The 144,179-nt window shown below is 41.9% G+C and overlaps 1 long non-coding RNA gene and 1 pseudogene across 2 annotated transcripts; both read left to right on the top strand.

Annotated features, from left to right (window-relative positions):
• Positions 1-29,431: 29,431 nt before the first annotated feature.
• LOC110192071 (uncharacterized) lies at positions 29,432-142,955 on the top strand. 2 transcript variants are annotated; one of them, XR_013482713.1, is made up of 8 exons: positions 29,432-29,745; positions 52,405-52,459; positions 130,260-130,288; positions 130,740-130,830; positions 133,643-133,755; positions 136,290-136,413; positions 139,702-139,750; positions 142,328-142,955. It is a non-coding gene; the product is annotated as an uncharacterized LOC110192071 (long non-coding RNA). The 2 variants fall into 2 exon arrangements; XR_013482712.1 differs by lacking the exon at positions 133,643-133,755.
• Positions 92,249-92,863, top strand: LOC110192069 (cyclin-dependent kinase 2-interacting protein pseudogene; annotated as a pseudogene).
• Positions 142,956-144,179: the final 1,224 nt, after the last annotated feature.

Below are 144,179 nucleotides of genomic sequence, written 5' to 3'. Positions count from 1 at the left end.
ACCTCCCCTTGTTATGCTGCCTCCTGGCAGGGAGAGTGAGGGGGTGAGACACTGATGCCCTTCAGAGCACTGTTGGCAGGAAGGAGCTGCTGCCTTCCTGCTCAGGATCCCACGGCCCAGCCTTCTTTATTGTGGTAACAGTTTTATGAAAGGCCAACTTAACAGTGACCATGGTTAATACCAATTTAATCCAATTATCTGAGTTGCTGGTGTTAGGTTGCCTGTGGCTGTCCTTTCCGCTCTTTTCTAAAGAGCTCGAAGTCCCTTTGCCAGGAGTTCTCATTCTGGACCTAGAATTCTTTCTTTCAAACTTTCCAGAACTTTTTCCAGAGAATCCCATCCTGCATCTGGGCAGAATTTCTTTAGTTGAATGTGTGAATTTAAGAAATGCCACGTTACTAGACCCCCTTCCCTGAGGGGTCCCCCCTTGTCCCAGTACAGTGTCCTGTCACTGACTGGAAGGAACCAAGTGGAAGGAGAGAATGGCATCCTTTCAGACCCCTAACTTACCTTTATTAACCTGGTAGGGATCCATTATTCATGACTTGACTTATGGTATTTTTTGAGGTCAAAAGTACAAAAACAATACCATCACTCATGGATTAAGCACTGACTGTTTCTAGAGGACCATGCCAGGTTCTGGGAATTTAGATAATACAGAACCCCTGTCCTCTTGTGGCTTACAGTCTCACGATTGTGAATTCTTTATGTATATTCTGAATGTGTAAAGAGTGATGTATTTTCTTTTGTTATAAGATGATTTCCTATAAACATCAAGGGGTGAGTGAGGGTGAGGTGGGAAGATTAAAGGGTTCTAGTCCTGGTTTTCAAAGGACTGAGTTACCACATCTCTGTTCTCTATGTCCATGCCCAATGTCATCTTGTTTGATGAGAACAGGCACCTTATTTTTGTATAGCTTGTCTGCATTGCTCATTTCACTTTTCAGTGCATGTTTGCATCTTTCACCAAACTGTCAGTCACACATCTAGCATACGACCACTCTGTGAGGTAGGCAGGGCAGATATTTTTTCTCTTTTACAAATGAAAGAACCGAGGCACTGAGAGGCTGAGTGACTTGCCCAAAGTCACAATTTGGCAAATGACAGAGCAGGCCCTAGCACCTGGGGTCTCTAAGTCAGTGTTCTTTCTACTAGGATAGCAATGACTCGTGAATCACCTCCTCCTCTTCAGCCTTCCCAAATTCCAAACAACTGAGAATCTCCCAGCTGAGTAGCGATGGGCCCTACCCCACAGAAGGGCTCCTGTGTAAACACGAAGGGAGACCTTGGGATGAACTATTTCTAAGGTAAGAAAATAGAAACTAGTTCACCAAGCCCTTGGGGAACAACTGTGGTTGGCATAAAAAAATAACCTTTTTCCCTCAGGCAGATGGATGCTGTCTGTGATAGCTTGTGCTAGTTACTTGTTAGAGATATATTTCTGTGGCCTCTGGGTGACCTGGGGACTCATCTCTTGCTTATATGAATGTGAAAAACTTCTCAAAATGCCCAGGGGTGCCTGTGGTCTGCACACCACGTAAGCCATGCCCTGTTGCGTCCTCCCTCAGCCTTCTCTGGCTGAGCTGGCTGATTTCCAAACCTTTCTGTGTTCTGGGACTAGGGTGTGATGTCAGCAGGCAGAACGGAGAGGACTTGGGACTAGCTGTGCACAAGGAATCTCTTTGGGATCTTCCAAGGTCAAGAAGGCCATATCTAAACCCCAAGGTTAAAGCCTAGCATTGAAAACAATCCCAAGAGTTAGACATGGAAAGGCACTGGCCTTGTCAAGGTTGCTCTGAGGTAAAACTGTGAAGCTGTGGGGTTTGTGTCTGATGCCTCGCAGCCACCCCTTTCGACCTCCCTGTCCGCTTACCAGAATCCCTGCCATCCTTTTCTCTCCCTCCCCCTCATTTTGCCTATTCTGTGATCCATTTTTTCTCAGGGGCTCTTTCCCCTTCCCCACACCCACTGTAAGGCCTACCCTAGTGTGAGCTGTCAAGGGTGTTAGCAATTTAAAGAGGGGCTCAGGGACAAAGGAATGAATTTCTAAAGGAGGAATTTCAGGCACAATAGTAGGCAGGGAAGAAACTTTTTTTTTTTAGCTGAGGTGGGCCCAACAGGCTCTCGAATTACTCATTCTTTAATATCCAGCTTAGTTCTTGCCTCTTCCAAAAAGGATTCCCTGTAGGAATACAGGATAGTATGGAGGAACGTGTACTGGCTCTGGAATTGGAGGAGCTGTCTTCAGATGGCACTCCGGAATTTATAATCTGTATAAATGTGGGCAATTCATTTAACTTTCTTTTACCTCATTTTCCTCATCTGTAAAATGAGGGGGTTGGTTGGGTGGTCTCTTAGGTTTCTTCACATTCTAGATCTATGTTCTTATGGACATTCTAGCCTTCACTGATCTTTCTCTCCTCTGAACTCAAGTGGTTTTGGTAGTCTGGGCCATGATAATCAGTCCTATCTTGACCTGTTTGCTCTTATTTCCTGCATGTTAGTCCCCATCTCACTATCTAGAGCATATATTACCTGACAAGGACCATATCTTCTCTTCTGGAATCCCCTAAGTTCCCATCAAGGAGCCAAGAGCACAATGGCCACTCAATCATCCTTTGTTGACTAGTGCTTCATTGCTGTTTATTGTGGCCATTAGAAAGATGGATAAAGTAGCTGCTGGTAAAGGTGGGAGGTTTGAGAAGGAAACCGGGACCAAAAAAATGTTTAAATTAGCTAAATATGTAGTATGTCTGAACCATCCATTCCCCTGAGACACTGAAAGACTTGTGCTGCCTGGAGGTGAGAGCCCACAATAAGCCCTGTGGTTTGATTGGAGATATTTGCATGTTCAGTGTATTGCCTATCCAATGGGAAGGGACTCATCCCCCACCATCTTGGGATGAAGCTAAGAAACTGCATAGAACAGTGAAAAGCACCCTGGTTTTGGAGTAAGGATACCCAGGTTGAAATCTTAGCTCTGCCATTTACTATCCGTGTGACCTTGGACAAATTACTTATATCTCTGGTCCTCAGTTTCATTTATAAAATGAACTTGATGACCTGCAACGTACCTTCTAGCTCTAAATCTCTGACCTTATGATACAACTAGTACCAAACTTGAATTCCTTCTAATCCTGGAGATCCATTCATCAGATAGTAATTGACCTAAATGTTCAAGCCTGAGTGCCCCCACCTCTCTTTTCTTTGGATTGAGGAAGAGTTGATCACTGCTAAGACCTGCTGCTCTTTTGATCCCCATGATTTGGAGTCAAGAGGAGGAGACATTTCTGCCAGGTCTCCTTACCCTCTCAAATCTAACCCTACCTAGTTCCTATTGTCTTTTCCCCATTCTTTCCACTGTGCCTTCTGGAACTCCTGTCCTACCATTAACAAACTCTCCTTCATCTTAGACCTCTTCCTCTCACAGTTCCATCTTTGATGCTTTTGGAAACCTGGCTCTTCCCAGAAGACACCATATATCCTTGGTAACTCTCTTTAGTACATATTGCTGTTTTTCTTGTACCTTCTAAAAGGGACAGTCAGAAGAGTAGGAGTGGTCCCTCTCATCAGTCCCCTCCACAACAGTATCTTCTGTCCCCCCTCCTCTCTTCCTTTGAGGTTCACTACATCTGTCTATATCTTCCCATCCTGTTTTATATAACTATAATCTACTGGCCTTAGAGTCATTTTCCTTTCTTTATAATATAATTCAGTACCTGTCTCAGAGTCTTCCTGTTCACTCTTACCCCTTCCCTAATTAGCTGAAGGTCTTCAATATACGTGTTGACATCTCCTTGAACACTTGTCAACAACCATGATCTTTGTCGTCATTCTATCTCAGCTTCTCAAGATAATAGTCATAGCTTAGATCTCACCATCACCCATAACTGTACTTACCTTCATGATCTTTAACTATGAAATTCCCATCTTTGATCACAATTTCCTTCCATTTCTTCTTTTGCTTCACCCCTTCTAGACCTATTTTTCATCCTTAATATGAGTTCCACTCTCACTCCCTGTTCTCCCACTTCATAATTTCTCTGCCCTTGCTTTCCTCCATTTATAGTCTTGACTCTAGAGTTGACTACTTCCATAACATGTTGCCTTCCACCCTTGATGTCCCTTCCACTATTCACACCTTGCCAGTCCTTAACGGTGTATAAGCCCTATGTGTAACACCTCCCCTGCTCCTGCTTGTTTACTGCTGAATGCTGTACAGGAAATCAAATAGCTATAACGACTGGGTGTACTCCATATTCATATTATCTAGTTTCAATCGGGACCTTATTGCTTTTTGGCAGTGCTTTTATTTTTCACTGATTCATTCTCTATTATGTTTCCTGAAACTTCTGTTTTAAACCTTCTCCTCCCTTCTCAAACCCTCTATGCCACTCCCCACCCGCACCAGCACATGACCTTTCCTCCTACTTTACTGAGAAAATCCAGGCCATCTGTCATGAGCTGGCTCATCTTCCCTTCTCTATAGCTCAAAAATCCCCTACATGTTCACCCGTTTTTTCTTCCTTTGTTCTAGTCTCTAAGAAAGTGGTGGCCCTTCTTGCCAAGCAAGGTCAGTGCCTTTACTCGATTCCAACCCTTCCCATTTCCCCAGAGAGCTTGCCCTGTCAATTCAGTCAATAAATGTTGTTCCCCACCCCCTGCCCCCCACCGTATTCACTCTCCCCCTCTCTAATGGCTCCTTCCCTGCTGCCTACAAACTTGCCCCGATCTCACCTCATTTTAGAAAACCATTCCCTCAAGCTATCATCCTATATCTCTCTTGCTTTTAACTCTCTGGAAAGTCATCCACTTTTGCAGCCTCCATTTCCTCACCACCCACTCACTCCCAGTCCCTTACAATCTGGCTTCCAACCCCACCATTCCCCTGAAACTGTTCTCTCAAAGGTTACAGACAATCTCTTAACTGTTAAATTCAGTGGCCTTTGATTTTTCTTTATTTAAAAAACTGTAGATTAATTTTTTGTCTCAACAGATACTTCTCAGCAAATACTTTATGGAAGATGGGAATTAAGCTGGGTCTTGAATAATCAGTAAATTTTAGACGGACAGAGGAAAGGAAATAGGCCCCTCTTGAATGTACTTCTGTCAAAACAGTTAATTTATGAATTGCTAAGAAGGGAGGGATGTAACCTTCAACCTTGATAGTATGGTATTAACATCGACCATTGAATTTCACCAAAATTTTGTTGCCTCTAAATGTTTATTGTTTTTTCCCCCATTGCTGTAGTTATTGTTTATTATGTTTTCTTGTCTCTGCTTTCTTTAGCCTGCATCTCCCTCTCTTTTTTTTAAGGCAATTGGGGTTAAGTGACTTGCCCAGGGTCACACAGCTAGTACGTGTCAAGTATTTGGTGTGAGACCGGATTTGAACTCAGGTTCTCCTGACTTCAGGGCCAGTGCTCTAACCACTGTGCAACCTACCTACTCCTTAGTCTGCATCTCTTAATAAAAACCTTTCCACATTTCTTCACTTCTTTGAATTCAAAATCCCCAATAGCAGAGTAATTTCCATTTCAGAAACATACTACTTTGTTCACCCATTCCCCAATCAATTGGGTACAGATTTTGTTTCCAGCTTTTTTGTTTTCATAAACAATGTTACTTTGAATATGTTTTTATTTTCCTGTACATGGTTATTTTCTTGCTCACAATAACCACACTGGACTATAGTTCCAATAGTAGAATCCCTAGGTCAAAGGGTATGTACATTTTAGCAAGTGTTCTTGCATAATTCCAAGTTGTTTTTCAGAATAGCTGAACCACTTCACAGATTTACGGAAGTGATTTAGGATGCTTATATCTCCACAGCCCTTTCAACAATGGGAAGAATTACTGGATTTGGAGTCAGGAAGCCCTGGATTCAAATCCTGATAGACATTTAGTGCATGACTCTGGGCAAGTAACACTCTCTCTGGATATCAGTTTTTTCATCTGCAAAATGAAGGAGTTGGACTCAAAGACCTGCCAGGCACCTTCTGATTCCAAATCTATGGTACTATAATTTTTTTTCAAACTTTATGGCTTTGAGGGGAGTTTCAGAAATGTTTTAATTTTCATTTCTCTGGTTATTAGTGATTTTGAATTTTTTTTTCAGGTGGTTGTATTTCTTCTTTTGGAAACTGTGACTCAGTCACATAGATTTTTGTCAATTCCCTGTAGAATTTGAATGTTAGACTTTTATCAGAAGTGTTTAATGTGAATTGTCCCAGTCAATAATTTTTCTTCTAATTCTAGTTGTGAAACCCATAACTTTCCATTCAACTCCAAATTTTTTATGGTATGGCTTTATACTTAGATCATTTATCTATTTGTAATTTTTTTCTTGCATATTGTTGTTGTTCAGTTGTCTGACTCTTTTTGATCCCATTTAGGGTTTTCTTGGCAAAGATACGGGAGTGATTTGCCATTTCCTTCTCCAGCCCATTTTACAGATGTGGAAACTGAGACAAACAGGGTTGAGTGACTTGCCCAGAGTCACACAGCTGGTATCTGTGGCTGGATTTGAACTGAGGTCTTCCTGACTCGAGGGCCGGTGCTCTATCCATCGTGCCACCTAACTGCTTTATGATGTTGATCTAGCCCTATTTTTTAACCAGACTGGTTTTCAGATTTCTCAGTAATTCTTATCAAATATAGTCCTTTTCCCAATATTTATGCCTTCTTAGGTTTATCGAATACTGGAATGCTGGGTGAAGTGATTTTTAGGTTTTGTTTCTTCAGTTTACTCTATTGATTCACTTTTATATTTTTTTATCCAGAACCCAAAGAGGTTGAATAATTATTACTTAGTATAAGATCTAGTAGTACTGAATTTCCCTCCTTCTTCCTTTTTTTTTTTCATTATATCTCTTGACAGTTTTGACCTTTTATTCCTCTAAATGAATTTTTGTTATTATTTTGTCTAATTCTATGTAGTGTCCTTCAAATCACAGAGGAAGTCCCCCAGAGAAGATTAGGCCTAGATTCAACAGTATCTCATGGATCTGCATCATTAAAATCATTGCTCACAAGCTCCTGCTTTTAATAAGCAGAAGGCACAATTAGTTCAAAGCAAAGGCATTAATGAAGTGATATGCTGAGAAAATGGATACTAACAAAACATTTCCTGTGCATGCCTAGAACACATTCTCCTAAAAATATACACATCATCAATGGCAAGAATGGAACCATACAGTGAAAAGACATGGACGGGCAAACATGTGTGAAGGTATGGGCAATGAGGAACACACATGATCAGAATATCTGTGGACAGATAACTCATGTATTTGATGCTGCAGGACCACAGGTATCTTCAAGTGATTTTATTGTGCTGCTCCCATTTGATATGTATTTTCTGCTAGATCTGTAGTCTACACTGGTTGTTGCTAGGCATAGTTCCAATCTACAAACGGCTATACAGTTACTCTGCTTTCAACTTCTGGTTTCAACTGAAATCTTTGGTTTTAATGCTATCTCTTCCTCATGGGAAGAATGGGCTCTTCCATGTCCTGTAAAGACATCCATCCATCCATGCATCCATCCATCCATCCATCCATCCATCCATCCATCCATTAATTAGCTGTCCTTGATCCATTTAGTACCAGCAGTAGCCCTAAGAAAAAAACAAAACAAAACAAAAAAAACCACCTTCTCAGCTTTTGTTTTATTCTTTTTGGAATAGCCTGTTTCTTTCCAGAGTTTTGGCTAGAAGGTCATTCTATTCCAATCAAGAGATTTTTTGCTCAGGTGCCACGTTTATTAAGAAACAAAGCAGGTTCCTTTCAATTAGCTAATGCCCACAAGTTTACTCATTTATTTTGGATGAACTTCCTTGTTACTGGACAAGGGGTCTCTCTAGGCAACCTCAATCTAGCTTATACTGTATGCCTATTTGTCATCAAAATAAGGGCTATTTACTGAATAATTATCAAATAGCTTTGGGGTTCCCCAGTTTTTTCAACTATAAATTCCTTCCTTTTTTCATATGGATGAATGTAGGAGTCTAGGAAGGTACAGAGGCATGGCTAAATCTAGAATCCAAGGACATTTTCTCTTTTCTGCCTAGCCGCAATCCTGACCTTTCATAAGCATAAATGACCATCCAAAGCCTAAAGGGGCTTTGAGTTGACCCTTATATACACACAGTCTGTTGTTGTTGTGCATCTTGCCCTCTCCACTGTTTTTGACAATATTGCACCACACCCCCTTCACCTAGATGTTCTCTCCTCCTTTGGCTTTCATGTCATTGTTCTCTCCTGTCTCCTGTCCTACCTCTCTAGCAACTCCTTCTCAGACTCCTTTCCTAGATCAGTCCATCTCACGTTCCCTAAGCATAGGTGTCCCACAAGGCTCTGTTCTTTGCTCTTTTCACCTTCTATATTTACCTTTGTTGATCTTATTTGCTTTAATTTTCCTTTTTATGCCAATGACTCCCAAATGTATGTATTCATCTCAAATAGTTCTCCTGAATTGTAGTCCTGCATCATCCACTATCTGCTGGACACCTCTACCCAGATGTGCCATTGGCATCTTCAAACTCAACCTATTCCAAATGAAATTTTTCTCTCCTGTTCCCATCCCTCAGCTAAATTTCCCAATTTTTGTTAATATCACTGCCATGCTCCCAGACAACTAGATCCATAATCTTAGAATCATCCTTGACTCTTCTTTTCCCTTCATCCTGTCCCCCTACCTTTAAGTAGCAGCTAAATCTTTTGATTCTACAATGACAACTTCTTGCATATCCATTCTCTTCACCTATAGAGCTGCCAACCTAATTTGGACCCTCATCATCACACCTAGACTGTTGTAATAACAATCTAATTGTTCTTCCTTCTTCTATCATCTTCCTTCTTCAATTAATCCTCCATGAGAGCTGCCAAAACAATTTCAGCAAATCTGATTATGTTATTCCTTTGATCAATAACTGTTAATGGCTCCTTATTGCCTCTAGAATAAAATAAAATGCGTCAGTCTTCCCGCGCCCAATTTGACTCCAATCAACCTACCTTTCAAAGTTGATCTTACGTAATTACCCATTCCCACACTCCATATTCCAGCCAAAATGGACTAGTGGTTCCTTTTAACATTTCGTTTCTTCTATGCACTTGTACAAGCTAGCTCTCCACCCTGCCTAGAATGAACTCTCTCTTTATATCCATCTTTCAGAATCATCTTTCTTTAAGGTTCATGTTAGGTATCATATTCTCTGTGAAACCTTCTCTATCTTACCTTCTCCAAGACTTTACTATTTTCTCCTTATCCAAATTACTTTGTGTTTACTTTGTTGCGAACATGTAGAATGAAATGTCCTTGAGGGCAGGAATAGTTTTATTTTTATCTTTGTATAGTGCCTTGCACTTGGTAAGTAAATATCTTATTCAATTATTATAAAAATGTTTGTTGTATTGAATTCAGTCAATGTAATTCTATCCATCAATTTTGTGATGTGGGACCACCTTATAAGAAAGTTTTTTACGTCCATCGATAATTAAAACCCCTTTGTTGGGAATCAAAATGGACTGCCTTATATCAAATTTCACTTTATCAGAGATGATGGTGCCAGTAACAAAGCACATTTATGTAATGCTTTGAAGATTACAAAGCTCTTTATATACATTCCACTTTTGTGTTTCATAATAACCTTGTGAGATAAGAATTATAAGTATAGGGTTCCCATTTTATAGATGAGGAAATTGAGGACCAGAGAGAATAAATGACTTCCCATGTTAGAGAACTAGCAAGTTTCAGAAGCAGGACATGAATGAGGATTTTCCTGACTCCAAGTATGACACTATCTACTACATGACATTGGGATTATTTTTCTGTTTCCTCAGGCCTTGCACAACATGTATGCATTAGCCACAGTCCATTTTGTATTAAAGTTATTAAATTTGTTATTAAAGTATGACCTGTATTCCTCTACCAGGTTATAGCTCCATGAAAGCTAAGACTATGCCTTATTTATCTCGCTATTGCTCCCAGAGTCTAGTACAGTTCTCAGCCTAGAGGAGGTACACAGCAAAATGTTTGTTGGTCTAAGTTGAATTGAAGGTAGCAAATAGTGTATTAATAAGGTGCTAGCATTGGTTATAACCATATGATGATTATAAAATGAATTATTTTTGGCCTGTGAGATATTTTCTAGTTTGTCCTCCTTTTGCTGGGGTGGTATACATAATCAACTTATGGACAGCAGCGTGTACCAAAGATAGAAGAGGAGATAGGATTCATTTTACTGTTGTTGTTGAGTTGTTTCAGTCATGTCTTACTTTCTGTGACTCCATTTGTGTTTTTTGTGGGGGGCAAAGATACTGGAATGGTTTGCCAATTCCTTCTCCAGATCTTTTTTAACAGATGAGGAAACTGAGGCAAACATGGTTAAGTTAAGCCCATGGTCATACAGCTAGTATCTGAAGCCAGAGTTGAACTCCTGATTCTAGGATGGGCACTCTATCCCCTGTGCCATCAACCTGCCTAATAGCCAAGAACAAATACAAAGAAGGGGCATGGACTTGTCAGAAAAATGATGAGAAAACATGGCCAGGACTAGATGTGGTCAGGGTCAGTAGTTGCCTAGGGTGATAATATTAGATTTTATGAATGCACATATTTTTAATGCCAAAAAATTCTGATCTCCAGTACATGATTTGTTTTGTGATAAATCAAATCATATGTGTCACAGTACAGGCTCAAAACTCCTACTTCACTTTAACACAAAAGACACGCTTTTCAAATTTTGCCTGTGGGGCACAAATGCCTTGTTTTGGTTTTGCTGGAAGGTTAGAATCCAGAATGAGCTAGAGCTTGCAAGGCATGTGCTAAATTAAATGAAAAGTTTTTTAAAGCTATGTTTGATGCAGCAAGGGGCTGAACAAAGGAGGAGATGGATTTGCTAGTGAGGGCAAGATGGTTTAATGTTAATAGGTAACTGAGAAGAAGGTAGAACTACTCAGTTCCCATTTTATTTCCTCCTCTTCCATCAAGGAAGAAAGATCTTCAAAACAGAAAAAGAGCAGAACAAACATTAAGAAGGAATCAAAGATAATGATGATGATGACAATGATGAAAATCACTGTCAAGGCTTTGACTGGCTCTTTGCAAGGGAGCATAAGTTACTGAAGACCCTCGGTGTAGCATTTCTTCTCCCAAGGAAGGGATGAAACTATTGTGGGAATAGAACCTCAAGGCAGAGTATTCCACTGTAGTGACAGTTTAAAAAAAAATCTATCTGGGGAAGGATGCCAAGGGAGAAAGCTGGTGAGAGAGACATCAGGAGCATCAGCAGAAGATGGAGAGCTCCTTCTAGGAGACATAACTCTTAAGGCCTTATAAGAGCTACTTGATTAAGACAATCTAGCAGGGAATGACTGAATTATAGCTACTTGGAGAAACCACTGGGAACGTGTTGAATTCACTCCACTTTCTGTTTCTTCCTATTTTATTGAGGGCATGCATGGTTCATTACTAAGTGTTTCTCTTCTGTTTTGAATTTAGCTTATTGATGATTTCCATTTTTAAATCATGCTTTGTTAAAGTTAAGATAATTTTAATTGCATCCTGACTTGGTGATTTTGCTCTAGAAAATATAAGGAATAGGAGTGGAGAAACCTGTGAATAATTACTGGGCACCTGTATGCTTTAAGTGGATTAAAAAAACCTCAAAACCCAGATGAACTAAATCTCACAGTTTAGAAAAAAAAAAGATACACTTGGTAATCCTGGAAAAAATCATGGCGTATAGAGAGGTTCTGGGGAACTGGCGGCAAAAAAAAAGTTGGTATAATTTTTTTAAGTGGGAAAAAGGTAGATTTTCTAAATTACAGATAGGCATACTTGGTATAATTTCCCTCCAAAAAAAATCTAAAACAGGTTATTAAATAGATTGCTTCCAGAAGGAAGCAGTGATAATTAGAAGGCAAATGGGTTCATAACAATAACTTAGGGCAGCTAAGTAGTACAATGGCTAGCCTCTTGGGCCAGGAGTCAGGAAGACTCATCTTCCTGAGTTCAAATCTGACCTCAGACACTTAGTAGCCATATGACCCTGGACAAGTCATTTAACACTATTTGTCTCAGTTTCCTCATCTGTAAAATGAGAAGGAAATGGCAAACCACTCCAGTATCTTTGCCAAGAAAACCCCCAATGGCATCACAAAAAGTTGGAGATGACCGAACAACAACAAATAATAACTCATATTTTTTTTAGGTGAGGCAATCAGGGTTAAGTGACTTGCCCAGGGTCACACAGCTAGTAAGTGTGAAGTGTCTGAGCCGAGATTTGAACTCAGGTGCTCTTGACTCCAGGGCCGGTGCTCTATCCACTGTACCACCTAGCTGCCCCAGTAATTCATATTACATAGCATTTTAAGTTTTCAAAGTTCTATCTTCACGACAGTCCTATGATGTCAGTAGTACAAGTACTGCTATTCTCATTTTGTAGATGAGGAAACAGAGAGGCTTAGAGGTGAAGTGATCTGTCATGGATCCCACATTGTGAGCGAATGAGGCTGGATTCAAAGCCAGGATTTCTGGTTTTCATTCCAGCTCTTTCTTCATTAAGAGCATCTCTTTTATAGGCCCCGCCGGATTCTTACTTCTCTGAAGCTGATGCCCACTGGAGCTGGTTTGTTTTTCTCCACTTCAGGTGTTCCCCTTTCCCATGTGGAGGTTATTGGGAAACCTCAGAACTGTGCCATGCAGATGTCTCATCTTCTAGGGATCTGTCTTCATTATTCCCATATGCTGGAATTGCCAGGGTGGGATAAGGTAGGAGGAATATTAGTGTTGAGACCCAGCAGTGCTGGCTAGCTCTTCAGGTTTGGGACAGTGTGAGTCTGCTTTCCGCGCGCTTTCCGCGCACTGGCCCAAGCCTCTATTCTCTCTAAATAACCATAAAGCAATACTCAACTTAGCTGTGAACCCAGACCTCCAGGAATCCAAGCCCGGAGTTACCCTAAACTACCAAGAACTTACAACTGATACCCCCAAATTGCCTGGGGTGCCATCCCCCCCACACACAGATGGACTCACAATCTCTTAGCTTCTCCATAATAATGTCTCCCTCTAGTCTATCTCTTGCCACAAGCTCTTGATACTATTAATTCTGTCCACCATAATATTCACTCTCCATCCATAGTCCATTCTCTGCACATTGTGTGCTCTCCATCCCAAGTGCTGGTTTAGCTGTACCTACACCCACCAATTATTAGTGTTGGGAGAACAGCCTGACTTCTCTTTTAAAGCCCAGGGGGATACTTACAGATTTTGAGCAGCTGCAGCCTTTTTTTTCCCCCTTCCACCCATAGCTATCTGCCTTTTAAGTTAGGCATCCCCAAAGTCCAACAAAATTAAAATTGTCAGGGTACTGAAACTTCTGACACAGGCACATCTGAGAGACTAGGGCAGGGACAAGGAAGTGTTGGGAAGGACATCTCTATAGCTGATTTTGCCATCCAGTTATCTCGCCACTCTCTGGTGTTCTTTCTGTAAAGTGGAAAGGGAATGCCATACTGGAAGACCAGGCCCTTGGAGCCACTGTCTTACCCTAAACTTGTATCACCTAGAGCTCTATTTTTTCTGACCTTTCACCACAAAGATCTTTGCTAGCTAGCGGCAATGTAATGGGCCAGCCAATCACTGGCCCTCGAGTTGGGCTGTTGCTTTCAATAGCTTTTATGTGGATAATGGGAGTAAGCAGGTGAGTCCCTTCTAGAAGCTGGGCCATTCATGTTCTGGTTCAGAGTTGAAGGCCTTGATGTTTTAGGCTGATAAAGTAATTCCCTCATTGGCCAGTGAACCAGTCTATCCAATAGACTTTAATATGAGAGACACTCCCCTTGTTTCTTCTTTCTCTTGAACGTGTGACATGGAAATTTCTCTCTCTGGAACTTCCTGTGCAGGGAAGGATGGAGGACTCTTCTTCCCACTTCCCCTACTTTCCAATTCCCCATGGTGGGCTTGCCAGCAGGCAGTTTCAGAGTGGGAAAGTGAGGTGGTAGGTACTCAAGGTATTGACCATAGCTGCTATTAGCTGACTCCACAGATCACCGCCCCCATTTCCTCAATGTGGCACAGCATACCAAACCAACTACACTTCCTTTTTTGGCAGGGTTACTAAACTAGTGGGTCAGGAAGTGTCGTGGGTAGAGTATAGCTCTCTTGAATCTCTGCCATTTAACATTTTGATTGACGACTCAGATGTAGGCACAGATGGCTGGCTGATACAATTTGCAGATGAAACAAAGGGAGGAGAAGCAACAAAGACCCTGGTGACAAAGTCGATATCTGAAAATTGTCCCCAAACATAATAGGGACAAATGTGAAGCATTGTATTTTGGCTTAAAAAATCAGCTTCATGGGTAAAGGTAGAGGAGATATGGCTAAAAGACAGTTTGTCTGATAGAGATGATCATTAAAAATAAAATAAGCAATATTAATTACATGAAATTTTTTAAAATTTGCATAAACACAATATAGCTGAAAAAAAGAAGACAACCTGTTGAATGGGGAAAGAATCTTCACATCAAATATCTCTCATGATGATATACTTGATATAAGGAGAATGGATACAAATATATAAGAAAAAAATCCACTCCCAGATAGATAATCAATTAACAAGCATTTAGTGAGAACTAAGTGCTTGGGATATAAATTGAAAAATGAAAGCTTCTGCTCCCAAGACACTTACATTGTACAGAGAGAGACAATATGTACGACATATGTCTGTGCAGAATAAATCTATACTGAATAAATACAAGGTATTTTTTTTAATAGGAGGAGGCACTAGGAGTTGGCAGAGATTAGGAAAGGCACCATATAAGGGGTGGTAGAGAAATGATCAAACAATGTGTACAGACAATTTTCAAAAGAAGAAATGAGAATTAACAACCACAAGAAAGAAATGCTCTAAATCACAAATGAGAAATGTGAATGAGAACGACTCTGTGGTTTTACTTTGTACCCATCACATTGGCAAGACTGACAAAAGATGAAAATGCTAATTGTCGGAAGGTCTTTTAGTAGATAGGCACACTAATTCACCATTCATGGAGTTGTGAATGAGTACAATTTAGATCAGTTCTAGAAAAATCACTAAACTATGCCTAGCTTTTGACTACTGTGCTATCACTGAGAATATATCCCAGGGATGTCAAAGACAGGGAGAGGTACTACATGTACAAATGTCATGGGGTAGACAGACCTCATCTGCTTACTCAGGTGATGCAGCATCTCCTTTGGAGGATGTTGGGGAGATGGCTTTCAGAAGAATTGCTTTAGCGTATAGCACGAGTAGATATTCTACCACTGGTTCAGGTCTGCTAATCATGTAATGAGTGAAAGACTCTCTGATGGGCTTTGGAGGCATCAGCTACTTCCTCTGCTGCTTTTCACTTTATGCAGGAACTCTTCATTCATGGCTTTTGGTGAAAGATCTACATGATATAAGGGGGACAGTCTCAGGGTCTGCTTCCCCTCTAAGGCCATATGGCCCTTGAAAAAATGAGAAAAGGTTCAGTCTTGGGTCTTTTCACTTGTTTTTTTTTCCCTTCCAGGTGAACAGAGTGGAGCCTCACAACCTAGTGAGTTTGAAAGGTTATCATGTGGGCATTCCGGCGTCCCAGTGTTCCAAAAGCTGAGTTCCAGGCCAGGTGTTTTAACCAGCATCAATGCCCCTGAGAGCAAGGAACAATCTTCTGTGTCCATGTCTGCAAAAATTGAAAGGAGGACCTTTCGAATAGTGATTCTCTGGATGTTAACTTGGTGGAACCAATGTTATACATGAATTGAGCTAAATTTTGAGCCTACTCTCCCAGAGACTAGGGTAGTATAGGGGAGAATATGGCCCTGAGGTGTTGGGGGAAATGTCTGTATATTTGTTTTTGGTATGTCTTTGAAGTAAATATTCTTTTGTAAAAGCTACCCAGGGTCAAGTGGCTAAATGCACCTGGAGTAATAGTTATAGGCCCCTAACATGAAGGAGAACACAGCTGCTAGAGGCTCAAGATGATGGCATTAAAGAAGAGAAACTCCTTTGGAGTTACCCTTTGGAACCCTGAGGGGAAATGTGGCAGTCCTGGATCTGAGAGAGAAAAGCCAGAGCACACCTATTACCCCCAAAATGTTCACAGCAGTGCTTTGTTGTGGTAGCAAAGAACTGAAAACAGAGTGGCTGTCTATCATTTAAGGAAGCCAAACAAATTATGGTATATGAAGAAAGCAATGTAATATTATTAGCATATAAGAAACAACAAATGTGATGCATTCAGAGAACGAGAGGACTTGAATGAATTGATGCAGAACAATGAAAACACAACCAAGAAAATAATTTGCATAATAATAATGATGTAAAGGAAAATAGCATCAAAAGACACCAAGCTCTAATAGTGTGGTGATCAACAATATATCCAGAGGACTAATGGCAAAACTATCTCCCTTTTCTCAGCAGAGAGAGATGTGTACAATTGGATTGGAAAGAGGCAAGGCCAATATTTTTGTTTGTTTTGCTTAAATATACTTTTATTTTTCCTACAAGGAATGGTTCTTTGGGAAGGAGGCAATATGAAAGGACAGCGATGTAAATACATTTACAAAATTGTGCGTGTGTGTGTGTGTGTGTGTGTGTGTGTGTGTGTGTGTGTGTTTAAAGACAGCAGTTTAAAAAGATCTGGTTTTCTTATCTTTTCTTTTTTTTGATAATTTATTTATTTTTAGTTTTCAACATTCATTTCCATAAGATTTTGAGTTTTAAATTTTTTTCCCCTCCCACTCAGATGGCATATAATCTGATATAGGCTCTACTTATACATTCATATTAAGCATATTTTCCTATTAGTCATGATGTAAAGGACAATTAGAACTAATGGGAGGAACCATGAGAATGAAGCAATAAAACAAAACAGCAAAGGAAAAGGAGAGCAAATATTATGCATTGCTGTGAAGAGCCAAGTGTATCAAAGTCAGTCATCCCATAATGGGGCTGTTACTGTGTACAATGTTCTCCTGGTTCTGCTCATTTCACTTTGCATCAGTTTATGTAAGTCTTTCCAGGTTGTTTGGAAGTCTGCCTGCTTATCGTTTCTTATAGCACAATAATATTCCATTACATTCATATACCATAACTTGTTCAGGCATTCCCTCAATTTCCAATTCTTTGCCACCACAAAAAGAGCTGTTATAAATATTTTTTGTACATGTGGGTTCTTTTCCCATTTTTTTTTGGTTTGGCTAGGCAATGGGGTTAAGTGACTTGCCCAGGATCACACAGCTAGTAAGAGTTATGTGTCTAAGGCCAGATTTGAACTCAGGTCCTCCTGAATGCAGGGCTGGTGCTCTATCCACTGTGACATCTAGCTGCCCTTCTTTTCCCATTTTTATTATCTCTTTGGGATACAGACCTAGAAATGGTATTTCTGGGTCAAAGGGTATACACAATTTTACAGCCCTTTGAGCATAGTTCCAAATTGCTCTCCAAAATGGTTGGATCATTTCACAACTCGACCAACAATGCATTAGTGTTCCAATTTCCCCACATCTTCTCCAACATTTATCATTGTCCTGTTTTGTCATGTTAGCCAATCTGATAGGTGTGATGTGGTACCTCAGAGTCATTTTGATTTGCATTTCTCTAATCAATAGTGATTTAGAACATTTTTTTCTTATGACTATAGATGGCTTTAGTTTCTTCCTCTGAAAAGTGCCTCTTTATATCCTTTGACCATTTATCAATTGGGGAATGACTTGCATTCTTATAAATTTGACTCAGTTCTCTCTATATTTTAAAAATGAGGTCTTTATCAGAGACACTGGTTGTAAAAATTCTTTCACAGTTTTCTGCTTCCCTCCTATTCTTGTATGCATTGGCTTTGTATGTGCCTGGTTTTCTTTTAAATGTCTTGCAGCCTTAGTGAATCAACAATCTGATATAGCAGCAAAAAAAAAAAGCTAAAAAGGTAGTAGTGTAGAGATTTTTTTTGGGGGGATCCTGACTCTGATATCCAAGGTATTTTCTCTTCAATGTCCAGTCATCTTCAAATTCAGTAAAAAGTCCCAAATATTAAGTCTCTGTATCTCTGTATCTCTGGAGCAATTAACAGGATTCTTTCTTCAAAGTTGACTTCAAATCATCAATCAATCAATAGCATTTATTAAGTACCTACTATGTGTCAGATTGTAGTGTAGAGATAGCACAGTATCTCAGAATTAGAGGGGGCCATCCTAGAGGCTTAGTCCAGCTTCTACTTGAGAATGAATCCTCTCTACAACATTCCCAACAATTGGTCATCCAGCCTTTGCCCTGAAGGGCTCCAATAAGGAAGAATCTACCTCCTACCATAGCAGCTTTGGGGTAATTCTATGAGTTAGGAACTTTTTCCTGAAATAAAACCTAAATTTGCCTTTTTTTTGCTACTTTCACCTATTGTTCTTGTTTATTCCTCAAGAAACTAAATGGGACAAATCTAACCCCTCTTCAAAATGGCAGCCCTATAAATACTTAAAGACAGCTATCATGCCCCTGCTGAGTCTTCTCTCCTTCAATAGTCCCAATTCTTTCAGTCAATCCATATATGCCATGAATTCCAGGTGAGTCACCCTGCTGGTTGCCCTTTTCTGGATGGACATGCTCTAGTTTGACAATGCCCTTCATAAAAGTGTGCTGCCCACCACACTTATACTCTAGATGTCATCTGAGTAGGGCAGAATACAGTAAGGTTATCACCTCCCTATCCCTGGACATTCTGCCTCATTAATAATTGTTGGTTAGTTTTACCATACTGTTTTTTTTTCTCTTTTAAGCTTATTAGGCTTTTGGACTCATATCAATGACTTGTACTGAGCATTCAGTTCATGAAGACCTCTCAGCTCTCTTTCACACAAACTGCTCTCTAGCTGTTTCTCTCTCATCTTGTTCTTGTGAATTGATTTTTTTTTTAAATTCAAGGGTAAGACTTTGAATTTAACATATTAAATTTCATCATACTAGATTCAGCCCAATGTTTTAACCTGTCAAGATTTTTAGGGGGGATCCTGACTCTGATATCCAATATGTTTTCTCTTCAGTTTAGTCTCATTTTCAAATTCAGTAGGAAAGAGCTTGAAATGTTAAACACAGATCTCTAGAGCAATTAACAGGAAACTTTCTTTAAAGTTGACTTTGAATCATCAGTCAGTGAAATTTATTAAGCACCTACTATGTGCCAGGCATTGTGATAGACATTGGGGATACAAGTACCAAAAATGAAACAATCTCTTCACACAAGGATATATGTGTGTGTGTGTGTGTGTGTGTGTGTATACACACACACACACACACACACACACACATATATATATATACACCTATATATATATCTATTTCTATATATATATACACACACACACCCATACATACATATACATACATAAACCCATATATACAATATATCTGTAACATAAATATAAAGTTTATATACATATATGTATATATACACAAAACATTTAAATATAAAGTAGTTTGGAAGGGAGGGCACTAGCAGTTGGGAGGATCAGGAAGACTCCATGTAGAAACTGTACCTTAAAGGAAGAGAGGAAGGAAGAAACTCATTCCAGGCCTATGGGATGGCTAGTGCAAAGGCAGGGAGATGAAACATGGAGTGTCACAGGTGAAGAATAGAGAGTAGGCTAGTTTGGCTGGATGGCAAAGTATGGGAGGGTGCCTAGCATCCCATGAAGCTGAAAAAATAGATTGGGGTCAGGCTGTGAAGGCCATGAAAAGCTAAACCGGGGAGTTTATATTTTATCTTAGAGTAAATAGAAAATCACTAAAGTTGATTAAGGAAGTCATATGGTCATATTTGTGTTTATTTTTCCTACCATTTTATATTTATCTTATTTTCATTGATACATTTTGTTTTTACATCATATTCGTTTTTGATATATGCCTCCTGACAAGTAATGAATATTATAAAAGAGAAAAAAAGCAGTATAGTAAAACTGACCAACAATTATCAAGTATTCTTTCCTTCCCCCCTTCCTTTTCTTCTCACCCACTGAAAAAAATAAAAAGAAATAAAGAACCCCAGTATTACATGTCATATCTGTGTTTAGGAAAAATTCCTTTGTCAGCAGTGTGTAGGATGGACTGGAGTGGGGAGCTCCTTGAAGTAAGGAGACCAGTTAGGAGAGTAATGCAATAATGTAGTTGAGATGTGGTAAAGACCTGAACAGAGGTGATACCTGTGTGAGTAAAGGAAAGGCTTTGATAGAAGAGGGGGTATGAAGGTAGAAATTGCAAGAATTGGCAACTGATTAGGTCTGGGGAGTGAAGGGGAGTGAAAAGTCCAGGATTATGAACCTGGAGATTAGAAGAATAATGGTGCCTTTGATAGAAACAGAGAGGTTTTAAAGAGTGGAAGCTTTAGGGGGAAAGGTAATGAATTCAATTTTAGACAAGTTGAGTTAAAAGTGTCTCTAGGGCATCCTATTTCACACTTATACTGTTTCACAGGTCCAACAGGCAATTGGTGATGTGGGACTGAAGCTTAGGGGAGAGACTATGGCTGGATTTATAGATCTTGGAGTCCACATAGAGATGATAGGTATGGGAGCTAGTGAGGTTAGAATGCAGAGGGAGAAAAGTAGAGGACCTAGGTCAGAGATTTGGAGAACACCTACAGTTAGGGACATGATATGGATGATAAGCCAGCAAAAGAGGCTGAGGAAGAGTGGTCAGATAAGTACGAGTAAAACCAGGAGAGAGCAGTGCCACAAAAACCCAGAGAGGGGGGAATGTCCAAGAAGGTGATCATCTGTGTCAAATGTAGAAGATGGGTCTTGAAGGATTAGGATGGAAAAAAGAAAATAATATTTGACCATTAAAAGAGAATTGAGGACTTCCGCTTCAGGGAGCCAAGATGGCAGAGTAAGAGGTGAGTCTTTCTTACCCTTCCCTATTAACCCCTGAAAGCCCAGAAAATATCACCCCAGGAAAAACGCTGGAACAGCTGAACCAGAAGAAGGATGGGGTGCAGCAGTCCAGTAGCCCAGGTAGCTTGAGGAATTAACTGGAAAGGCCCCTTTTACCTTGGGGGAAGGGGAACAGAACAGAATGGGAGGCATCCCAACAAGCTAGTGGAAAGCCCCACCTCGGCATACAGAAAAGATCCTGAAGCAGGCAAACACCAACACCTGGACCTCTGAGAGTCTCATTGAGGGTGGGGGAACTGGTGGAAACCAGCTCAGAAAACTACCAGGTGCCTCTGCATTCTACAGCAACCGGCTCTCCCAGTGCCTCAGTAAAACTAAGAGAATCGCACTCCAAGGGGCCCCAGGTGGATAAACATCCTACAACATCCATCTGAAAGGAGCTGAAGAAAGCAAAAGGAAGGAAAGGCCTGGGTGAGCAGGAAATCTCCAGGAGCCACACTACCCATTCCTACCCCTAGAGTTCCAGTGTTGCTGATTCCTGCCCAACACCAGGTAAGCTGCCAGAATCCTACAGCCTCCAACTGCCAACATTGGAGGCCCCAGCACACAAAGCCATCAACCAGGCCCTAGGCTCCCAACACAAGAAGCTTGGGTCAGTGCCCTCTGTTCCCCAGCAGGAGAGCTAAATCTTTTTAAAGACCATGAAATAAGCAAACACCATGAGCAAAAAGAAACGTACGATAGTTTCTTATTATGGGAAGAGTGAAGATCAAGGCAGAAATTCTGAAGAGGACAACACTGTCAACAAACCCTGGAACCTCAAAAGGGAATATGCACTGGTCTGAAGGCCAAAAAGCCTTCTTAGAAGAGCTCAAGAAGGATTTTAAAAGTCAAATGAGAGAGGTAGAAGAAAAATGGGAAAAGAAATGAGAGGTATGCAAGAGAGAGTCAATAGCTTGGAAAAGGAAGGATAAAAATTAACTGTAGAAAACAAGTCCTTAAAAAATACATTTGGCTAACTGGAAAAAAAGTACACTGAAGAAAACAAGTCCCTAAATAATACAGTTGGCCAACTGGAAAAAAGTACACTGAAGAAAACAAGTCCCTAAAAAATAAATTGGCCAAATGGGGAAGGAGGTACAAAATCTAATAGAAGAAAACAATTTGTTAAAAATTAGAATTGAGCAAATGGAAGCTAATGACTCTATGAGAGAGCAAGAATCAGTCAAACAAAAACAAAAGAATGAAAAAATAGATGAAAACATAAATACCTCATTAGTAAAACAACTGACCTGGAAAATTGATCCAGGAGAGACAATTTAAAAATTATTGGTCTACCTGAAAATCAATGAAAAAAAGAGCCTGGACAGTATCTTTCAGAAATCATAAAGAAAACTGCCCTGAGGTCCTAGAACCAGAGGGTAAAATAGCCATAGAAAGAATCCACCAATCACCTCCTGAAAGAGATCCAAATTGAAAACACCAAGGAATATAGTAGCCAAATTCCAAAATTACCAGGTCAAGAGAAAATACTGCAAGCAGCCAGAGAGAAAGAATTTAAATATCATGGAACCACAGTCAGGATTACACAGGACCTTGCAGCTTCTACATTAAAAGACCATAGGGCATGGAATATGATATTCTGTAAGGCAAAGGAGCTTGGATTACAACCAAGGATCAACTACCCAGTGAAAATGAGCATGATCTTTCAGGGAAGGAGATGGATATTCAGTGAAATAGGGGACTTCCATACCTTCCTGATAAAAAGACCAGAGCTCAACAGAAAATTTGATCTTCAAATACAAGACTCAAGAGAGACATAAAAAGGTAAATGGGACAGAAAGATACAATACGTTGTTAACAATGGCAAACTGTTTACATCCCTACAAGGGAAGATGATACTTGTAACTCTTGAGAACTATATTTTTATTACACCATATTAAAGGGATATATATAAAGGGGGTGGGTATAAATTGACTTTGATGTAATGATGAAAAAAATCTAATCAAGTGGTTTAAATGGATCCAAGTAAGTGAATTAATCTGATCTAACTAAAAAAATGTACTGAGAGAAAAGGAAAGGAGGAGGTGGACAAGGGCAAATTACATCACAGGAAAAGGCACAAAAATCTATTACAGCAGACGGAAAGAAGGGAGGGAGAAGAGCATTGTTTGAACCTTACTCTCATCAGATTTGGCTCAAGAAGGGAATAACATAATCAGTTAGGCATAGAAATCTAACATGCCCTATAGGTAGTAGGAGGGAAAAGCGGAAAGAAAAGGAGGGGGCTAATAGAAAGGAGGTGGGACTGAGGGAGGCGGTGGTCAAAAGCAAAACATTAGTGAGGAGGGAAAAGGAGAAAGGAAAAAGAAAAGCATAAATGGGGGGAAAAGGATGGAGAGAAAGACACAGATGGTAATCATAATTGTGAATGTGATATATGAATGTAATGGAATACTATTGTGCTATAAGAAATGATGAGCAGGCAGACTCCAGATAAACCTAGAAAGACTTGTATGGTCTGATGCTGAGTGAAGTGAGCAAAACCAATAGAATGTTGTACACAGTAACAGCCACATTGAGTGATGACTGACTTTGATAGACTTAACCCTTCTCAGCAATACAAGGCTCTAAGACACCTCCAAAAGCCTCATAATTGAAAATGCTATCCATATCCAAAGAAAGAACTATGGAGTTTGAATGCAGATCAAATCATACTTTTGCTATTTTTTTCTTCTGTTGTGTTTTGTTTCTTCTTTCTGGTGGTTCCTCCTATTAGTTCTAATTCTTACTTACAACATCACTAATGTGAAAATATGTTTAATAGGAATGAATATGTATAGCCTATATTAGATTGCGTGCCATCTTGGGGAGGGAGGGAGGGGGAGATAAATTTAAAACTCAAAAGCCTATGGAAGTGATTGTTGATAAATTAAAATAAATTAATAAAAAAAATTTGAAAAAAGAATTGATAACTCTGGAGAGAGTAGTTTCAGTTGAATGACGAGGTTGGAAGCCACACTATAATGAGTTAAGGAGTGAGAGGAGAGAAAGAGGAAGTAGTAATTGTAGATAGCTTTTTTAAAAAACAAGTTTGGCTGAGAAAGGGATGAGAGCTATAGGATAACTTAAGTGGATGATAGGGTTTAGTGAAGGTGTTTTAATGATAGATGAGAATCAGGCATGTCTGAAGACAGGGAAGAAACCAATTCACAGGCAGAGGGAGAGAAGGAAAGAGAGAGAGAGGTAGAGAGGGACACACACACACACACACACACACACACACACACACACCCTGAGAAACAGAGACAGACAGATATGGAGACACACACACACACACAGATGACTGAGGATACAATATGTTGGATAAAACAGTAGAGGATGGGATCAAATACACATGGAGAGGGGTGGCCTGTGGCAAAGAGAAAAGCCACCTCTGTGTCAGAGCTAGTCTTTGGATCTGGTCATTCAATCATTTAAGAATCCATAGAATTGTATTATCATTTAGCCCACATCATTCCATCTTTTTCAAAAGAATATTGTGGATGACTTTATCAAATAGTTTCTAAAATCTAGGTCACTATAGTTATAACATTTGTCTGGTATTATCTGTTCTTAAGGAAATATGCTGCGTCTTTCTGATGAATATTTCCTTATCTTGATGCTAGGTAACAACATATCTTACTTAATTCCAGAATTTTGCTAGTTCAATGACTTGGAATTTTCAGACTCTTATTATTTTCCTCTTTCCTCCTGAACACTGGAACAACATTTGCCCTCTTTCAATGCTGTTGTACCTCTCCTAGTCACTACAGTATTTCAAAGATCATTCATGGTGGCTCAACGATCACATCTGCCAGTTCTCTGAGGGTGTAGTTTATCTGGGCCTGGGAACTTGAATTCACTGGGGGCTTTCTTGAGGTCCACTTCCTTATCTTATTAACTTCTTATGAATCATCTTTATTCTGTAGGTAAGGGGGAGTTGTATGATTTTTCTCCCCCTCCCACCTTACTTGATACAGTCATATGATGAGGCTTTAATGTGTTGACAAGGTATACTACCTCGAGATCCCTTTATGATCAAGTTAATAAGGGAATAACTTGATGGCTGAGCAAATTAGCCATACCCCTAGGGACTTTAAATGGATAAGCCCAGGATGAATTTCAGCTATTCAAGAGTTGGGAGAGATTGTAAGCAGTGAGCTGCCTCAGGATGAGAAAGGAATTTCTCTTCTCCTCTACACTGGTTATATAATTTTAAAGAGGCCCTACAAAACTCCTGGGGAGCAGAGCTGAACACTCCAGACAAACACAGATATAGAGAGAGGAAGCAGCTTCAAGGAGCACAGCCTTGCAGGCAGAGAAGAGAATTGGACCATGGAGAGAGGCAGACCTTGGGAATCCTGCCTAGCAGACAGGCTGCACGCAAGGGGAGCTGTGTGGGGACTCTGAAAAAGAAAGGACTTTTAGGTCTGTTGTAGCAGGAGGTGTAAATTGCCTTTGCCAATTATGGCTCCCTACCATTGTTTTCTAAGAGTGAGCCCACTCTTCCCACAGACACTGGGGGTATTTGTGGGACAGTATATCCCAGGTTTAAGAGGGAAATGTTTTTATAGCTACAGTTCTTACTATGCTATCTTAATAAATGCCTTTTCTACAACTAATTGTGCCTAGTAGCTGATTGCTGATAGGAAGCACACCAGTGGTGGCTCACAAGCTATAATATTGAGAGTCTAGCTCTGCAAAGTCACCTCTAGAATCTAAGATAGCAGCCCTTCTCTCAGGACTTACCCTATTGGTGCAGACATGCTGCACGCAAGGGGAGCTGTGTGTGGACTCTGAAAAAGAAAGGACTTTTAGGTCTGTTGTAGCAGGGAGTAGTATCTCAGAGTGTTACACATACTTTCTAGTCAACAAATCATCATCAGCAGCAGCAGCAGCATTGTGCTAACACTCTAGTACTGTCTCATTTGATCCTCACAACCCTGGGATGTAGATGCTGTTATTATCCCCATTTTGCAGTTGAAGTAACTGAGGTTGAAAGAGGTTAAGTGACTTGTCTAAGATCACACAACTGTGTCTGAGTCTGGATTTGAACTCAGATCTTCTGGACTCCATTAAGGCCCAATGCTGTTATCCACTGTGCCACATAGCTGCCTTGATTGTCCTGTCTACCAGAGTAAAAAGAAGAAAATAAGAGTTCAGCGGCCCTGCCTTCTCTCTGTGGTTCGTTATCATCCTATCAACCAGCCTGAGGTTTCTTTCAACATTCTCCTGACATAGATCAAAACCTCATTTGTGTTTTCTTTAGCTTTTATTGACAACCTTCACCATTTTGATCTCTAAAACTCTTAATCTGGGGGCAGCTAGGTGGCGCAGTGGATAGAGCACTGGCCCTGGAGTCAGGAGGACCTGAGTTCAAATGTGGCCTCAGACTCTTGACACTTACTAGCTGTGTGACCCTGGGCAAGTCACTTAACCATTGCCTAGCCAAAAAGCAAAAAACAAAAAAAAAATTCTTAATCTAGTTTTTGTGGGGACATGCACTCTTTCATTTTTGTTGTTCATTTTGTTACCTTTGATTCCATCATCTATAAATATCTTTAAATTTTTAAAAAAATTAGTAAATTCCCTGTATATCCACACTAGCCTTTTCAGATGACTCCCCCTTTTCCTCTCTTTATGTCTTCAGGTAGTTAGATGAAGTAGTAAAGTGCTGGATTTGGAATCAGAGAAGACCTGAGTTTAAATCTTCACTTAGACACTTACTAGCTCTATGGCCCTGGGCAAGTCACTTAACCTCTGTTTCCTCAGATAAACAATAGCAAGTACCTTACAGGGTTGTAGTGAGTGTTAAGTGAGATGGCATCTGTAAAGTCCTTTGAAAACCATGAAGTGCTATATGAGTTTGTTGTTGTTAAATGCTAGTTATCATTCTTCAGAATTTCATTTTCAGAATTTTAGTCCATGAGATCCTACTGTCCTTTCTCTGAACACTTAGAAATTCAATTCAATCCAAGAATCAGTATCTACTATGTGCTAGGCACTGTACCTGACACTAGGAAACAAAAATAAAAGCCAAGTAGTCCCTGCTTTCAAGAAGCTTATGCTCTATTTCCCCAAAGCACAAGCTGCATATTAGACTAATCCCTGTTTTCCCTTTTTCCTCTATTAAAAATGTTAAGATGGAGCAGTCACTCTTCTAAGGTGCCTATCATTTCCAATCTAGAAATCAATTCTTCCTTATTAGAGAGAACCAGATTTAGAAAAGAACTGTCCCTTTCTAATTCCTCCTCCCATTGAAGGATGAAACTATCATTAAGGCAAGTCAAGGGATGATCATCTGCTCTGCTTTTGTGGGGGGAGGGGCAGAGGGAAAGAGAGAGAGACACATAAAGAGAAAGAGAAGACACAGAGACAGAGAGAGTTAGAGATTTTCAGCAGTTATCCAGACAACTAAAGTTCCTCATACTATTCTGTCATGTCTCTGTGCCAGGCTTTTGATGTTTCCCAAACTCCTTGTTTATTTCCTCTTTCCATCCAAGTAGTCTGAAGTATTCTCTGATGAAAATATTTCTTCCTTTTTTTACCTCTATTGATCTCCACCAGGATGTTTTCCACAATTTCTGCCTGGATTCTGGATTTCCTTACATAAGTATATTTCAACATATAATGCTACTCTGTGGCCCCCTTTCATCTTTTACCTATCCTTTAAAAAAAAAAAGGTATACTTATCCACAGCCAAATTCTAGTCATGTATTTCATCTTACCAGCTCTTAGTGTTAACCTAAGATAGAAAATATACCATCCTGCATTCTCATCTCTGGTTAATCTCGCTTGTCACCTATATTTTGTGCCTTTGTATAGAGACATCTGAGGACATAGATCTTACTGTTTTCTTATATTTTGTCCACTCTTCTCTTGGATAATCCCTCCTCTTTAGGCACTCTCCTGATTCTTTGGATCTCTTTTCCTGCTATCCCATCTCAATTGGTGATCTCATCAACTCCCATGGATTTGGCGATCATCTCTCTGCTGATGAATCTCAGATCTCTTTCTTCAACCCTAACCTCTCCTGACCTCTAGTCTCACACCACTAACTGCCTATCGGACATCTCAGACTTGATGTCCCCTAGATATTAAACTCAACATGTCCAAAACATTACTTATTCTATTTCCCCCACCCTCCCCTCTTTCAAACTTCCCTATTATGGTCAAAGGCACTACCACCCTCACAGTTACCCAAGCTCACAACCTGCCTTCTCATTTGCACATACCCCACATAACTAATCTGTTTCCAAGTCCTGTCATTTCTACCATCATACCTCTCAGATACATCCCCTTCTTTTTCTCTGACATAGCCACCTAATGCCTGGACTATTGCAAGAAGCTGGTGGTTGATCTCTGTGTCTTGTGTCTCTTCCCATGACTCTGGTCTGTCTTCCACTCAGCTGCCAGTTCTTTTCCTAAAGCTCAGATCTGACCATGTCAATCCCCTGCTCAATAAACTCCAATGGCTCCCTTTTACCTCTGGGATCAAATATAAAACCCTTGGTTTGGCTCTTAAAGTCTTTCACAATCTGGTTCTTTTCAATCTTCTTCTATGTTATTGCCCTCTATATACTCTACGATTCAGCAACTTTGACTTCTTGCTGTTCCTTTGTGCATGACTCTTGATTCTCTGCCTTTTTACTGGATATCCTCCATGCCTGCAATGCTTTCCTTCTTCATTTCTGCCTCCTTCGAGATCCAGTTCAAATCCCACCTTCTGCAGGAGGCCTTTCCTGCTCTGTTCTACCCCCCTCTCTAACCTTTCTGCTCCACTGCTATTGTCTCTCTCTGAGATTACCTCTAATTTACTGTCTATTTCTTCCTTATATATAGTTGTTTGTGTTTGGTCTCTCCCATCAGAATGTGAGCTCCCTGAGAGCACGGGTTGTTTTTACCTATTCTTGTATCCCCAGTGCAGTGCCAGGGACGTAATAGGTGCTTAATAAATGCCTCTTGTTGTTGTTGGTAAGCATCCTCCTACACATTGTGGCCATCCTCAGTGGTACCTAGCTTGGTGGATAAACCTAGGCAGTTTTCTTCCTCCTTTTTCCTTTGCAGATTAAAGATCTTTTGATTAGATTTGCAGGACTCAGAGGCAAATCCATTCTTCTCTGTCCTTTTTAGGTACATTCCATCAATGAGTCTGCCATGCCTATTTTAAACTGTGGTTCAGAAATCTAAATGCTTTTCCCAGACACCTTAACCAGTTCCTCATTTTCCCAGATCTGCCTTTTTCAGAATCCTCTCCTTCAGTGAACAGCAGTGAGGAAAACATTGCCCATGCCCCTAAGGTCTTCAGTTTCTTACCTAAGCCTTTGCATTCTTTAGCAATGCTTTCTAGGTTCCTTCTGGCAGTGGTGTTTATGCCCACATGAATCATCCCAAGTGGGTAGTCGTCATTTTGTTTGGCAAGTTTGGGGAGGTTCTCTGTCACTTCTTGGACCTGTGCCCTAAGAGGCAGCAGAGGCTGGCAGACCTCTTTTGTGTTGCTCTCAGGTCCATGAGGAGTGGCTTTAGCTCCCCTCAGCAGGGAATAGCTAACCACCCACCCAGCACTCCTTGTCTCTTTTTCACCTAACCCTTAACTGGCTGAGCTCTCAACTGAGAGCACCTGTGGCTCTACAACCTCACTCTTTGGAGAACAAGCAGCTGCTCCCACTTCAGACGTTACAGATCCCTCCTCCTTCAGGAGGAGCCTGAAATCTGTATTTTGGCTCCAAATGTTTAGTCATTGTTCCATTTCTCCTCGGATGGACATCCTTTCACCCCTTCAACCTTCTGTCACAGGTCAGTACCCCTCTCCCCATGCCTATTCAGATCTCTTTCTCCTTTCTATTCACACTGGATCCCTTTTTGTGTTTTTTTTTTCCCTTTTTAAAAATTTTTAGGCAATTGGGGTTAAGTGACTTGCCAAGGGTCACACAGCTAGTAAGTGTCAAGTGTTTGGTCTGAGGTCAGATTTGAACTCAGGTCCTCCTGATTTCAGGGCGGGTGCTTTATCCACCGCACCACCTAGCTGACCCTTCTGTTAAGTTTTAAGGAATGCTTCCTTCTGCTTGATGTTCTGTATGACATCTGGAATCTTTTGTTAATTCTGGGTGTGGTGTATTAATAGACGTTGATGAGCTATAGTGCATTTAAAGGAGGGCAACCAGGCTGATGAAGAGCTTTGAATTAATGCCCTATAACTAGCAACTCAAGGAATTGGAGATATTTACCATGAAGAAGACTTTAGGGTACAAGTATTTGAAGGGCAAACATGTGGAAGAGGTTGTTAGACTGGTTCTGACTGGGGAAACCAAGAATCAATTAGTATAAACTGCTGAGTCACACTTAAGCAGAGTACTTGGGGTGCCACCCAACTGAGATTGGGGTCCTCAGACAAGACTATCCCAGGTTTGAGGTACTTTTGTGGTTTCACATCCATTAAAAACCATAGCTCTTGAGACCTTATTGCTATTTTTATATTTACTAGTTAGCCAATGGATACAACTAGCTCATAGCTGCTCTGGGCCAGGCCTGACTTTGGGTGGTCTAGAACTTCAGGCTGGGTATGGGAACGAAAGGAGACACTCACAGACCCATATAACCCTCAATCAGAAAAAATAGTTTACATAGCAATAGCATGGAAAGCCTACCCAGCAAGCATCTAGTAGTGGTTTGGGTAAACGCAGGCCCCCTCGTCTCCACATGGAAATCCATCAAGTCAGCAGGTTGTGGTGACCCACATAGTAGGGGGACATCAGTCAAGTCTGAGAGGTATTGACCAGGAAGTCATGACAATGGCTCAAGTCTTAGTCAAGACCACATCTAGCATGGGAGGTGGGGCACCTGCCTAGACAATTCATGTCTTTTTCAAGATTGGAGGGAAGAATTTGTTGATCACAAACTCGAAGTAAATACCTAACCAGATTAGTTATTCCATCAGTCTAGAGAGCTCCCAGCGAGGAGATCCTTTTGCCAATGCAAGTAGGTATCTTCTCTACAATGTATAGTTGTAGAAAATTTCCTCAGGGCACTGAGAAGTTAGCTCACTTGTCCAAGGGTCACCCAGTGAGGATGTGGGAGAGGGAGGATCTGAGTCACTGGTCTTCCCAGCTCTCTCTATCTGTTAAGCCACATTGCCTTTCAACAGTGGGACAAAGCTGTTAAAAGAGCTAATGTAAGCTGAGTCCTTGTTAATAGAATAACATCCAGATTAAAAGAAATAATGGTTCCTCTGTGTGCCAGTCGTATACATCTAGAGTAATGTATTTTCTTCTGGGTGCTATACTTTAAAGAGGGGCAGTGACAAATTATAATACATTCAGAGAAAAGTAATCAAAACAGCAAGAGATCTGGAAAACATATCATATGAAGAACAGTTCAAGGAACTAGGGATGTTTATCCTGGAAAAGAAAAGACTTCGGGGAGCCATGATAGCTGTCTTCAAATATTTGAAGGATTGTTATGTGTAAGAGGAAATAGATTTATTTTGTGTAGCTCCAGAGGGAAGGGTTACAACCTATAGGTGGAAGTTAAAGTGAGTCAGATTTCAGTTCAATACAGTATGGAAGAACCTTTTAACAATTAAGCCAGAATAGGTTGCCTTGCAGAGCAATGAGCTTCTTATCATGGGAAGTGTCCAAGCAGAGCAACTGGATGTCTGTTATCAGAGAGGCTGTAGAAGGAATTTCTGCATTGGGCAGTAGATTGAACTGTATGAGTTCATGATCTTGTAACTTCCATTCCATTCAACCAGCATTTATAAAATGCCTACTATATTACGGGAATGTACTGGGTAGTGTTGATATAAGGACAAAAGAGGGCACCAGGACCTGTGTGATTGACAACTTCCTAGAGAATGGTCAGTGTGCTATAGTAAAAAGAGGGCTGGAGGTAAGATACATGAGTTCTCTTCTGACTTTGTGTGACCATGGGACAGATTTTCCTTTTTTTTTTCTTTAAATAAAATGATGATGATAGTGCCTGCCCTTCCTTCCTTGTGGAATTACAGTGAAGACCAAATATAATAATTATTAGATGTGAAAATATTTTGAAAATAAGAAATTGTGCTATAAAAATGAAGTATCTTTTCTTGGGATGAAGGAAGGAAATAAGCATTTATTAAGTGCCTACTATATGCAATGCACTGGATTAAGTGCTTTACAAATATTACTCACTTGATCCTCAGAGAGACCCTAAAAGATAGGTGTTATTATTATCTCCATGTTATAGTTGGGGAAACTGAGGCAGGTAGCAGTTAAGTTCCTTGCCCAGGGTCACATGGCTAGTAGGTGTCTGAAGCTGGGTTTGTATTTGGGTTTTCCTGACTCCAGGCCCAGCCCTCTATTCACACTGTGACACCTAGCTGCCTTATGACCTCATAAAGTCTAGTGACCTGGGGCCTACTCAGAGCACCTATATTAACAGGGCCCCAGAAATAAATGCGGGGCACACTAAAATATAAATATCTGGTTTGAGAGCAGTACTCCCCACTGAGGCCTGGATGTCTGCAAATGGGAAAATAGTCATTTAATCCAACCCTTTTGTTTCCCAACTGCTCAGGACACTGAGGCTCAAAGTGACTTACCTATGAGCGCACTCAGTAACTAAGGCACACCGTAACTTAGCCAGGGGCTTTGGAGTCCCCCGACTCCAACTCTAATCTTTCCTCTATACTGTAGCTGCCCCAGTGGCAGTTAGATCACAAAGTCCTGCCAGTGACTCTCAGAAATGAACAGGTCCTTAAAGGGGGACTGGTTATTAAGAAGGAAGTTAGAATTCCACCCCTCTCTGAATGAAAGGGAAAAGGGAAATCTGTCAGCTTGTGGCCTTCTTCCGGTGGTTCCCGTTCAGGTCTCAGGGTCTAGAATGACTGCTATTATTGCTTCCCTATTGGCTCACTTCCTCTGGTTTCAGTTTGCCTAGTGCTAAGGAGTTGGTGACGGATTCAAGACAGAGTACCTATAATTCAGTCAAGGACTTCCTTATTCGGCTTCTGTTACTCACTTTCCAAGAAGCCTGCCTTGCTTTGCCTGGGGCAAGGGCCAGGGGTTGGGAGGGGGTGAACCCTTTGCTCAATTGCTTTATAAAGCTGGCCAACCTTGGGGCTTCTCTAATCCAGGGAGACAACTCTAATAATCATATGATTTCCCTTCCTATCCTTTCTTTGTGAATCTATTCCACAGCAAAACACCAAAGGTGGACTGCTCACTTACCTCCACCCTGGTACTCCAGAATCTCTATTTCCAATTAAGGTATTGACTAAATTTACCCCCAGATTCAGCATACTCTATATTGGCCCTAAATCTTCCAGGCAGGACTTCTCTGCTGGCTTTTCTCCTTTAATCAAATAGAATTCTGATAACTGCATTATCTCTGTTATGTCTTTCTAGGGATTGCTTGCCTTTTGATTTCCACCCTGCAGCTATGTCTGAGCCTGGGGTGAAAGAAGAAGCATAGATTGCTATGTTTCCCCTTGCCCCAGACTTTTGCTCTTTCTCTGCCTTTTTTTCTCCCTCTCCTAACACCATCCTATTGTCATATCCCCAAACCCTGATGGGCTGAATGGGGCTGCAGCCCCTATAGCTGTGTCCCTGCTTCTTTCAACCTCATGGCATTTGGAACTCCCTACTCAAAACTGGAAGTTTGACTCCTTTATTCTACAGATGAGGAAACTGAGTCTCAGAGATGTGAAATGATTTGCCTCAAATTACACAGCTAGTAAGATTCCCTGAGTCCAGTGTCCTTTCCACTATCCCATCCTACCACTCTTTGGTTTGATTTTTGCCTGGTCTCCTTCTTGCCCCAAGACTCTTGTTCACTATCATGCCTCCTAGGCTCTCTTGGTTGGCCCACATTCCTCTGGCACTGGTTCTTCCGAACCATTAGTATATGGACAGCTTTGAGGTCCTTTCTGAAGACCAGTGAGAAAGGGCAGTATGGGCCTTGTACAAAATTCTGAACCCCTTCTTCTCTTGGTATAACCTTTCGCTGTAGAACCCATGATGCCCACTGCCATATTCTACCCATGCTTGCTCTCCCAGGGTGGTGTCCTGTTCTCTTTGCCCAGGTGTTCAATGCCTTGCACTCCCTGTAGAGTAACCCATGAGTACCCCCATCAGGTGGATTTGTGTTTCGGTAGTAACAGTATCTCGAATTATAGTCATTTATAAAGAGCTTTCCTCACAATAACTCTAAGACAGGTATTACAAGTATAATCTTCATTTTATAGATGAGGAAAATGAAGCCCAGAAAATTTAAACGGTTTGCTCAAGGTCACAGTGCTACTAAGTACTTGGAATCAGTTAGTGTTGGAATGAGCTCAAATCCAAGTCTCCTTATAAGTCTAGTGCTCAACCCACTACTCTGTGTTGTTGTTCAGTTGTTTTAAGTCGTGACCAACTCTTCATGGAATCCCATTTGGAGTTTTCTTTGCAGAGATACTGGAGTAGTGGGCCATTTCCCTCTCCAGCTCATTTTACAGATGAAGAAACTGAGGCAAACAGGGTTAAGTGACTTGCCCAGGGTCACAAAGCTAGTAAGTGTCTGAGGACAGATTTTAAACTCAGGAAGATGAGTCTTCCTGACCCCAGGCCCCTCATGCTATCCACTGTGCCTCTTAGCTGCCCCCACTGCTATATACTGCCTCTCATTTTGAAAGAGACTTCTTAGAGAAATAGCAATTTACTGTAACAAAACAGTTTCACTCAGCAAGTTTGCAGCGTAGGTATTTTCAGGATATGGGGGTCCAGATCAGTCCAAATGGCTGCCAACTTTGCCTAAATAAACTAAAGCCAGCCCTTGGTATTTAATATTGATAGGTTCCAGTATTTGCATTTATTTGTTCTTTTCTTTTACAGACACTGAAGCAGATCATATAAAACAAATGGAGTAGAATCCAGGCAGTTAGAAGAAACTCATTTATCTGGAATCCAAACAACTAGAAAAGCTCAAATACCACAATTTTAGATTGATAGGTTCTGGTATTTAAAAGGGCTCTTTGTCTCCCTGGCTCACCCAATGCTGATGACCTTGGCATTCCCAAGGCCAAATTAGTGACTGGAGATTTAGCAAGGACCTGAATGGAGCAAAGACATCTTCTCCCAGGTTAATTGCAAACTGGCATGAGCAGCTTTCATACTGATGTATTCATTTACTCACCAACTACTATATGTGGTGTGCTGTTCTGGGTATTACATTGGAAGAGAAGCTTGTCTTTACCACCTTTGCTATATCCAGTCATTTTTGCTTAGAACACAGCTGGAACCTGGGCAAGAAAATGAGAATGTTAATGGTATCACAAACTCTCACAGCTCTAAATCCAGCAGAATAAATGACGTTGTTAGTTTTACTTTCTCAGCCTTGAGTTCTGGATCAACTTTTTCCAGTGAACGTGAACAATTTTTTCTGGTGGCCAAAGGGGTTGTCTTTTCCCCCCCATTTGTTTGTTGTTGTTTTTTTTTTTTTTTTTGTCTTTAATAGATACTTAGGCTGTATCCAAAAAGCATGGAGTAGGAGCCAGGCACTTAGAGAAAATTCATTTATGTGGAATTCAAAAAACTAGCAAGCTCAAATATCAACAATTTTTTTTGTTGTTGTTTCTACTCTCTTCTTTTATGGGACAGAGATGAATGCCAATTTTAAATCTCTATTTAGCTCAATAGGCTTCAGGGATTTATTTATAAAAGCTACTTCCAGGGTATGTCGTAGGGTCAGTTCAATCTCCTCTACCTTCTGCATCTGTAGTTCCATGCAATGAGAATTGATGTCTATCCATAAAGATGACGTTGAGGCCTTGAAAAAAGCCTGGAATGCCTTCTGAACCATCAAAGAAATGTTCGGTTATACTCAGCAGAGTTTTATTGTATCTCATTCTTTGAAACCTGGTGATTGATGGCTATGCAAGGCAGCTCTCAGTTAACAGAGATAGGGCATTAATCAGCACACCCCATTCCCTCATCACAATGGCTAAATGTGCTTTACTCTTTCAGGATGATTCTGGCTCCTCCATTCAATTCCTCCTTCTCTTTGTAGATTTACTCATAGTCTAAACTTCACACCAGCCTCACTTGGTGAATCAGGATCATGTCAGTTTTACAGAGAGAGAAAGAGAGGACCAGAGACATACAGGGTCATGGCCACGGCCTTGAAGATGTAATAGAGAGACTTTTGAGAGATCTTATAATCCTCAGACTCTCAAGTCATTCCTCTCCCTCCCTACCCCCATCACTTCATGCACCTCAAACCACACTTCCTCTTGAGCCTATAATACAGTACTGTTTATCTGAGTGGAACTCCCCCATGATAAGAGATGTAGGTCATTGCTTTCCATGTTGGCTATGGCCTTCAGCCCATTCTTTCCTCATTGAAAGTGGATGAGGTGATAGAATTAATTTATCAATCACATAGGAAGGGGTATAAGTCAAACCAACAAGCATTTATGGAGCCTATCGTGTGCCTAGGCTAGTGAGTACTTTTCCAAGAGAAGTACAAGGTAAGATTCCTGTTTTCCAGGAACTTTGCTAGGACTACCTAAGAAAGAAAACAAGATAATGTATGAGCAAACCCTCACCTATGTGATACAGACTACACGTGCCACAGAGAGGGAAGGCGAGTTTGGTGGCTGGAGTAATAGGGGAAGGGTTTGTAAAGGAGGTAGGATTTGACTTGGGCCTTGAAGGATAGGTAGGGTTTGGAGCAGTGGAAAGTTGGGGATAGAGCATTATAGACAGAGAAAAACCGTATGAATGAAAGTGCTGAAAGGAGGATGTGTGCGACATGTGAAAAGATGGGCAGGAGATCGCCCTAGCTGGAGGAGGGAAATAATGGGAAGCAAAACTGAAATGGTAGAACGTGGCCAGGTGCTGGAAGACCTTTGAATGCTACGGAGAGAGCTTGAACTTGATCTAACAAGCAATAGAGAAGCATTGTGCATTCTTGCATTGTGGAATCACATGAAGAAAGAATGTTTGAAGATAGTTGATGTCCATTGGAAGTGGGTAGGAGTGCACTGGGAAATGGAAAAAGATAGAGAAGGCAAAGGGGGAGGTCAAAATTGCCAAAGGGAATCTCATGTATTGGATATATCCAGGTATGTTTAATTCTACTTTGGAACTAGCAGAAGCAATCAGGTGACTAGATAAATCTCTACTAAATGGAGGAAAAGGTGAAATTTTAATGAACTAATAAAAACCATGGAAATATGCCCTTGGAGGTAGTTAACTTTTCTCCTTCCCTACCCAAAGTCATTGTTTATGTAAGACCTAGAGAAATGATTCTTTGTGCTCTGCTCTTCTGGGGCCAACAGAGGGAGTAGAATCACTCTATTATTTTTCCCGCCTACCACCATAGACCAAAAGACTGGTCCAATGAGGATGGTGAACCACAGTTTCCCAAGACTGGAAGGTAGCTGGAGGCATCATCTAGTCCATATTCTCACCTTTGAGAAGCAAATCTAAAAAAAAAAAGTTCTTTTCCAAACCTGACAGATTAAAAAATATTGGTGAGATGAGTACATTTTCTAAGCCTTCCTATCTGTTTAGGGTCACTGGTAGCTCTGTTCTCTAACTATTGACCTAAGGAGGCTAAGGTCATAGATTTGTTTCCTGTATATACCAGGTGGTTTTGCTCTGTTTCTCAGTCACAGTCTTAAGGTAGGGCAGCTACCTAGCAAGAAAGTCCATACTAGAGATTAGGAATGGCTCAGGGTAAACATCCTTATGAAGCAACTGGGTGGCACAGGGGATAGAGCACTGGGTCTGGAGTCAGGAAGACCTGAGTTCAAATCTGGTCTCAGCCACTCAATAGCTGTGTGACCCTGGGCAAGTCACTCGACCCCTATTTGCCTTAATCTATTAGAGAAGGAAATGGCAAACCATTCCAATATCTTTGCCAAGAAAACTCCTTACTGGTTGCAAAGAGTCAGACATGACTGAACAACAATAAAGATTCCTTATTGCTGAAGACCAAGTTCAGAGCTCATATCCTCCTACTGGGGTGGGCAGGTATGGGGGAAGTGCAATTAACATCTCCATTTATTTATTTATTTATTCATTCACTCATCCATTAATTAATTAATTTATTTATTTTTGTTTTTTTGTGAGGCAATAGGGTTAAGTGACTTGCCGAGGGTCACACAGGTAGTAAGTGTTATGTGTCTGAGTCAGATTTGAACTCAGATCCTCCTGATTTCAAGGCCGAAGCTCTATCTACTGCACTACCTAGCTGCCCCAAATCTTTATTTTTGAAAGAAGCCTTGCTATTCTCTAGGTGGGATAGAGAAGGATGATTGTGTGGCTTAACTTTCCAGTTGATTCCATGACTTCGTAAGATTATAGATTTAGGGTTGGATTAGACCTTAAGAGATCATCTATCCTAATCCTCCCATTTTACAGATAAAGAAACCGAGACCTAGATAGAAGAACCAATTTTCCCAAAGCCACATAGATAATAAGCAGGCCAGCTGGGATTTGAACAAGCCCCAAGGCCAGTACCTCTCCTTTGATACCATACTGAATCTTCTTTTTATCCTCCTGGTTTTCTCAAGTTATCTTTTGGCCTGCTGGGTTCTCCTGTACTCAACTTTCAGCTGTTTGGTAAAGTGGCCATACTGTTGCTAAAAATTACCCAGGTGGTGATACTTTCAAGATGAGTAAAATGATTCCAATAAATACATGATGGAATATCAGATGGGGGCAGCTAGGTGGTGCAATAGATAGAGGACCAGGGCCTGGATAGAGCACCAGAAAGACCTAATTTCAAATTGGGTCTCAGGCACTTACTAGCTGTGTGTCCTTGAGCAAGTCACTTAACTCTATTTTCCTCAGTTTCCTCAACTTAAAATGACCTGGAGAAGGAAATGACAAATGACTCCAGTATATTTGTCAAAAAAAAAAAAACCCAAAAAGGGGTCATAAAGAGTTGGATATGACTGAAAACAATTGAACAACAAAAAAAATATTAGAATGAATGGAGTTGTATTCATGGAAACTGCCACTGATAGCAAAATAGAGGTTTCTTAGGCTCCAACTTGATGCTTCCCCTGACATCAAGGATGGATGAGGCCAGAGACTTAGAAGGGACCTTAGAGGGCATTGAGTCTAACCTCCTCCTTTTATAGATGAGTAAACTGAGGCACAGAGAGGTTAAGTGATGACCAAGTGTGCACAAATGGTTGTGTCTGAAGCAGGATTTAAACTTATGTCTTCCTGACTCTAGGTCCAGATCTTTGTTGCAATCTTGGCTCTATTACTTAAAATGTATGTGACTTTGGGCAAGTCATATAACTTCTTTGGGCCTCAAATACTTCTCCTTTAAATAAAGGGGTTGGAATAGATCTCTCTGGTTCCTTTTTTCCAATTACCTTTCTCGATGACTTTTGCCTGGAACACTTTCAGTTCCTGATTCTTGCTATTTCTGCAAACATTTAGCATGACACTTGTTCTATAGCATTTGGTGTTACCTTGCCCCTCCATTATTTGCATCTAGGTAAACAAACTTACAAAGTAAGATAACTGGATCTGGGATCAGCCCTTTATCAAAGAAAAAGCCTTTCTAGGCTCTGGGAGTCCTAATCCCAACTCTTACTTGCACTGAGGAGTCAGGTCCCCCAGAATCAGGCTAACTGTATCTTCCTCTCAGGGTTCTATCCTGCTGAGCAGGGAGATATCTCTAAATCCTATTAGTTCAAGTTCCCATTGTGGTATGTTCTTTCCCAATCAGTTTCTGGTTAGAGTTAGTATTTCCCCAATGTGATTGATCGATCTGGTGATTAATGTCCCAGAAGCATTAATTAGCTAATTAATAAATTAATATAACAAAATAAATGAATTAACACATCTCCTGAGCTAGGGGCATGGCTGTCCTCTATACCACTTCAGTCCCTGGGCATGTAGGCCCAAACCTTAAATGGCTGCTACAACACATTTCTTTGCCCCTATCAAGTTAATTTTTGAATGCTGCCTAGACACTGAACAGGTCCTTTCTGTGCTCAAGCAGAACATGGCCTCTTGGAGTGGCTCCATCGCTGGGCTAGGCCAAGCAGGCCACAAGTACCTCACCCAGCTGGGCTTCTGGCAGACTCTGGAGTGGGATTCCAACTCACGATTCATCCTTCTCTAAAGGGACAGGGACCTTTCGAATGCACAAGACTTTTTTCCTCAGAAACAGAACATCTTCTCCAGCTCCAAAGGGAGAGCTAGGCCTCTCCATCTCATGTCTCCAGGCACTACCAGAAAGCAGGCACATCAAATCAGCATCCATCCCAGGGAGTGAGGTTGGCATAGAAGAGAGTGTGCTCCTGGTTCAGGAAATGCTTTTATACTTCTGTTCTTGCTATATCTTCTCAGTAAATATCTTTCTGTAAAAAATAATTAATACTAATTGGATAAATGATACTGGGCCATTAATCACCAGGTCAATACCTTAGATGTCTTATTGGGCACATAATGTGTGCCCAGAACAGTCTCAGGAGTCTTAGAAGATGCGAGAGAAATATAATTCTCAATAGTCTTGTTGGGAAGCAAGACAAACACTAAGATAAGTAGAAAACATTTTGAAAATTGTATATATTCAAGGAGAAGCAGCATTATATAATGGAGACAAGACCAGTGTGCAAACCCTGGTGTGCAAACCTCTTACTACCTAAGTGACCTTTGGCAAGTCACTTTATTTCAGAATGCAGTGGAGTTTGTATTCAGACATGAGTCCCAGTGCTAACCGTGCCATGCTATCTGGATGATCTCTTATGTGACCTCAGGCAAATCGATCAGCTTCTCTGGGCTTCAGTTTGTCATCTGTAAAATGAGAGATGTGTCTAGGTTGCCTCTAAGGTTCTTTACAGCTCCAAATCCATGATCTTGTGGTCTTTCTGGGCTTTGGTTTCTGCAGAAGTGTGAGGAAGTGTTGAACAGATGATGAATTGGATGTCATGAACTTACAGGGCCAGTGAGTCTCTGTTTGGAACAACTGATAAGCATCTATCTAGAGAGAGTTTGGACATGTCCATTGTTAAGAGGACAAAGACGATTAACTCCTGAATAGGCTGATTATGTTTCCAAAACTGAAGCTACTCCAAGATGAACTGGCTTTTTTGTAGCTTTCCCATGGCACCTCTAAGGGGAAAGGTTTTTTTTTCCCTATCAATTCTAAAAATTTTATTATTTATTTACTTTTAATATTCATTTTAAAATGTTTTGAGTTTCAAATTCTCTCTTTCCCTCTAGCACCTCTTCCACCCATTGAAAAGGCAAGCGATATGACATCAATTATACATATGAAATAATATAAAACATATTTTCATATTAGCCATGTTGCAAAAAATAAAGCAAGAAAAAATAAAGTGAAAAATTATACTTCAATTTGCAGTCAGAGCTCATCAATTTTCTCTTTGGAGGTCAATAGCATTTTTCATCATGAATCCTTTAGAATTGTCTTGGATCATTATATTGATCAAAGTAGACAAGTCTTTCACAGTTAATCATTATTACAATATTATTGTTACTGTGTATAACGATCCCCTGATTTTACTCACTTCATTCTACACCAGTCCATGTAAGTCTTCCCAGGTTTTTCTGAAGACATCTTGCTTGTCATTTCTTGTATTATCATAGTAGTATTCCATCACAATCATATGCCACAACTCGTTTAGCCATTCCCCATTGAGGGGCATCTAAGAGGAAGGGTTTCACTGACTGTGGGATGTCCCCAAGATCATTGGATTGGCTAGGACACTTAAAGAATTGCCTCTGTGCTTCTACTCCCAGATGGTTGAGGGTGAGGAAGAAATGCTCCTCCCTATACAAACACACTTTGCTAACCTCTGGAAGAAAACACAAAAGAAAAAAAGTGTGCAGAAGGGAAGGAGTAAGAAGGATCTGCCTACTCTTTTTTATAGGTGGGCAAAGAGAGACGGCTGTTCAAAGAAAAGCTCTTATATTGGAGTCCTGGCCAATCAATACATCAAGGGGCAGCCTCAGTTTCAGAAATCTAACCAAGAATTCCCTTCATCCTCTTAACAGTGGGTCAGTGGGCATATCAACACTCTGGCGAGGTAGGTGCTTGTCAAATATGTGTTATACAAGCTTATGAAATTGAGCTCATAGAAGGAAGTCTCTGAATCAGGAGTTCTTAAGCTGGAGTCCCCAAATTTGTTTTTAAAATATTTTGATAACTATCTTTCAATATAATTTTTCTTTGTAATCTTATGTATTAAAAAACTATTATTCTGAGTAGAGGTCCATAGACTTCACAAAATTGCCAAAGGGCTCCATGATACAAAAAAGGTTAAGAATGCTTGCTCTAGATCAGTCCCTGCTTATATACAATGGGAAACATCCAGGAAGGAAGAACTTCCATGGTCTTGTGGTCTACTGAAATTTTCTCAATAGGTCTGGATGAAAAGTCCCTGGGATGGTCCCTATCGGGCCAATTTAGCCTCTGCTACATGTAAAACTTGGCAGATGGACTCTAAGGTCCCTTCAATCTTTAAATCCTGTCACTAAGTGTTAGGCCGTCTGGTATAGACAAGTCAATAGATAGATCGATAGACTGATTAATAGATTGATAAAGGATATCTTAAGCATTTACTATGTTAAATATTGGGGATACAAGTTATAGGCAAGTAAGACAGCCGCTGGACCCAAAGAGCTCCCATTCTAATGGTGGAAGACAACACATAAAGGAGAGTTAGTAGGTTCTCTTCTCTCCTCTGCTCCCCTCCTCTCCCTTTACCTGAGGAAGATAAATTTTAATGGTAAAAACATACCTACTTCCCTTGGAGTTTACTGGCTAGATTTCTTTCTCAAAGACCAAGCCTTAAACCCAGTTCACTCAGGATGGATCTCAAGGATTGGACAATAGGTCCCTGCCCAAGCACTGCTTTATGGTTATTTTTTGGGTCCTCCAAGCTCAGAGTGAATGTTTATAGTAACTGTTTCTCTTGGCCAGAGGGTCTTCCTCTCCAGTTTGATTTATTTATTTATTTTTATTAAAGGGGTCGTCGCTTGACTCACTTCTTAAAAGGCCTATTCACTGAATGGGCCTTGCCTCACTCAAAGTAAGAGCCTGGAAAGACCTTAGCTTAAAAGGGCAGAGGTCTCCCACTGCATCCTTAGCCATCTCTAAGTGTCCGGATGGATGCCTGTCCCCTGGATCCAGATGGCTCTGGAGGAGAAAATGAGGCTGGTGGCTTTGCATAGCCCTCCCTCCAGAATGAAGGACAAACCACAGCTATGGTGCTTCTCAACATTTTTTAGCTCACAGCATAGGTTTTTTGCACTGAAGAATTGCACTAACATTTACATTGGCAAAAAAAGAAGGGTTCTGGGGAAAATGGGTCTCCAGATTCATCACCTAGGTCTTAGGATGCCACCATTTCTACTTCCCCTTCCCCTTTGCTCTTTCTTCCTTGACTTCCTCATGACTTGCAAAGTTGCTGTTTAGGCAGTTAGGTGGTGAATTGCATTGAGTGCTAGGCCTGGAGTTGGGAAGACCTGAGTTCAAATCTAGACTCAGACACTTTTGAGACTGTATGACTCTGGGCGAGTCACTTGACTTCTTTCTGCCTCAGTCAACTAAATTGTAAAATGGAGATAAAAATTGCACCTACCTTGAAGGGTTGTCGTAGGGATCAAATGGGAAAATATTTGTAAAGCACTAAGCACAGTGCTTGGCACATAGTAGGTACTATATAAATGCTTATTCCTTTCTCTGTCTTTCCCTATTGGAAACTTCCTCACATCAAGCTGGGAGGAGTAGACAGTAAACTTCAGTGAGGCTGGGGGCGGTGACGGCTGGGGAAACATGGGCATCTCAGCCACACTGCAACTCTCCATCACTCAACAGCCTTTCTTCCTTTGAGGTTAATGCTATTGTCTACCAATGAACTAATGAATGAATGAATGAGGAATAGCAACCTTTTCAGTGTTCCCTAAAAGGAGTGGCCGTGTAGCATTCTCTTTCTGTCTGTTTAGTGTCTGGGGACTCTGATCCTCTATCTTGAAGGTAGAGATGGGAGAGGTTGGAGCTTCTTTCTTGTCCTTCCATGGTGGCTATGGCAGCAAAGAACTTATATGTTGCCTGAGTGTGAACCTGAATTTCAGAGCCCCTGGATACCTCTTTTTCTTTGTGTTTCCTTTCTTGGACACATGTGATCAAACTGTGACCCAATGACAGACATATTTAGCTTGGAAGGTAACCTCTTGAATTCAAAAGATCAGACTATCTGCACTGCAAACTCTGTGTGTGTGTGTGTGTGTGTGTGTGTGTGTGTGTGTATGTGTGTGTGTGTGTGGCACAACTACTGTAATGTTTCTGGGAGGAGCAAATGACCATTAATGGGAAGATAAGCCCAAACCATTCCTTGACTTGCTAGCAGGTATGGACCTTGAAGGAATTTTTATATAGTACAGAGCCAGGGTAAAGGTGACATAGTTGCTCAGCAGTCCCACAAAATGTTTCATGTCTCCCAGGAGAATATAATAGATGTTATGGGTTACTATTTCATGATTAAATCTGTCAGTGTGTGCTTTTGACACTTTTGTGCTTTAAGCATTTCTTTTGTGTGCGGGAAAAATAGCTGTCCTATACTTGACCTACCTTGGATATTTAATACTCTTTTAGAACTGACCTTTGATCCCTTTTGGGGAGACTCTGGACTTGAGCCAAGTCTAAATTTTAAGTGATTTTCCCTGGGTCTTCCCTTTGGAGAGTATAAAGAATCATCTGTAATGAGAAAGAACCTGACCTTTGCCTTTAGAAGCAAAGTCAACTCAATTTATTAAGAGCAAACTGTGTGCCAGGCACAATGCTAATTACTAGGGATACAAATAAAAGCAAAAAGATAGCTCCTGCCCTCAAGGAGCATATGTTCTAATGGAGGAATATAAACATATAAAAGGGAACATACACTTTGGGGCCGCAGCTGGGGTGTCCAGAGAATGAAGGATGACTAGTCTGGGCTCTTTCTCAAAATGGACGTTCCAGAAGGAACTCACAAGTGGGAGAAGGAGATTACAGGAGCGGAGGGAACAGGCAGCTCTCAGATCTGGGCTCTTTCATGGGAGAAGGTACCCAGTCCCCTGGGCCAGCAGTTCTACAATAATACATTCATTATCCCTTTAAGTCATCTTGAACCAAGCTGAAATGTGTTACTTCCCTAAGGGCAAAGCACGGAGACAGCTGTTATTGGAGGCATTTCCAAGTCTCACCACTATTGGCTGAGAGTACGAGAGTATTGGCTTGCTGGGTGTCAGCTTGCTCTTCCTTTCTGAAGAAGGAATGCCTTCTCTCCCCCGTATGTTGACATACTAGGCAGATCTTGCGGTCAGCCTGAAGCAGATTTTAACTGTAATGTTTGTTTTGAATGTGATATTGTTTAGAAGGGGGTGGGTGTGGGGGTGGGAGAATTGTACTAGTGACAACAGCACCGGTGAAGCAGGGAGCCAGGTGTGAGAATTCTGGGCTTCCGCTAGGACTGCTCGTAGTGCTTAATTAGCCCCAGTGGGTCTTGGTTCCAAATACTCCTCAGTTTGGTTTTCAGATTTGCTCCTAAAACTGTTCTTCTGGGGACCTCAAGGCCCATTCCAGAAAAAAAACATGAAGTCTCATTTCATAACTAGTTACGATGCAAAGTTAATTATAAACTCTCTCAGCTGGATGGTGCTGAAATGAAGAAATTAATAAACATTAGAATTGTACTGACTCCAAGTTCTGAGAAGACCCTTCTCCAGTTTGAATCTGAGTCCTTCCTTGGGGTGTGAAAGTGTTCGAGGAAAAACCGAAGTCCTGATAATTCCATATCCCGCTTCTGTATTTCTACCCTAATGGTTCAAAGGTCCTCAGAATGTCCTCAAAATGCAGAGTGACATAATAGAAAGGGTATGAGACCTAAAGTCTGAAGACCTGGGTTCAAGTGCTGCCTCTAATACCTATGGGCAAATGGCTTTACTTCATCGACTCAGTTTCCTCATCCCTCAAACTGGGATAAATAACATTTGCACTCTTTACAGGGTGGTTGTGAAGATACTGCTTTATAAACCTTAATATGCTGCTAGATGAATTTGAGTTACTGATAATGCCATGAAAATGAGCTGTGATTCCTATTCTCAGGGGTCAACCAGGATAACGAGGAACAATCCAGGTCTACTTCTCTCTGCAATTTTCTTTGCTTTTTAATTTCATGGGAATCTGGGAGGGTGTGGGATGTTGGAAGAAATCAAGGCGCTTGACGATATACTGACATCAAAATCCTTCTCCCTAGGAGGGCCTTGAGAGCAGTAGGAAATAGAAATGTGGAAGAATATTGAGGAATGTGGGTGGGTCCTAACCAAATTCAACTGGTCTGAGACAATTTGGACCTGATTCCTCTGGAAACTATTTTTAAGACTGTTCTAGGCTCTCTGAGCTAGCCAGTAAAAAGAAGGGGAGAGGAGAGAAAAAGATGCATTCACACTTTGATGGACATTTATTAAAGAAAAACTAATAAGTTTATGCCCTCTCCAAGTACTAAATGATCCTTTAAAGGGGGCTTAAAAATCTAGTAGGGCAGAAATGATTTCTTCTCCACTTACTGGATTTTGGAGAAGATACTAGTCTAAAAGTCTAAACAATTTGGCATTCTAGACCCTCTATAATCTGGTTCCAACCTGTCTTTCCAAATCTTTTTCACCACTCCTCTTCTCTGCTACAGCCAAGATTGGTTTACTTATTTGTCCTTAAAAATATTTCCTACCTCTCTGCCTTTATCCATGACTATTTCTCCCATCTGGAATGCATCCCTCTTTGCCCTCTTCACCCTCCTCATCTGCATCCAAATTCCCTTTTTATCTGAAATCCTTTTACTTATTAAGGTTCTGCTTGCTTTCCACTTCCATGAGAGGTGATAGTACTCCTGCATTCTGGCATGATCAGGTCATAGCTCAGGAACTGTGTTCAGTTCTGGGGAACCACATTTTGGGAAGGCCATCAGTGAGCTGAAGAATGTCCAGAGGAGCACAACCAGCATGCTGATGGGATTTTAGGCCATGCCCTATGAAGATTAGTTGAAAGAACTGGGGATGTTTAGCCTAGAGAAGAGAAATTTGAGTGGGACATAGCAGTCTTTAAATATTTGAAGGGTAATCACCTGGGAAAAGAATTGAGCTTGCTCTTCCTGATTCCATGGGGAAGAACTAAGGAAGAGTGGGAGACACTTATGAAGGGGAGCATTTGTGCTTGATATAAGGAAAATCTTTCTAACGATTAGAGCAGTCCATAAGTGGACTGGGCTCCCTTGTGAGGGAGTAGTTTCCTGTATCACTGGAAGGCTTCAAGCAAAATCTGGATGACCTTTTGTTTGAGGTGCTGGAGAAGGGATTCCTTTTTACCTTGTTCAGGGATAGGTTGGACCAGATGGCCTCACGTACTTTGAGATTCTGTAACTCCTCCATCAACCCCCGCCTCCCCCCGACTACTCTGGCCAGCACTGATCTTCCTCTCCTCTGTCATCCTCTAGTACTTACTCTCCATGTTGCTCATTTGACTTTGTGGCCATTTATTCATCAATACATTTACTCAACAAATATTTGTTGTGTGTGCAAGATCCTGTACTAGGTGTTTTGAAGAGGGCTGGTAGGATACAAAAGAAAGAAAAGACTCTTGCTCTCAGTTCACATCCTTCATTCATCGGTAGTGTCAGGGTGCCAGAAGTAGCTGTGGCTTTGGGGCCCTGGTTCTTGGAAAGACAAGGCCAAAGGCTCACCTTTAGGCACCAGGGGAGCCGGGGGTACAGTCCAAGTTTCTGGTGGAGTGGAGGCAGAGTGATTGGCAAATGGGGCCATGGTAAGGAAATTATAGGAAGTGTCAATGGTCTAGGAATTCCAGAATCTCAGTGGTGGAAGGAGCCTCAGAGACCATCTTGTCCAACCTGTACCTGTACCAGATTCACTTCTGTGATCAATCTTATTATTCAGCTCTTGGGTCAAGCAAGGTCATTCAACCCTTGCTTGAAGCTCACCAGTGAAGGGGAACCTACCACCTACTTAGGTGGGCCATTCTATGATGAGACAGACTTAATTTTGGGAAATTTTTCCTTATGTGATACCTAGGTCTGCGTCTTTGAAACTTTCACCCATTGTTCCTAATTCTGCCTTCTGAGGCCTAAACCTACTTTCCACATGATAGCCTTTCAGTTCCTCAAGGACAGCTCTAATAGCCTTAGCCTAAGACTTTTCTTTTCAAGACGAGACATCCCTAATTCTTTCAGCTGATTCTCTTGGTGGTATGATTTCCAGAACCTTCACCGTCATGGTCCCCTTCTTTTGGATACTCTTGAGCAAACCTGTGTCCTTCCTGAAATCAGCTTTCTAAAACCTGAACAAAACATATAAGGTGTAGTTTGATAAGGGCAAAATGTAGCAGGGCTATATCACCACCCTAGCCCAGGATATCACGACTTTCTTGTACCCACTTATGTGATTACATTAGTTACTTCTGTTGCTTCATCACATTGTTGATTCATACTGAGCATACAGTCCAATAAAATCCCTAGATCTTTTTAGCTACATCTCTTCCATCTTGTATTTGTGAAGCTGATTTTGTGAACCCAAATGTATTTATCCCTATCAAATTCCATCTCATTAAAGATTCAGCCCAATGTTTTAGCCTGTCAAGATTGTTTTGAATCTTGATTCTGTCATTCAGCATATTAGCTACCTCTCCTAGATTTGTGTGATCTGGAAATTTAATGGGCATGCCATCTCTGCCTTTATTCATCATTATGCCATTAATAGATCCAGATCTCAGGAACATTCCATTGAATGATTAATGATGACTCTTTGGGTCTGGCCATTCAACCAACTCTATGTACCCAACTGTATGATTGTCTGGAATAGAATAAGAGATTTTGTTAAATGCTTTGCTAATATTTAACTGGGGTGGAGAACCTGTGGCTGTGAAGCCGCATGTGGCCCTCTAGGTCCTCGAGTGTGCTCCTTTGACTGAATCTAAACTTGATTTGTTCCAGTCAAAGGGCCTCACTTGAGGACCTAAAGGGCCACATGCGGCCTCGAGGCCACAGGTTTCCCACCTCTGAATTCTAGGACAATTATATCCATAGCATTCCCTTGATCTGCCAATCTAGTAACTCTACTGAAAAAAAAAAAGAAGTTAGTTTGGAGTATTCTTTTCTTGATAAAGCCATACTGAGTCTTTCTTGTTTTCTTCTTCCTTTTCTCAACATCTATTAACCATCCCTTCAATAATATGTCTTAGCATTTTGTCAGAATGGAAGTCAAGCTCACTGACTAGTAGTTTGTAGACTATTTTTTTCTCTTTTTGGAAAAGTTGGGACATTTGTCCTTCATCAGACCTGTGGAATCTTCTGTTAGTTATGTCCCCCCCACCCAAAGCTCTCAGATAGTGGCTCTGCAATCACATACCCATTTTGCAGATGAGAAAATTGAAGCTGAGAAAAGTTTAAATGTTTTGCCAAGGGCTACACAGTTAGTAAAGGAAAGAGCCAAGGTTCAAATTTGAATCTTCCAATTCCAGGACTTTCTTATGAATTATTAGAGTTGAGACGGGACCTTAGAGATCATCTAACAACCCCCTCATTTTACAAGTATTCTGGAAAATAGGAGCTTAGAGAATTTAAGGGTTTGCCTGTGGTTCTATGGCTAGTCAGTGGAAGATCTGGGACTAGAGCTAGTCTCTCCTGATTCTGATGCTCATTCGTTAAATAACCATATATGAAACACCTACTGTGTGCAGAGCCTTCACATAGATGGGAGAAAGGGGATGAAAAAGGTGAACAAAACCCAATTCCCACCCTTAATGAGCTTATGGGGAGACAAGACACAGCACAAGGAACTCTAATATGTAAATTACATGACAAGGGAACTAGAGAACTATGTATTTCAAAGACAGACATTGCCTTCGGGGTTTAGGGGGTAGAATGTGTAGTCAGGGAAGGCTTCATGGAAGAAGTGACTAAAAATATGTAAGAATTCTCCAGGTGAAATAGAAGAGGACATTACACATATAGGCAGTAAGCATAAGGAATACTGGGGAGCTATAGAGTAGAGTAGGTTGGTTGGAGCATAGCACTTCTGGAAGAGGGTGATATGAGATTAAGTTGCAAAAGCAGGACTGGGCTAGATTGTGGAGGGCCTTGAATGTCAGGCAAGAAAGTTTGAACTTTACTTGGTAGCAATAGGGAGCCAATGAAAAGTTTTGAGCTAAGGAGTGGCATGACCCTATCTATATTTAAGAAAGATTCTTTTGGCTGTAGTATGAAGGATAAATTGGCAGGGAGAGACTATTGTAATAGTTCAGACCCCAGATAATTATATTTCTTATTGGATTAGTGGCAGTGGGAATAAAGAAGAAGGGACAGATAAAAACAATGTTGTGTGGAAATGTGTTCGACATGATTGTATATGTATGGCCTATATTAGATTGCTTGCTTCTTGGGGAGAGCCAAAGGGAGGAAGAAAGAAAAATGTGCAACTCAAAATTTTACAAAAGTGAATGGTGAAAACTATCTTCACTTGTATTTGGAAAAAAATTTAAACGTAGTAAAAACAGTGTCAGAGAGGTAAAATCAATAGAATTTTGTAATTGATTGTGTATTAGAGCTGAGAGAAAAGGAAGAGATAGAGATAACCTCAAGGCTTCAAAAAGAGTGAGTTGAGGGAAATGAGGCTCATTGAGAGATAGTGAAATTAGGATGAAGATCAGTGGAGGAGGAAATGAAAACTTGGTATCTGAGAAACTGAATTGAAAGTGTATATGGGATAACCATCTGACATCCTGGAGTCTGGCACTTAGAGGTGAGGTCAAGACTGGAGATCCAAATCTGATGCTGTGTGTATTTATGGCATAGTGTGTGCCCCAGGTTGGAATGCTTTGTTACTATTGTTTATGTTGTATCATCTCAGGAATTTTTGCTCTGCTTTGCTTTGTCTACTGGCTGGCTCTTAAAGGTAAGAAGGTGAGAAGTAGTTTTAGGAGCATGGACCCATAGAATTCCTTTGAACCCTGGGCAGTGGCTGCCCTTCTGGGGTACAACCCTACAGATCAAGTGATCCAAAAGGGGCTGCCCTACAAGGTAATTCTGAGGGGAAAAGCAATCAGCAGCTTCCTGCAGAAGGCGAGATGTGGGTTTGGAAGGAAATAAAGGCTTCTAAGAGGTGGAGGTAAGGAGGGACTACATTCCAGGCATAGTGAAAACCCATACAAAGGCATGGAAACTGTTGATAGTGTCATGTGTGAGGAGTGTCAAGGAAGCCTGTTTGCCTAGAACATCAAGGAGGTGAAGGGAACTCATGTATAGTAAGACTGGAAGGGATGGTTGAAGCTGGGTTGTGAATGGCTTTAAATGGTAAACTGAGGAATTTATGTTTATTCTGGAGGCATCTGGGAGGCACTGAAGTTTGTTGAGGAGAGGAATGACATGGCCAGATCTGTGCCTTAGCAAAATCACTTTGACATCTATATGGAGGATGGATTAGAGAGGAAGCCTGGTGGGGGAGGGTTTTTCCCTTTTTTTCTGATACCTCAATGTGGTGTGGAACTGACCTGGATTTTCACAGGCTATGCCATATAGGGCCTATGTTACAAGCTTTAAATACAGCCATTCAGTCAACAAGCATTTATTAAGCATTTGCTATATGCCAAGCACTGAGCTAAGCACTAGGGATTCAAAGAAAGGTAAAAACATGATGTCTCCATCGTGTGTTAACTGCAGATTATGACTATTAAAATGACCAATGGAATTTAATCCTGTCAAATTCTTTTATATATATGTATATGTCACTCAAATTATATATATATATATATATGTATGTATGTATGTATATATGTATGTGTATGAACATATACATATATATGGGGGAAGTGCGCAAAAAAAAGCACATACAAGATATATACAGTATGAATGGAAGGTAATTTCAGAAGGAAGAGGGGGTGGTTTAGGGGATCAGGAAAAGCCTCTTTTTTTGTTTTCCCCCCAGAGAATCTAGTTCCTTTCTGTAGGAAAAACTTCTTACAGAAGGTGGGATTTGAGCTGTTTTGAAAGAAGCCAGGAGGTAGGGAGCTTTGGGGGGGTGGGGCAGGGCTGGACAGGCAATTCTAAAGGCTTGGAGTCTGGAAATGGAGTGTTGTGTGTAAGAGATGGGAAGGCCAATGCAGCCCACTGACCGAGCATGTGGAAGGACAGGAAGTCAGGTGTAGGAAGACTGGAAAGGTAGGAAGGGGTCAGGATGCAAAGGGCTTTAAATTCCTGCTAAAAGAATTTATATTTGATCTGGAGGTGATCGGGAGTCACTGAAGTTTGTTGAGTGGGATGTATGTGTGTGTGAGAGAGAGACACAATAACTAGCATTTATATAACTTTAAATTTTGCAAAGTGTTTTACAAATATTATTTATTTTATCCTCACAGCAGCCCTAGGAAACAGGTGCTATTACCATTTCTATTTTACAGATGAGGAAATTGAGACTGAGAGAAGTTAAGGGACTTGCCCGGAGTCACACGGTTGGTAAGTGTCTGAGGCCGAATTTGAACTCAGGTCTTCTTGGCTCTAGGCCTGCTGCTCTATTCATGGTGCCTCCCTGAATCATCAAACCTGAACGTTGGGAAAAATCGCTTCAGCAGCTGAATGGAGGAGGGACTGAAGTGTGAAGAGGCTTGAGACAGGGAGACCGAGCTTTAGGCTTGTGCAGTCATCCAGGCCTGCGGTATGAGGGCCGACACCAGGGTGGTGGCTGTGAGGACCAGCAAGCGTCAGAGGCTCATTACCAGGGGATTGATCACCACCAGGCCACGAATTTTTTTTTTTTGGCCATAAGTAATCATGAAAACCATCCACACTAGAGGTTGTTGTTGCTGTTGTTATGGACCTCTTTGACAATCTGGCAATTTCTATAATTTCTGTAGACTGTTTGTCTGAATAATGCTTTTAAATATATAACATATATAGGATTACAAAGACTTTGTTGTTCAGTTGTTTTCAGTCACGTTCCCATTTGGGGTTTTCTTGGCAATGATCCTAGAGTGGTTTGCCATTTCCTTCTCCAGCTCATTTTACAGATGAGGAAACTGAAGCAAACAGAGTTTAAGTGACTTGCCCAGGGTCACACAGTTAGTAAGCGTCTGAGGTCAGATTTGAACTTAGGGAGAGAAGTCTTCCTGATTCTAGGCCTGGCACTCTATCTCTACTGTGCTACCTAGCTGCCCTTCCAAAGGAGAGTACTATATTTTTAAAAAAATATATTTTTTAAAAAAACAAGTTCACCCACATCAGGTTAAGAACCCCTCGGCTACAGGAAGTTTGTAATTTGCATGAGTGCAAAGATGCTCAAGGAAGATATGCCTCTCGCCTGATTTTCTGAGAGAAACAATTACTAGTATTGGAGGGTGGGTCTTTTCTCTTTCTATTTCCTCATTCCTCTCAAATTTGGGGCATGAGGTCATTTTCATTCCTGCATGCAAGACCTGCACAAACCAGTCACCTTCCTGACCTCTGGGGGTTCCCATTTACAAGCAGCCAGCCCTGACCAAGTTGAGCTAAGTGGCTTGCCATGTGCCAGCCCCTGTGCCAGCCAGGCTGGGCTGGTGGGAGATGGGAACCAGCTGAAATCAGAAGACTCTGAGCTGTTGTGTTTGCCAAGAAGAGCTTAGCTGGGGCCATCAGAAACAACTCAGTACAGTCCAGAAAGGATATAATTATAACCTAGTTGAGGAGATAAGGCAGACACTTAACAGAACAATTAGAGAGTAATCAAAGACTCCTCTCTGGCCTCCAGCAGAAGGCCCACAGGAGTTCACCTCCCATCATCTGCTTCCTACAGCAGCTGCCTTGGCAAGGAGGCCTTGGGTCTTTGTATAGCTTTGCAATTTCCCTTCCATTATCTCATTTGATCCTCATAACACCCTCGGGAGATTAGCAAGCCTTCAGGTGTTGTTATCTACATTTGACAGGTGAGGAAACTGAAACCCAGAGAGTGGAGTGATTTGCCTAAGGCTCTAACTTGTTGAATGACAGAACCAAGGCCAGAATCCAGGCAATCTGGACTTAAGACCCATGGCTTTTCCTACTTAGCCTCATTGCTTCTAACCTGGAAGACCCTTTCTGGATACCACTGGTTCCTGCTTTGAGATGCCTTATACCCCTATAGGGAGTAGAGGAGCCTCGTTCTGGGGAGCAGGGGAACCGGGTTCTCTGAATGCCAGCCTTGTCTTGTTTTCCAGCCTGGGGGAATCATAAAACTCTTCTATGCCCCAGTTTCCTCCCCGAGGCCAAGTGAAGAAAGTTCTATTTGTCACTCAGTCTTTAGTGGATTACCTAAAGAAAACGAATAAACTCTTTGGAGGCGAGTTCATTGCCTTAGCTCCTCCTGCATGGGCCTGACGCAGCGTGGCTTTCCAAAGGCAACAATATTAATAGCTAACATTTATATAGTGACTACTATACGCCAGGGAGGGTGTTAAGTGCTTTACAAATATTAGCTCATTTAATCCTCACAACAACCCTGAAAGATAGGTGCTCTTATTATCCTCATTTTATAGTTGAGGAAACTGAGGCAGACAGAGAGGTTAAGTGACTTGTCCAGGATCACACAGTTATCACATGTCTGAGGCTGGATTAGAAATCAAGTTTTTTTGACCCTAGGGCCTGGCACTCTATCCATTATACCACTTAGTTTATTGCTGTTCAGTCCTATCTGATTCTCAGTGACCCCATTTTGGGGTTTTCTTGGCAAAGGTACTGGAGTGGTTTGCCATTTCCTTTTTAAGCTCATTTTACAAAGGAGGAAACTAAGGCAAACAGGGTTAAGTGACTTGCCCAGGGTCACATAGCTAGTAAGAGTCTAACAATAGCTTGGTAAAGGTATTCAAAAGGCTACCTGTAATCTTCCTCACTAGGTTTACTTACAAATAACAGACTATTCCTCATCCCCCCCCAACACCCCCAATACCTTCAGTTTCAGCAGAACAAATTGGGTATAGACTTTACTATTGCAAATATCCCTTTTCTCTCCCTTCATTCCCCCTTATCAAAACCCACATTTGGGTCCCTTGAACTCCCTATCTCCACCTGGGAGTTATCTCTCTTGTAGCTCCCTAGTGGCCCTCCTTTAAAGAGAACATTATGACTAGCGCTCTGTGCAAAGACACATAGCCTGCTCCGTATGCCCGAGGAGAAAAAGAAGGAGCTGATAACACCACTTGGCTCTGCAGCAAACTCAAGGCCAGGGGAGGCAGGGTGATTAGGGCTCTATCACTCGGCAATATTTGTATTGACTGGCGTGCTACACTGAAGACTTTGGCTGGTTCTCAGGATCCAGCAAAGGTTGAGGGGTCCTTGATGATAACCAGGCAATAGTTTCTGTTCTACCCAGACAGGCAAGATTGGGATGGCAACTTTTGGAGCCAAGTAGGCACATTTAGGAGAGAAGTCAGATAGTGCGTAGATAGGGTCAATGGAGGCAGGGAAGGTAGGGTGCTGGAAAAAGTCTGTGTGTGTGTGTGTGTGTGTGTGTGTGTGTGTGTGTGAGATGCCTTCATTATAGGAGAGGCTAGTATGATTCTTCCTCTGGTCATGGGTACTATTGGGAGAATTTGTCTTCCTCGTTTGTCAATTCTGTCAGGCCTTTAATTTAGCCATGGAAATAAGCCCTGGGCTGGGATGGAGGGCGAAGGGTAAGGGGGAAGAGGAAGGTCTTTCCTAGGACTATCAGACATTAAGCGATTCCTCTTATTTTCTGGCACATGCCAGCGCATCTTCTGATAGCAGAGATGACATCTGCTGCCTAAGGAACTACAGCAGACAAGACTTGGGGGTTTAGAAGAGGCTGTTTAGGAGGTGAGAGTGCTGAGTTGCTGGTTTTGCCTAGACTGGGACCTTTCAACCCATTTTGGACTCTTGGCACTTTGATTCATCCTTAAATAGGCACCCCTAACACCTTCTTCCCCCCTCTAAAATTCTGATGTGAAAAGCCTGGAAGATGCTTGATAACTATTGCTAGAGGCCGATTTATGCCTCTGACTCAGGGTGTCCATCCAGGCTCAGGTGGTATTTGGATGTGAGAATAATCCTTTCAGACAGGCCACGGCCCAGGAGGAGTCTGGCCATCAGACAGAGAGATTGAGAGGCGGGGAGTCTATGGAGGGTCTGGACACTCAACTGCAGATGAAAGTGGGGAGAGAGGAGGTTGAGGGGGAGGCAAAGGGAGCAGTTTCCCCTTGCAGAAGCCAGAATGTTGCCTCTAAATTCCTAGGCTAAAATATAAGATCCAATATAGCTTAAAAAAAAATTCCTTCTCTGCAACCCAACTATGCTGTTAACTGGGACTAAATGTTTTCTTATATCCTGGGTGTGTCATTTCTTCTCTCATAAGGCATCTAGGGACATTGGAATCTATTGCTCAATGAACTAAGCATTGCTGACTTCCTACATCTGGATGGAGAGGGTGCCTAGGGCAATAGGATAGACAATGGGATGTGTGGAAATGGCCTGTAGGGACCCCTTTCCCAGGCCCCTTTCGTGTCTCATTTGGAAAGGGAAACAAGGCTCAATTCTTTGCCTGTGGGATGGTCTTGCTCCTTGTGATTGTTAGCAGGGAAGTGAGGGGACCTCCAGGCACAAACTCTGGGGAAGTGGTAGGTAAAGATGGCCTTATCCTTAAGCAGAATAAGTAGTTGCTCTGAGTTGAGGTAGAAGGGGGCCAAAAAATTCCTCTCTATCCTCAAATCTTTCAAGTCAGTCAGTCAGACAGTCATTCAATCAATAAGCATTTATTAAATACCTACTTATTCCTGGAATATAAAGCAAGGCAAAAGCCACTGGAGATTTGTTCCTTTGTGTCAAGACATTGCCTGATTAAAAAGTCTGGTATTGTATGGATGAGGGGATGTGTGTGAGGTAGGGAGAAGGGAGACAACACTTTAACCCGTTATCCACTTTTCATGACTAAGTGGTTTAAAATAACACAATTTGGCTGGTCAAGGGCATGTTTTGATTCAGAGAGCATTCCTGGAGTAGAGGTTGGGGGAGACATAGGCTGGCAGGCGGTGGGAAGAGAGGGAGCTATAGGAAAGGAGAGAAGAGGATAGCCCCATAAATGTTACCTGGAGTCAGATCACTGGGATTTTTGACCCCTCCCCTGTGCCACTAATAGATCATCCTACTTTGGACAGGTCACTTTTTTTTTTAGGTCTCTGGACCTCAATTGTCTCATCTATAAAATGAGGGCATTGGATTGAATGACCTCCAAAATCAGCTCTAGCATCCCACAAAACTTTATAGTTTTGCAGAGGGCCAGGCCTGGTGGCAGCTATCCTTCCTATCTGAGTTGTAATTATAAAATTAATTCCTTGTATTCTTGGGCCTGGAGAGGCCATCTATATGTTTCAGAGCTACAGAGTGCCCATTCAGAACTTGGGACACCCCATGGGATGGTTGGGAGAAAATCTACATAGGGAGAGGGAGAGAAGAGGGACCATCTATCTCTGCTGTCCCATACCATTGTTGCTTATCATGGGCTTATTCTTTGTGTAGTAGGCCTATTCCTTGACCTCCTCAATGTCCCTTCTACAAAAATCCCCCCAAGCCTATTTCTTCTGTAGGTCCTTCCCTATTTCCACATTATTTAGACCAGTCCTTTCCCATGTTACCACACAGTAGGACTACTTCTGAAGGCGTTCGGGCATCTCCCCCTTCTGTGTAGGAGATAGCTTTTACTTCTTTGGGCTGTCTAAAGGAGGAGTAGCAGAAACTGCTTGGAGAATTCCAGGTGTGTCCCAGACATGGTGAGAGCACAAAAGATGCTACCATTCTCTGGAAATTCCATTGGCTTAGTGGCTTGGCCTTTTGGGAATTTTCCAGGTCTCCTGCATGGAGGGGGTCCAACTTTGATTATCACTGCAGTGTCTGGGTTTAGGAAGCCTCCCTTTAGGAGCAGGTGATTGTGATGGAATCCTCCACCCAGTACCCTTCCCTTATAATTGGTGGAACACCCTCCTATGTGGTTATGAGGTTTCCTGGGTCTCCCAGGAGAGAACAAAGCCCAGAATTCAGCAGTCATGGGGACCTAAAAATTCCAACTCAACCTCTGTTTGGTCCTACTGAAAATAGCTGTATTGGGAACTTTTGGTGTATTTCCAAAGAACACACACACACACACACACACACACGCACACACACGACAGTCAAAATAACCCCTCCTTCTTCAGCTATGGCCTCACCTTGAAAATTGCCAAGAATCCATAAAATGATCATTAGCTCCCCATACCTCCAACTTACTGACCTCCTTGGCTTCCTTCAAGTCCCAACTAAAATATCATCTTCTACAGGAAGCCTTCTCTTGTTGTTCAGTCTTTCAGTTGTGTTCAATTCTACACGACCCGATAGACTTTATTTTCTTGGCAAAGATAATGGGGTGATTTGGCACTTCATTCTCTAGTAATCCTTCCCTAACCCCTCTTAATTCCAGTGCTTTTCTCTTTTTGGTTATTTCCTATTTATCCTATATATAGCTTACTCTCTATATATTTATTTGGATGTCTTCCCCATTGGATTGTAAGCTTCTTGAGGGTAAGGACTTGTCTTTTGCCCCTTTTTGTATCCTCAGCATTTAGCCCAGTGTGTTTAATAAATGATTTTTGAATGAATGAATTTAGGACCTTAAGGTTTTCAAAGCACTTTAAATACATATTGTCTCATTTGATTTAATCTTCACAAGAATCTATGAGGTAGGTGATTCTACTATTCCTATTTTTTTTTAAGGCAATTGGGATTAAGTGACTTTCCCAGGGTCACACAGCTCAGGTCCTCTGGACTTCAGAGCCAATGCTCTATCCACTGCACCAGCTAGCTGCCCCCCATTTTTTTTTAATAGATGAAGAAGCTGTTACAGAGAGAGGTAAAGTGATTTAGCCAGGGTTATATGTCTAGTAAGTATACGAGGCAAGATTTGATCTCTGGTCCTTATGACTCCAAGTCTGGCGCTCTACCCTCTGTGCCCACCCCCATATTTCTACCCTCAGTCCCCATGAAGTGGAACATATGCTCTTTGAGGTCAGAGACTATTTTAAAATTTCTTATATGCCTTGAGCCTAGCCCAGTGACTTGTATACATGAGGTACATAATAAATGCTTGCTGAATTGAATTATTTGTTGAGCTGAAGCTGAATTTATCTCTCTCATTTCCCTCTCATGGAATCTCTGATTTCCTTCAAAACTCAGCTCATACACCACCTTCTACAGGAAGCTTTTCTCATTTCCCAGAGCTGCTAGAGCCCTCCCTCCCCAAACTACCTTGTATTCATTTGGTACATATTTCACCCATACCTGTATCTGTATATGCCTTTGTCTCTATTACAGTATAAGCTTGTTGAGAGTACAGCCTTTTGTCTGTATCCCAGCATTTAGCTCAGTGCCTGGTATATAGTAGGTGACCAATAAATGCTTCTTGCTTAAGGGGATGCTTAATAGTCTTGTCATCCTTTAGTGATTATCTACTACTATGAATGGATGTCCTGATTTTCTGAGATTTCTACTTATTTATTTGGTGTCTGGATCATTGGGAGTTTTCTGCACTTAATAGACTCATAGAACTCATAGATAGAACTAGCAGGGACTTTAAGACCCTTTCATTGTAGAAATGGGGAAACTGAGGCCCAGAGAGGAGAAGCAACTTTCTTTTAGAAGTGTTCTGACTGCTTAGTCCAGTGTTCTTTCCATACCTACCTGACCATATTCTCCTTAAAGTGAAAAATATTTCCAGTTTCTTTTTTAAAAAATAAAGGAACCATAATTCCCCTTTTATGATTCATAGTGACTCCCACTAAGTTAGAGTCGTGTTACTCTGTCTTCGAAGCCCTAGCCATTAACCTCTTTGGGGGGCTGAAACCATCTGTGAACCATCATCCAGGTACTGAGGAGGAGGAGGGGGAGAGAGCGGCATGAAGGAGATAGGCCCTTAGAAAATGCTGGATAAACTGATGTTCGATGAAATTTAGTTGAATGTGGAAAAATTTCTCTTGCAATCCCCAAACACCTCGAGGCTTAATGAACTCCCTCCATATTTACAAAGAGGTTTGTTGTTGTTTTTTTACTGTGATTTGTTCTCATGCTAATGCTTAAGGAACTATAGGAATGGGTCCCTCAGAACCCTCTTGCCTCTCGTGTGAGCTGGTTCAGGTTACTCAATATTGGCTGAGACAGAAGTCAGAGGGGAAAGCCATTTTAGTGGAAGGGAAATCATAATCGAGTATACATGCATGTGACATAGCTTAAGCCTACTAGGCTGCATTTTTATCGTCTCCTTATCCTGACGCAAGCTTTTCCTGATGTTTATTGTTCTCTTTATGACTTTTCCAAAGAACCATCTGCAGGCATCTGGGCTTCTGAGCAGGAATCAAAGGGGTAATTAAACCCCAGCCAAAGTTTGGGAAGTCTCAATGTGTTTTAGTTCCACAGGGGGAAAAAAACCTCTGTTTTTTCCTACATGACCCTTCATCACGCTTTCAGATGAATCGCTATGTGGGGATGACATAAGTATTTCATGTTTCTTAAGCTAGCTGGTGTTGGGGGGCAGTCCTCTTGCAAGGGGTTGGGAAAGGGGGCAGCTTAAGTACAGCCTTCCCTCCAAGATTATCTTCCATTTATACTGTGCACATCTTATTGCTACAATTTTTTGCATGTTGTCTTCCCCATTAGAACGTGAGCTCCTTGAGAGCAGGGACTAGTTTTCTGCTTTTCTTTGTATCAGAAACACTATGTGCCTGGTACATAGTAAGCACTTTAATACATGCTTGTTAACTGACTGACTGAGATCATGGAGTCAGGCTCTTGTTGCTGATTATACATTCCCACAATCATCCTGACTATCCTTATCCATCCATCCATCCATCCATCCATCCATCCATCCATCCATCCATCTATCCATTCTTTTATCCATCTATCCATCTTTCTATCCATTGATCCAATGAAGTAGTTAAGTTTCTTTTACCCTATTTAAGGCATTATCCTTTCTCCCCCCCCCCCCCGCCCCTTAGCTAGGGCATCACCCACATGGGGTGAATCTTCCCCAGGTAGCTTTGCATGTTCTGCCTCTTTTGTGTTTTCATCTTAATCAATCAATCAATCAATCAATCAATAAATTCATATGAGACTCTTCTTGAATTGCAGCTCCTCTGGGCATTTCTCTTAGCCTTCTAAACTGAGAGATAAAACTAATCTGTGCTAATAGTCACGGTAGGTTAATATCTTACCTTTCCCAGGTGACGTCTTTATTTCAAGAGAAGATACCTGGAGAACAAAGAATTAACTCTAATGATGATGTTTCAGACACTGTCCTTGGTAGATAGAAAGGATATTTGGGGGGTAAGAGACATTGCTAGGACTTTGCCAGTGTTCCTGAAATCACATAACGTAAGCATATGCCAACTGTGTTTATGTATATGAAGGCCCAAAACACCATGACTATTTTAATAGACTGGGGAAAATATTGCTCTTGGGACCCAGTTAATCTACCTACCTCCTGGCCTGTGTTTTGGCAGATGTGTGTGTGTGTGTGTGTGTGTGTGTGTGTGTGTGTGTGTGTGTGTTTGTGTGATGTACTGTGTTCATTGGTATAACCATTTACTTTTATAGTTATCTACTAGGTTTGTAAACCAACACAAAAATGTGACCAGACAACAAACATTTATACTCACCTATGTAAGCAGCCTCCTAAAAGCCCATGGTAGTTGTGGGGAACAATAAAATCCTTATTCTTGAGTCCTCAAATAGCAGACCTTGTTTTTGGCCTTGGTTAGGTATAGGAATGCCTATTGAGAAAGTTCCTTGTGTGTTTGAATGTTTGAATTTTTGGCTGTGTTTGTGTGTAGATGTGTTTATGTATTGTGTTCTAGACCTTTGTGTATGTGTATATCTATGTGTTTGTATATAGATGCATCATGTATTTTGTACGTGCATGAGTTTTGATATGTATCTGTGATTTTTTGTCTCCATATGTGTGTGTCTCTTTGCATGTGAGCGTATGGTTAAAGTAGAAGGAACCTTATTGTAGAAATCAGGCAATCTACCTTTCAGTCCTGACTCTGCCATTAATTTGAAAAGGCGTCTTCATTTTTCTGGATTAGTTCCCTCATCTATAAAATGAAGGAGTTGAACTAGATGACCCCTAAATTTCTACCAACTCTAACATTCTGGGTTTCCATGATTGTGTGTATGTGTGTGTTGTTATACTTGTGTGTACTTCGAGTATGTCTCTAACTGTGTCACAAGGGGCCCCTACCTGGCTCAGCCTGCTGTCATTTCAGGTTTCATCAGGTACAGGGATGGTTCCTTGGCAAAATTTATGAAGTTTGTCTTTAGCCTTTCTGGACCCCATTCTCCACTTTTTCTAGTGCTTCTCTATTCTTCCAGGTCCCCATAGTGCCCAGCACATAGTAGGCACTTCATAAATTCTTGTCCACTTGCCTCCAGTTTTCACATTCCATGACTGCCCCCTTCCTGGCTCCTGAGGACTACTTTCTAGTTGTCTTGCCACCAACACTTTATAGGACAAACCTAGTAAAGTAATTAGAGCAAAGCTATTAACAGTTTGATAATAGAATAATGTGTTACTCGTGTACATAGCTTTTACATTTTAGTGGACCCTATAGTGGTCTAATGGGGGATATGTGATGGAAAAGGAGGATTTTTTTTCCTGAACCTTTGAAATCTGACCATATAAAACACTTAGCACATACTTAAAAGCCTACCCACTTCTAAATCCACTACACTATTGAGGAGACATTTGTCCAAATGGCCTAGTTACTAAAGCATTCCTTCTGTAGACCTCCTGTCTCCAAAAAGATCTGGAGTTCTATAGCCCTGATCCAGGATCTCTCAAGTCTAATGATACGTTGGTTCGGTGGTCTTCTGTAGCCAACAGAATAGCAAAGCAAGAGCAGGGTGGGGCCTAGGCTTTCTGCCCCCCTGGAGAAGATGAGGTTTAATTGATTTGGCAGACAGACTCAGACCAGGCACTAGCAAACAGAACACAAGGACAGGAGATAAGATCTAAATATCTACAGACTTGACTAGATGCAAAAGGGTTGAGCTTTTGTATGGGAAATTGAAAGCATCTCCTTGTACAGGTTGTGGGCATGCCCACTAACATCTAGGGAGAGAACTTAGGGCTAGGATGACCAGGGGAGATTCTCCATAGCCCTTGGCACTTCTGGGTGGATGAGTCTTGGTGACTGTGGGGGAGTTGGTTGACTTAGACTGCTACAGAAGGAGCCCTTCCTTTGTGCTGGTCTATAAAAGGAAATCTTTGCCTTCAGACATTTTTTTTGGACTTTCAACTTTTCCCCTTTGCAGAGATTAGACATAGCAAGTGGATCTCTGACCTCGAAGAAGGAGGAGGTGTTAATGGTCCTACTCTCTGCCACACCTCCCCTTTACCCCAAGAGCTATTAATAGATGCTTTGAGGCAGAGATCCATGGGTGAGGTATATGTGTTCTCTTCTAAGAGGAAAGTTCCAGATACCAAGTTCCTGGACCCCTAGAGAACTAATGTTGTAACTTCTTGGTCTGAATGATGGCTTCCATGGAGAGGAGAACCATATGGTCAAGTGGTGAAAGTGGCTGAGTCTCGACTTTTTGGATAAAGAGGTGGTGGGGGAGTTCCTGGTAGTGGGAAGGTAGAATACAACTTTCTAGAAAGAGAAGGGGAATTTCCGGGCAGTATCAGCCTCTTGGAGAAGGAAGATGATTGCACATGTGGTCCCTGAATCTGAAAGAGTAGCAAAGGGATTATAAACTATGACACAGATAATGAAAAGAACTGGATTTTGCTCTCTGCTATTATTATTGCTGTGAGTTATTCAGACAGTTCAAGTCTGACTGAGGGTTGCCTGTCCAGAAGGCCCAAGTATGTTTCCTTTTTGAGGGAAATCCATACCTTCAGAGCAGTACTGTTAAGCTGGATGCCTAAATTGGTCTTGGGGTGACAGGAGTGCTTACCAAAACCCCAAATTCATTTCACTTTAAAGAGGAGCTGAAACCACAGGGTGCTGCTATGCATTTAGACGACGGTAGGACCCCAGGGAAATGTGGTACTCACTAGAGAAGGAGAATAATTGTATTATTTATAGCATACCCAGTAAGGTGAGTCCTTCATATATTTGCTGCATAAAGGCTATTATTTCCTTTACATGCATTGTTACTGGGAATACTTGTTAGTGACTTGGGATCCTGTTGCCTATATGTGTGGGGACCCAGACATGAGCTATTATTGAGTTGTATTAAGAGATTTTCCCAGAGCAAACTCTAGGTTGAGCCAAAATGAGCCAAAGAGCAAGTCATTTTGTGGGGTAGCCACAAAGACTCTGCCCAGTTCATATAAGCCCACATCTTTCCATGCTGGGCCGTATGTTACAGATCTGATGATATTTTTCCACTTCATTTCATCTTCTTGCCTCTGTCCAGCTAAATGTTACCCATGCTTTCATCACATGTCAAATCCCACGTGTTCTTTGAAGCCTTCCATATCTGCCTCTTACCACAGCGAACTTTTCTTCCTCTGAACCCCTATGAGATCAAATGTTTGGGCACTTAGCTCCTGCTGCCCATTATTGTAGCTATCTGTGAATGTGTCTTATGTCTTCAACCAGACTGTTAGCAGCTTGAGGGTAAGCACTATATTGCATGCTTCTTTGTATCCCCTATAAAGTTGAGTACAATTCCTGGAATATAGTAAGTGCTCAAGAAATATTTGCTGAATGAATGAATATGAATGTTTTCTTGTCACCCTGTAGATTGGATAAGAGGCTTCATGGTGTGGCTGATAGAGTGCTAGTCTAGGAGTAAAGAAGACTGGGGTACAAATTCCATTTCTGACAGCTATGTGACAGTGGGCAAGCCACTTCACCTTAATGTGCCTCAGGCAATTCCTTAGGACTTATCTATCTAGTCATTGACAAGTTGCAGTCTGCATCTGGGTTGGTATTGGGAGTTCCCACCCAGGGAGTTCCCTAAGCTGATGAAATCACAGGTCCTTTGGATATTTGTGTGTTCCCTATGAAGGTTGGGTGGGTAAGAACAATGCCTAATATGGTAGTTCACTAAAAGAAATGAAAGAAAACACTTTGCTCCTAAGAAATATGACCATATGATCACCAAATCAATAATAATTCCTTACTTGCATGTATATATATATATATATATATATATATATATACCTATATACATGTGTATGTATGCAGATATAGATGTCTGTATATAATGTATAACCCTCATGTACTTTTTATGTCATTTGATTCTTACAACTTAACCCACCATCACACAGCTAGTGAGTCAGGAGAACCCAGGTCTCCTGACTTCTAATTCAGGGGATTTTTCCAAGCATTTTACCAAAGGAAGACTAACTCTTCATTTTCTTTTTAAAAGGCACCATAAAGTTAGCAGTTGATTTGGGGGATGGGATTGGAACTAACTGGAGAGGGTGTTAGTTAAGTTAGGGAAAATAAGAAAGGAGGGAGATGAAGGGGATGAGGAAGGGTTTGAAAAGGAAAGAAACACTTTTGGTTTAGGTTCTTTCCAGACCTTCCAGCATTGGAAAAAGAGGAGAAGCAGCAGAAGCCCTCTGGGTGGAGGAGGGGCCTTGGACCCTCTCTTACCAGAGGCTTATAGAATACATAGCCCTGCTGTTGCTTGTCTCTGCTGTATGAATTCTTTCTGGCTTCTAGGTGAAGAAGATTGGAGATGGCCATGACCTTGTGAAGAGTGAGCCACCCAAGAATCCATGCTGGGTTTATCAGCCATCCAGTCTAGCATTAACACTACAAAGAACAACTGTTGGTACCCAAACCAATGATAGTTGAGATAGTAGCTATGCAGTATTTGGAAGTAAAGTTTGTGGGACCAAGGCTATATAGAGACCGAGTTAAGTCTGAGTATACTCTCTGTATGTAGTGAAGTGGTATAAGAGACAATGTGCCCCTCAGCTGTTGGGGTAGGCATTGTTTGTAGATATTCCTGTTCTTGCTGTATCTATAAAGTAAATACCCCATTTTAAAAGCTTAGAAAAAAAGGCAGGAGAGGAATGAAAGGAGAAATAGTGACTGCCAAAATTGTACAATTACATCCAATAGCATGAAGGTCAAGATACAATCTGCCAAGTCCTGCATTTGTACCTTTGTAACATCTCTTGTAAATTCTTTCTTCTTTCCTCTGATATTGCTTCCATACTGGTGCGGACCCTTTTCACCTTATGCCTGGACTACTGCAATAATTTGCTGGTTGGTCTCCCTGCCTCAAATCTTTGCCCTGCTCCAATCCACTCAGCTGTGAAATTGATTTTCTTAAAGTGCAGATTTAGGAGCCTCCCTACTCAATAATCCAATGGATTCCTATCACCTCCAGGATCAAATATAAAATACTCCATTTCAAAGCCCTTCATGACCTAGCCCCCTCCTACCTTTCCATTGTTCCGTTTTCCTTCCCCAAGTACTCTGAGATCTAGGGACATAGGCCTCCTGTCTATTCTGCAAACAAGTCACTCCACCCGACTGTTCCCTGTGTCTGGAATGCTCTCCCTCCTTATCTCCAATCTCTTAGTTTCCCTGACTTCCTTCAAGTCCTAGCTAAAATGCCACCTTCTATAAGAAGCCTTTCCCAATCCCCTTTAATTCTAGTGCCCTCCCTCTGTTGATCATCTCCAATTTATCTTGTGTAAATCCTGTTTTTATATACATACATATATATATATATATATATATAGATATATGTATATATATGTGTGTGTGTGTATGTATATGTATATATTTACATGTATATATACACACATACATACACAAATAAATGTATATATATACATGTATAAAATTTGGATATTGTCTGTACCGTTAATGTCTGTGAGCTGCTTGAGTGCAAAGACTTTTTTTGCCTTTATTTGGTTCCCTAGCATTTAGTATGGTGCCTGACACATAGTAAGTGTTTAATAAATGCTTGATGATGACTTCATTTCAATCACCAAATGTTTATGGAAACTTACTGAATTTGCTAGGAACTTTGAGGCATATGGCTGTCAAAGGGTACACAATCTTTTTCTGTTACTGTTTCTCCTTCTAATCTCTTCTTCAAGGAAAGAAGATTCTTCGTCAGGGATGATCCTTAGCCCAATTCTGCAAGAAATGTAGGCAAAACAGTCCTTTCCTCAACTAGTTTACATTCTAATGGGGAAAGACAACACATAAAGACAAGCTGGAAAAGTAGGGGTGGTGGTGCGGTGTTTGTTTGGAAGCTTGTGAAAATGCCAGGCCAGCCATGGCAGTGCATTCGAGTAATCCCAGCTTTTGGGGAATATGAGGTTAGTCAATCTCTTAAGCTCAGGAGTTCTGAGCTAAAGTGAGCTACGATGACAGGGTGTCCATATTAAATTTGGCATCAATGTAGTAACCTACCCCTCCCCTTTCTGCCTCCTCCACTTCCAAAGAGAGGTAGGGTACCAGGTTGCCTAAGGAATGGTTATCTGGTCCAAATCAGAAGCAGTGCAGATCAAATATGCTGTGCCTATTAGTACTGGGAGTGAGTAGCCCTTGCATTTTCAGTGTAGGTGAGATGGGTAGACTTAGATCCAGTTGAAAGAAAGAAAAGGAAGGGAAAAAAGGAAAGGAAGAAGAAGGGAGGCAGGAACAAAATAGAGAAAGGAAGAAAGAAAGAAAGAACAAAAAAGGAAGGGAGGGAGGTGGGAGAGAGAGAGAGAGAGAGTGAGAGAGTGAGCAAGAAGAGAAAGAAAAACATGGTGGCCAGGATTCTTTCAAGATGAGGTGAAATAGGGGCAGCTATGTGGTACAGTGAATAGAGCACTGGTCAGGAGGACCTGAGTTCAAATCTGGCCTTAGACACTTGATACTCACTAGGTATGTGACCCTGGGCAAGTCACTTAACCCCAATTGCCTTGCAAAAAACAAAACAAGATGAAGTGAAATCCCACTTATCAGATTCCATTTTTTCTGGAACAGAGTTCGAGATTGGGGTAAGGTAAGGATAATAGCTAGAGTACAGGCAGAGTGGTTTGGAAATGGTGTCAGGGAGTTAATAATCTTATGCTACAATACACCTCAGGTTATTTTTACTAAGATGTTAGTGACTTAAGGACTAGTCTTTCAAAGGAATATTTGCCTTTTTGAAGAGAATCTGGAGAGAGGACAATGTTTACCTTTCAGAGGTGAATTGGGATAGAGTGGTTTCAGACCATTCTCAACTCCTTCCAATCTTGAGGGTATGCATTTCCTCTTCAACATTTACTACTTTAATATCTTCCTGAGATGGGTGTGAGGTGAAAAGCTTTACGAAGTACTGAGGTAAAATTCCTTAAAGGCCTTAGTTTATGTTGGTGGACAATCTTACATAGTCATAAGGGAAGGCGTCATGTATTGCATGGAATGTTGGACTTTGATTTCAAATTGTTCCTCTTACACTTACCAGTTACACGTCCATGGGAAAATCATGTGATTTCTCCAAGCCTCAGTTTTCTCAAATATAAAATGGGGATGATTATGTCCATAGTAGATACCTCACAAGTTCATCGTAGGATGTGGGACATCCCCTTTCACATAAAGAGCCCCCCAAAAAGGTACTCTAAATTCAAGGTTATCTGTGGTTCCACATACACTGAAAAAACTCATAGCTCACAAGCCCTCACTAGTGTGTTTATTTTTATTAGTCAAATGACACATTTAATTAAAAACATAGGAAAAATTAGTGAAATAGCATAGCAAGAGCATGAGGCACACATACCCACAAATACACACACCAGCAATGGAAAGAGTGAATCCTACAAGTAGAATACATTTTCCCCCCAACCCCCTCCGTCTTGGTCTTTTGAAGTGCCTGCCTTCCTTCAAGAGTCAACCAAATGTCCTTTCCTTTGCCCTCCTCTGCCTCCCTAGATGTTAGCCGATTACTTGCTTATATTCCTCTCCCGTGTATCCTAACTATTTTTGTGCAAGCCTTTGCCCCATTAGTATGTAAGTTCTTGGAGAGCGAGATTTTTGTATCCACTGCACCTTAGTACAGTGCTTTGTCCAGAAGAGGAGCTTAAACAAATTTTGCTGGGTAAACAAATGTTGGAGTGAATGAATTAATGAATTCCTGACCAAACTGGTTGCATTGAAAGCTAAAAGGTACTTATTCCATAGATGCTGGAGATTATACTGTTTTTTTTTTAAAGGCCTAGGTTGCTATTTTTTAAGCTCTAGGTTTGAAGGGGCAACACCATGCTGCAATGTAGACCCAAGGATAATTTTTCTGATTTGGAATTAAGAATTTTCTTAGGGCTATTACTATTCATGACCATTAGTTTAAAAAAAAATCTGCCTAGCTAATTATCTTGGTCTGTAGCCCATTTGGTTGTCTCTAAAATCACTTTTTGACTTGTGTACATGAAGCCATGATTTGAGGCACTTGTTTACTATTTCATAGACAGATGATGGATGGCCAGGTCAAGAACCAGTTTCCTTGGAACACCAAAGAGCATGGGACCCAACCTGCTCTTAGCTCCATGCTTTGATGCTGGCTTAACTGATGTACTGTTGGCTCTAGGCAGCTAGCTGGGTTTGCTTCACTGGGTGACACATTCTCTATCTGCAGAATGAGGAATAAGGGGAGAAGTGTGTAAGGGCCTGGTCAGGAATAATATTTCTCCTAGATCTTTGGAGCTAAGTTGCTCTGGGAGGGCCAATTTAGACTGCTGAATGTTGGAATGGTTTAGGACAGAAGGAGTTCTAACCTGTGACTCTTTTTTTCTTCCTCTCTCTCTTCTTTTCTCTTTCCTTCCCTCTTTTCTTTTCTTTCTTTTTCCTTCCTTCCTTCCTTCCTTCCTTCCTTCCTTCCTTCCTTCCTTCCTTCCTTCCTTCCTTCCTTCCTTCCTTCCTTCCTCCTCTCTCTCTTTCTTTTCATTCCCTCCCGCCCTTCTTTCCTTCTTTACTTTCCTCTTTCTTTCTATTCCCAGATCCATAATCACTCTAAAGGGCTCTTCCAAACTACACACTCAGAAAAAAAAAGTACAAGAAGAATGCCTATTATCTTTCTTAGGATATGTAGTAGGACTAAAGAGAGTTGATCAACCAGTACATATAACTTAGGTGGACATGGCAGATGGACAATGAGCCCCAGCCCAGAATTGCCCAGAATTGAACGAGAGAAGGAATGCAGCTTGGATTGCTTTTATGATATCGTCTAGTGCTTTTAATGACCCCATACTTCTTCCGACACAAAGGGATCTTTGAAACACCCATATTTTTCTAGTATATGGTGATAAAACATGATATACTACAGTCTCTGAAAAATTAAGGTTATAGGTTATCCAAAAGACAGTGGAATAGATACTTAGTGAGTGAGAATGAGTGTGGCATATTAACAATGAAGAATTACACAAGAGAAGTGGCATAAAAAATATTATCAGAATATGTAGGACCAGAAAAGGAGGTGGGTAGGTCATATACTAGGAATGAGAAATGACTGACAAATAGCCTATGTGCTCTACTGCTTCCTGTGCAAGGCCAGTAAATCTAGAGGAAGGCCCTAGCAAGTTGGGAAGAACCATTGTAGAGGATTAATGAGGATGCTTACGATGTGAAAGTATAAATGGGTTGAAAGAGATAGAGTTGCATTTGGAGTCGGGAAGATCTTTGTTTGAATTCTGCTTCCAACACTTGCTTGCTGAGTGACCTAAGCAAGGTATGTAACTTTGCTCCAATTTATCTGTAAAATGAGAATAATAATAGCACCTACCTCAGGGGGGTAGTTGTGAGGATCAAATGTGGTAATATATACAAAGCATTTTTCCTACTTTTCACTGATATAGAAATGTTTATTGTTATTACTATTATTATTACTATTGGAGAACTTACTTACATCAATGTGATTATAGATTCATCAAAGTGTTGAAATGTTTTCCCCCACTAAGCACAATGCCTTGGATGCAGAGGGACTTAGAATATGTTTGTTTGTCCAGTGGACATGGTCAGGAATTGCCCAGGTTGGAAAGGCTTTCTATATGAATTGGCAGACTCAATACTCATATTCAAAGTTTTGAAGTCAATTTTACCTATTAGAACTGGCCAATTTCTCTAGTCTGGCCAAATCTTCTTTGATGCTCGTTCTGTCATCTACTTAGTTATTCCTTCCAGTTTCATGTCATCTGAAAATCAAACTTTAATCCGAGTCATTGACAAAGATATTGAATAGGACAGCTGACAGAACCCAGAAGCCCTTGACTGTATAGATACCACCATTTAGATTACTCTTGGTCCATTAATTACCTCTATGCAATGTCTCTGCTTTAAGCCTCCTTCTGACTGTCCCAAAGAGGTACCTTAGCTTAGAAGCCCTTTGCCTTGTGGTTGTTATAGGTCCAGGAGCAAAGAGCTGGGAAATGTGGGACTCTGCTGATGTTTTGTTGTTTTCTTAAATCCAAACAATTAAATGCCATTAGGTTTACTCATTCCCCCACCCTGGGAATGTTGAAGGGTTCCCCTCTTTAATGTCACAACTTGGGACTACTTAGTGGCTTTCATCACCCCACCCTTAGGGGGTGAGGTCACATATTCCCTCAGGGGAGCTTGCTTTCTCTGATGGATCTATTCTTCCCCCTTCCCTCCTTCCCCCAACAAAAAACCAAAACAAATCAAAACATCACACGCCCAGATGCTGCTCTGATGGGATTGTTCCATGTTCTTCCCTGAATTTCCTTAAACCAGTCTACACCTGTACTGAGGCCATTGAATCAAAGGCTGATGGCATCAAAGCTTCTTTCGAAACCTAAGGGTTTAAGGACCAGATGAAAAGTCCTGGGTCTGGACCTCTCTAAAGCAGAGGTTCTTAACCTGGGTCCATGAGCTTGATTTTTAAAAAAAAAAATTTTTGATGATTGTATATCAATATAATTAAGTTTTTTGTAATCTTGTATGTTTTATTTTATCATTTAAATACATTATTCTGATAAGTTGTCCATATGCTTCAACAGATTGTCAGAAGGGTCCACCCTTGCTCTACAAGATGAAAACATCATCATCATCATCATCACAATAATAATACTAATAATAGCTAGCATTTATGTAGCACCTACACTATGTGTTAGGCACTGTGCTAAGTGTTTTACAAATATTCTGCGTTAATCACCACAACAACCCTGGGAGATAGGGTGCCATTATTATCCCATTTTTATAGTTGAACAAACCGACGCATATAGAGGCTAAGTAACTTACTCAGAGTCACACCGCTAGTATCTGAGGCTGGATTTGAATCAAGGTCTTCCTGATCCCAGGCCCAGTGCTGTACCACTGTACCGCCTAACTACCTAAACCAGCAAAACAGACATTTATGACTGCTTAACCTCTTCGAGCCTCAATTTCCTCATCTGTAAAATGAGGATAATAATGCTTGTAATATATACCTCTAGGTATGCTGTGAGGAAGGTTCTTTATAAATCTCAAAGACTTTTATGGTGTAGGTGATAAATATTAATATTAAGCTTTAGAGCTGCCCTGGGGATAGAATATTTACATTTTAATATTTATAGAAATGTGCAATGGCCAATGAGGGCCCAAGTCCTGGGAGCCCCCACTTGCCACTGCCCATTTCTTAAATGGAAGGGCATGACTCTTCACTTTAGAGTAGGTACAGGTATTCTATGACTGCTTCTGGTCTGCTAACAAGAATCAGGCTCCTAAGATGGAGTCCTCATTGGCTAGAGCCCTAATTACATTTAATAAAATTTAAAAAAAAATCTATTACACAGGTTGATTAAAAATAACAAAAATGCCACCAGGAATATTAACTGCATAATACAGCAAATGTTAAAAGATGAAGCCTCCAGTGACTTGAATAGATTACTCTATGAAGAATTTGTGGAAAAACAAGGACCAGAGAGGCTGGCTGGACTCCTAGATCAATCAGTCAGTAAATACATATTTATTAAGCATCTACTATGTGCCTGGTGCTCTGCTAAGTGCTGAGGATTCAAAAACAGGCAAAAGACTGTCCCTGTCCTCAAAGAGCTCACAATCTAGCAGGCCAGTATTCTGTCTGCTGGATTGTGCTATTTTCAGGTTTTCTGGGAAATTATTACTTTTTGAAGATCAGTAGAGTCCTAGCTTCTTGGCTTCTGGGTTTGTGGGTAGAACAGAGCTCAAGTCCGTAAATTGAAGACCTATGTATAATTCCCCATGCTAGGCATTTTGGAAGGTTATAGAAGAAACAGGAGATACAGTCTCTGCTGTCCGCAGGGGTATAAAACAACTTTCCTTTTAGAATTACTTCTGTAAAGGAATTACACATTCATACTTATTCTTCAGAGGATCCGTGATCTCATGAGTGAGGATGTCCCCTCTTCTAATGCACATCACAACCTAATCATGTCTTCTATGACCTTCTATGAAGGCCCTCTGTGAAGGATCTCTCCAATGTTCTGGAGGTCTTCCCCTAGGGTTTTTTGTGTGTTTGTTTGTTTTGTTTGTTTTTGTTTTTGACATTCTCAGTTCCATTCAACAAGTGTTTGTAAGTGTCTATTCTGTGCAAGGTACCTTGCTCAGTATCAGAGAGGCAAAAAGAAAAAGAAAAAAATGGCCCCTGCCTTCATGGAGCTTAGATTCCACTGGTGTTTACTACCCATGGCAAATAGCTCAGCACTAAACTATCCATCATAGTCCAGTGGAAAGAGCACTGGATTTGCAGTCTTCCTGGGTTTCAGTTTCTTCATCTGTAAACAGGCTGGTTGGACTAGCTTCCGAGGTCCTACATTTCCCATGATACTTGCTCTGGCTACATGATTGGCCCCCTTCTTTTTGAAGGCGAAAGAGTTATATAGTTGACAGAGAACCTGTTTTGAAGCCAGACAGACTGCATGCATCATCTTTATCATCACTAACATTTATATGGTGCCTACCATGTCCAAGGCGCTGTGCTAAGTGCTTTACAAATATTATCTCATTTGATCCTCACAACAGCCCTGGGAGGTAAATGCTATTATTATATTTTATTTTTTATAAAATTTTTTATTTTATTTATTTATTTTATTATTACCCTGGGAGGTAAGTGCTATTATATTTTTTAATAAATTTTTAAATTTTATTATTATATTTATAGTTGGGGAAACTGAGGCAGACAGGTTAAGGTACTTGCCCAGAGCCGCACAACTAGTAAGTATCTGAGGCTGGATTTCAATTCAGGTCTTCCTGACTCCAGACCCAGTGCTCCATCTACTGTGGCACCTAATAATAATAATAATAATAATAATAATAATAGTAGCTAACATTTGTATATCACTTTGATATTTGCAAAACACTTTCCATATATTATCTCATTTGATCTTCCCAACAGCTATGAGGGAGACACTATTATTATTGTCCTCACTTTACAGATGAGGAAACTGAGGCTAACAGAAGTTATGTGGCTAGTCACATAGTTAGCCAAGTAAGTATACGAGGCAAGATTTGAATTCAGGTCTTCCTGACTCTATGTCCAACGCTCCATCCACTGTGCCACCTAGCTGCCTTTATACTGGCTGTATGACCCTGGGTAAGTCAACCAACCTCTCAGGGTTCTAGTCTAGATTTCTAAGAACATAAATTACAAGGAAGGTACAACATGAGGGTGCGTTCTCATTTGGGAATTCTCAGTACCAATTAAGTCATAGGTCCAGTCCCTATTCCTTTAGAGTTTACAAGTCACTTATCTCACAATAACCTTGAGGAACAGGCAGTCCAACTATTGTTGCCATTTTAGTGATGAAACAGCAGCTACAGTAGAATTACTTTGCCTCAAGAAGGACCAAAGATGAAGCTGGCTGCTGCTTCCCACTTCCTGACAGAGTTGATGGATGCAGGGTGAAGGCTGACACATGTTTTTTAGATGCAGCTTAAGTGGGAATTTGTTGTGCTTGCCTATGCATACTTGTTTTTGTTTTGTTTTATTTTGTTTTGTCAGTGGTAGAGAGGGGATGGTAGAAGGGAGAAAAAATAAAATTTTACTTGAAAAACTTAATGGAAAAAAGCAAGAAGGAAAGCATTTTTGAGTTCCCTTGTTCTAATAAATCACATCCACGTGCCTATGGGCTCTGGGTTCAGAGAACTGGGAGGGAGGATTGAGCAGAAGGGTGGTCTCTTCCCAAGCAAACACAAGTTCACATATGCCTCTCTCATAACCCCAGGCACAGTATCTATTATTCACATAATATCATATGCTGTCTTTGGCAACATGCCATAGGTTGCCAACCCCTTGGCCCAGATCCTTATAAATTGGCCCCAGTGATTCAGATTAATTCAACAGACATTTATTTAGCACCTTCTACATGCAAGTCACTGTGCTAGGCAGTGGGAATACAGTTTCTAATTTTTAGGAGTTTATGATCTGATGGGATTGGAGAGAGGATAATCATATACAAGTTGCTATGATACAATGTAAAATGAACTGAGTACAAAGGAAAGACCCAGACAATGTGCTAGGAGAGATCTGAGGAGGGAGAGATCATTTTCAGCTAGATGTGTCAGGGCAGGCTTCATGGAGGAGGAAACACTTGAGCTGTGCCTTTAAAAAAAAAAAGAGAAGCAACTTCAGTGAGAGATGAAGTGGAAAAGAGAATCCATTCCAGGCATGGGGAGATGATGTGAGCAGAGGCATGGAGACAGGAGAGAGTGGGATGAGAAAGGGAAATAGAGAGTGGTCCAGTTTGTCTGGAACACAGAATTCATGAAGGGAAATGGGACAAGAAAAGGCTGGAAAGGTGGTTGGAGCTAGATTGCATAGGATCTTGAATGACAGGGTAAGTTTATTCTTATGAACAGTCACTGAGTAGAGTGGCATGATCATACTGGTAAGTTAGGAAGATAACTTGGGTGGCTGGGTGAAAGATTATTGTAGAGCAAAGGGATGGGAGGCAGGGAGGCAAGTTAGGAGGCTATAATAATAGCTCAAGTGAGGAAAAATGAGGACTCAAACTACAGTTATTGTGGTATGAGGGGAGAGAAAGTACAGATGTGAAAGATATTGTTTAGACAAAATCAACAACCTCTAGGAACTGTGAAAATGAGGACTTACTTAGCTTCTCTGAATCTCAGTGAACTAAAATGTGAAATAGGGGAGTTGAATTTCAACATCCCCTTCTAGCTCTAAACAGTGTGTTGCTGTGATTGATGAGTAGGATGAGGGAGAAAAAGTCAAAGATGCCTCTAGTTATGAGCCCAGTGGTGGTGCTTTCAGTGGAAGTGGCTATGCTGAGGGCTGTGATCACTGGGACCTTAGAATGTCTTGGAAAGTTTGTGAACTGAGAGGTGCCTCAGAGGTCATTCAGTCCAACCCTTGGACTTTACAGGTGAGGAAACAGAGGCCCAGATTATGCTGCAGAAATGATGAATGTGGAGAATTCAGAGCAATTTGCAAAGATTTGTAGTAATTAATCTAGGGAGAAGAAAGCAGAATCAAGAAAGCATACCCATTGGACCTAATAATGAAGAGGAAAGGAATATAAAGACTGCTTGGTGCAATGAAAAAAGTATTGGATTTGTAGTATGAGGACCTGGGTTCAAATTCTGCTTCTGTTGCTAACTACTTGTAAGACCTTGGACAAGTCACTTAACTCTGGACCTGTTTCTTTGTCTAAAATGAGGGAGTTTCACCAGTCTCTTCAAGCTCTAAATTGATAAGCTCATAAATTGCCCAGGGTCATACAGTTAGCTTGGAGCAGAGCTGAGACTAGATCTCAGACGACCTGAATTATAGTTCAGAAATGACTAGATCTATTAATTCATGTCTTTGTTGTTCACTTGTTTCAGTTGTGTCCAACTCTTCATGACCCCATTTGGGGTTTTCTTTAGAGCCATTTTTTACAGGTATCTGGAGGGATTTGGGGGAGAGCTCAAGCAAGTCTGCTTTTACACCACCATCTTGGCTCCCTCCCATTTGGGGTTTTCTTAACAAGGATACTGGAGTGATTTTCCATTTCTTTCTCCAACTCGTTTTACAGAGAGGAAACTGAGGCAAACAAGGTTAAGTGACTTGCCCAGGTCACGTAGCTAGTAAGGCCAGATTTAAATTCAGGTCCTTCTGACTCCAGGCCCCAAACTCTATCCACTGTACCACCTAGGTGCCATTAATTCATGTTATATCCTTAAATATAATGTACCTCTACCAGTGTGGGGTAGATGGGGGCAAGAGGAGACTGATACTTCAGACCCTTTGGTAGTGTTTTATTCATTTTAGGGGCCTTGGAGGCCCTCAGCAATTCCTGAAGGTAATGTCCCATGGGTGTCCACTTCTGTAGAATGTCCATCTCTGTTCCTTCTTCCCTTCTTGAATCACAAGGCCAAGATTATGTGAAGATTTGGCATCTTGGAAAGCTCGCCAGATATTTACCAGGCTTTCCGAAATGGTACTGAACTATACCTCATGTCATACATATCTGTTCTAGGGTACTTAAAAGGATTTGTCTCTCCATAGAGCAAAATCTTGACTATATGGAGCCCTTAGTGATGGGGGAGGGGAGGTGTTGTCACTCCTTTTCCCATTTAACAATTCAAGAACATCTATTCAGTGTCTTCTGTATGCAGGACACCTTGATAAGATGCTGAGGGAGATAGAATATTTGAATAAATACAGATTCTTGCACTCCTGACATTTACAACCTAGTAGGGGGAATATGACCCATATATAGTCATGGGGATAGGAATTAGACCTGTGATTTCATTGTCAGAGGAAACTCCCATGTGAAGAAAATCACTCTAACAATGTAGATCAGCACCTTCTTCACAACTTACAGTTTTAGAGAGTTCTCTAGCCACTCCACTGTGAACAGGAATAGTAATTGTAGGCTTCAGAAATGATCCAAAAATATCTTTAGCATATTTTCTACCCCAAGGAACCCCTATTCCTCTAATTCCTAATCTTATTATTATTGAAACAATTATTATTATTATTGAACACTTAGCTTATTTATTCAACCATTAGCCCCAGCAGTAGGATTAACAGCCAATGTTACTGCAGGCCACTTATTTTTTCATCTTATTGGCTCTGCAACATTAGTCCTATCATCAATCAGTATCAAACAGGTGGCCCACAACACTCCAGAGTGGGACCAAACCAGATTCAAATGTCACTGGGAAATATTTCACAAAATACATACAAAGACAGTAAAATGTAGATAATATTACATTTTAAAGCCATGTCAGTAGGTGGCCCACAAGGATCCTTCTGCATGGTTCAGTGGTCCTGGCTCTTCTTTGAACTTGACATCACTGGCCTGCAGCACTCATGGGATGGGCCACATGACTTACCCAGCCCATCTATATCAGGGTCAGAACTGGATCTCAGGTAAGGTCTTTCTGGCTCTGAGGAGCCAGGCCCTTTATCCAACTCCACCTTGCTGTCTCTTATAGACACAATTATAATACAAAATATTGCATGATAAGTGCATTACAGAGGTTCAGATGGGGTGGTATGTAATATCTGAGTGAGGAACAAGGAAGGTCAGTACCAGATCCCTGCAGATCATGGAGGAGGTGCCATTTGAGCTTTAAAGGGTAGTAACATTCAGCTCATAAAGGGGGAGGGAGAGGGTATTCTAAGCATAGGGAACAAAGATGGAGATGGGAAGACACAGAGCACACACGTATGGAGAAAAAGTCAGATTAAAGAAAATAATTAAATTAATGAAAAGCTCTTCTCTGGGATGAAAAAAGGGGAAGGGCAGCAGTAGTGTATCCTGCTCTCATCTTCATTTATCACCATCTCTTCCACCTTTTCCACCTCCAGTTTCAGCCTCAGACAGTGAGCACTGATATAGTGAAGGATGGCCCTCGGGGGAGTCATCCTCAGCATATAGAAAGACTCTGTCATTGAGTCATAGATATTTGATAGGATCTTAGAGATCCCCTAGTCAGGTGGCTCAGTAGATGGAGGGTTGGGCCTGGAGTCAAGAAGACCTGAGTTCAAATCTGACATCAGATACTTACTAGCAGTATGACCTTGGGCAAGTCTCTTAACTGCTGTCTGTCTCAGTTTCCTCAACTGTAAAATAGAGATAATCATAGCACCTACCTCTCAGGGTTGTTCTGAGGATCAAGTTCGATAATATCTGTAAGGCATGGAGCTTGGCACACTGTTGGTACTTCATAAATGCTCTTTCCTAGTCCAACCCTTTCCTTTTACAGATGGAGCCTAGAGAAGGGGTGGAATCTGCCCAAGGTCCCCCAGCTAAATAGTAAGAGAACTAGCACTAGAATTCAGGCTTCCTGGCTCTAGTTTGGTCCTCTTTTTACCATCCACACATCTGTTACTCAATTTGATTTAACCAAGGCAGAGCAGTAAACATTGACAGTTGCAACATCACCTTGAATCAAAAGGGTTTTTTTTTTTCTGTTTTAGCCCTCAGAGAATAACACCATTCTCTGGACATTCTAGTTCATCAAAGATTTGGTGTAATTAAGACCTTGATTTTCTTTATCTAGAAGGGCTTTACACTCCAAGCATATTAGAGACACTTTGGTAGACCTTTGTAAAAGAAGGTGCCAGTATGTGTTGTAGGTAAGACTTAAACTCAGATCTTCTTGCTGTCAAACAGTCCCTAACCTCTCAGACAACTCTTTGAGACAGTAAATTATAGACTAGCAGCTAGTTTGTGTTAGTGAGTGGAGTTTGTAAATCAGAGGTCTCTGTATTGATAAAATCACAGGGCCAGACTTCCTTTACCTCCTACCTCTCTGACAAAAAAAAAAATCTATCATGGTGGCATTCATTCCTGGATTTGGAAGACTGGGTCCTTATCCTCGGTCTGCCACTAACTTGTGTGACCTTGGGCAAATTAATTCTCTCAGCGTTACGTCTTCTGAAAAATTGAGAGGGTTAGATTACATTCTCTTTAAGGTCCCTTCTAGCTCTCACATTTTATGATTATATATGAAGAAATAGGGGTAGATACTACTCATTGTTCTGCTGAGGAAACTGAGGCTCATTGCTGGGAAGTGGTTGGCCCAGTCCACACTGAGGATAAAATGGCATTAGAAATCAGTACCCACACAGGGACTCTGGTATTATATCATTGCGACATAGCCCAGACCTGGAATCCCTCTTCTGCTGGCTCTTGCAAAAAGTTCTCCAACAATTTTTTTTTTTAAGACAGAGCTATTAAATGAAAACATAAAATAAAACAAAACAAAACAACCAAACAACCCACACACCCAAATGGAGCTTGGCCAATGTTGGAGCTATTGCTGTTCAGGAAATCTTCTTCTTCCAAAGCACTTGCCTGCCTGCCTGCCTGTGCTGGGTCTAGTCCTGAAGCCATACCATGACGCCAGGATGCTGAACTGTGAAAAATGAGGCCTCAGATGGAGATGCCCACCGACTCAAATGATAGAGGCACCTGGGGAGCCAGGGTATTCCACTGGTGCTAGGGAGCAGAACAAAGGGCAAACTCTCTTCTCCCTTGTTTTCCTCCCATCCCTCAAGAGGACCAGGGCTTTTTTTTTTTTTGTGCCCACGCAGGCCTCCACCTCAGCTTGGCCTTCTGTATAGTTGCAACCAGCATAACTTGGCACAGTCCCAGTTGTTGGCAGTGGGTGAGGGTTTTTTTCCTTTTTTATCAGTTTGGAGGGGTGTCTGCCAAGAGCTACATAGCCCCAGGACAAAATTCTGCATGGAGGAAAGATGATGTGCATGGATGCTGATGGTGGGTCAGAGGGGTGGAGATGAGGGAGGACAGGCAGAGGTGGGATGCTGGCTTCTCATATTCTCTCTGTGCAGGCAGTAGATACCAGAATTTAGAAATCCAATGAGAAGTCTCTTGAGTGTAAGTATGACACAGCTGTTTTGACCTGGACAGCTCTGTGGAAGGCAGAGGGATTTAAAAGTGATAGGAGAGTCAAATTGTGCCAATAGGTGAGGCATCTGGCTTCCTGTTGGTGGATAGGCCTGAAAAAGTCTAGAGATGACCAAGGGGGGACATATCCAGGAATTTATAACTGAGGAAGCAAAAAAGATGAGATTTGCAAACATGTGACTTATTCTCCTTGACTCAATCCTCCTTGTCCCATATTGGCACTGTACATTAATCTGGGGGTCCTATTCTCCTGCTGTTGTTTCTGCCAGAAAAAAGTGGGTCAAAGATACTCAAATGCGACAAGGCTTTGATGACCAAAGATCTCGAAAAAAAAGATACTTTCACCTAGAATCTAAGTCAAGATGGGATTCCATATGGATAGTAAAGTCTTCCAGATGTTACTGTTTGCAGATGACATTGTACTGATGGCCTCAAGTTCCAGAACATTGTAGAGGTCCCTGGTTCACATCCACAACCACTCAAATGAGTATGACTTACCTACCTAGGAAAAATTCGGTGTATGTAAAATGCCTTTTTTTCCAGACAATGACATGCAGTTGAGTGGCCAATCTAAAGGGCTCATTCATCAGTAGATATAAATATATGCCTAGAAGATGTGCTAATTTCTCCCTTAACCCCCAGTAGACACCGCAAATTGACATTGAACTGTGAGATCTCTATGGTGATGTTGTATGACTGAGAATCACCAAACACTACAGCCTCTGAAGCATTAGAATTCATGATCAACTGAAAAGCAATGGAGAGCCACATAGAGATTGTGAGCAGGGTGTAACTCGTTGCAAACAAGAAATTATGAAGAAGTGGTATAAAAGATACATCAAAGAAATGCATTAGGGAAAAAGAAGATGGAGTAGTCATGTCCAAGGTAAAGACTAATCTATGGACGGTCTACATGCTCCATTGTAATCCTTGGGATTTCAAGAGGAAGCAAGGAAGGTCTCTAGCATGTTAGGTGGACCCTGTTGGCAAATTTGTGGGAAGACATAGATAAGAGATGCACAGGATAGGCAGGCATGCATAGGTTGCAATATGCATTGTTGGAGAAAATACCCCATTGATGAGATCATGGATCCACTTGAGTATTTGAATGTGATGGCTTCATTTTGGGATTGAGGTTGGGGCCAAGGTATATGTGATGGCTTAGAATGAGGTAAGGCACACATAGCCTATAAATAGTGATTGGTTTGAAGGAAGGAAGTTGCCCCAACTAATTCAATTCAACAGGTGTATTAATTTTGTGCATTTATTAGGCGCCATGGTTCTAAAGAAGATGAATTGGAGCTACTTAAGAACATTTTTAAAAGCATTCCTTTGATCATATTTGGGCCTTGGAAAGGAGCATGATTTAGGTCAGGAAGATTTAGGAAGATCAAAATAGACCATTCTCTATAACTTAGGCCTCTTTCCTTAGAGAGAACCATTACTTGGAATCCCAGAGTAAGGCTGGCTGGGGTGAGCTGTGAGTCTCTCCATCCCACCTCTCCACGTGTTGGTTCTTGTCTTCCCTTCTCCATATCTGGGTTGGATCTAATGGGTACAGTTTTCCTTTAATGAAGGCCGTTGACAGATCCCAAAGTCATGCTCTATGAGAGCTGGGGAAATGAGCTTGGCTAACAACTCCTCCCTTTTGGCTGCCATGGGCCTTGGAGAACACCTGCTTATCCATACTTAACATCTGCCTCAGCTCATCAGGCTTTCAACCCTCAAATTCTGGATTCTATGAATATCTGGGCCTCTGTGGCTGAACAGCCACCCACTCAACTCCAAGGCCCAGAGGTTTGCTAGGAGGAGTGTAAGCCAGACAGAAGCCAGAAAGTCTCCTGGGAAAGAAAACAATTTCTCTCCAATCTCTCCTACCCTTAGCTGTCCAGGGAAAGCTAAATTGTAGTCTTAAGCAGGAGCAAAATGTCCACTGACCAGATGTGAGCAAGTGACAGGCCAGGCTACTTGTCAAGGCCAGGAAATGATGCAGCCATCCTCCCATCCCAATAAAAAGAATAGAGTAATTGTCTTTAATTCCCATGATGGGTAGAGCACTGGATTTGGAGAAAGAGACCCTGGGTTCAAATCCTGGCCATGATACTGGACCTTGGGTGACCTTGAGTAACGTCCCTTTTCTGGGTCTCAGCTCCTTTATCTATGATAGGTCTGGACTAAATGACCTCTTGGGCTCCTGCTAGCTCTAAATATATGATCCTATGATTCTAGTTTATTTCTAAAATCCCTTAGAGCTCTGACCTGATTGACTCTGCCAGATTAAACATTGCCTTTCTACCTGGCATCCGCTTTCTAATGCAAATATTGCAAACCAATCAACATGTATTAAGGGCATATGAGGATAAATAAAATAAGAGTATTCCTTCTATCTCTAAATGCAGTCATCCCCGGTTATTGGTTTCTTCTTCTTCATCATCATCTTGATGGTCATCATTCTTGGGCATCTGTTTCCCCAGTTGTTAGATGAGAGGATTGGTTTAACTAAAGGATCTATAAGGTCAGTCTCTTCCTGCTCTAAATACTATGATCACTCTCAACTGGAACAGGCATCTAGTCATAGTTAAAACTTTAGTTTCTCTGGTACCAGTTTCTTTGCTAAGTAGTTCGTGATCTGTATATAAACACTTAAATTCTCTGGGGGAAATCTTTTTAAAAAAAAAAATGGAACTGATAGATGGAAGATTCCTTTTGTCCAGAGAATAACTAGTCCCTTTTTTCTTTGCCCATTGAGAAACCTATTCCTTGCCTTGAGTTGTATGCCCATCTCCCTTCCTTCTGCACTTGGAAATGCCAATAAATGGCAATTTTCTGTCCTTCCTCAACTGACCTAACTCCTAAGTGCTCTGAATCTTTGGAGGCTCTGTAATCTAAACAACAACATTTATATATTTCTTTCTTTTTTTCTTTTTCTTTTTTTTTTGTGAGTCAATTGGGGTTAAGTGACTTGCCCAGAGTCACACAACTAGTGAGTTTTTTATGTGTTTGTGTCCAAACAACAGTATTTATAAACTCTCAGCATTATCTTCTTGCTCCTCATCAACACTGTTTATTAAGTGCCTAGCTGCTTGTAATGATAATACTAATGGGGATGACAAGAAGGTGATGAGTTTTCATTTCACCATGGGAAGGATGACCCGCAATGATGTTCGTGGCAGCCACTGAAGTCTTAAAGTATGATAACAGCTTACACGTACAGAGTGTTTTTACCATTTAAAGAACACTTTACCTACTATATCAGATTTGATCTTCATAGAACCCTGGGAGGTAGGTAATGTAAATATTAGTTCTATTTTACAAATCAGGCAACAGAGGTCTGTTTTCCCATCCATAACCACCCAGGGTTTGCCCAGGGCACAGAGCTAGTAAATGTAGATAGTAAATGTGCCTTTACGTATAACTTTCCCCTTTTAAAAGTGAGTTCCCATCTACTATTCTTATTTAATCCTTATAACATCCCTGTGAGTCAGGCAGGGAAGAGAATACGAAAAATAATTGACTCTCATGTAGTATTGTAAAGTTTACAAAGTACTTTCTCACAGAATCATAGATTTAGAGTTGAAGAGGGCCTAGAAGGTCATTGAGTCCACCTGCCTCCTTTTACAGGTGAGGAGATTGAGATTCAGTAACTTCCTCAGGGTTACAAAGCTAAAAAGTGTTTGAGGCAGGATTTGAACCCAGGTCTTCCAGACTACAAAGTTCAGCACTCTATCAACTATACAACCCCACTTCCTCCTTTACATAGGAGACAGGGCATTGGCTTGGAGTCATGAAGATCTGGATTTGAATCCCAACTCCAACACTAAGTTGTGTGACCTTGGACAGGTCACTTAACTTGTGTGCCTCAATTTCTTCATCTGTAAAATATCAGGAATATAGCATCTCCCTCAAAGAGCTATTATGGGTCAAAGGAGACAAACACTTCTCATTCTTTGAAGTGCTACATAAATATGACTACAAAAATAAAACTTTCCTAATAATTAAAAAAGCTTGAATTTAGGACGGTTATTTCCATGGATAGTGAACTTTCCGCTGTTGTAGGGCTAGATGCTAACTCCTCTGAGGAGTTAGAGAAGGGATTTCTTTTCTGTGATATCCCTTTATATTCTGAGATTACGTAATTTCTGAGATTACGTAATTCTGTGGTTCTTATCTCAGCTTTTAGATAGCTCTGGAGTTAGAGGGTCTGAGTTCAAATCTCGCTTCAGACATTTATTACCTGGATAACCTTGGACAAGTTGTAAACCAACTTGAGCCTCAGTTTCCTCATCTAGAAAAGGAAGGGGTTAGACTAGATGGCCCTGAGGTCCCTTTCAGCTCTGGATCCACGATACCCACCTCATTAGGTAGGTCCTTGACATAGGAGGTGCCTAAAGCATGGAGGCATGGAGAACAGTTGCTGGGTAGCAGATGGTGTTCAGATAATTCTCAGCATTATTTAGTTCCAGTTGCATAGACAGTTTCCCTGTCCCACAGAATGAGAATTGTCTGTTGTGGAGAGACAGGGTAAAGAAGTAGAAATGGCTCCGGATCTGGAATCAGAAGGTTTGCATTCGAATCCCACCTCTGACATTTATTATTGGGGTAACCTTGGGCAAGTCATTTTTTCTTTCTATGCCTCAGTTTCCTCACCTGTAAAATGAGGGGGTTTGGACTAGACGATCTTTGAGGTCAATCCTATAATCCCTAGGGGTGTTCTCCTGATGTCATGTCCCAAGTCCAAGGCCACCCTGAAGTAAGGCAGTCCAAGTGGCATGTGTAGAGAGAGGAATTCTTATTCTAATTGAATGTCAGGCAAAATATGTGTTGTACGTGTGATGCCTGGCGTGATTACCGAGGGCAGTGTCAACGAGTTGTTTCTTGGTAGCGGAAAAACTTAGCAACATCCTGCTCAGAGGAATGAGGCGCTCCTTCCAGCCTTCCCACAACTGGCATTTAATCCACAGAGCTGCATTTTTTTTTCCGTATTCAATTCTTGCACCAAAGAGCGTGTGGACTGAGTGAGTGCTTTGTCTTTTGCCCAATTTCATCCTTTGTGCAGCTTCCCCTCCATTTAACCCAATTGTTCCAGAAAGCCTCAGGACAACCATGACGGAGGTGAAGTTTGAGCCCTCTTGCCTTTACTTTTATAGTCTCCCAGCACCATGCCCCTTTCCTGACAACCAGTGCCTTTCTGCTGTCCCCAGTCTTTCTGGCAAGGAGCAAAGTCATCCTAGGTAGTAGCTAGTGAGTTAACATATTACTCCTCCTTTCCCCGCCCCCAAGAGACTTAAAAGGGGACCACAGGGGGAGTGGTTACTTAACCCAGAGGAATGAATTACTTACCAATGGTGGAATTTCAGATGTTAGCAACAGGCCAATAAAAAACTATTTTGGGATGCAAGGGTCTTACCTAGGCCCCTCAGATCATAACGTGTAAGCCATCACCTATTCTGCCTATGTATAATTCTGGCCAGGAAACAATATTCCTTCAAATAAACAGAATACCCATTTCTTTGCAACCTTTTTTCTTTTGTAAGACCAAATTCCCTCATTTGTTTATTCCTTCAAGAAATGTGTTTTTTTTTTAAAGCATCTATTATGGACTGTGCTTGACATCAGTTCAACAATTTCATTAAAAAACATTTATTAAGTACTTATTATGTGCAAGGCATTGCTAGGTCCTGGATATGTGGGGGCTACATGAAATATAAGACAGGGCTTGTTCCCTCTCAAGCCCCATCTCTGCTCTGGAGACAGTTTTATTTAAGGAGACAATTTCAGTTTAATTTTAACAAACATTTATTAAAAGCTAACTGTAAGCAAGGAACTGTGCTAGACTGGTTATATAAAGATAGAAATTATACATGTACATAGATAAGTAAATATAAAGCTATTTGAGAGGGAAAGACCACTCACAATTGGTGATGGAAATCAAGGAAGGTTTTATGGAGGAGGTGGTACCTAAACTGAGGCTTGAAGGAAGATAAAGATTTTGAGAGTTAGAGCCAGGGAGGGAGTGAATTACATGTATGAAAGACAACTTGGAGGCAAGAGACAGAACACTGAGGTAGAGGAATGACTAGTAGCCCACAATGACGAAATTGTAGAGTGAGTAAGGAGGAGTAATTGAGGTCAGCATGGGAAAAAGAGGTTAGAGGCAGATGGGTCAGCCTGAGAGGTTTGTACTTTATTCTAAAGGCAACAGGGAGCCACTGAGTTTTTGAGCAGCGCTAAGATCCAGGCAAGTGAAAAGTTAAATATGTGAAGGAATAATTAGATGACGCAAAAAATGTGCCAAGGCAATACATTGTTAAGTGCCAGGTGATTGGTAGAGTTAACAATTATAGCTGACATTTATCTAGCACTTTATGGTCTACAAAGTACATACATTATCTCATTTAATTCTCAAAATAACCCTCTGAATGACCAAACAAGAGAAAAGGAGCATTACTAGATATAAAATAGATACTTTTGATTACATTAAATTAAGTTAAATTAAAAAGATTTTGCACAAAGCCAATGTAGCGAAGATTAGAAGGAAAGCAGGAAACTGGGGAACTTTTTTTTTTTACAGCAAGTATTTCTGATAAAGGCCTCATTTCTCAAATATATAGAGAACTGAATCAAATGTATAACAATCTGAGTCATTCCCCAAATGATAAATGGTCAAAAGATAGGAACAGGCAGTTTTCAGATGAAGTAATTAATGCTATTTATAGTCATATGAAAAAATGCTCTAAATCACTATTGGTTAGAGAAATGCAAATTAAAACAACTCTAAGGTACCACCTCACACTTATCAGTTCAGCTAATATGACAGAAAAGGAAAATAACAAATGTTGGAGAGGATGTGGCAAAATGGAGACACTAATGCACTGGAGTTGTGAACTGATCCAACCATTCTGGACAGCAATTTGGAACTATGCCCAAAGGGCAATAAAACCATGCATACTCATTGACCCAGCGATACCACTCCTAGGTCAGTATCCCAAAAAGTAAAAACAAAAAGGACCTACATGTGCACAAATACTTACAGCAGCTCTTTTTAGTAGCAGGAAAAAAAAATGGAAATTGAAGGAATGCCCATCTGTTGGGGATGTATGAACAAGTTGTAGTATATAATTGTGATGGAATACTATTGTATTATAAGAAATGATGAGCAGGATGCTCTCAGAAAAACCTGGAAAGACTTACATAAACTGATACAAAGTGAAATGAGCAGAACCAGGAGAACATTGTACCTTGTAACAGCAATATTGTACAAGGGATCACCTGTAAATGACTTAGCTCTTCTCAGCAATACATCCAAGACAATTCCAAAGGCCTTATGATGAAAAATGCTATCCACATCCAGAGAAAGAACTGATCAAGTCTTAATACAGATTAAAGCATATTTTAAAAACTATTTTTCTTGTTTGTTTGTTTTTGGTCTGTTTTCTTGTGCAATATGACTTAATATGGTAATGTTTTGTAGGACTGCATATATATATAATCTATAGCAAATTGCTTGCCTTTTCAAGGGTTGCCTCCCTTCCCGGGAGGGCGAGAAAATTTGAAACTCAAAATTTTAAAAATAAATGTTAAAAATTGTTTCTTCATGTAATTGAGAAAAAATAAAAATAACCCATTTGAAGTACTACAAGTATTACTGTCTGTATTTCATAGATGAGAAAACCAAGTCTCAGAGATATTAAGTGGCTTGCTCAATATCACACAACTAGTATGTATCAGAGGCTATATTGAAACCTAGGTCTTCGAAGCCCCAAGTTACTCAATCAATAATGCTATACTGCCTCTCATTGCCTCCACAGACAACTGTGATAGGATTTTGGGAGAAAGAGAAGTCATAGTAGCTGAAGGAGGTGAAGAAAGACTTCCTGGTAGAGTTGTGTCTTGATCAGGGCCTTCAAGGACAAGTAGGAGTTGGGGAAGATACATAGCACTTGATACATTGTAAATGCTTAATAAATACTTTTCCATTCAATTCCATGCAAGAAGGTTCAGGCAAAATGCTATGAGCTAGGGGAAGGTGGTCAAAGATGGATTTGTGGAGGAAGCACTACATGTTCTTGACCTTAAAGGAAGGGAAGGAATTTGATGGGGTGAAGTTGGGAGGCCAGGCTAAGCATGGGAATGAAAAATGAGGAGATGGGAAAGGAAGGATGAGAATAGAGCCTAGTGAATGAGTAATGCAGTGTGGCTGGAATAGAGGGTACTTGATGGAGGAAAGTATGAGATAAATCTGGAAGAGGTGAAGATGATCCTGGAAAGGTACATTCAGATCAGACTGTGGAGAGACTGGAAATGAAATATAGGACAGAGCTGGTTCTCTCCTGGGCCCCATCTCTACTCAGGGGACAGTCTCATTTCAGAAGACAATTTCAATTCAATTTTAAACAAATATTTATTAAAAGCCAACTATATGTAAGGACTAAAAAGTTGACCTTATCTCATTAATCCAAGGTTCCAGAGATTCCCACTTAACAAAGGGGTACAATTCCTTTCTGTTCTCTTCCCCAGCTAGTTGTTCGAGGTCCTTTCTTCCTTTTTCCAGTAGTCAAACACCACCTTCTCCATGAAGCTTTCCAAACCATTACAGCTAGGAACAAGCTTTTGCCTTGGAACCCTTACACTAACAACAAAAAGAATAATAACTCGTTTATGTAACTCTTTACAGTTTACAAACAACTGGACAACAAAGCATATCATTTTATAATCCATTATCAAATTCATTCATTCATTCATTCATTCAACAAATATCTCATGACAGCCCTAAGAAGGAGATATACCCTGTTTTACAGTTGAGGTTCAAAGAATTTAACTGTCTCAGAGTTTATAGCTGATGCATCATAGAACCAGGATTTTAACCCAGAGTTGTAACCAGCAATTTTTTTTTTGGGTGGGGAAGGAGTTCAGGAAGGGGAGAAATCCTAGTGAAACTTCTGGGTCTCAGAAAACAAGACATTGCCTGGTTTCTTTGAACCAGGAGGCTACTTCTAGGAAGGCCAATGCAGGAGGAGGCTACAAGGTGGAACCATATGGAGGTTGTGCTCACCTGGAAATGAGCCATTTGGTAGCTTCCTATTTTAACTAATTATTCTGGCTATCCAGGTGCTTAGCTAGTACTGCTGAAGAAGTACAAGGATTAACACCCTCTAAATTTCAGCTGCTTGGCCGAAAGCTCTTACCTCAGTTAAACTCTGCTTGGCCCGAGGTAACAATCCCAAATCACAGTGCTCCTTCCACTATAATACATTTGTCCTCTGAGGCAGTGGAATGAATTCTGGATCTGGTGGCAGAGGATTTTGTGTAATGATCCTGACTCTGCCATTTACTACCTTTGTGACCTTGGGCAATCTATAAAAATGAGCACGTGGAACTAGATGGCCCCTAATATCCCTTCGGGCTCTGATTCTCTGGCTTTCTCATCTTCTCTTTTGTATTACTGTCATTTACGGATACATTTTACCTTCCTTATTCTACTGCAAGCTCAGTGAAGGCAAAGACCACGAGTCTTCATTCACCCTTGAACATCCCTCAGCACCCAGCACATAGCATCCTGCATATAGTAAGTTCTTAATAAAAGGTGTTTGAATTGAATAGAGTACAATTCTGGGGTATGTGGTAGGAGGAGAGAGGGGCTGTACATAATAGGGGTGGAAGTCTACGGAAAACTTGCATTGTGGTTTGGTATCCTCAGCCCTGGAGCTGGCCCAGAGTGAGGATAGCATCATGAGAGGGATTATCTGCTGTTCAGTTATAGTTGCAGTTGATATGCATCCTGCAGCCACAGGGGAAGGCCCACAGCTCTGTTTCCTTGTGTACAACGTACCCTCTTCCTTTGAAATTTCCTAACTTCTGCCAAGCTGGTAGGTCCTCAGGAGACCTACAGTCTAGCATTTCTTCTCTGATGTCAGTGCCTCCTCCTTCCCCCCATCACATGCAGAGATTATTAAGCATGATGATGTGATGAAGATGGCCAGATGGAGCGGCAGTGACTGTGGCAGGGCCAGAAGGACCCGCCCTGGTCAACCATTCAGTTCACACAGGAGGACTCGGCCAAACTCTGTAAGGTGCTGCATCACTGCTTGCTAAGCGTATGAGCCTCAGACTCCAGGCCTTCACCCTGAAGTGCAGACCAGGAAACATCTTCCCTCTCTCTGCTCGGCAAAAACCTGGACAGAGCTCAAGCACCATGTTCTGCAGGAGATCTTTCCTGATCCTCATCATGCCACCCCCTAACTTCTGGTGCCCTCCCTCCTGAACAACCTTGTATTGAACTGTTTTGTACATATTTGTGTTTATTCATTTTATAGTTATGCTTTACGTATTTTCATACGTACTTGTCCCTCTTATTAGAACATAAGCTGGGGCAGCTACGTGGTGCAGTGGATAGAGCACCGGCCCTGAGTTCAAATCTGGCCTCAGACCAAACACTTGACACTTACTAGCTGTGTGACCCTGGGCAAGTCACTTAACCCCAATTGCCTAAAAGCAAAAAAAAAAAAAAGAACATAAGCTCTTTGTGAGTGGGGATTGTCCCTTCTTTGTATGTCTGTCCAGTGTCTGGGCACTTAACAAATATTTGTTGATTCACTGATTGATTAATCTAGTCCAACTCTGTCATTTTACAGAGGAGGATACTGAGGCACAGAGAGCCCAAATGACTTGCTGAGGATCTAAGTGACAGAGCTAGGGCTTGAACCCCAGTGCTCTGGCTCCGAACCTGGCACTGTGACCTAAACATCTCCTTTCATTGCTTTCCAGAAGCTGCTATTGTTCCACGGGGACAATAGTGACATTGACATTCATACAGCACATTAAAGTTTGGAAAGCGCTTTGCGTCATCTCATTTGATTCTCAAAATAACCTGGTGAGGAGGTACTATGGGTATTATTGACCCCATTTTACAGATGAGGAAACTGAGGCTCAGAGAAGTTAAGGGACACACTCAGGGTCACTCAGTTTGTAGGAAACAGAGACTAGTTTTGAGCACAGGGCTTCCTTCCTCCAGATCTAGTATTCTATCAAAGGTACCAGGCTTCCACCTCAGCAAAGGTTCCAGAGCCCTCAAGCTCTGGTCTGCTACACAGGCAGGAAGTGACTATCTCTGCTTGGCTCTGTCTCCTTATGTACCTACTATAGAGTTGGTCTGGAGGATCTGCTCTCAGATGCCTTTCCCCTCACTCTAAATAAGGAGCAATCTCTAAGGGACTTTAATCAAAGCTGTTTCTTCCCTTGCATTCACTCCCTGTTCTACATACACTCAAACCATCCCATGTGCCAGATTTTTCTTTCTCACACCTTTTCCTCCATCATTCATTCAGAAACCTCTCCATCACAAACTCTAAATATCGGTGTTTGTAGACTAGACCCCACCGACCAATCCATATCCAATCACCACTCTCAAAAAAATGTGTTGGGATCTTGCTTCGAACTTCCTGGGTGCTGAAGGCATGGACGTGAAAAACTCTGGCATGGTTGCTCCCAAAAGAACTGTCTTATCTGTCAGCACAAGAAAAATTAAGGACAATGCTGCAGATTGGCACAATTTATTATTGAAATGGAAGACTCTCAACAATGTGGGGTTTTCCGTTGCGAACAAAATAGGAAACATCAAAATCAGTGCACTTACTGAAGACAAGGTGGGATTAGAATGCAACAGCATTGCTTCTGGCTTCCATTCTCAAAAGGTGCATCCAAAATATAATGAGGAACTTGAGATGTTGTCCAAGGAACTTCATGACACCTTGGAAAACTTGGAAAAGCTAACATCAACCACTAAAGGAATTTGTAACTAGAAAATTACCATCGTGGAAATGGAAATTATTAAACACCTCTTTTCCGTACATGGCCCACTACCTACTTCTACGAAGTTTCCCATAAGCTTCCAGAAATGTACAGGAAGTAAATACTCCTCAAACACATCATTGTGGAAGAGCTACCCCATGTTACAAACCAGGATCTCATTTTAAGCTACTTATCTATGTGGTTGTACCAGCCCTATGTTGAGAACAGTAGGCTTGATGTGGAAAGCATGCTACTTGAAACTGGACATCGAGCATTATAATTTTTCCAAAACCATTTCATTAAGTCTAAACTCCCCAGACCAGAATGAACCTTTCTTTCCGGGTCTTATGATATAGGCCCCTTGCTGCCTCATACATTTCCTTCCAGGGTCACAGCTCTGCTTCTTTTCTCACTTGCAGAATGAGTTGCTTCAATTCCACCTTAACACCACTTAACCACTCTGGTAGTAACTTTTAAAGTGATGCTAGTCATCCATTCAGTACCTATTTTTAAAACCTGACCCTCCCTATCTGACAAAAACTACTAGGAAAACTGATCATATGTTTGGCAGAAAATGTTTAGATCAGCATTTATTTCTACAATAAATTCCAAATGGATTCTCAGCCTACTGTTTAAAAAAAAAACCACCCACGCAGTGGGGTGAGACCAGGAGAATGAAAGAAGCTTTCACAGTTATAAGTAGGCGAATTATAAACCAAAGATTAGAGGTATAAAATTAAAATGCATGTGTACAAACAAAACCAAAAGAAACTAGATTGGGAAAAATAGTTTAATCAAATAACAGAATAAAACCTGCTATAGGAAATTGATACAAAAACATGAGAATAAGAACGATTTCCTGGCTAAGTTCAAAAGATGGGAACAAAAGACCTTCAAAATTAAGAAATGCAGTTAACTAACAAAATATTACAGGAAATCACTAAGCGAAACGAACATTTAACAATACTGGTTCCACCTCACATTACATTGGCAAACAACAACAAAAAGTCAGTAATGCTGTTGAAGACAGGAGCACTTAATATATACTCGCGGTAGAGAGTTGCACTGGTCCAACTATTACAACAATTTGGAATTTCTCAAGAAAAGTCACTAAAGTATTTGAACCCTTTGACTCATCTGTCTGTATACTATAAGGCATGTAACAAAATGAGGTCAAAGAGGGATTGAGGTGAGGGAAAGCCCCATGTGGGCACTTTTTGTGGAAGAAACAGAAACTAGGAAAGATTGGTATGAACTTATGTAGAGTGAAGAAAGCAGAATCAAGAGACATGTTTCATGGAAAGAAAATATTAAAAAAAAATTCAGGTTAAGGTAAATAACTAATATTAATCAGAAGGCTAATGAAACATTTTTTCATAGGTTGATGGGGTTTGGGGGTGTGGAAGTGTGTCAATTTTACTTGCTTAACTGTTTTTGTTACAAAGGAGAGTGGGGGCAGAGAAAACTATATAAACGCTATTTTTTAAAAAAGCAATAAATTTTAAAAGACAACCAGCCCTTTTTCAGATACTTGTAATTGTTCATTATCCAGCTGTATTTTCAAGCCCTTATGAAGTAGCACAGTCAGAGTCAGAAAAGACCTGTGTTCAGATGCTGCTTTTTATACTTAATACATCATTAAAGAGAAGATAACACCACCTATGATACGTACTTCATGGAATTATTTTAACACTCAAGCAAGTTAATGTATATTAAAGCACTACAAATTTTTAACAACAACAAAAAAGGAAATAGGTTGACAAATTTTAAATATCTCCCAGGCATAATTCACAATTTTGGACAGTTATTCCAACAGTGTTTCCCAGCACCTCCCTCCCAGCTTCCTTCAACAGCTGTCTATCCTATCCTGGAATTCTCAACATTAACAATGAGTGACAGAGAGAAGGGGAACATCTACTACCTTTTTAATTAATTCAAATAGACGTTAAAGTGTCCTTACATTAAATCCTTCACTGATGTAGTGGATAGAGTACTGGTCTGGGAGCCAGGGAGATCTAGGTTTCAATCCTGCCTCTGACACATCTTGCCTGTGTCACCTTGGGCAAAGTCTGTTGCCCCTCAGCCAACTCTCTAAACTTTGTAGTGCCCATTTGCAGCAGTAATGGAAGTTTCTAGACCTAGAGTTCCTATATCAGGGGTGGGGAATCCAAACTTGGATTCAGTCAAAGGGCCACACTTGAGGACCTAGAGGGCCACATGTGGCCTTGAGGCCACAGGTTCCCCACCCCTGTCCTATACCAATAACATCACAAATCTGCCACTCCCCCCTCAAAAAAGGGTTTTTCTCTTGGGTCTCCCCTTTACACATTTTCATCACTGGCCAGATGTTCAGAATTTTCCAAATTTCTGAGTCTGGAGTTCCATTTTCTGAGTCTATATTCATTTTCTGGAACTCAGATGGGATTGGCATGGCCTTTTCCTCATGCATAGAGACAATCAGTTTCCTCTTGGAGTTTAGTATTTTGAGTGGCCTCACGTGAGGCACACCCAGAAAGATAAGATGACTTTCCCCCCTAGAAGTTTTTCTCTGATAATCTGCTGTTAGTCGTCCCTTCAGGATACTCAGCAATAACAAGGCCTTGGAATGTCTGTGTCCTCAATCTTATGTGGAATGTTTTTTATCTGAGGCTCTGCTTGGAATTGTTGTGGAGTTAGTGCCTTTCAGGGCTCTGTCTTGGACATCCCTACATCCATAACATTTCTTTATCATTGGTGTCTTCCCAGCCTTACTTCCTGAACTGGGACTTGGTCTTGGGGCCAGCCTCTGCCTGCTCCTGAACACTTGGTGGAGGTGGTTGGCTCGTCTTTGCCTGATCCATATTATCTGGAGTCCCACTATTGGCCTTGGCTTTCCCTAGAATCTTCTCAGAGTGCTGGCAGGGTTCTGGCCTCCCTGTATCCTCTATTGGGTACCAAGTACCGAGGTCTCTGAGTTTGAGTCTGGTCAACATGCAGCAAACTTTCAGGGCCCCTGAGATGTTTCTTTACCAGCTTCTGTCCCCATATTTAGGATTAGAGATCCTCAGGTATGTCTACCTGCCCTCAGGCTATCATCACTGCTCCAGTGATGAATTCTTCCAGTTCCTTGGTATACTAGCATTTCTGGTCTAAGCTAGAAGAATTCTCAGGGCTCTGTCTGTCCTGGCTCTTCTGCCTTGGACTCCGTCCTTAGTGTCCACAAGCTTCTGGCTGCCCCTTTGTGCAGAATTGGGCTGGGTGAGGGCACACTCTGTGATTTCTCTTTGGATTTCTTGATTTCTGGATGTTCTTTTTTTGATCTTTGCCCAAGCACTTGGATGAGAGCTAGATTTTTCTGTTCCTTTTACTCTGACGTCTTAAAGTCTGAACCTGGAACACTCAGAAGGAATGGGATATAGTAGGAAGTGTGCTAGATTTGGAATCAAGAGGATGTGGGTTCTAATTCAAGTTCTTCCATTTGTGGTTTATGTGACCTTGGGCAAATATCTTGCCATCTCTGAGACAGTTGGGTAGTACAGTGGATAGAGGGTTGGGCCTGGAGTCAGGAAGACCTGAGTTCAAATTCTGCCTCAGATACTTAGTAGCTGTGTAACCCTAGGAAAATCATTTAACTATATGGCTGTCTCAGATTCCTCAAGTGTAAAATGGGGACCATATTAGCACTATCTCCTAGGGTTTGTGTAACAGTCAAATGAGAAAACACTTGTAAAGTGCTTTCCATAGTGCTTGGCACACAATAGAAGTTTAACAAATGCTTGTTCCCTTCCCTTCCCACTCTGTGACTCAGTTTCCTCACTTATAAAAAATGAGATTGGACTAAATGATCTCTAAGGTCCCTCCTAGCTCTAAATTTATGACTCTATGAACAGAAAATGGTAGTAAATGGCAGAATTTGGATTCAAACTTGGGTCTTCTGATTCCAAACCCAGGGTTCTTTTCATTACATCACAACATTGTAATCACTTTCCTGGTGGCTGACTCTTACAAATGGAGTCCCAGAGAGGCTGTTACATGCCCGATGTAACACAGCCCTGAGATTTCCTGGGTCCTCCAGCATCTCTCTTACCAAATTCTTGATGTGCCCCCCAGAGCAGAGTGCCCCTCTATGACTGGAGGCCTGGGAGGGGATAGGGGCCTGTAATAGTTTCGATGTTGGGGGGGGACAATGTGACTCAACATTTCTATGGGAGAGGAAGGGTACAACCATTCTCAGCACAATGACATCCTGGTTGGGCAGTCCCACCCCGGCAGCTGAGACCTGCAGCCAGGGGCTCTGCAGTTCTGGGAGGCCTCTGACAAATTTATAGGTACAGGAGAGGAGGTACAAGCCACTGCAGCTTCCTGTGCCTCACTCCCCTTATGGGACAGTTACCAGTGCTTCTACTCCTAGAGGAAACCTTGCATTGGTTCTTGTTAACATGTAATCCCAAAAGAGAGGAAAATATACAAAATGACCGTAGTAGTGCAAATGACAAGATCACTAAAGGGATGCCACATTCTGAGTAACTGAAAAAGCAGTGACAGTTCCAGGGAACAGATTATAAAGGAGGGGCAAAGTGGTACAATGTGGTGCAAATCATCAGATGCTTCAAATCTCACCTTTGATCACCTCTGATGATCCCATCTGGGTGGCCTCAGGCAAATCACCTAACCTCTGGGCTTTTGTTTTCTTAAGTGCAAAATGAGGTGGTTAGACCCACCCTCTCCTGGTTCCTATCCCATCTAGATGGGTGACCCCCATTTATGTGCCTCTCTACAGGAGACTATGAAGGCAGAATGCTGTGTATGCTATCATTCTATCGGCTGTTTTAGCTTAACTGTTTTTTCTTCGTTGAAGGGAGTGGTCAGGTCCAGAATAACAGGGTGAAGCCTATACTGTGAATGACTGTGATGGAAAAAACAAAAGGCATCAATGAAACTTTTTATTTTAGGTTTTGAGGCTGATTTAGGTCATTGCTAGAGCTGACTAGCTCAGGAATACATCTAGGCTGAATGGAATCTCCCAGAGCTCATGGCTTTTTGATGGTCCCTCCTCCTGAGAGTAGTAGCTTGATGATGTCAGAAATTTCAAATTGAGCCAGCCCCATTGTCAGGGGAGCAAAGTGGCAGCAGGAGTATTAGCTCACTTTTATTGTCTACAAAGTGCTTTCTTCCCTCATGAATGGTCTCTCTGAGGTCATGATATCTGCTTATCCCTGTTTAAGGAATGTGACTCTCAACTTAAAAGTTCTTTTTCATAAGACTCTTCTCATTGGTGGAGATAAATTATTCAATGCTTCATGCCTGCATGAGGGGCAGAGTTGGCGGGAGGTGAAGAGAAGAGAGATTTTGGTCTTCGGGCTTCCAGCTTTGAGAGAGAAGTCATGAATTCCAGACTTTTTTCATGTCCCCAAAGAGAGAGAAAGGCTCTAGGAAGAAGCTGACATGCAATAGCTTTCTTTCCCTCTGGAGACTTGAAGACAGTCTGGAAGGCATGACTTCTCTCTCAAAACTAAAAGCCCGAAGGCCAAGGTCTCTCCAGCTCTCACCAACTTGGCCCCTCCTGTTGGCACAGAGCATTGAATAATCACCAATGAGAAGAGTCTTATGCAAATAAACCTTTGAGTCATAGGTTACATACAAATGAAGAAACTGAGGGTCAGATAGACTAAGTGACTAGTCGAGGGTTACCCAAACAGTAAATATCTGAGTTGGGATCAAATCAAATTCTTTTACTCTGAGACCCAAGGCTGCTTCTACTACTTATTGCTTCCTTTTCTCTTTCTGCAAGTGGCATTGAGTTTCATGAGGAAACATGGCTGTTACACTATGGAAATTTATCCCTAATGATTTCAGAATATTCCTATACCCTTCCTAAAAATACCACCTCATATTCCCAGCTGCATCATATCATTTTGTCTTCAACAATGGGACCTAAAACATACTTCCTTCATGTAGTCTTTTAGGACTATTCAGAAGTCGCCTAATTTCATAACCTTAAAGACTGAAGGGACCTCAAAGATTATGTAGTCTAATAGCCTCATTTGACAGATGGGGAAACTGAAGCCATGGTGTTACATGACTTGCTAAAGACCAAACAGGGAGTATTCAGCAGAGTCTAGATTTGAACCCAAGCCCTCTGACTCCAGAATCAGTGTATTTTCCTACTACATTATGCTGCTGGTCCCTACTCTTACCCTTACATTCATGTTATGGAAGCCATCACAACTCATTCAGCCTCTGCAACTTCAAGTGTATATATTTAAGGTCAAGTCTACAAGTCACTTCCTGAATGCCTCTGGTGTATAGAGAACTGAAATAGGGGCTGCATGGGAGACTGGCAGAACAAAAAGAGGACAAGATTTAGCTCCCACTCATGAAAAGCTTGAAATCTGGTGACTCCCACAGAATGGATACATGTGAAACAGCTTTGGAATAATACCAAGCAAGATAACAATAGCAACAACAATAGTTTACACTTGATCCATGCTTGCAAGAGGTACAAAGTACTTACTTCACAGTCACCTGCTAGCATCATCACCCCCACTCCATTAACAGATGAGGAAATCGAGGCTCACAGAAGCATCATGATTTACCCATAATCACTTATCTAGTGATGCTGCCTTGTTTCCATTATACCATACTCCCTCTAGATAAGGATCTCACTTTAAATTGTCAGGCTTCTAAGCAAAATTGGGCAAAGTCCACCCTATCCCCCCATCTGTGCTACCTAGAAAGGTCCCTCTCTTTGGTGGGGACCCTTTGCTCCTTAGGATTCAGTGGAACCATAACCTAAGGGAGGAAGTGGAATCGACCATGACACAAGGTCAGCCTGTAAGGGCTGAAGAGACGATGGGTGGGTCAGATAAGCATGAGAGCTTGCATTTATAGTTGGGCTTTTAGCAACAAGGATGTCATTGATGGCATACATGGGCACATCTGGATTTGTTTATCATTGCAACTTCTTCCCCAGTATGTTTGCAATTTCACCATTAATGGTTTATTACTTTGAGTTTACAGTTTTTTCCCCTGTCAAAAATGCAAATCTTTCTGGAGGCATGATGGCATTAAGAGAGGCAGAAGTGTATAATGGAAAGACCATTGTACCTGGAGTCAGAAGACACTAGTGTTTGGCAAGAGTGCTAGATTTGGAATCAGAGAACCTGGATTCAAATCTTAGGTCTACTACTCACTACTACTGTGATTTTGAGGAAATCATGTAATTTCTCTGAGCCTCATTTTCTTCATCTGTTAAATGGGAGTCATAATATTTGAATTATAGTACCTGCCTTAATGGGCTATCATGAGGAAAGGACTTCGTCAACTGTGAAGGGTCTATATACATGTGAGCCATCACTATTCTCATCCGTCTCTAAAACCTTAGTGGGAGTGAAGATAACACTCTAGTTCCGTTAGAGGAGGTAGTTGAGCTGTGATGAGAGGAGGGTTCTAAATTCTAGGCACTACCTGGGAAAAGAAGCCAGACCACAGGATTTGGGCAGTGTGTAGGGGAAAAGGAATCAAAGAATGGTGGAAAGGCTGCTGAAAGGGGTAGAGGCAAGATGCCCAAGGCAAACTTCTCCAACTTTATCATTTTGCCAAGGACTAGTGCTGGTAAATGAACTGTCCTTCTGGCTACTTCCCACCCAGGCCCTTTGTGAAATGTGTGACAAGGCCAAGGCAAATGTGCCAGTGCTATTTGCATTATATGAGATGATGCCCTGACCCAATCATAAGTGGACATGTCTCCAGATTGGTGTCACTGAGCTATCCAAATTCTCTCACCCCATCCCCCATATGATCAATGGCACTCATTCCAAAGATCAGCTGCCAAGGTCAGGGGTGTAGTCTATGGCTAGAAACCAGAGCTTTCCTCTCACTGGCTGGCTCCCTCTGGAATTGGGCCTATGACCTTGAACTCATTAGCTCCAAAGTATAAACCACTTGAGCTGACCTGAAAAGGGAAGCTGAGAGGAGTTGGTTTAGTTAGAGGGACTAAGGCTTTGGACAACTAGAGTTATGGGGGTCAGGGATAGTAATTCTAGAAGCAGGGTGCTTATTTGTAACCTGGAACTCAAGCCTGTAAAGAATGGGGGTGGGGAAACATCTACAATGTCATAGACTCAAGAGCTCAGAGGGACCTTGGGGATTGCCTGATCCAATATACCTCTGAACTCCCTTCCCTCTCTCCCCCATGCCCCTGACCTCATTTTATATATTAGGAGACTGAAACTCAGAGAGGTTAACACATTGCCCAGAGTTACTCATTTAGAATCCACTAGGATTCCCTTGTCTCCAAATCCAGTGCTCTTTACATTCTCCCATCCTGAAAATGACTACAGCAAACATTTATTCAAGTCTTTGTTTTGTAAACAGCAATGAACCTTCCAGTGGGAAGAATGACTTTGTTTCTCCCTACCTCTGAGGGGTGTAGTGGGATAGGAAGGCCTAAAGGAGATGCTGGTTGTGACAGCATTTTTCATACTATGCCAATAACTAAGGAACTATTACTGTTGCTGTTATTACTTTTCAGGGACATGTGATCAAGCCAAGCTTTAGGAGACAAGGTCTGATCTGTGAGGATAGTGGTGGGTGATGAAGATGGTACTACACAATTGCTTCCTTCTCATCATCACGTATTTCTACAATCCTTTAAGGTTTGCAAAGCACTTTCCTTATAGTAATCCTTTGAAGCTGATAGCGCAAGAATTATTGTCCTCACTTTACTGATGAGGAAACTGCGGGTCAGAGGTCACACTGTTAAGAAGTGCCAGATCCAAGAATCTAACACCAGCTGCTTGACCTCTCCTCCCCCAAACCAATAATTTTTCTGCTGAACCAATACCTATGGAAATGCTTTAAAAATCAATGATCTCATTTGATCCTCACAGTTTTAGCTCAAATGCTACCTTCTAGATGAGACCTTTCCTGGTTCCCTTAGCTGCCAGTACCCTTTCCTCAAGTTATCTTCTATCTATTTTGTTTATACCCATACAAAATACATGCTATCTCACCCAGTTGGACTGTAAGCTCCTGGAGGACAGGGACCCCTTCACTTTTTTCTTTGTATCCTGAGAGACTGTCATAGGGCCTGCTGCTTAGGAGACATAATGAATGCTGTTTGATTGATTAACTGGTGAGACTATTTTAAGTAAGCAGAGTGTATATAATTATAATCTTACAGAGAAGGGAAATAGAGTAGGAAAGTGACTTGCCTAAGGTTACACAGTAAGTCAGTGGTGCAGCTAGACATGGAATCCAGGTCTCCCTACTTCCAGCCTAGTGGTCTTTTCCCCTACAACATGCTAATGCCGAGAGATTTTGGAAGCCATATAATAATACACTATGATAAGGTTCTGCTAGCCTTGGGATCTTGGCCAGAAGTGGGAAGAAAAGGGATTGGCAGATAGAGCCGACATGGATCACTGGATGCCTGGACAGATCTGCTCTCCCTTCCTGATCGCCTTCTGCCATTGAAGCTGACGTCAGGTGGCTGCCAAGGGTGGGCAGTTGGGCTGGAGTAGAAGTAAGCTTTGCTGAGCTTCAGCCCTGGCCACCAGCAAGTTGGATGACTACAGCAGGGACAGCTCCTTGGAGCTGTCTAAGGGGCCAGCTCGACAACCTGCCAGCCCCAAGTGGGAGCAAGGCTTGATGAGGAGTGAATGCTGGCCATTGGCCTAGGTGTGAAATCACATTTTTCTGGGCAGCGCCAACTTTTAGTGTCACATCAAGTCCGCCTGCCCCATGCCGCCTTGCCATCATTCTCCTTTGTTTGGGGAACAAAAGTTGTCAGCTTGAAATGGAACATCCCCAGGTTTTGACACGCTTGTCGAAAGACATTAACTAGAGACTTTGAAGCCCAGGCGTCAAGTGCTCAGATTCCAGATGTTCCTTGTAGGGGTTTGCTGGGGATGCACTTTCTTCTCGGCCTTTTGCAAGTGGGGGCTGGGTCCACAGACACGAGGGTGTACATGTATGGCTGCACCCTCACATGCACTTTGCTAGGCTAGCTCACTACAGGCTCTGGGGAAAGCCTTTGAGAGAGTGACAGAGTGTCCTCTGCCAGGGCTGGCTGCCAGTCTTTTCAGACCCTAGGATTCAGAAATGACAGCCAGAGAGCGAAAGAAAAAGGGTTGCTTTGAGAAACCAGATTTTAGAATGACGAAGATGATGGTAATTCCTTATATTTATATTTATTCTGTATTTATGTAAGGGTGGCAGAGGGGTCATTTGAGTAAATAAATCAAATTATCCCATCTCACCTAAAGAAAGAGACAGAATTGAATACTTTGGTACTTTAACCAGGCAGTTGTGAGTGATTGAATCAAATCAAATCAAAGGCATTCTAAAGAAGCATGAAACAATCTCAGTCAATTTAGATGTCTCAGATAAGCCACTGCATGAACTGGAAGTGACGTTTGACAGGAAGAGTATTCAGATTGCCTGAAGGAACTTGGTCATAACCTAGGGATTGTTTATAAAATAGCAAGTCATATCGGCCTCAGAAAGATTTGGAGTCCAGAGATCATCTGGTGGTGGAGAAGACAGAGAACTATCTCTGAGAAGGAAGTGCCTGGCTGGAGGTTGGCGGGGTGAAAGGTGGGGAACGCATCTGTCTTTGGCTTTCATTTTGGCCTCCTTTCCCCAGACTTGACTAAAGAAAAGCCTTCTGAACTCTAGAAGTCTGCAGGACTTCCCATCTTCCTTCTGACATCCTAGTAATGTCCTTGTAACAGCTGAAAGCAATATCTACATCAGGAGTAAAAACAGACTGGACATAGATTTACAACTCCACAATGAACTCAGCAAAGAAATTAAGTATGCCTAAGGGGCACTTCTTCAGCCCCCCCCCCCCTTGTTTTGTTAATTGTTTAGGTTTGAGAAAGTGTTGAGAAATGTTAAGGATGCAGATTAAGCCTGGTTGTTTGTTTGTGGTCTTTTGTTCTAGAAGAGGACTAAGGTACAGCGTGTCCAACTGTGGCTGATCTTGAGGCTGACTATTTGTGGCCAACCTATGGTGGAGCCTTTCAAGCTCAGAACTACAAGAATCTGGGAAGCTCTATGACAGGTTAGGCACAAATAGTCCGTAATAGTTCATGCAAGTCTCCCTCCTCCTCTGAGCTGGTTGTTAAACATTTGCTAACACTTACTAGCACACTACCATTATCCCCAGTACCCAGCCCAGGCACATGGTGTTGTTTTTGTCCATTTTTCAGTTATATCCGACTCTTCATGACCCCATTTGGGTTTTCTTGGCATATACTGGAGTGTTTTGCCTTTTCCTTCTTCAGTTCATTTTATAGATGAGGAATGGAAGCAAACAGGGTTAAGTGACTTGCCCAGGTTCACACAGCTAGTAAATGTCTGAGGCCAGATTTGAACGCTGGGAGATTAGTCTTCCTGACCTGGCACTCTATCTGCTATGCCACCTAGCTGCTTCCTGACACATAGTAGGCACTTTATAAATTCTTGTTGATTAGTTGATTGATGATAGGATTATAATTCCTCGTATTTGCATGGTACCTTATAGTTTTCACATGCATGATATAATTTGATTTTTAATACAGGTACCCACGCAAGGTAGGCCTGGCAGATTTCAACATCTTTATAATGTAGATGAGAAAAAGCAAGGCTGACAGAGATCAGGTAACTTGCTGAGCATCTCAGAGCAGCACCAGGGCTTAGAACTCAAATGTCCCAATTCCCAATCCAGGACTTTCATTACAGGGGCAGTACTCAATAGAATTTGTGATGCTCAATGAATCCGACTTTTATTTGAAATAACTGACATGTGAAGAGAGAGAGAGAAAAAAAATCTTGCTCTTCTTTTCTTACCAAAGGGGCAATTTGGAGCTACATCCCACGAAAGAGGCATCCAAAATTATAGCTGTAACAAAATAATCTCCCTCTTTAGCACTATTTAATCCACCTATTGATCACCATGTACCTGTTGAGTATGCATTCAATGCCTTGGATTGTGCTGGACCCTTCAAGGGACAGAAGGAAGTCAAAGGTAATAATGGCTGACCTCTGGGAGGTTGCAATCTACTTGGGAAGACAAGGCTACCACACATAGAATAATAATTGGAGAAAACTTAAAGTCCTATGTCATCTGGCTCCAGCCCATCTTTCTTTTAAAAATTAACTATTGAACATGAGTACAATCAATGAAACTTCCTTTTCAGACATTCACAATTAAATAAGTGAAACTCACCCAATAATACTTCATAACAACTTATATTTCACTGTTATTTTTGCTTCTTCAGAGTTTCACTGGGCAGGGAGGGAAGCCCAGAAAGCCAGAGGAAGATCCAGGACAGGAATGAAAGATTGATTTCACAGATAAGTTTTCTCTTCAGGTTAAGGTATCAGAGTAGCATCTAAACACATTATTGTTGTTTGTCCTTCATGTTCTAGGAGGACCAACAATGTCATGGAATGATGACTTGACGAGTCTAAATTAGATTTAAGTGAGACAGAGTTGCACAAAGTTGTCAGCCTCATTCTCTCTTCCAGAGTCACTGAAATCCAGTGGTAAGACTAATAACTCACTACTGTCTCAGTGGACTCCAGTAAAGACCTCCATTGTAATAACTAAGCATAGTCAGGCTAAACAAATCAACCCATTGACCCTGGCTGAACATGGCAGACTCCTTTTGAACTTCCAGTCTTCTGACACTCATGCTTCACCATTAATTGATCTTCTGGCATCATGATCACTTATTGTATTGATCAGTTCCTCTGGCCTATCTGACCAGGCTGATTAGGCATTATGCCCCTTCTTTCATTCTATGTCCCTGTCCAAATGAATTCTTTACTGTTCTCCATAGAAAGTATTCCATCTTCTGATTGGACCTTCGCCTTGGTTTTCCACCATTCTGGAATGTTTTTTCATTCCCTCTGCCACTTTTGAAGGGCACCTTCTTGCAGGGCTTAGCTCAATTACCACCTTTTACACAAGGCCTTTCTTGAGCTTCCCTTTTGTCAATGTTCCTGTTCCCTACTCCCCCCTTCCCTTTGTACATATTATTTTGTGTGCATATATTTTGTATGAATGTATCCATTTCCATGTGGTTTCCCTTCAGTAGAATATATAAACTCCTTGAGAGCCAGGACTATTTTTTTTGTCTTTGTATATTCCCACTGCCTGGCACATAGTAGGTGCCTAATGATAATGATTGTAATGATAGCTAGTATTTATATAACATCTTAAGGTTTGCAAAGCACTCTACATATATTATTTCATTTGATCCTCACAATAGCATCATAAGGCAAGTGTTATTATTACCCTCATTTAGCAGATGAAGAAAGTGAGACTGGAAGGTAAAGTGATTTGCTAGGGTCACACAGCTAGTAAGTGTCTGAGGCTGGATTGGAATGTGGGTCTTCCTGACTCCATCCCAAACCTCCTTCGACAACATCATGCAGGCAGTGCTTGTTTGTGACGATACTGAATCAAGACTGAGATGGTCAGGTACAGACAAGTTCCATAAAGTCCACAGGAATTAGAATTGGAACAGACTTAGAGGAAACATTTAGTCCAACCTTATTTCACATATGAGGAAATGAGGCCCCATTGGAGAGATCTAGCTCTTGCCCAAGGGCCCCAAAGCAGTGAGCAGGAGGTCTAGGGTTCAAATCCCCCTTCTCTGCCTGGTAATCCAGTTGTATTACTACCACGCCAAGGCTGCCCCCTGAGAAAGGAAAGATCACTGAGAGCTGGAGTCCTTAGGAGTGGAGCTTGATCTAAACTTTGAAGTATGGGTAGGAGTTAAATAGGCTGAGAAAATGTATTTGATTCACTTTCTAGGCAAGTGACGGTTGCAAAATTAGCCTGAGGTGACAGCAGTCTTGCAAAAAATAAAGCATGTCAATTTAAACAGTCCATGACCACAGGCAGTGCGTGGTGTGGAAAAAATACTGAATTGGGAGTCAGAAGACTCCCAGTAGTGCTGAGGTGATGCTGACCTGGCTGCACTAGAGATACGAAGAGAAAAATGAAGTGGTTCCCACCTACAAAGAAATTTTAGTCTATAACTTAAACATAATTACAAAACACATACAAAGTAAATGTGAGGTAATTATTTGGGGGTAGAAGCCCTTGGTTCTTGAGCTGAGCTTAACACTGCCTTCCCTCTCTGGGCCTCTGTTTTCCCAGCTGTAAAATAGGAAAATGAGACTAAATGATCTCCACAGTCCCCTTCTGGTTCCAAAATGCCATGCATTTCTGGCTTCCCCTGTCCCCCCTTCCCCCCATAAATGAACTTTTTAGTAATAGGAATGAAATCCATGTTCTTTATTAAGTTCTTGGCATGAATCATTATTTACCCTCTGCAAGAAGCTAGCTGGAAAACTAACTAAAAGCAGGGAGATAATTTACAAGTATGTCAGAGTAGGCAGTTGGAGACCATTTGGATCAACCAATCAATCAATCAATCAGTAGGAAATAATGGGAGCATTGTACAAGATTGGATATTGTGTAACAGACAATAAATCATGGTAATGAGAATTCAGAGAAAGGAAGCAACAATATGGACTGGAATACTTGGGTATGACTTTAAGATTGTGGAGAGAATTTGGAAATGAAGTTAGAGAAGCAGACTGGGCTCAGACTGTAGAGTGCCTTCTACGCTGGATAAGAGTTTGGGCTATAGCCTGTAGGTAGTGGGGAGCCATTGGAAGTACTATGTGGGGAGGAGTGGCTTCACAAAAGAGGAAGAGTAGGAAGATTGAGTTGGCAGGCAGGGGTGTGAAGGCTGGCTTGAAGGAAGGAAGGCCTGGAGGCAGGGAGATTGGTTGGGAGGCTGTTGCAATCATCCAGGTGTGAGGTGATGAGGGCCGGGACTAGGGTGGTGACAGTGGGAATGGAGAGGGAGGAGGGGATTTTGAGAGACATTTCAAAGGAGGCAAGAATGTGGTGACAGATTTGCTATAGGGGACATATTTCTTTCAGTGGCGTTTGACTAGTGAGAAGTGCCTGCCACTCAGGAAAACAAGATCTCTGCTCTGATCATCGTGGGCTTGTCCTTTCCCATACCAGTGGTGCCTGGGGTTGTGAGCTCAAAGAAAGCAGGAACTGAGGCAACATTGGGAACCTGATGTCTTTGGCACCCCTGGCGTTCCCTCTTCTGTGCCCTTTTCATCCCCTCACTGACCCACCTCCCTCAAACCCCAAGGTTTCGTCCCTTCTCCCCTGGAAAAATCTGTCTCAGAAAAGAGCTGATAAGTGAATTAATTTCCACTGGCAGATAAGGCTTAGTGAATCCTGTCCCAGGTATTTAAAATGGGGAAAAGCCAGAGGAATATCTCTAATAGTGGAATTTCAGATGTTAGGCATTTGGGGGCATGACCTAGAGTCAGGAAGACCTGAGTTCAATTTTTTCTTAGATCCTTACTAGCTATGTGAACCTAGGCAAATCATTTTAACCTCTGTCTGCCTCAGTTTCTTCATCTGTGAAATGAGGATAATAACAGTATCTACCTCCCAGGGTGATGGTGAGGATAAAATGAGACAATATTTGTAAAGCATCTTGCAAACCTCAAAAAAAACTATGTAAATGCTAGCTGTTGTCATCATCATCATCATTCATCATCATCATTATCATCATCATTCTCCATCCATGCATTTCCAATTGTTTGTAGAATATCTCCAGTTGGATATCTTGCTGCTATTTCAAATTAAACATGTTCCAAACTAAATTAAACATGTCTTCCTCCCTAAACTTACTCTATTATGTTTGTTTTAAGAAGAAGGTTTTTTTTGGGATAATCTTTTTCTTCATGCCCAATGTATCCCTCCGCCTCTCAGAGAACCATTCTTTATAATAAAGAATATAAAAAAGAAAGAAAAAACAAAAACTCAACCACACTAAGCAGCACATTGAAAGAGTCTGGTTGTTATTTGTGGAGTTCCACATCCATAGTCCACCCTGGCCCCACAATCTCCTCAAAGAAGGGAAGGAAATGACTTCATATTTCATCACTGGGGCCAAGCTTGCTATAATTTTACAGCATTCAGTTTCAGTAGATTTGCTGTTCTTTCTATCTACATTGTTTTAGTTATTATGTATGTTGTTTTCCTGGCTCTGCTTACTTCACTTTGCATCAGTTCACATAAGTCATCCCACACTTCTCTGTATTCTTAATAATCATAACGTTTTACAGCATAATAAGATTCCACTATATTAATGTACCAACAACCATGTTTATGTCGTCAGTCAATAAACACTTATTAAGTGCATACTATGTGCTAAGCACTATACTAAGCACTGGAATTATAAAAAGGCAAAAGACAGTCCCTGCCCTCAAAGAGCTCATGATCTAATGGGGATTCAACAAGTAAATATATACAGACAAAGTATAAGGATAAATAGGAAATAATTAAAAGAGGGAAGGCACTAGAATTAAAAGACTTTCTATAGAAGATAGAATTTTAGATGGGACTTAAAGGAAGCCAGGGAAGCCAGGAGGCAAAGATGAGGAGGAAGAGGCATGGGGGATGGCTAGAGAAAATGTCCAGGGCTAAGAGATAGATTGTCTTGTTTTCGGAACATCCAGGAAGCCAGGAAGCCGAGTGTCGCTGGATTGAAGAGTACCTGGCAGAGAATAAAGTATAAGAAGCCTGGAAAGGTGGGGGAAGGGAGGAGAGAGGCTAGGTTATAGCTTTGAATGCCAGAGGATTTTGTATTTGATCCTGGAAATGCTAAGGAGTCACTGAAATTTATTGAGTGGCAGGTAAGGAGGGCAGCAGGGAAGGGTAGGTGACATATTAACGTTGATGGTACCACCATCTTCCCAGTAATGAAAGCTTAAAGTCTGAATCATCTTTGATTCTGCCTTACTTCCCACATTTAAGCAGCTGTCAAATTCTATAGATTTTACTTTCATGATATCTCTCACATAGGTCCTCCCTTCCGGTTTCACTAACACCCTTGTTCAGACCTTCATCTCAGTTGCACCTAGACTATTTTAATAGCATTCCTAACCTGTCTCCCTGTCTCTGATCTCTCCTCTCTCCAATTCATCCTTTACACAGCTGCCCATATAATTTTCCTAAGACACAGAGCTGATCCTGTCACTGCCCTTCTCAAAAACCCTCAATGACTCCATAGTACATACAAGATAAAAAAAATCGTAGTTTGGTATTCAAGGCTCCTCCATAATTGGGCTCCCATCTTACTTCATACTAGGGAAATCTTCACATATTCCATATTCCATCCACATTGGACTAATAGAGATTTCTTAATCTTGTCCTACTCTTTCCTGCCTCTGGCCATGTGTGTAGATTATGGTCCATGCCTGGAATGGAAACATCTTCACCTTATCATTCTTTCACCACATACCTTAGGTGACATCTCTTTCATGAAGACTTTGCCCAGCCTTCCAAATGGAAGTGATACTCCTCTCTTTGAATTAATCCTTTTCTATTCTTTTTGACCCCTTCCATACATTTATCATAGTCTTACCGGTAATCTAATTATTTGTGTGTATATTTGCCTTGTCCTTCTATTAATTAGATTGTAACCCTTTAGAGGGCAAGGATTATGTTTTCTTCTTTGTGGCCCAGGATCACTCAACATTGTGATTTTCCTATAGGAGTTACTTAATAAGTACTCCTTAAATCGAGTCAAGGGTGAAGGCCTTCTTGGGATCCAGGAAATCATAAGGGTGCCAAAATTAGTCCAGGAGACCCACAGCACAGTTTCAAGTGTATCAAGTAATCTTAGTACATTCTCTTAAATGAGGACTGAGCTTGACAATTTCTCTAGGAAATCCTACCTTGCAGGGCGGTTGTGAGAAACAAATGCCATATTTATAAAGTGCTTAGCACAGGGCCTGGCACATAGCAGACCCTGTATAAATACTTATTCCCTTCCCATTCCCCCCAGGGTCTAATTTGCCCATCACCCCAGGTCTTTTCACAGTTCCAAGACATGTTGATATGACATTGGGGCAGCTAGGTGGCACAGTAGCTAGAGTTTCAGGCCTGGAGTCAGGAAGACCTGAGTTCAAATCTGGCCTTAGAAACTTACTAGCTGTTTGACAGTTTGATCAGTGGCAAGCCCACTGATCCCTTTTGCCTCAGTTTCCTCATCTGTAAAGTGGGGATAATAATATGAGGATCATATGAGATAATAATCATGAAGGCCCTTGTACAGTCCCTGGTATGTAGTAAGCACTATATAAATGTTAGCTAGTATTATTATCTTGGGCTTTCATAATCAATTTTGTTTGGTTGGATAAAAATAAAATTAACAAAAAGGTCGTTGAATATCCAAACATGATACTGTCTTACCCCTGAAGCCACACTGTCCTCTCTGGTTCCTGCCCTTTGCTGCTTCAAGGACAGTAGAGTCTTGAGAGGAAAGATATGTAGATGTCTTGAACCAAAGCCAGAGGTAAACCAAGACATATGAATCTGGAATGGGCACTCTGTGTGGAAGCTGAGAGGGATTCAGAGAGCAAAAAGAAGGAGGCTGGAAGCTCAGCAAAGGGAGAGAGGCCTGGGCTTGTCAGCATGGTCTAGTGGAGAGGGGACTGGCCTGGGAGCCAGAAGTTCTAGAATCTCATTTTAGCTCTGTTTGAAACAAACCATTTAATCTCTTAGGATCTGATTCCTCATGTGTCAAATGAGAATACTATTATGGGCCCTACCTAACTCAGGAGGATCACAGGAGATAATGGGTGGGACAGTGCCTAGAAAAAGTAGAAAGTGCTATTCAAGTACAAGGGAGTGATTAATATTACAGCCATGGGTGTCAGGGTGCTCCCTATCCCTGACCCAGACATGGCTTAAGGGAGAGGGAAGGGCTAGAAGGTGCTGTCTACAATACAACTTCATCACTGTCAAATCCCTTTGGTGTTCTCTCTCTATTCAAAGACTTCCGGCAGCTTGACAGCACAGCCCAGAACACAAGATTCCCTAGGGGAATACCCATAGCACAGGGGAACACACCCACAGGCACAAAGGGGAAGACACTCAGGAGCACTTCAGCCCTGTGCTATCCTACTTTGGATCTGACAAGGCCCTACTTATCTTCCCTCTTTATCTTTCAAATGCTGTAAGTTTCTGCACATAACATAGGACAAAGGCTAGTTTCTAAATACCTGAGGTGGAGGGTATTTCCTTTGTAATTAGATTCGTTGGCTACAGGCAGCCCCAAAGTGAAAGATGCTGTTGTCCTCCTCGGGGCTGTTAGCTATAGCTGCTATGTCCCCTCCTCCCAAGTCCACCTCAGCTGCCCAGCCTTTCCTTCTGTGCTAACAGTGGATTCAGTGGAATACTAAATAAGAAAATTGGAAAATATTGAAGAGTTCTGTACATTTAGTCAATTGCCACATCTGGCTGCTTCTTTCTACATAGCTTCTCCTCTTTCCTGCCCTTCCTTTCAATCTGTTCTGCTGTTCTGGTCCAAACTATTTATATCTCTCACTTAGGAAATTGAAACCTCCTTATGAACCTTAATGATGCTTAAATTTTAATTGTTCAATCCATCCTTACCATCATTCGTCTTAGATTAAGGAATGAAAGACTTCTAAGAAAATTCAAATCTGATTTGAGAAGAATGATGGAATAAGCCATTAACAGCCACAAGCACCTTTTTAATCAATTAGTTCATAATACAAAGGAGAGTCTTGAGAGATTGGGGCATAACATAGGTCAGTTTTTAAATGCTAAGGGGCAGCTGGGGAAGCAGACTGGAGAAGAGCCACAGAGGTGGACCCCAGGGACCTGGAGGGCATCATGAGGGCCCTGAGAGTCTGGTACAGTGGGTGCTAAGAAAGGAAGAGGGAAGAGTAAGAGGGTCTAGAGAGATCTCTGAAGATAATTTATATAGGCAAACATGATGAGATGAAAAGAGCATTAGATAAGAAATCAAAAGATTGGTGTTCTACTCCTGACCCTCACATAAACTAATTTGGGTAAGCTATTTTACTCTTTGGGCCTCAGTCTCCTCATCTATAAAATGGGAAGAATTGGACAAGTTAATAATTATGGCTCACACTTCTATAACATTTACATCCAGGTCTTTACCGACATTATCTCTTTTGATCCTCATTTGATGATTTTTTGAGGTCCCTTCCAACTCTTCCCACCTGTTATTCTTCTTCATAATTTTGCTTAGAGCTGGTCTTACCAATGTCTCTGCTCATGAGATGAAGGAGACTGTTATTTAGGGGGATTAAATAGGGACTATTTGAATGTAATTGTCTTAGACCCATGACCTGGACTTCCATCTGCTCCTAGCAGCCCAGGATAGTGGTGTCCTCACCATCTGAGACAAGGTAGATTTATAGACTTCCCCATGGGCAGGAGGTGAATGTTGGTGTGCTGTGACCAGCAATTAGGGAACCCCTCCACATGTGTTCAGGGGAAGGCCCTGGAGCTTTTCAGATACCACATGTTGGGCCCTAGAGGTTCCCCTGTTCAAAAGATGATTCATTACCTGCCTACAGTTTAGATGGAAGGAATTTGAGTCAAAGCCATGCTAAAAGAAACCCAGGCACTCAGCAGTTCGCTTGTCCCTGGCCCTTCAGGATCTGATGATGTGATTTGAAGTAACACATCCTCTATGAAACCTTTCCTGACCACCACATCTTAAAATGATCTTGCCCTCCTTTAAATTCTGACTTGTCAGTTCCATTCATTAGAAAATCATGCAGATCTTTGCCTTGTTTGGGGTATCTTTTGTATCATTTAACTTTTCATGAATTTATGTCCAGTCCTCTTCAGCACTGCCAGTATTGGTCAAACTGTTCTGTTAATTTTCCTATGTGGGATGTTGCATCTCACCACCTCTGTGAATTTATGAACAGTCTCCCATATCTAGAATGCACTACTATCTCACTCATGACTCCTAGAATCCTTAGCTTCTTTCCAAGTGGTAGCAGGAGCAATTTCTACCAGGGTCCGCTGCCATGAAAGCTCTGCCAGGTTTTTTCTTCAAAAGACAAAGAAGTTGTCCTCAAAATTTGATTTGTCTAGGGCAAGAGGGCTATCTAAGTAGTGCAGTAGATAGAGCGCTGGGCCTGAAGTCAGGCAGAATTGTCTTCTTTAGTTCAAATCTGGCCTCAGACACTTATTAGCTCTGTGACCCTGGGCAAGTCCCTTAACCCTATTTACCTTAGTTTCTTCGGCTGTATAATGATCTAGAGAAGGAAATGACAAACCACTCCAGTATCTTTGCCAAGAAAAACCCCAAAATGAGGTCATTAAAAGTCAGATATGACCAAAATGACTGAACAAGAAAAATCGGGCAAGAGCTTAAGCCAAGTCACTGTTGATTTAGCTTTCTGGTCACAAAAGGGCATAAAAGAGGTCATACATGGAGGCAGCACCCTTCAAACTTGGTGGCTGTCCAATTATTTGAGTCACCATACCATACCCTAGAGGTCTAAGTATTAAATCATTGTTGAATAACCTTTAAGTAAACCTCCTTTTGATGGTTGAATGACCTACAGGTGTTTAATTTAGTTCCAATACTGAACCTACACTATCAAGGGTAGGGCCTAAGTAAAGCCTACCCTAGTATACAGGCGCAGCTTAGGCACTACCTCCTCATGGGGTCCTCTCCTGATCTCTGCAGTACTAACACCTGCTGCTGCTTAAAATTATTTTGTTTTATTCTTCCTATTCCTTCTCCAGGACACTGTAAGCTCCTTGAGGGCAGGGACTATATTGTTGTTGTGGTGGTGGTAATTTTTTTTTTATATCCCTAGCTTACTGCAGTTTTTTGAAATAGTAGGTATTTAATAAATATCTATGGAATAAATTGAGCTGTCCTTTCTAATTTTCAGCCCCCATAGATTGTAGCTTCTGGAGGGCAGAGACCAGGCAGTTTTTTACCTTTGCCTTCCTAGTGGCTAGCGTGGTGTCCTGCCCATTTTATTTGTTTGTACCAGGCCTGTGATTTCATGGTGGAGAGAATTCCTAGTGAGGGACTTCTACCAAGGCAGGTCAGTAACTGCTCTACAACTTTGAGAGTTGTCTGGGACAACAGTATATGTCAGAGGCAGTATTTGAAGCCAGGTTTTGCTGACTCAGAGACCAACTCTTTAGCCCCTATACCATGTTACCTCTCCATCTGAACATAATAGATGTTTAATAAATGTTTATTGAAAAGAGTTAAGTTAAATTAAAATTTATTTGGTGACTTTAGACTTAAATATGCCTAAATATTGTCAACTCGTGTGTAAGCTTCCTGAGGCCAGGAACAAGACTTTACACTTCTTTGTATCACCCACAGCACAAAGCATAGGGCCTTGTACAAGGTAGGCATTCAATATATGCTTATTAAGTTAAATATGGGACCTCTCTCTTTTTCCTTACATACATGTGAGAACCTTTTTGGCCCTCAGTTTTCTTCTCTGAATAAGTGAAGGGATTGGACTAGACCACCTATAATGTTTCAGCTATAAACTCCATGAGTCCATGGTCCTGTGGTTTTATAATTCTATGTGCCTGAATGAAATATGCCTTAAAAGGAATCATCAGGAAGTAGGCATAAAGACAGCAAGTATTCTGAGATGGTAGAACATGTTCTCCATTAGTGTCGGCCCTGTCCTACCCTTTCCCAAGGTTATCCAGAGCATGGATCACTGTGCCTTTCACAGTGGCACTGGGGGTTGTCTACCACGGAGAGAGAGGGGGTAGATGAGAGACATGCTGGAGGTCCTTGACCTTCAGTGGGATGGAGGAAAACGTCATGAATTGAACTGCTACTGAGAGGCTCCCCCTCTTTTTTAGATTGGCTTGAATGCTTAGGTGGTGCACCTTGGCCACTGGGGCCAGAAATGAGATCCTCTAGCCCTCAGGTGATGCTTTAGAAGCCTCTAGCACCAGCAAGGCACCGTAAACTATCTCTTTTGGTTTAGCACTAATCAAGGAGACCAACCATCAACATGGGTTTGATCTGCACAGAGGCTTGCTTGGCCATCTTCCACAGGTTCCCTAGTCTCCCATAGCTTTCTGTCTTGTAGGTGGTGGGGGAAAAGAGGGAAGGAGAGAACCAGGGGAGATAGGGCTAGCCCATGTCCATCACTGGAAACATCTCCACCTCTTTGCCCTGCCAAGGCTTGTTTATGAGGATTGTAGGAAAGGTGGCGCGTTATTACTTGGAGAAGTTTTCCCCTCCTACCCTTTGCCACTATCCCTGGGATATTTTTATAGATGCCAGCCATGCTCATACCAGTGGGTGAGATGCATCGTTTTAGGATTTGGGTAAATGTCTGAGAGGGCTACTAAACATATGTTATAGAATCTCATAATTATGTTCCACAATCTCAACTGGGCCCTCACTGCACCAGGGCAATCCTTTTATACTTCACTAAATTGATTCACTATCACACTCACCATAGCAGTTTTTCTGAACCTTTTCATTCCCCCTCAAACCTCCCATGGCTCCCCCTCTCTCCAACCTCTCAGCTGAGAATCTTATCTCATATTTCACTGAAAAAAACTGAGGCTATTGCTAGAGAACTTCCTCTTATCCCACCCCCTCATATCACTCATATATCTTCTCTTACTATTTTCTCCTTTATCCCTGTCTAATATGAAGAAGGGCAGCTAGGTGGCACAGTGGATAGAGCACTGGCTTAGAATCATGAAGACTCATCTTCCTGAGTTCAAATCTGGCCTTAGACACTAGCTGTGTGACCCCAGACAAGTCACTTAACCTTATTTGCCTCAGTTCCTCATCTGTAAAATGAGCTGGAGAAGGAAATGGCAAACCACTCCAGTATCTTTGCCAAGAGAACCCCAAAATGGGGTCATAGAGAGTCGGACACGACTGAAATGAATGAACAACAAAAAACTGGATTTTTGTCTTGGCAAGGCAAACCCCTCTAACGTGTACAAGCGATCTTATTCCATCCCATCTTCTCCAGCAAATTGCCCCTTCTGTCATTGCAACTTTCACTAATTAATTTTTAATCTCTATCTAGTGGCTGCTTCCCTACTTCTTATGAACGTGTGTATGTCTCCCCCATTCTCAACCCCCTCAACACCCTTTACTTGATCCCTGCTAGCTATTGTCCTATATTTTTGCTCCCTTTTGAGATTAAACCTCTTGAGAAAGTCTACAATCAATGCCTCTATTTCCTTTCCTTTCCTTCTCTTCTTAACTTTCTGGAGTCTGACTTCCTACCTCATCATTCAATGAAAATACTGTTTCCAAAGTTACCAATGACCTCTTTGTTACTAAAGCTAATGGACTTTTCTCAATCCTTATCCTTCTTGATCTCTCTGTAGCCTTTGACACCAGGGATCACTTTCTTGATAACTCTTCTTCCTAGGTTTCCATGATACTCCTACCTCCTGGTTCTCCTCCAATCTGCCTGACTACTCTTTCTAAGTTTCCTTTGCAGGACTTTCATTCAGATTCTGCTTACTAACTGTGGCTCCATCTCAGATCCTTTTCTCTTATCCCTTTAAACTTGATGATCTCATCAGCAACCATGGAGTCAATTACCATTTCCATGCAGATGATTCACACACCTATTTATTTCACTCTGACCTCTCTCCTGACTTCCACTCTCACCTCTCCATCTGCCTATTGGGCATCTCAGACTGGATGTCTTGCAGGCATCTTAAAATTAACATGTCTAAAACTGAACTCACTATCTTTCCCACAATCTTCCTAGTCACTGGGGCTCATAACTTAGGTGTCATTCTTTCATCCTCACTCTCTCTTACCCCCATATTTCCAACCTGTTGTCAAATCCCATGGATTCTTTTGTAACATCTCACTTGTGTATCTCCTTTTCTCTTCTGACACTGCCACTACCTTGGTGCATGGCCTCATCATCTCAGACCTGGAGTATTACACTAGCCTGTTTGGCTGGTTGGTCTGCCTGCCACAAGTCTCTCTTCACTCCAAATCCCTCCTCCTTTTACCTGCCAGAGTCATTTTCCAAAAGCACAAATCTGACCAGGTCACCTCCCTATTCAATAAACTCTAGTATCTCTCTATTGCCTCCAGAGTCAATTATTAAATTCTCTGGTATTCAAAGCCCTTTATAATCTGCCCCTTCCTACCTTTCCAGTCTTCTTACATGTTGCTCCCTTCCACAAACTTCATGATCTACAATGCCTGCTTTCTTTCCGTTCTATGATCAGGACACACCATTTCCTGACTTTTTACCTTTTCACTGACTGTTCCTCATGCTTATAATTCTTTTCTTTTTCCTTTTTCTTTTTATAGCTTTCCTGGCTTCCTTTAAGACTCAGATGAATTTCCACCTTTTGCATGAGGCCTTTCCCCAATATCTCCCTGCCTCTTCACTCTCCACTCCCTGCCAAACTGCTAGTGCTTTCTCACAGGTTACCTTCCATATACTTGGTATCATATCTTGTATCAACACATTTGTTTGTATGTTGTCTCCCTGTTAAAATGTGAGCACTTTGAGCACAGGGACTGTGTTTTTGCCTTTCTTTGTATCCTCAAGCCCTTACTACAGTACTAGTTAGGGTTTCCGAAATGCTCTATCTTGCTATCATCTAACTATACTGATCTTTTTCATGTCTCTTTGTTTATTGCATACCGGCTTAAATTTTTCTATTAGTGTTTGAAATATTTTACTTCTGTCTCCCCAAATAGTGTGTCAGTGCCTCAAAGGTCAGGGACTCTTGTGTTTTCTTGTGTTCCTCCACAGCATCTCTATGTAGTGCTGAGAACATCTTCTTCTTCTTCTTCATCATCATGATGCCCTTTATGGTTTATAGTTTCCTCACAACAGTTCTGTGAAGTAGCCAGTCCATGGATTATTATCTACAATTTGCAGATGAGGAAACTGAGGCTTAGGGACAGTAAGGGAAAGCTGCCTGAGGTAGTATGGTAAGTAAAGGTGAGAGTGCGACTAAGTCTCCAAGGCCAGAGGGCTTTCTGTCCCATCATGCACCCTTAACAGGTACCCAATAAGCCTTTGTGGATTGAATGATGTGGAATGAGGGTGAGTGAGCTGCCAGTAATAGGTCCAGAAATTGAAGGGGTTTCCCCCGCAAGGATAACCCCTGTCACTGCCCCTGAGCTGGGGTTCTCACTTCAGGGGGTGTCTGTCCACTACTAGTAAAGCCTCAGTGAGCAATGCCTTGAGGGCCCAAGCAGAAACACTGGATGCTGTTGCTCCTGGCCCGGGGAGAGGAATCTGATATCCCAACCCACCATGGGCTCACACGCACTGGGGGGGGGGGAATGGTGAAAGGTAGAGAACACAGGTGCCTGCCTCCTATTATGAAGCCTATTCTGGCATGTCTCTAGTTACTCCCCAGGTGGTCATTTACTAGAGAGAGGCTCCCTGGGAAATTACGAGGATTGAGTAGACCCTAAGGAGGTGCATGGGGGGTGGGGAGTTCCTTGAAATTGGCTAATCCCCTCTTTAAATTTCCCCACCTTCAGCCAGAATCACTGCTTCTGGAGTCCTCCCTTAGAGGAAGCGAGCGATTTGGCTGGGGGTTCTAGTGGGGATAAAGAGAAGATAAGTCCTGAGTGGGAGGAGAGTGGAGGAGGCTGTGAATCTGGAAACCTTGAAGGCCTTGCCAAACCTCACAATCCAAAGACAGCAGCGGAATTCATCTTAGGCTCATAAACAGAGTGTGCAGTTATGGTGTCAGGCTAGGGGAATGACGGCATTCAGTTTGTAATGGAGACTGTCTCTGCAAAAATGATTAATGGTGACAACCTGGGCTCAACCTGGGCTATTGTGACTGGGGGAATCACTAAGCCCTCCCTCCACAGGAACCAAAAGATCAACTCAACACCTGGGATGTCCAACAACACCCTTCTCTCCACCCCTCCCCCGGCATAAAAAAAAGGAGGATCAGAAAGCCTGAGTAACCTGCTTGAGGTCACACAGCACATTTGAGGCAGAATAAAAGCCTGGGATGTAAAAGAGGTGCTAGAGAGAACAAGTGACCCACTGCCATTCTCTTTGTAGGAAGTCAGGCTCAGAGGACACTGAGATTTTCTGAGTTTCAAACATTTGTGACACTTTGTGGGCCAAACTTGGTCCTTCCACATCTCCTCCACAGCCCCCCCCCTCCAAAAGAGGGAAAAAAAACCCTTTCAATATTTCACAAAGGCATGAAAGAGCTCTCAGAAAATAAGGTTTTGATGAGATCAGTGTTGAAGAATCAGGCATATGGAATGAATTCCCTTTAAATACACGTGGGCTTTAAAGAGGAGGAAGAAATAGAGCACTTGGCTCAGGGTGCTGGGGAGTTTTGCAGAACTCCAGGGTGTTAGAAAAAAAGAAGTGTGTAAATGCAGGGGCCAGGAGACAGCTCCCGCCCACCCTGGGACCCCGGGAAGACAGAGGTCACAGCCCCGGTGATCTGGGGCTTGGTAGTGGGAGAGGAGATGATGCCGGTTGAAGTGGGCATCAGACCGTTCCATTGTTTGTCTGATGCCTGGATGAAATCGGGCAGTGGTAGCACCACCATCTCTGGTGGTAGCCGATGTTAGTAAGGTGCTTGGTTCCCCCTGCCAAGCTGGCTCACGCTTTACCCACCTGCATTCTCCCATTTGAGCCTCACAATAGCTCCATGAGTGAAGGGTACATATTGTTATCTCTGTTTTTTCAGATGAGTAAACTGAGGCTTAGAGGGGTTGGACTTGCTGAAGGTTACATAGCAAGTGGGTAGCTAGGTGGAGCTAGGACCCAGCTTTGTTTGCCTCCTTTTCTGGTGCTTTTCTCACAATGCTAGAATCTTACTTCCGTCAGCACCAAGCACAGTGCCTTGCACAGTGTAGGGTCTTAAGCGTTTGTTGCATGAATGAATCAATGAATGGATGGATGAGAGGCATTGTAGGATAATGCAAAGAGGCCTGCATTCGGAATTGGAGAATCTAGGCTTCAGTCCTAGCTGGGATGTTACTACCTGTGTGACCTTGGGGCATTCAGTTCCCCTTTCTGTGTCTTTGTTGCCTCATTTGTAAATTTCAGGTTTGGGATTATATGATTCTTAAGGTTCCCATCAATGAATGAATATCGTTTGGTTGGTAGAGCATGGTAAAGTAACACTTTTGTTCTCAACCTTGTCCTTCATCCATTCTCTTCCTGCTCTAGGTTGTGCCTGGGACAGCTACCTTTCTCTATTCCCCCAGCTCTTCCCTTCCCTTCTTCTATCCCTCCCTCCCCAAAGGGATCCAAATTCAACATGTTCTGAAGTTCCAATAACAGACCTAAACTCTCCCCTCTGAGGGCAGTCAGTCCCAGGAACCAAATTTGGCCTTCCTCTGAGGCGACGACATTATTTTCTTGCAAATCTGTTTTAAATAAACCACATTTTCATCATCTTGAGCAGTAATCCCAAGTATTAGAAGAATATTGTGAAATGTCAGTCCTTTCTGGAGGAATCTCGGCAGCATGTTTTAATGTTCAGCATCACATATGGGGACAATAAATACTGGAAATATGTGGAGCAGAACAGGATGGGAGTGTGTTTGGCTCTCTGTAGCGCTTCCCGTTGCCCTGGTGCCTGATTTTTACATCACAATAAATTAGACATTGATGGGAGAGTGGCAGAGCTTCCACCATGTGCTTCAGACAGATTCTATTGAACCTCTTTGGAGGAGAGAAAGATGAGGGGTCATCGAATCAGAAATTTTCAGAGCTGGAGAAGGGCCTTAAAGATCATCTATTTCAACTTGTTCAGGGTCATACATGTTAGCAGCAGGTTTCGAACCCAGGTTTTCTAACTCCCATCATCAGCCTGTTTTAACTTATTGAGGTAGGAGCTGGAGATCCATCAGAAGCAGGGATGAATACTGAGAAAGGATATTTAGCTGAGGGCTCCTCCAAGCACAGAGATCATAAAGGTTGGGCAGTACTGCAGAAAGAACACTGGACTTGCATTGGGAGAACCAGGTTTGAGTGCATGATAGACTCATTTTATGACCTTGGGTGATTTAATTTTCCAAACCTCAGTTTCCCCATCTGTAAAGTGGGGACAATAATACTTATATTATCTTGTATGATTGGGAAAATATAATGAAATAATGTAGGAAGAGTACTTTGTAATTGTAAAGTGTTATACAAATTATTACTATTTTGTGTGTGATGAGGAGGCAGAATCTCACAAGCAGGGCCAGTCCTTAACACATTTGTGCAGTTTGGTGTCTGCCTTCGGTGCTTCTGTCTCAGAGAGGTAACTAGCATGGGCAGATGAGCATCCAGGGAAGCTCCCTTCTTCCCTGCGATAACCAAGTGCCCCTTGTCTTCCTTCTTAGTCCTTGGCCAGCCCCTGCTTCTGCTCAGTGCCACCGTGTCCTGGGCCACCACCCCTATCGCTGTGAGGACCCTCTCCTGGGCTCTTCCTTCCCTACCAACCTCTGTGGAGGTGAAAGTGGGACACTCTGGGAAATGGCCACTCCCAGCATGAGGGTACCTATTTTTACCCTGTTGCCCCTCATTCCTCAACCCAACTGGATCATGGGATCATAGGTTTACAGCTGGAAGGGACTTCAGAGGCCACCTAATACCAAGTTCACTCCCACTCATTTTAAAGACAAAATGAAGTCTGAAGAGACTAAGTGTCACTCAGGTCAGTCAGGTTGTACTAGAGGCAGGATTTGAATCTAGGCCCTCTGATAGCAGAGCCAGTGCTCTTTCCATTGTACTGTAAAAATTCTGGATACAGCTCCAGTACTAGAGTCAGAAAGACCTGAGTTCAAATCCAGACTCAGACACTTAGTAGCTGTGTGACCCTGGGCAAGTCACTTAACCCCTGTTTGCCTCAGTTTCCTCATCTGTAAAATGGGGGTAATAATAGCACCTATCTCCCAGAGTTGTGAGGATCAACTAAAATGCTTAACACGGTGCCTGACACATCATTAGCACTATATAAATTAGCTATTAATATGTATGTATAAACTATATAATTTTTTTTTGTTGTTATTCAGTCATTTTTTTTTAGTCATATCCAGCTCTCCATAACTCTGTTAGGGGTTTTCTTGGCAAAGATATTGGAATGGTTTGCCATTTCCTTCTCCACCTCATTTTATAGATAAGGAAACTGAGGCAAACAGGGTTAAGTGACTTGCCCAGGGTCACCCAGCTACTAAGTGAGGCTGGATTTGAACTCAGGAAGATGAGCTTCCTAACTTCGGGTCCAGTATTCTATCTACTATGCTACCTAGCTGCCCCTTTAAGTTAACTATTAATAGCTCTGCTTCCCTTTACCACACCCTTTCCCTCACTTCAGCTCATGCTACCCAGCTTAGTAGGAAAGGGATCTGATAATAATGGTATTGAAATAAATGATCTCTAAGGTCCTTTCTAGCTCTAAACCCAGGATGTTACGATAAATTCATTCACAATGAAATGTTATGGACTTCCCAGTGGCATTTGCATTTTAAAATAGGCTGGGCAAGGCAGGTTATACCTAACCCAAAATAATGAACCATAGTGATGGTATTTCAGATACTTTTATAAATTTTATTTTTATTCTGAACTAAGCGAACACCAAAATAAAATGAACATTTTCACACACATAGTGGAACAGAAAGAGTATTGTACACAAAATTATGTCTCCATTTTGTTAGTGTGCTTTTCTTTTAGCATATGTGATTACTTTGACCTGTGGCTTTCACAGCTATCCTGTTTGTTCCAATGTAAGCAAATTGGGGAGGAATTGAAGGGACAAGACAGCTTTCCCATGACTCCTCAGTCTCTAGGTCACCATCTACTCTATAGTCAACCCTTTTGGTGAGAGAAGCTTGGACCCACATTGTGTGGAAGTGAAAAGTATGTCATGGGCCATGTGATCTGGTCTAGAGTAGGACCCACAGGGTCCACTTCTGTTATGATCATCCTGTTTGGCCTGTGATAGAAACTGAACAGAAGATGGGACTACACAGGGCCCACCAGGGTTAGAGAGGATTAGCCATATGGTGGACTAGAATGAGGAATGGCAACTCTGAGCAGGCTCCGTGGGAAGGTCCCTATACACCAATTTAAACTTCCTGCATCATCAATCTCCTCTTAACCCAAAACCCACAGCTACAAGCAACAAGCTCTCAAGGACCTGTTTTGCTGTGCGCGAAAGGAAGATAGTCTCAATATGCCAGTATGGTCCCTAACTCTAACGGCAGTTCACTTCCTTCCTTCCAAGGGCTTGACCCTGCAGTTAGCCAGCTCAACAATCCACCATTTTCCAACCTGGAATCTCTTTGTCCCTTTACCCTGCTGCCCCTTTCTTGCCAGTATGAAGTAGTAAAACATTTGTCTTCAGTACACGTCTTCCCATCTGTCTCATCTTTCCCTTTCGGTATGGTCCAGCTTTACCCTACGGGCAGTTAGCTGGTGCAGGGGATAGAGTGCAGGGCCGATAGTCAGGAAGACTCATTTTCCTGAATTCAAATTTGGCCTCAGACACTTACTAGCTATATGTGTGTGTGTGTGTGTGTGTGTGTGTGTGTGTGTGTGTGTGTGTGTGTGTGTGCATGTGTGTGTGTGCGTATACATATACACACAGATATATATATATAATCAGTAAGGTTACAGATTCACTGGCCCATTGAAATGGTCTACAAAGACCAGTGAATTGTAATGTCTCCACTAAATGCAAAGCAAAAGGAAATGGGCTTTACCTGCAGCAGGAGGGATTTAAGGTACGTAGAAAGCATGACCAACTCCCTTAATACAGAGGCTGTGAGACTCTTACTTATTTGAGGATGTTTAACTCTTCTCTGTGGAGGTGAGAATAAGTTGGATGACTGACCCTTTGAAGTCCTATCCTGATATGGGAGAGACCTCAGCTTAACCCCTGAGGACTAGCTGCCTTGTGCATGTGGATACACTCTCTCATTCTCCCTCACATACACATACACACACACACACACACACACACACACACACACACACACACACAGAGCTTGGTTTGGAAGAGGGTAGGGGACAGCTAGGTGGTGCAGTGGACAAAGTATTCACCTGGAGTTCAAATCTGGAGAACCTGAGTTCAAATCCAACCTCAGACATTTATTAGCTGTGTGACCCTGGGCAAGTCACTTATCCCTGTTTGCTTCAGTTTCCTCATCTGTGAAATGAAGATGTTGAACTAGGTTGTCTCTATAGCTCAGTTCTAATAGTGTGTGTTCCATTTGGACCTGTCCTCCCAGATTTTTGAAGAGTTACCAACAGCTTTTGGTTCTTTACATATAAATTACAATACTCCAGCGGGCATGTGATCTCATTAAAGTGGGTATTCCTTCCAACAATTCAGACTAAAACCCATGTATGCCTTCCCATTTTATGTAATTCCTTTCTGTTTCCTCCATCAATTCTACCCCATCTCCATACTTGTCCCAGCAGATGACCTGGGTTTGGGCTTATCTGAGTTTGAGCCCATCCATTGTGATGTCCTTCTCTCCCTTTCTCCATATATCCAAACCTCTATTTACCTCTGCCCACCTCTCCTCCTTTGCTCCAATCTCAGATGATGAGTTGATTCTTTTCCCTGCTAAGCATAGCCCTCTACTTGTGCCCTTGATTCTACCATTTCCCATCTCCTCAGCAGAGAATGCTGATCAACATTCTTTGTCTCTCTGTTTCTATCTCTGTGTCTATGTCTGTGTCTGTCTGTCTCTCTGTCTCTGTCTCTCTTCATCTTTATCTATTGGTTCTTTTCTCAGTGCCTATAAATATGTTCTGATTCCCCTGCCCCTATTAAAAATATTTTCTTTTATTTGGCCAGCTCCTCAAGCTATTAATCTATATTCTTCCTATCTACTGTTAAACACCGAGAAAGAGTAGTTTCATTGGCTACCTTTACTTTCTCACCATCCATTCACAGGATTCTGTCCTGGGACCTCTTCTCTTCTCCCTCCATTACTATTTCACTTGGTTTGGTAATCTCATCAGCTCTGTGATGATGGTGCTCAAATCTATCTATCTTGCCCTAACCTCTCTGTTGATCTCTAATCTCTCATTCCCAACTGCCTTTCAGACATCTCAAACTGGATGTCCTTTAAATATCTTAAACTCAATATGTCTAAAACTGAACTTGATGTTTTTTTTCTCCCAAACCCTCCTCTCTTCTTAGCTTCCCTCTGGCCCTCTAGGGCACACCATCTTTCTGATCACACGGGCTCACCATTTAGGCACCATCTTTTACTCACAGCCCCACCTCCATATCCTATCTGTTGCTAGTGCCTGTGAATTCTGCCTTCCTAACATCTCTCCCTTACTCTCCCTTCCTCCTCTGACAATACCACCACCTTGGTATAGGCCCTCATCAAACTCATATCTGGATTAGTGAAATAGATTGCTGGTTGGTTTCCTTGTGTTTAAATCTCTCCTCACTCTAATCCAATGTTCACAGCTGCCAAAGTGATGCTTAAAGCATAGGTCTATAAACTGCAGTGGCTCCCTCTTACCTCTGGGATCAAATATAATCTCTGGCATTCAAAGCCTTTTATAACTTGCTGCCTGCCACTTTTCCAATATTTCTTATGCCTTGTATCCTTCCGTGTGCTCTGTGATCCAGTGACGCTGGCCGCCTTGCTATTCCTCATACAAGAGACTCTATCTCCCAACTCTAGGCATTTTTACTGGCTGTTACCCCTGCCTGGAATGTTTTTCCTCATCTACAGCTCCTGGCTTCCATGGCTTCCTTCAAGTTCCAGGTAAAATCCCACTTTCTACGGGAAGCCTTTCCCAAATCCTCTTAATTCTAGTACCTTTCCTGTGTTAATTATCCCTAAACTATACTCTATATAGCATGATTGTACACATATTTGTTTGTATACTTATACAACATGCTTGTTTGCATGCTTTCTCCCCATTAGGCAGTCAGCTCTTTGGCAGCTGAGACTGTCTTTCACCTTTTTATTTCCAGCATTTAGCATAGGGGCTGGCACATAGGAGATGCTTAATAATGTTTATTGATTGATTCCGAGATCTGACCTCTGGCCCCACTACTCTACTGAAACATTTCTCTCAAAAGTTTCCAATACTCTTTTTTTTTTGGGGGGGGTGAGGCAATTGGGGTTAAGTGACTTGCCCAGAGTCACACAGCTAGTGAGTGGTATGTGTCTGAGGCCAGATTTGAACTCAGGTCCACCTGACTGCAGGGCCCATGCTCTCTATACACTGTGACACCTAGCTGCCTCCTTCCAATCCTCTTGACTGCTAAACCAAACGACCTTTTCTCAGTCCTCCTCTTTCTTGACCTTTCTGTAGTATTTAGCCCTATCAACCACCTTGGTTTTCTAGATACTCTCCTGAGGCTTCAGTGATACTGCTTTATCGTCTACCCTTTCTCTTCTCTATCCAAATGTTCCTTGTGGGTTTCTTTCATTAGTTCACTGTCCTCTTTCTGCCTCCCAAGTGCCTCCCAAGTCTCCAAAAGCTCTGTCCAAGGCTCTCTTTTTTTTCGTTTCTACCTACACGTTCTCTCTTTCCAATAGCATCTGCTCCATTTCTTCAGCTACTACCTTCATGAAGATGACTTGTAAATGTATCTGTTCCATCTTAATCTCCCCAATGAGCTCTAGTCCATTATGCCCAAAGGACTACCACACATCTCTTCCTGACTCTCTCCCTGGCACCTTGAACCCAATATGTCCAAAATTTAACTCTTCCTCTCCTCAGTCTGTCCCTCTTCTCACCTTCCCTGTTTAAAAAAATGGCACAGTTAACATCTTCCCAGTCCCCCAGGCTTGAGGACTTGGATTCATCTTTCTTCTTGTCGCACTCCACATCCAATTAATCACCTCATCTTGTCAGTTATAACTCCACAATCTTTCCCTGATCTGATTTCATCTTTTCACCCTCACTGCTATCATCCTTGTCTAGGCCTTCATCCCTTCTTAATTATTATAATAGTCTAGCTGGTCTCCCTCCTCCAGGGTCTCCCCTCTCAATTCATATTTATATAGTGAACAAAATAAAGTTACCTGGGTTAGCTAGTTTGTTAAAAAAAAAACAAAAACAAAACCTTCCATGGCTTTCTATTTCCCATAGAATCAAATAAAATTCTTTAATCCCACGTGGTAGAGGTTGAATTGGACCATAGGGGCCATCTTGAGAACGTGTGTGTACATAGCTCCCCTGGAATGGCCTCTATAGAACAATTAACCTCCATTACACTGGCCTTTCAAGACTTTACAAACTGGATCCAACCTATCTTTCCAGTGTCTTTGTACTTCACATCCCTTCATATGTTCTTTGTTTCTGCCAAATTGACATACTGGCCTTGACATACCAGTTCTAGCTTCCATTCCCAGGCTTTCCCTCTTGTCTGGAATGTATGCCCTCATTACCTCTGCGAGTTAAATGCTCCTCTTCCTTCCAGGCGCAGTTCATCCTACTCAACCAGCCTTACCTGATCCCAGCTGAAAGTGATCTCTCCTTCCTCAACTTTTCCTACATCCTGTTGTATGGCTCTCTCCCTGTCCCCTATCATATTTGATGTTCTCTAATAGGTATTACTGTACATGTTTTACCTCCCCTAGTAGATGGTAAGTTTCTTGAGGGCAAGGGCTGTGTGTTCTTTTGCAATTTTGTATCCTAAGTGTTTTGCACCCACTCCAAAATCATTGCTCTCCTTTAATGCTAGTTTCTTCCCTCTGTTGATTATCTCTAATTTGTCCTGTCCTTGTTTTGTTTGTACATAGTTGTTTGCATGTTGTCTCTACCATTAAAATGTGAGTACCTTGAGAGCAAGGACTCCCTGCTCCACCTTATCTTTATATTCCTAGCACTTAGTGGATAAATACTTGCTGACTGACAGTAATCCAAAGTACCTAGGATCTTAATGAAGTGGGTATTTTCTCCAGTGATCGCTATCACAACTCATCCATGCCTGCCCATCCTGTGTGACTCTTGTCCATATCCTTTCATACATTTTCCACTGGAGGTCCATGAGACACGCTGGGGGCTTTCCCAAAATAATTCTGGCCTTGTTAGTTTACCAATGGGGCATGCAGGCTCTCCATTGGCTGCCCCTCATGTTTTTGCAACTCATGTCTTTGCTATCATCTTTTATACAGCCTCTCTTGTAATTCCTTGTTCATAATGTGGTAGAGCATATTCACACCTGCCTGATGGATGCCTTGGCCTTTGCTTTTTGGTGATTCTCAATTTTTGCCTCAACGGAGTCTGTGGTTGGTGGCCATACAATGTGTCTAAAGAATCACAGTGTTTAAAAAAAAAGTTGGATCTCCAAAGGCCTCATGATGGAACATGCTATGTACATCCAAAGAAAGAACTATGGAGTTTGAATGCAGATCGAAGCATACTATTTGCTATTTTTTTTTTTTGCTTCTGTTGTGTTTTGTTTCTTTTAGTGGTTCTTCCTATTGGTTCTAATTCTTATTTACAACATCACTAATGTGAAAATATGTTTAATAGGAGTGTATATGTATAGCCTATATCAGATTGTGCGCCATCTTGGGGAGGGAGGTGGGGAGAGAGGGAGAGAAAAATTGAAAACTCAAAAGCTTATGGAAGTGATTGTTGATAAATCAAAATAAATGAATAAAAAAGTTGGATTTTTGTTTCAGAGAGAAGCTTGAAACCATTAAAAGCATGGCACAGTTTCTCAATGGAAATCCAGCTCATTTTCCTTTTCCTGATCATTTCTGGACTCAGCTCATTGTCTGTTTGCAGGGTGCTGATGGACAAGCTCCGTGATGTATCTGTCCAATTGGAACAATGTGGTACACTGGAAAGAACGCTGGCTCCAGACTCAGAGGCCAGGCTTCAAATCTCACTTCCGGTTTGAACAAGTCTCTTAACCCCCATAGGCCTCAGTTTCCTCATTGGTAAACTGAGGAGTTTGGACCATGACCTCTAGCTGTAAATCTACAACCCTAAAACCTCCATGTTATGGTCTGGCCAATACGCATCCTTCATGGACTTATTACCGTTTTTTTCTGTATATATTATTAGGCCAAACTATTGAGAGATAGCAGCACTTAATGTTGCACATTTGTCGTTGTTGTTTGGTTGTTTCTGTTATGTCAGACTTTTCATGACCCCAGTTTTGGGGTTTTCTTGGCAAAGATACTGGAATGGTTTGTCATTTCCTTCAGCTCATTTTACAGATGAGGAAACTGAGGCAAATGAGGTTAAGTGACTTGCCCAGGGTCACATAGCTAATAAGTATCTGAGGCCAGATTTGAATTCAAGAAGACATCCTGACTTTAGGCCCCTTGGAGCTTTCTCCACTGCACCATCCAGCTGCTCAATTTTGCATAGTAACTGCTTAATAAATACTTATTTGAGCTCAATATGCTAATAAGATAATGGGTGGTAGCAGTTTAAATGCTTCATCTTTCCCAGGTTACACATCTGTATTGTCAAGGAGACGTTCTGGTGACAATGACTCAGCCTGTGCCAATTGTACAGCAGTGGAAAGAGGCCCAAACCAGCAACAAAAAATATTCTGGGTTCTAGTTTTGGCTCTGCCACTAACTAGATGACTAACCTGGGTCAATTCTTCACTTGGCAGATGAGAACTTGGAGTGGCTACCTCTTGTTGGAGTCACCAGGATTTGGGGCCCTCCGCTGTTTAAGGAATTTCATTTTATCTGTTTACCTCGGGTTCACCACATTGGGGATGCTGTGGTTCCCTCTGGACTGACTACATCTCCTTCATCCAGGTGGTCACATTGTCTGCTTTCAACCCCACCCTACCCACTCTTGTTAGCAGTTCACTAAGGCTATGAATGAGTGAGTCATTTGTTTTTCTTACAGTTGGTTGCTTGGAATCCATCCACATGACGGTAAGTGACCTGATTCTCCCTGCCCCCCCACCCAAAACAAATCACCAGTTGTGTGGGTGGCTCTATCCACACAGTCACTTAGGAATGAAGAGTGCTGCCCATGGGTAATAAGGTTTTGGAAAATCGATTCATGCTGACCAAACTCATGAGAGACTCACTAATAAATCACGATGACAGCTTACTCATTCATCGTGGGGGATAGACTAATAAATAGCCTATATTTGTAAAATCTTTTAAGGTTTACAGAGCATTTTCCTCACAACAACCCTCTGAAGTTGGAAGTGCAAATATCCTTGCTCCTAATTAATAGATGAGGAAACTGAGGCCTGAGATGCTAAGTGGCTTGCACAGCATCATCTAGCTGGTGAGGGTTGGAGGCAGGACTCCGGGACTTCTGCTGCTGACCAGTGTGTTTATCTGTATGCCATACTATCTCTCTGTCTTTTTCTAGTGGATGTGATTCTCACATGAACCATCTGAGCCATCACTTTCTGATTGTCAAGGTACCAGGAAAAGCAAATTAAAAATGAGAAAGTTTTGAGGTGAGTATGAAATCTGAGCAATGGTAATAGAACAGCTTTGTGGGATATTTTTCCACGAGAGAGAGCTCTCTGCTAAAGAGTGACACCAACAACCAGAATACTGGTCAATCAATTGAATTCAATTGAATTCAGTTCAACTCATTTCCATTCAGTTCCATTCAGTTCAATTCAATTAATCAAACATTTATCCAATGCCTTTATGCAAGGACATTGTACTAGGTAGGCGGTGGGATCTGAAAAAGAAACAGTATCGTCCTTGCTCTGAAGAAGATTTAAGTCTATGGTTCAAGACATGCAGAGAAATGTGTAGTAGAAGGTGTATGTGATGAAGCCTGGGAAGAGATTCAAACAAAGAGGTCTAAGCAAATTTTAGAAGGGAAAGATTACATTCAACTGAGGGGATCAAGGAAGGCTTCATGGAGGAGGAGGCCCTGAACTGGACCTTAAAGGAAAAGGATTTCAACAGGCAGAAATATGGAGGGATAGTGTTCCAGCCCTAAGGAACAGCTTTCACACATGCAAGTATTACAGTTGAGGAAACTGAGGCTCAGAGGAAATTGAGGCAAATAGGAGGTTTGCCTAATGTCACAAAGCTAATGAATAGAGGAATATGAACTCAAGCCCATGTCTTTTGTAAAGCTAAAAGTGTTATACAAGTATAACACATTTTAACAATAAAGAATTGCTGTTGGGCCGGGGGGGGGTGGGGAGCCAAGGAGCAATCCTATCCATTCCCTTCTCCATAAGGGGCTCATCTGCTTTAGATTCATTAATTCAGTCTGGGCAGGGTCAATCCTGGGGGGAGCCTGGCCTCTAAAGAGAAGGAGGAGGCTCCCTTTTCTCACACTCTTTGGCTTGTCTAATCCCCAACCCTGCAGTCCTGGGAAAAATTGCTTAATACTTAGCTTTTGGCTCATGTCTGAGGGTTTCTCCAAAGGGGAGAGTAGAAAAGTATTCAATGTTAAGTCAGGTATGGGACAGGTATTTATTGCCTGCCCGCAAAACAAATTCTAAAATACACAAAAGACTTAGTGAGCACTGACAAGATTTAATCAATCGATAACTTTTAACTTAATAACTACTGTTTTGAGGTGCAGGGAGATTCAGACTTAAACCTTATCAGAACAATAAAGCAGTTTTCAGGATGGCTATATAGGAATTTGACATTTTACCTCAGTTCCACACTGTTTCTCTCATGGTATGTATGTTCTGGTAAGGCAGGCCAGAATGTGAGTTCCTCCTCTTCTGGGTGGGGGTCTGTTCCAAGACTGCTAGAGTAGTTACCAGGGATTTCTCCCCCTCCTTCTAGTCAGCTTTGACCAAAGAACCCAGGGCCATTGAACTTTTTAAACTTACAAGGTAGCCTCTAAGCCTGGATGTGGTCATCTTGGGATAGATAATCTTTACCAAGGATCAGGAAAGAATAACACAGTCTGAGACCTAGGATCAGGATACACCTAGTCAGGATGTAGGTAGGCTTTAGCTGCTATATCCTTACGGTTGTATGGTAGTCTGAGATAAGGTGAGTGGGTCCTTCCTCTCCCTCTCATAGGAAGTGACTAGGAAAAAATCCTGATACAACCTGCTGCTAGAAACAGAAGAAATTCTTAAGAGTGGGGTCACTACCTTTTAAAGATGGGATATCTAGGTGGCATAGTAAATAGAGTACTAGGCCTTGGGGCAGCTAGGTGGCAGCAGTAGATAGAGCTCCAGCCTCAGAGTCAGGAGGACCTGAGTTCAAATCCAGCCTCAAGACACTTGACAGTTATGAACTATGTGACCCTGGACAAGTCACTTAACCCCGATTGCCTCACCAAAAAGCAAAAATCCAACCCCCTCCCCACAAAAAAATAGAGTACTAGGCCTAGAGTCAGAGTTAATATTCAGCCTCAAATACTTACTGGCTATGTGACCCTGGGTGCGAGTCACTTAACCTCTGTTTACCTCAGTTTCCTCATCTGTGAAATGGGGATAATAATAGCATTTAACTCTCAGAGTTCGTGTGAGGATCAAATAAGATATTAATTGTAAAGCATTTAACACAGTGCCCAGCATGTAGTAAGTGCTATATAAATGTTAGCTATTTATTATTTAAAGATCTGCTGGGACATCAGTTATTTCTGTTCAGCGGCCAATAAGGAGGTTACCCTGTGATTGCTTGCTTGATTTTTAGCTTTTACAATGAGATGGATATCACAAGAACAGATGTACCAGCAGCCTGCCCCCAAACTGCATAGCTCATTCTCACGATAGCACCTTGTGCCCTGAGGAGAATGGGCTCAACCTTGAAGCAGTTGCTAAAAAGCATTTGTTTCACCGAGTTCACTTCTGAATTCAGCATGGCCCATGGATGAGGGGGTGTTTTTGCCTGTGAGCCACTTCTGTGCTGTGTCAAACAGATTTCTCTGGGTTCTGCTCCTTGCTGGGCTCATCTGTTGGAAAAATCGGTCATGACTTCAGCTTCCAGACCCTTTGCAGCCCACTTTTCCAATCTTTCAAAGCTGACGAGGTCACAGCCCAGTTCAATATTTCTTCACCTTCACTAAGAGCGGAAAACCTCTGGTTTCCTTATTTGCAAAATGGAGATAACAGGCCTTGCACCACCCCAAAATGTTGTTTAAATGGTAAATGCTTTATATGCCTCAAAGCACCATATCAGTATAATTTGTTATTCTTACTTTTCTGACTCCCAGTACAGCATTTTTTTCTACAACAGTGAGCTGGAGGCACCTGAATATCATCAACAAGATGCTTAGGGCTGGAAACTCCTGCAGATTGCGAATGGTTTCTGTTACCTGTTCATTTTTGTTAGTGTCAATTTCAGAGGGTGGCATTTTGTGACAGAACCACAGAATGTCAGAGCTAGAAGGGACCTGAAATAAGCTGGTCTGAATTCTACAGATGAAGAAAATGAGGTACACAGAGGTGAGTGACTTGCTTAAGGTCATACATCAAGTTAGTGACAGAATTGGGTGGGCAGTTCCCTGTGCACTGATTTTACCTCCTTTGTCCAGTGGTCATAATCATCTGCTTTTATCCCCAGCCCACCTCCAGCAGCAGCTCAGGAAGGCATGTGGAAGTGAGTCATCTGTTTTCATCACAGTTAGTTAGCTTGCATCTGTCGGCGTGATGTGTAGAAATGACCTGATCCCCCCCACCAAACAAACCACCAGTCATGTGGGTGGCTATATTCACACAGTCAATTCAGTTTCATCGGGGAACAAGGAAGTCCTACTCTTCGAGCCACAGAGAGGAGCTAGCCTCTGGCCTCAGTTCAGTGCACAGCTATGTTGCCCTACATGTGGTAGGATTTGAGGGGGTCTGTGGAGATCTGGGATGCAATTAACCCCACCTATGGCAAGCATGTCTGCTCAGATCATGGGGGCTATAGCATCATCACCACCATCACCATCATCAAATATTTATTGAGAACATACTGTGACAGAAGCTATGGACAAAAGGAAGTAAAAGATACACAAATAAGAGAAGACTTTTTAAAAAATATGTAAGATATGTGCTTTTATTGGACTCTGAGTCCAGTGCCCGATCCACTATATCACACTGACTCTTGCCACACTTTCTGTGTGCAGTGGTGAGCCATTGGAAGTTTTTGAGCAGGTTATTGACAAGGAAGGGGTTGTTTTAGGTAATGACTAATTGAATTTGCTAGTGGTGTCCAGAATGAAGTGGATGGAGGCAGATACCAGAGATAGGGAGGCCCGTAGGAGATAGATTCCTCCCTCCCCCCCCCCCTCCCTCCCCTCCCTCCTCCCTCCCCTCCTCCCTCCCCTCCCCTCCTCCCTCCCCCCCCTTCCCCTCCCCTCCCCTCCCCTCCCTCCTCCCTCCCTCCCTTCCCCTCCCTTCCCTTCCTTCCCTTCCCTTCCCTTCCCTTCCCTTCCCTTCCCTTCCCTTCCCTTCATTTTCTCTGCCCTCTGTCCACATAGGGAATCATACCCTTACCTGCGAATGCCCTGCCCAAAGGAATAAAAGTTTTAATCACTGAAACTTCTTAAGATATCTTAGGGTTTGCAGGCTAGATTTCTTTTCTAAGAACCATGCCTTTAAACCCAAATCACTCTGGCTCTCATTGATTGGCCAACAATAGGTCCAAGCCCAAGCCTTACTTGGGCATTGTTTGGCCTATGATGGCTCAGAGTGAGTGTAAATAGCAATTGTTTCTGCTTTAGCCAGAAATTCTGAGGGTCTTCCTCTCCTAGATTGATTTTTTTTTTGGACTAGGTAAAAGAAGTCATTCTTTACCCCATTTCTTACCTAGCCTTAATCATTGAATGAGCATCATCTCAGTCAAAGTGAGAACTCAGAAAGACCTTAGCTTAAAAAGGCCAAGGTCTCCCACTGCATCCTGGGGCCTTCTCTAGTCGTCCTGATCTGCATCTTGCCACTGAACCCAGAGGAGGAGAGAGTGAGGCTTTGAACAGCCCTCCTTCACTTAAATCCAATTCACTTTCAAGTCATGGCATCACCTTCCTGATGTCATCGTCCTCTTTGAGAACGAAGGACAAAAAAACAAGGTGCAGAAGAAGGTGGTGGCAGTGGGGATGGAGTGAAGGGCAAGATGCTAGAGAAGCTACCAAAAAAATAGGAAGCATCAGGACTGAATCAATTGACTGCATCTCAGGGCTGGGGGAGCAGGAGAACAAAGGATGCCTGAGCTTCTGTGCTGAGACGTATGGGAGGATGATGGGATCTCTCACAGACATACAGAAATCTGGAGGGTTACTAGCTTTGGGAATGATCTTGGTCTTAAACAGGTTGAATTTAAGATGACATTCAACTGGAAATGTTCAACAGGCAGCTGAAGATAAAAGACTGAAGTTCTGAGAAGAGGTGAGGGCAAGGAAATATAAATTTGAGATTTATCTACATAAATGAAATAGTGGAGACAATAAGAATGCACAAGTACTCCAAGAAAGAGAAGAGCCCTTGCTCTTCTGAGCATTTGAGAGTGGGAAGACGTGGGGTATAGGGGATGAATAAGAAAGAATGGGCAGCATGGGAGGTCAGGAAAAGAAACTAAACCCACCTTTGTTGAGTCTTGCCTTTTAAATAGTCAGCAGTCTTAAATAAGTTTGGAGAAGAAGGCTGAGCAATGGCTATTGGGCAGGAGTCCTACGTTTTTGGCCATGGCCAATGTGTGGATTGATTTTGAGTGAATATGTGTATTTGTTACAAGGGTTTTCTTTTTTTCATTTCTCTTTTAAATGAGGAGATTTGGGTAAGGGAGAGAGGGAGGGTGATGTTAAAAAAAAAAGAAGAGCGTCACCAAAACATTTCAAAGAAAATGCACATTAGAGAACAATAGAAGGTTAGTAAGGAAACATAGATAAGCTGGACAGCTTTGAAAGTATCACGATGAATTTATTATATTCCTTAAAAGAAAAAAAGCGAGCTGTGTGTCAAAGATATTTGCAGATTCATGTGTCTTTTTTTTTTTCCAGTTCTCCTCTCCTCTCCTACCCAGCCCAGCCCAGCCCACACATGCCATTTTTATTTCTGGTGATAGCAGCTTAACATGAACAGCAAGAGTAGACTTGAAGGAGAAAAGAAGTTTCCAAAGAAAGGGTTTGTACCGGGGAGCTGGATGTTTGGGGCAGGTGGGAGGGCAGTCCCACCAGTTTTGCCTTGGTGATAATGGCAGTATTTGGGATTGATTGTGTGTGTGTGTGTGTGTGTGTGTGTGTGTGTGTGTGTGTGTGTGTGTGTGTGTGTAGGGTATATAAGCCTCAGGTCTTTTTAAATGCTTCCTTTGTACAGTCAGCTCCTCCCATTGGCCACTGCCTCCCCACCAACAGCATAGAGGGAATCTCTCAATTCAATACAATGTGATTCTGTTCAGCTCAGTTCGATTTAATTCAGTTCAGTTCAGTTCAACAGGCATCCATTATTATGTCCCAGGCACTATGCTATGCTAAGTAAAAAGACAAATAAGACAGTCCCTTGTCTTCAAAGAGCTTATATTATACTCGAAGCTTAGGGCTTAGGGTGTTTGCTCTGATTCATACACCTTACAGATATGCTCGCTTCTCTCTAATCCCTTCACCCAAACTGTATGCTACGGTGCCTGAAATTTCCACCACAAAAGTTACTGCTTGAGGGCCTTCTGGAGACATGTACTTTCTAAATGGGTTGAGGTATGCCATAACCTAAGGAGGGCAACATTTTAACCAGCTAACAAGGTAGCAAAGATTAATTTGCCTGGCTATATTAGGTCATTTCTACCCCTTTTTACCTAATAGAAAATAGGATCCTAAGAAATGATATGTAAGTATAGTCAGGGTTAGCAAAGAAGAGAGGACTTTGCAATATCTTTTTAACAAAAAAAAAATTCCAGGCTCTTCATGAGAGAAAGGGTAATATTCTATGTATTGAGAAAACTATACAACAAAAACTATCCTGAATTCAGTAACACTTTTAAATGATTTTGTATATTGTTCATCATAATGGCACCAACATGCATTAGAAAAAAGTCTTACTTCTATGTGTGAGGCATACTGTTTAGTCTACAGAAGATATGTTTATTTATGGATTTGGGTACAGATCCATGAACCCCTTATGATAACTCCATGTGGTATACATGTTGGGAGCAGCTGACTAATCCAGAGGGTGAGGTACTTACCAGGGCCAGGATTTGGCAGCACTGTGGGGGTTCCTGGGCAGAAGGGGGGTGCTCTAAAGGTACCTAGGAGGAGCTCAGAGAAGGGGTGTGTGTGTGTGTGTGGGGAGTTGAATGGGAAAGGAGGACACAAAAGGAATCACAGATTTAAAGGTTTGGAAGAGGCCTTAGGAGTTATCCACTTCTGACTAAAGCCTGAGTCTCCTCTACAAGGAAGATGCAGAGACAACAAAGACAAGCCTTATCTAGTTGCTGTGGCCAGGAGTATCCACCTGTCTCTGCATTTAAGAACTGGAAAAGTCAAGGCTTCCCTCCAAGGATCTAAAATGGTGATTTTCATGTAAAATGGTGATTTTGGAGAGTTAGAAGTAGCCTAGTTAACCCAGGTCACTGTGTACATTCCAAAAAGGGCTCATGGACCATTTGGGCTCTCCTTTTCCATAAATATGTCTTAAAAATAGAATCTGAATGTTAGGACTACAAGGGACCTTCAGAGCGATCTAATCTAACTCTTTCACATTATGGGTGGGGAAGGAAGTGATGTGCCCTACTTCGCGTAGATAGTTGTGGCAGAACTGGGAACAGAAACCAGATCTTCTGAATTCTGGTCCTCCTGTGTCTCATAGAATAGTTTCAGCTAAAAAAGAAAAAAAAAGGATTGTTTCACTGAAGCTCCCACAACTTCCTATTACGTCTAGGATAAAATACAAACTTCTCTGTTTGGCATTTAAAGCCCTTTCCAATTGACTCTAGTCTATCTCTCTAGCACATTATGCTTCTTGGTGTGCTTGACGTTGTAAACAAACTGATCTACTCACTGTTACCCATATGAAGCATTCAGTCTCCCGTCTCCAGGTTTTTGCTTAGGCCATCTTCCATGCCATGGTGTACCTCCTCCTTACCTCTACCTTGTAGAACCCCTTGCTTTCTTTGAGGCTCACTTCTCCAGATACAGGAAGCCCATCCTGATGCCTATTGTTGCTAATGCCCTCCTACCCAATCAGGAATTACCTTATTTACACTTTGGATTTGCTTCTCTGGGTTCACATTGTTTCCCACCAATAGATTATAAGTTTGTTGAGGGCAGGATTGTTTCATTTTTGTCTTTATATCCCAAATGCCTAGCATAGTGCTTGGTACCTTTGTAACACTTAATAAGGATTTGCTTAAAGAAAGAAAGAAAAAGAGAGAAACAAAGGAAGGAAAGAAAAGAAAAAAAGAAAGAAGGAAGAAAGAAAGGAAGAAAGAAAAGGAAAGAAAAGAAGGAGGGAAGGAAGGAAAGAAGGAAGGAAGTAGAACTCTGTACCTTGCTAAGGATAATGGAATTCCTTAAAAGCAGTGGGTTCTGAATCTGACAGTGCCTTGGCTTGTAATTGGATTTAAACACAAACTTTTCACTGCTGAGTTTCTTCCATTTTGTTCTGAGACAGAATCAGGGCAAACATCTGCTCCCCAAAGGAGTTTCTTAGCTTTCACTGTGAAAACCTCCCATGCAACATCTCCTCTATCAACCTCTTGGACCCACCCTATAGCATGGTAGAATAGGCAACCAAGGTGTGATTAGAGGTCTGCCAAAAGGTGACCCTACCTCCCACATTGCCCCAACTGGCCTGCCATCATGTCATCATTAGTACCTCCCTTGAACAAAAGGTATTGAATGGAAAAGAAGCACTTGAATGGTGACTCTAATGTCATCATTCCAACCCGCCAACAAGTCTTTCCCATCAGGCTGTTGTGATACAGGGAAAAAAGAATTGTACCCAGACTCAGGAAACCTGAGTTCAAGACCTGCTCCTGACCCTGAAGTTACTCTGGGGCTTTGGATCAATCATTTAACCTCTCTGAGCCTCAGGTTTCTCATCTGTGAAATGGGGATGGTAACACTACTTAGTTCCTAGAGTCTTTGGGAAGAAACATACTTTGCAAACCTTCAAATATGGTAAAATAAATAATATACCTTAAAACATGATGTAAAGTCACGATTAATCTCGCCTATCTTTTAAAATTCTCTTTGGGGATCCCTATCTCCTTACACCTAACCCATTAAAACCATGCCATTTTAGAGTGGGGAAGGAGCTAACAAATCACCTAGTTTAACCTCATTTTTCAAATGAGGAAACCGAAGCCTAGAGAACTGAAGAGGTTTGACCGAAATCACACAGCACAGCTGGGTTAAGAAACCTTGTGCTCTTTTCACTAATACTGTATTGACAAATCTTCCCAATTTGTCTTTCCAGGCCCCTAACTTACTTCCTTGATTTGGAGGGAAGGGAAAAGGATGGAGGGGTGAGTATTAATATGTGTGCTTGTGAGATTGGACAAGTGACTTAACCTCTCTGGACCTCAGTTTCCTCACCTGTAAAATGAGCAGGCTGGTCCCTAAGTTCTCTTCCATTTCTAGATCCTATGGTACCTTGTCCATAAGTGTGTGAGAGGTTAGCATAGGCTTTTCATCTGAATACTTATCTGGTCATGTCAGGAAGCTCTGAGCCTTAGCTCCTCCGGGAAGGCATCCTGGACCAAAAGTGAGTGAATGAGGACGAGCTAAGACATGGCAGAGGTCTCCCCAGAAAGTAAGAGATAAGGGTGCTGCTAGAGCTCTCGCCTCCAACAATCCAAACAGGAGATAACCCGGGCTTCCAGGCTGCTCCCATCCAAGCCCAAACAAAGCTCAGAGAAACACCAAAAAGAGAGATAAGGCAGCTCCAAAAAAGATAAGCTATGACTGCCCTGGCGGCCTTGTCATTAAGCAGGGACAGGGCCCCAGAAGGCAACCAACCAGCCATTATCAAAATGAAGGGGGAAAGTTCCTATAGCTGGCACCAAGGTAACTATAATTTTGGGCCTCTTATTGCTTGGCATTCTTTGGCAGGGGCCTCCCTGTCTGGCCATTTCTGTACCTCCTCTCTTTCTCCTCTCCCAAGGAGTTTCTCAGCCTTCCCTATGAAAACCTCTCAGGCAGCATCTTCTCCGTTGACCTCTTGGACCCACCCTATAGCATGGTAAGGTAGGCAACCAAGGTGTGACTAGGGGGGTGTCACAAGGTGACCCTACCCCCCAAAACTGTCCCTACTGATCTGCCATCATGTCACCATCAGTGCTTCCTTTGAATGAAGACATTGAAAGCTCAGGTTAAAGTACAAGTGTTTCCTGGGGGAGGAAGAGACAACACATGAATCTCTTATCAGTCATTCATAGCTTGGATCAAATTAGTTTATATACCAGGTCATGTCACCTAACAGAATACTAAGGGACTGAGACATAGATTCATAGGAAAGCTAGAAAGGGACCTTAGAGGCCATCAAATTAAGTTCCCACAAGTGGAAAGAGGGATGGATGTTTGAGTCAGAATTTCTGAACTCCATTCCCTACCACCTGTAGGACCTGGCAGAAGTCTCTTTGCTGTCCAGAGCCTCAGTTTCCTCATCTATAAAATGGGGGTAGTGAGACACACTACTATAACTCACAGAGCTGTTGTGACAGAAGCACATTGTCAACTTTAAGGTAGTCTAGAAATATGGGCTATTAATTATTGCAGGTGAAGAGACTGAGATCCGCAGAAGGGAAGTGACTTGCTTCACTAAGTTCAGTTTGTGGCAGGATCAATAACTTTTGATTGTAGGCAGAGGAGGGGAGATAGGTCAGAGGGTGCTTACTGTTGGCCTTGGTCCTATTGCACTAGAACAGATTTTTCCAAAAGAGATTGCCAACCATCCCCCTCTCTTACCACCCCGCCCCCGCCCCAGCCCCCAGACAACCCTCTTCTACAATCAATAAGCATTGATTGAGCTCCTGTTATGTACTGTAAGGCAGCTAGGAGGTACAATGAATGGAGCAATGGGCCTGGAGTCAGGAAGAACTGAGTTCAAATCTAGCCACAAATACCTACTAGCTGTGTGGCCCTGGGCAAGTCACTTAACCTCTCTTTGCCTCAGTTTCTACAGATGTAAAATGGGGATAATAACAGCACTATATATACACTTATTCCCTCCCCACAGTGTACTAGTATCTGCAGGAGACAAACACTTTGAGTGTTTGCCCTTTCTCTAGCATATAGCATCAACTCCAAGGGTGTTGAGTTAATCTAATGAAATATTCTCTCTGAAGTCCTTTCAATCTAGGACCAGAAGTGACCTCAGAGGTCATCTAGTCCAACTGCCCCCTTCCCTTCCCCAGAAAGGGTGTAGCAGGGGCAGGATTTGAACCCAGGTCTTCTGACTTCAGAACCAGTATTCATCCCACTGTTCTGTGCTACCTCTCAAATGTTCCAGCCTCTTCCACCTCTAAATCCAGAGTTCTTTCTACTATACCACCAAATAGTAAACTGTATGGCAAAGGGAAGGGGGTAGGTTGGGTCCACTGCATTTATTTGCTTCTTTTTATTAAGTGCAATTTTATGTCAGAGGTCCTGAGGTGTGTGAATGGATTTCAGGGACTCCATAAAATTGGATGAGAACAATTTCTATCTTTATTTTCACTAACCTCCCTCTGAAACTGAGCATTTTTTGCAATTGTTTAAAAAATTGCATTACTCTGAGAAGCCCATAGGCATCGCTGGACTGTCAAAGAGGTCCCTCCCTCCCTCCCTCTCTCTCTCTCTCTCTCTCTCTCTCTCTCTCTCTCTCTCTCTCTCTCTCTCTCTGTCTGTCTCTCTCTCTCTCTCTCACACACACAATTAAGAATCCCTGCTTTATTTTGAATTCTATTCAATATTTTGCAGTTTTCATGTGATGCTAGTCATGTTGACCTACTGAGTAAGTGTTTTTGCATATGTGTGCATTCATGTGTATGTGCATGCATGTGTATGTGTATGTATGTGTATGTGTGTTTGAAAGCTGACAGTCCAAATCTCTTCTTTGACAGATTAGGAAACTGAGGCCCAGAAAGATGAAAGGAACACACTTGCTCAAGCTGACATAGCCAGCTAATATGAGACCCAGAACTAGACACCAGGACTCCTGACTCACAGTTCAGTGCCCTTTCTTCTACTTTATGCTACGCACCCTCCCAGCATTGCCGCTTAATTCTCTGGGTGATTTTGGGCAAGTCCCTTCCAACTATGGGCCTCTGTTTCTTGGTCTGTGTAATGAGGACGTTGGTTCTAACGTCCCTTCTGCTCCAAAGTCCATAATCCCAATGTACTGCGGATCATGCTCTTTTCGGATTGTCCTATTGTGAAATAAATATTTTGGGGCAATTTGGCGGCAAAGATGATGAAGTTGAATCTGTGCTGGCGAATGGTCTGCTCAGCTTTACTGTTTCCTGTGGGGTTGGGATTTTTAGATGCCTATGTAATTCAAACTTGCTGTTCTCCTTTCCTGGTGGGATGGTGCTCCCGGACTTTTACTGCCTGGTGGTGGTTTGGTTTGTGTGTTTGTTTGTTTATTTCACCATTCCCAAAGCCCCAGAGACACGTTTCCTGATTGTTTTGCTTTCCTGACAACCACCCTTCCTCACTATTACTCTGGCTATTAAATTTTTTTTTAAACCATCTCAGGAGTTACACTGGGTTTTCTGAATTTGGACTAACCTTCCCAGCCTGGTATCCATGTGCCACCCCCTCCCCAACTCTGAATAGGGCCAGCTGTTTGAGGATGTAGTTGGGAAGCTTGGATTTGGAGCTCCCCCCACTTAGCCTTTCAATGCCTTTTCTCTGTTCCCCAATCCCTTCCACTTATTCAGGGCTCCTCACATTGTGCTAGTCTCCCCATGTTTCATATAACAATAACTCCCATTTACAGAGTGATTTACAGTTTACAAAGCACTTCCTTAAAAACAACCCAGTGCGATAGGGCAGGAAAGAATTTCCATTTTACCAGAAACGAACAGAATCAAGATTCAAACTCATGAATTCAAACCCACCACGTTCTTGATAGAACAGCTGCATCTCTGCATCATTCCTTATCTCTATTTCCTTGTCCTGGCCATCCCTGCAAATAATTATGTTATGAAATCACAGGTGAAATCCCTGTCCTTATCCTCCTCCTCCTCCTCCTCCTCCTCATTACTCATCTGGACCTGTGGTTTCAGAGTCTGTCCTCCCAACTCAAATTGGAAAGTTGAATCCCCTGGAAAGCAACTGCCCCAGGTTCAAGGTACACCTGGACCAATACTCCTAAAACTATAGCCCAGGATAATTTCATTAGTGTAGGAAATTCCCTCTATCGATGTAGATTGACTATTGCTTGCAGCTCACGCTCTTGGAATTACCTAGTGCACCAAGAGGTTAAATGACTTGCTGAGGGTCACTCAGTGCGTGTCAGAGACTCGAACCCAGGTCATCTGGATTCCCAGTCCTGTTCTTTATCCATAATGTCATGCTATGCCTCCATCATCATCACTACCACTACCACCACCACCACCATCATTATAATGTCTATTGAATTAAATCAAATAGACTCATGGAAGTTTGAGAGCTTGACAGAGCCTTAGAGATCATCTGGTCTAAGCCCTCATTTTATAGAGGAGAAAATTGAGGCCTAATTGATCAACAAGCATTTATAAAGTTCTATTATTTTCTCACAGATACTGCTAAGGAGATAAATACAAAAGCGATCCAAATCCTATACTCAAAGAGCTTACATTCTGTTGTCTGGATGTAACATGCCCAGAGAAGGGAAGTTACTTGGCTAAGGGACCTGTATATTGCTGGATAGCAATGGGTGCTAAAGAAGGAAGTAAGCATTTATTAAGCACCTATTATGTACCAGGCATG

The sequence above is a fragment of the Phascolarctos cinereus genome, unplaced genomic scaffold, assembly GCF_003287225.1.
Source record: "Phascolarctos cinereus isolate Bilbo 61053 unplaced genomic scaffold, phaCin_HiC Scaffold_726;HRSCAF=1367, whole genome shotgun sequence".
Classification (NCBI taxonomy): domain Eukaryota; kingdom Metazoa; phylum Chordata; class Mammalia; order Diprotodontia; family Phascolarctidae; genus Phascolarctos; species Phascolarctos cinereus.
The sequence above is the reverse complement of the archived record's forward strand: the minus strand, read 5'-3'. Positions and strand labels throughout refer to the sequence as shown.